This window comes from Dasypus novemcinctus, chromosome 11 (genome assembly GCF_030445035.2).
Source record: "Dasypus novemcinctus isolate mDasNov1 chromosome 11, mDasNov1.1.hap2, whole genome shotgun sequence".
Classification (NCBI taxonomy): domain Eukaryota; kingdom Metazoa; phylum Chordata; class Mammalia; order Cingulata; family Dasypodidae; genus Dasypus; species Dasypus novemcinctus.
Genome location: NC_080683.1, coordinates 55,101,186 through 55,245,364, shown reverse-complemented (window position 1 = coordinate 55,245,364; position 144,179 = coordinate 55,101,186). Strand labels below are relative to the sequence as shown.

General features: G+C 38.2%; 1 long non-coding RNA gene across 2 annotated transcripts; it reads left to right on the top strand.

Moving 5' to 3' along the window:
* The first annotated feature begins 52,802 nt into the window (after positions 1 to 52,802).
* On the top strand, positions 52,803 to 126,418 carry LOC139439958 (uncharacterized). 2 transcript variants are annotated; one of them, XR_011650019.1, is made up of 3 exons: positions 52,803 to 52,875; positions 125,056 to 125,143; positions 126,057 to 126,418. It is a non-coding gene; the product is annotated as an uncharacterized lncRNA (long non-coding RNA). The 2 variants fall into 2 exon arrangements; XR_011650020.1 differs by having other exon boundaries at positions 126,050 to 126,418.
* The last annotated feature ends 17,761 nt before the right edge of the window (positions 126,419 to 144,179 follow it).

Below are 144,179 nucleotides of genomic sequence, written 5' to 3'. Positions count from 1 at the left end.
CTCCCGAGTTCCTTTTTTTTCGAAGAAATTTTTTTAAAAATTAGGACCATTTTTAAGGTCTTAAATTCACACACAATATTCACACTTACACTTCAAACAGGAAAGAGGTAATCAATCAGATCATTAGGTCTGAAATGATTTGATGATTTTAACAAGATGTAACTCCCATTAAATCCTTCACATGTCAGTTGGGGCCTAAAGACTATGGCACTAACAGCTGCTGGGTCAAGTCCACCACACTTGTGCCTTTTGCCACACTTCCAGCTGAAGGTCCTGTCAGCAACCACCTGGACATCCTTCACAGCCAGTCCTGCCATGGGGCTTAGGCACCCGTACCCAGCCTTAAGAAACCTTTGCTCTGGAACTGCAGCAGGTCAGGTTTGGCATGTTTTTGTTTTTGTTTTTGTTTTTGTTTTTTTAATTTTTGACTTTCTCATTTACAAATGCAGGAAACTTTTCTTCCCATTGCCACTTTGAGAAAAGGAATATTGAGGCTGTCTGGAAGAAAAATCCCTGGGATTGTTCATACTGCATGCGCTTTATGCCCTTTAGTCCTCCCTCCTCCCTATACTCTAGGACACAGCATGAACTAGAAGTCCGAGGGTCACATCTGGCCTGCACATGTGTATTGTTGGGGGTTTTGAAAATACTTTTTAAAAAAATTTCTTTTAAGAGAGCTATTCCTTTACCTTATAGTTATGTTCATTAACTACCTATAAAATGAATTAAGTTTTACCAAGACTTTTTTTTATTGCCCCCTGCCCCCAAGTCTCCCTCATCTGTTTTTGCTTCCTGTTTACTCTTCTTTGAGGCACCAGGAACTGAACCTGGGACCGCCCTTGTGGGAGGCAGGCACCCAACTGTTCAAGCCACATCTGCTCCCTGCATGTTGTTTTGCTCATTGGTTGTTTGCTCATTGCTCTTTTTTTTTTTTTTTTGCTTGTTTTCTGCTCTTTTTTTTTTCTTTCTTGTTGTCTGCTCATAGTTTTTTAGCAATGTCTGCTTGTTGTCTGCTCATTGTTTGTTTGTCTTCTTTAGGAGCCACCAGGAACCGAACCGGGGACCTCCCATGTGGGAGGCAGGTTTCCAACCACTCAAACCGAATCTTCTCCCCATGTTTACCAAGACTTTTAACATGTTCAATATCCTTTTGCATATGCTCTGCCACATCAAGGGTCACCCAGTGCCTCCTGGTTGGTTGTGCTTGTTTGGCTTCTGGTCCTTTCCATCCTCCCCAGGGGCACGTGGTGGTCCACGTGGTCCACGTGGTGAGGCAGCTTGGGGCCAGGCTCCTGCAGTCTCTGGCAGGGGTCAGGGAACACCACTTCCTTCTCTGTCTTCTGGCTCTGGCTTGCCAAATAACGTTACTGGATGGCCTGAATTCTGGGCTTCTAGGTTCTTGGCCTCTGTAGCATAAAATAATTTTAGGACACACCATAGGATAAGCAAGGGAGAAAAGAGTTTATTAGGGAAAAGAAAATGAGAAAAGTACACAGTCCATGCTGAGATATGGACTGTGGGCAAACTGCAGGGTGAGTGGTCAGTTTTGAATAATCTTGAAGTTAATTGCTAATCTTTAAAAAATCTGGAGAATTCTTACAAATATCCAGATTCCCATTTTTCTCTTGCAAAGCACCAAAATATCTGTCAACCCTTGGCTGGCATTCCCACATGGCCTTGATAAGCTGGAACTCAGAAGCAGGTGGCCTGTCAGATAGGACCTGTCCCTTCCAGATTACCAGTGTCCCCACTGAGCTTGCCTTACCTATGCTCCTCCCTGATCCCTGAAGGGAATGAGTTTGGAGCCCTGCTTTAATTTAAGAATGCCTTCCCCAACTCCTGCAGTTGGATTTTTTTTTTTTTAGTCCAATTTATCTCTTCTGTTTTTTTTTTTTTTGTTGTTGTTAGAGAAGTTGTAGGTTTACAGAAAGATCATGCATAAAATAGAGCTCCCATACCACGTTATTATTAGCACCTTGCATTAGTGTTTCTGTACATTTGTTACAATTCATGAAATAATTCTCCTGTATTTTTAAAAATTTTTATTTAAGTTAATAGATCACATAGAATGTTACATTAAAAAAACATAAGAAGTTCCCATATAAAGCACACCCCACCCTCTCCCTCATCATTTCAATCACTACACCAGGGAACTGAGAGTGCCTACAACTGCAAGCAGGAGAATTGCATTCATTATTCATGTGGAATCTCAGCCTCCTCTCAGTATAGAGGTGGAGCAGACATCACCATCCCAGGGCCCACGGAATGGAGGAATAAAATATGGATTAGAGTGGACTTACTGATATTCTACTATAAACCTTTTGTGACGAGTAATAGAAGAAATTGTATCTTTGATGGGGACAAAGTGACCACAGTAGTTGCTGAGGGCAGGGAGAGGGAAGAAGAGATGTGATGTGGGGGCATTTTTGGGGCTTTGAAGTGATCCTAAATGATATTGTGGGGTCAGATGCTGGGCATTATATATCCTGCCATAACTACTGAATGTACTGGGGAAGAGTGTGAACTACAGAGTAAACTATTTTCCACCTGGTGCAGCAGTGCTCCAAAATGTGTTCACTAAATGCGATGAGTGTGCCACAATGATGGGGAAGGTTGTTAGTGCTGTTGGAATTTGATACTGTTTACTAATTGCTACGAAGAGGTAAATAGATGACAATGCTTAAGTCACTCTGATTGTCAGCTACACACAATTTTTATATCTAGGGTCTGACCTGTGTATAAATAAGAACTTGATAATTTAGAAAATGAGCACATACATATGTCTTTAACTAATTCTTAACCCTGACTGACCAGTGACTAAAATGTACTTGTCATCTAATCATTATATCTCATGAATGTTCTTCTATCAGAATTAGAGTAGATCCTTATTTTTCATGGATTCCATATTTGTGAATTCATGTACATGGAAAATTTATTTGAAATTACAAATCCAATACTTAAAGCACTTTCATGGCCATTTGTGGATATACACAGGGTGGTGAAAATTTTGAGCTGCCCAACACATCCATTACCAACTGAGGTCAAAGAAGGACACAATTTGCCTTCTTGTTTCAGCTCCCTACTATAAACAAATACCCTTACACGGTATATTTAGTGCCACATTTTTTCCACATTTTTGTGCTCTTTTGATGATTTTACTGTTTCAAATAGTCCATTAAATGTAGACTTACTGTTATTCTAGCAATGGAAGACCATGTAACATTGAAGTGAAGGCCGTGGTCACCAGAGGTTATGAGAGGAGGGAGAGGGAAAAGTAGGAGTAACATGGGGCATTTTGGGACAATGGAATTGTTCTGAATGACACTGCAACGACAGATACATGTATTATACATTTGTTAAAACCTATACAATTGTGTGGTGCAAAGTGTAAAACTATAGACCATGCTTAGTAGCAATACTTCAATATGAGTTCATCAATTGTAACAAATGTACCACACTAAAGAAAGATGTTGTTAATGGGGAAAAGTGTGGGAAGGATAGGGAGGTGGGGTATATAGGAATCCTCCTTTATCTTCAATGTATCATTTCTGTAGTCTAAAGCTTCTTTAACAATAAAATAAAATAAATGGTCCCCAAGTTAGTGCTGAAGTGCTGTCTAGTGTTCCTAAGCACACTAGAAAATATGTGTGTTAGGTAAGCTTCATTCAGACATGAGTTATAGAGCCATTGGTCAGGAGTTCAATGTAAATAAATCAACAATATATATTAAATAAGATGTCTTTAAACAGAAACACACATGAAACAAGGCTATGTATGATCAGTTGGCAACCTAACCTTATATTTCCCCTAGGAGCAGTATTCACTAATTCACCATTTGTGGCAATTTTATAGAATTTAACTACCGCAAAAAATGAGAATCAATTGTATTGTGTATGATAGCAGAACTCAAGGTGACTACTTCAGGTCTCTTCTCCCCCTTTGGACCCCAGGCTCCATCGGGTTCTATGAGGGATGTTTTGCACAGATGACTTCCTTCAAGTGGAAGATGACAGCTTGTATTGAGATGAGGTTTATAATTCTTTTGTTGCTCCTCAAAACAACGTGCTCATTTGCTAATCTTTTTCAAAAAGTGTTATTTCTCCTGAGGAAAAATGTGAATGAAGGAATAATGACTCAGCAGGCCACAAAGCATCTTCCTGAAGATTTTCCTTCTTTGAAAAACAAACCTGCCACTTGAGCTTTTCAAGGTTTGTTTATTAGGCAAGTGTGTATTTTTGCTTTTCAAATAATCCTCATGTATATTACTTGGCAAAATAGCACTGCAGGATTCCCCATTCTGTTAATCATAAAGAGGGATTATTATTGATGCTTCAAGGCAACAAGATGTAGGCCGGGACACTTGTTCAGATCCTAATGAAAACACATCAAAAGGAAGCAGGCTTTTTAAAATTAGTGAATGAAAGGATACCACCTGTCATGCCCTCTCCATCCTGAAAGAAGAAAACATAACATGAATAAATATCCTTTCTTTTCATTTTCTTTCCTACAGTCCTTGCTGACAAGAACTAAAAGACCATAATGTAAGTTAATTTATGTCAGATGGTACTGAGTCAATCACAGGAGAATCTGGTATAAATGTAAATTTTCATTGCTTTGAAATAATGGACCTAAGTAATTAATTAAAATGTCACTGATAGCTCTACTGCAATTAAAACAATCTACTCCTCAGTAAAGTGTAGCCAGTTTAAAGTAAAAGAGGAAAACTAATACCTCAATATATTTGCTAGAAAATAGAGAACATACAAATATGCAGTGAATGAAATATTGGGGTGTCTTCAGTGGGCTGGTGGGAAAAGGAGGCCATCAGGACTAGGGTGCACCAAAGTTAAGGGAAACCATCCTAGGATTGGTCCCTGATGCAAGGGGACAGTGTCAAAAATGCCTGGCAATTCCAGGCTTGACAAGGCCTCATTGGCATGGGCATCTCCTCTGGGGGGTGGGTTGTTGTAGTTGAAATCCAGGAAATGCTCATGGTCAGGTGGACCTAGAAGTTCAGAGGGCAGACATAGAGCTCAGTGGCCCAGGAAGAAGGAGACCACTGAGAAGAGCTGGGCTGGGTTTTAGGTCCTGGTCAAGGAGTCTAGGCAGAACAGGGTTCCAGGCCTGGGATGGGGAGTAAAAGTATGAATTCAGAAAATGAGGCAGTTGTTCATCCCCGTAGATTGCACAAACACAATGAACTGGGAAGGTTGTAGCTTCAGATTCTCCTAGGAGTCCAAGGCTCATCTTAGTCAACACAGAACAACAGTGGAAAGATGGGTTCCAGGTATCCAGCTGGTGGGAGTTATGTCTGCTGTTATTCTGTCAACATTAGGCACAGAGGGATAGGAACCAGATGGGGCCAGACCCAGACAAAAGCCAGGGGCTTCCAAGGACCAGTGTTGGCAAGGGCATCTGAAAATACACACGCACACACACATCACTTCCTGGAAGGAAATACTGCAAAACGTTAACAGTAATTATCAATAGGTAGTGGCGTTATGAATGGATTTTTCATTGCCTTTTAAAAATTATTTTTATTTCCCCTTACATTTTTTACCATGAAAATAAAATTACTACAAAAACTTTTGCAATGAGGAAAATGGTTATTAAATATTGCAGCAATGTATGCTTCATTTTAACTTACTTTATACTTGACGCTAGTTTAAAGGTTGGCCACATGAAAACAAACATGAGAAAAGGAATGGGGAAGGTTTTTGCCACAAATAACCCCTAATCATAATCTTCTAATCATAACCACACCACCACCCTCAAAACCTCTCTTTCTGTCCTTTCGGAGTAGAACAGGATTAGAAGGGTAAAAGAAAAGAGACAGGGGTAAAAAATATTTTTTGAAGACTGCTCCAGAGTGGCCTTGAGATATCAAATTGGAAAATAAAATGAAAGCTGCCCAAATAAGAATTGAAGTGCTCCTACTTGGATTAAGAGCAAAATCCCATCAGTTTAATCAGTTTAATGTCTTAATTTCTACTTCCAAGGATGTGGATGTGTATAATCTTATTCCATTTATTCATGCATTTATTCCTAGCTATTTAATCTATGGAAATGAGTCTCTTTGTAACATATTAGCTATATCCAGCTTTTAGAAAATACCAGGTTAGGTTTATTCACTAATTTGTAATATGAAGGAGGCAGAGAGCTACAAGAGCTACATTCCCTGGGGTTCCCAGCCTGTTTACCTCTTTTCCTACTCTTCTTGTTAGAATTGCAGTGGTTCAATTATTGGAGTGGCATTAATTGCTCATAATTGTGTTTTTCATATGCAATGAAAGATTTTGAAAAGTGTTAGCACAGTTCAGTATTTCAGTATCTTCCTGTTATCTGTTTCAACTGATTTTTGTCATTCAGCCTATATGTCGAGACTAGAGACTAGGTGATGATGGATTGAATGGTCAGCCTTTTCAAAGGGAAAGAAATCTGTCTTTCTTTCACTTTTTACTATGTGTGACTCTGACTAGGTTGTTCAATCTCTTGATTCAATGTCCTAATCTTTAAAATTGGTTGGATTTAGTGTTCTCTATAACATGCCACCAACCTCCAAAAATATATTGACTTTACTCCTTCAGTTCTGATGTAATCTGAGGGTAGAAATGGGATGTCCTTTCAGAAGTGGGGTAGTGCAAGCTGTACATGATGTTGGAAGAAAATATTAGGACCAAAAAACAATAGTTAGAGAGCCATTAGGTCTCAGCTGAAGATATTTCTCTTTATTACTGCTACTCCTGCTGCTGCCACATCCCTCCCCTTGCTTTGTCCGATAAGCAAAGACAAAAAAGGAAAAGTGAAAGGAAACATTGGATGGGTCAGAGAAGGGGCTCCATTCAAAAATATGGGCCTTCCTTTCTAACTCCAGACCTGCTGTTGATTAGTTCTTTATCTTAGTGTTTGTCCTTTCTTCTCTCTTTCAGATCATGGGGATTAACTTTCCCTCTTCATGGATTTGACATAAGTTGTATATCCATTTCAGTTACCTGTCAGGAAGACAAGAGGAAAACACTCTTAACCAAAAGGCTGCTTGTTAGAAAATAAATCTCACTCCTATGAATTGAGACACAAGACTTTTGAACACCTCCTATTCTCTCCCCACTGCATGGCCACAGTGGCCTGGCAGCTGACTGCCAGAGAACCACCAAGGAAGGGTGATCAGAAGTTGATGCTTGCTATTATGCTGGCATCTGGATCTATAATTTCTGACCCAGATGACTTCCATCAGTTTCCCTGTTTGGGCTAGTTTACATTATTGTAGCACTAGAGGGCTGCCCTCAAAAAGGCAGCTAATCAGCTGGTTCATTGGCTATTCCTAGCATGTGATATAATTACTCCTCCCACCAAAAGTGACTAAGAAGTAGGTACTGAAATCACTAATTGACTGGACTTCAGGTGGCAGAGAAAGCCTGGGATTGGCTTTTGTCACTGAAAATCTGATAGATAATACTTCTTTCATAAATCTTGGCTGGAGCATGGCATTTGTCTCATTAAAAAATTAGAGAATATCAGGAATAGGACAAGGCAGAGGGAAAACAGGAAATAGAAAAAATACGATCACAGAAGCAAGTTATCATGACCCTATGAGCTATTCTGGCTCCTAGTTTTATCCCTTAGCACCCTTTAGTCAGCTGTTGTCCCATGGGGAAAGAAAAATCTTTGTGTAAAGACTGCAGGGAGTGCAATCTTCGTAAAGATCCTACCCTTGAGGTGAATTATTGTTTAAAGAATGCTCAGAATTATAATGCTTTATAATGGATGATTTTGTGCTCTCTTAATGATATCTATGGGGAGGCTAGATGATCATGACTGCAAAGAGCAACAGAGATTTGAATTAGCATTTCCTAGTTGAAGAGATGTAGATCTAATCAGTTTCTGTCTGAAAGGAATGAGGTGGTAACAAGAATAATACTACTGAAAATGTTGACAGTTGTGCTAGCATGATTCTCATAGCTATAGCTGTCAAACAAAGGAATGATTCAGTCATTTTTAGGTAAACTTGGGAGGTAGGGCATGAGAAGCTTATCTTTGCAAAGTTTAGCTTCCTTGGAGGCTCACAGACCTCACGCCATATTCAGGCCAAAGCCTCATCTCTGCCAGAAGCGTTTCTTAGACACATGTTCTTTCATCCCTGCACTATATTCTCCCAAGGTTAATTCGAATTGTCCCACCTTCTATACTAAGTTCTTTCATGCCTTTGCCCATGTTATTCCTTCTGTCTAGATGTTCTCTCATCCCTTACTTTGTCTTCCCAGCAAATTCTTACTTACCTTTCAAGACTCAGTCCCAAATTTTACTTATCTGCTCAGCCTTTTTTGACCTTCTTTTACTTCTTCTTTGATCCACATTAATGATTAAGGGCCCTAAAGTAGTGACGATGTTCTGTTTCCTCTCAAATTCACACTTGCATGTTTTCCTTTGCCGTGACCAGGCTAAACAGTAAAGGTGGCTATAGAAATGTCCCCTTCTCTCAGGAAGCTTACAGTTTAATTGTGGAAATGAAAATAACACACATAAAATTATTATATGTGCACTAATTATAATATGATATGTGATAGATTTATAAGGGCTATAGAAATACTTATGAGGGCTGGAATAATCTAAAAAGGACTATTATGAGCAGCATTAGACCAGTAAAATTTGTCAACCTAAATGAAAAATATTCTCGAAAATGCAATTTACCAAGCTAACAGAGGCGAAAGAAAATATGAATAGCCCTAGGTTTGTAAAAATAACTTGAATTTATTATTTTAAAAAACCCAGAAAGTAAACTGTACACACAGCTTTACTGGTAAAATCTATTAATTGTTTAAGAAATAAATATTACCAATTTTACACGAACTCTTTCAGAAAATAGAGATGAAGGAAATAATTCCTAATTCATTGCATGATGTTAACATGTTCCTGATGCTAAAACTAAGTAAAGAAATTACAAGCAAAGAAAATTAGAGTTGAATATTCTTTTATGAACATAGACACAGAAATCCTTAACAAAATATTAGCAAGTGGAATCCAGAATCAAGAAAAAGTATATAAATGTCACAAGGATCTGACAGGAAGACGTAAAACTGTCTTTATTCACAGGAGAAATCATTGTTTACATAGAGAATCCTAAGGAATCTACAAAATAGTTACTAGAACTAATATATGAATTTAAGAAGACTCAACATAGTATTAAAAAAAACAATTTTATTTTTATATGTTAGCAGAAAACAATGAAAAAATAAAATGAAGAGCAATTCCATTGATAAAGGCGTTAAATAATATAAAATTGTCAGGAATAAATGTAACAAAATATATGCATGATCTCAACAGTAAAAACTATAACATGTTGTTGAAAGAAATTAGAGGAAACCAAAATAAATGTGGAGATACATAATATTCATGGATTAGAAGATTCAATAATATTAAAATATCAATTTTCCCATAATTTTCGTATGCCTTGAATGTAATCCCAACCAAAATATCAATAGGCTTTTTTTAAAGAATGTAGAAATGGAAAATCATTCTAAACTTAAGTGAGAAAACAAAGGATATAGAATCTTGTAAAAGAATAATAAAGTTAGAGGCTGCACTTTATGTAATTCAAGAGACTGTTAGTTTGTAGTATTCAAGATAGCTTGGTATTGGAGTAAGGATATACAGACATGTATATATACAGACATATAGATTTATCTACATAGATATATAGACAAATAGATCAATAGAAAAAAATAGAGAATTCAGAAATATACCTATATATATATATGTGGCAACTGGTTTCCTCCAAATTGCCAAGACTATTTTAAGTGGGGAAGGAAAGTCTTTTCAACAAATGGTGTTGGAATAACTGGATAATTTAATGAAAGAACTATATACCAATATCACCACATGCCACACTCAAAAGTCAATTTGAGGAAAGTGGATGTAGCTCAAGTGATTGGGTTTCCACCTACCATATGGGAGGACCTGGGTTTGATCGCTGGGGCCCCCTAGTAAAAAAACAAATAAATGTGCCTGCTCAGTGAGCCAAGCGCCTGTGCCATGCCTGTGTGGTGAGCCAAGTGTCTATGCGGCAAGCCAGAGCCCATGCAAGTGAGTCATGCAGCAAGACCATGGCACAACAAAAGAGAGATGAAGGGGAGAGTCAAAGTGAGGCACAACAGAAACCAGGAACTGAGATGATACAAGTGACAGGGAACCTCTCTCCAAATCAGATGTCCCCGGGAGAAAAACAAAAAGAGAAGACTAAAAGAGAAATAGATACAGAAGGTCACACAGCAAATGGCACAGACAGCAAAAAAACACATCAGGGTGAGGGAAGACGGGGAGGGGAAAAAGTTAATTTGAGATGGATCATAGATTTAAACATAAAAGTTAAAATTAAAGACCTTCTAAAAAACATACGAGAATATCTGCACAAAATTGGAGTAAAGTTTTTTTATATAAGACACAAAAAGCACTATAGAAGGGGAAAATGGAAATTTGAACTTTGTCAAGATTAAAAATTTCTGCTTATCAAAATATTCCCTTAAGAAAATGCAAAAATAATCCATATAGTTGGATAATATATTTGCAATACCTGTGTTTTACAAATATTTCAATACAAAGTACTTCTACAGATCAATAACAAAAACCCAACCAATCCATTAAAAATGGGCAAAACTTGAACTGATGCTTCACCAAAGAAGATATATGCAAAAGACCAAAATGCAGAGAATAAGTGCTAAACATTATTTGTCTTGGAGAAAATGGATTTTAAACCCACAATGATATACCATAGGTAGCATTCCATACCAAGTAGAATGAAAGACCGATAGCACAAAATGTTGGCCATGGTATGAAGCATCTAGAACTATTCATACATTTCTGGTAGGAGTGTAAAATGGTATAACCCTTCAAGTTTGAGAAAAAAAAAATGTAAAATAAGTCTTTGTCTTTTCTTGAAATATTTTTTATAGAGAAATGGCAATTCTGAAACTCACTTGATTTTATAATAGGACTGAGGAAATGAATAAAAGTATTGAGGCTGTTTTGAATCTAGGTTCTCACTGTGAAAGAAGAGAGATATAGACATGGAATGGGGAAGGCAAGGTAGGATCCTGTGAGGATGGACTGGAATTTGGGGTTGTACTAGAATTATAGAGAGGTATTGGTGGTATTAGTATAGATTCCTGATTATACATGCACACACAGCTGTCTGTTAAATAGACTTAGAAGCAATGACACCCCAGATACAATGAAAAAACCTACAGACCAGGTCTTGGTTTCTAAATATCATTCCCCACCAACAAGAAACTGGGTTGCTTGTAGAAATGACTATGCCCAGGGCTGGGGCATACAGTGCATAAGATGAGTTTGTACATCTTGTTGTACCAAAAAGTAAAAGAAAGTGGTCAGAATAAAAGAAAATAAAAAGTAAGAAAGTGGTCAGGTTTGAGGGGGCTCTTATTGGCCAAATCTGGGACAATTTGAGCATCAAAATTAATAAGACAATAATGGATTATAACCCACTGAATAGTCCATGCTGAACATTGAGTCACAAATTGCATGGTTTATAATTGGGTTTGAATGAGTCACCGCTTTCTTTCTGGAACCAATCACAATCACAATCTCAGTTAACCTTCTACCAATACTCCATAATACACCTTTCTCCAAGAACAAAACAAGGACACTTTCATGTGTAGCCTCCAACCAAGCCCAAGTGATTCGCATTTAGGTAAAATGACACCTCTGAGTACACTGATATTCAATGCTGGTTATACCTTAAAATCACCTGGAGAACTTGCAAAACTACCAGTGCCTGAGTCCCACCTGATTTAATTGGTCTGGAGTGGAGGGCAGGCATCAACAGTTTTCGAGGCTTCCCAGATGATTCTTTTGTACAGTCAGGTTGAGAATGACAGGATCAGAAAGACCAGGGAATTTCAGGAAATAAAATAAAGCAAAGGATTAATTCATATTCAAGATTGTACCTTACTACATAAAATATTAAAATCTCTACCCTATTTGGGTGCTTAGTTACAACTTGTTTCCTCTGTGACCTACAGAAAGGAAGATGGGGGTTTGAACTTTTCCTGGTGAGTAATGTCATCTATTTTTTTTTTTTTTTTTGAGGACTAAATGCCTTTAGAATGAGGAGCTCAGTTAAGCATTTGGCAGTGATCTGTCCCACTACTTTTCAATGAGGTCAGTAATTGGTGATTCCACAAAGTGTCTAGAAGGTCATCCTTGCCTTTACTGGCATTGGCACAACAACTTTAAAAATAAATAGCTGTGTGAGTAAGGCAAGGAAGGGTAAAGGAGAGCAGGTGAAGCAAAAAGATTAACTGGGTTACATTGTCACCCTCCATTTGTCTGCATATTGGGTTGGCTTTTATATTCTGATTTCCAGGGCAAAATGTTCTCTTTACTTTTTACCTGGATTACTGAGCAAAGAAGGATTAGAGAGTTTTTAGATAGAACTTTGATGATGTGACTTTTAAAATTCTTTGGTCACAGAGGATTCATTGTAGCACTAGGGAATGGCGTTTGACAGGGAAAAAGAGAAAGTATTAAATTGATGTCATAGGTAAGAGAGAGCGATTTTACAGATTTCCAAGTCCAGTTCTCTTCTACCCACACATCATCAAATTAAAAACCTCTAAAATTCATCTTCGTGAACTGTCATCAGGAAAATTGCTGTGAATGGCCATCAAGGTTCATTTAGTTGCTAGTGAAAAAACAGAAAATTATAATTTAACTGATGAAAAGTGAGGGTTGTTTTTTTTTTTTTCCCATCTTCCTCGTCAATAGTTGAAATCTTGTCCCATTATACTATCAGTAGTTATGAGGTAACTACTTTCAAAATTTCAATTTTCTTCCATATTTTTTTCAGAGCTTTGGGAGTGAGCATCTCCAATTGATTCATTTTATTAGAGTCTAAAAATATGGCCCATCATTTAAAAGAGGCACAAGTGTTGAGGATCTGCCTTGTATTCTGGAAGTCACTTTTTCATGCTGCAATCTCTATTGTTAAGTTCTACACCTTTTAATTTCGAAATTAAATTTATCACTGGAGCACCTTCATCTTCACCCTGACTGGACTCATGCTTTTGTTCTCGACTAGCAATCCTCCATTTCTTCTTTCCATCTGGAGAAATTGTCTAGTCCAGTTCATTTCCTGTTTTCTCCATGAAGTCTGCCCAGAGAGCTTTAGCTTTCATTTTTCCTGCAGTTTCCTAAAATTCTTATAGAATGCACCCCAAAATTTTGAATAAATTCTGTTTTCAGTGTTTGCTGCTACTTCAGATGCATACGTCTTGTCTTTCTAACAAGAAATTAAGCTTTATTAAACTTTAAGTTGCTTAAGGAAGGACATGTCTTATACTTCTGAATCTCCCCCAGCATCTAGTATAGCCTTGAGCATAACTTTAGTGAAGACTTTAGTGAATGCCTTAATAACCTTGGGCTACAGTGATTTTGAAAAACAAATTATTTTTTTTTGAGAGTGGTGTTTCCTGATGGGGCACTGACTGGTGTGAAATAATATCATATTTTAGATGTATAAAGGGATGTTATTTTTGAAATGCTATGACTTCCTTTGGCGAAATCAAGAATCTTTTTATAAAGTGGGTAATCGCCTTCTAATTTATCATGTCATATCTATAATTTTTGAATTTTTTTTAACCAGGAAATTTCTCCACAGAATTAAGGAAAAATGAAAAACAGCAAAACCAAAGAGAAGGATACAGTTTCATAGATGTTTTATAGATCTGAACACAGATCTCCATATGACTGGGATTGGGTGGTATAATTTGAATTGTTCCATCCTCATACCCCTCCTTCACTGCAGCCTTAGCCCGAAGCTCATCGCTCTTCTTCCCTTGGCTTCCCACTCCCACACTCCAAGCAGAAGGTTGCAATTTGAGCTCTGAGTGGATGTTGTGGTTATCAGATTCCAGAGCCCCCTTGGGTCTGAATGAGTCATTACAGTTTCCACCCTCAGAATTAAAGTCACTAATGGTCCAGTTACTCTCCGTACTATGACCTAATATGGCATTGCTTTGTGTGGTTCTTTAAATGACTCAAGTCCTTCTCTAAATTTCTGCCCTGAGTCTTTTCCCACTCCATTCAAAACCTCAAAAGGGATTCTGGTCTGTATGCTGAGTAACCATGTCTGCTTAAATAAGTATAACCCTTAAAAGTAGTAGAAAAATGGGTGCTATGTATGATAAAGCAATTTATGAAAATAGAAGATTACAATTTGTACCAATGTCCATTAGTATTAGATGATTACTGTGATTTGCATGCAAAACGGAAATCAGTATTAAGTTTCTGAATTGCAGCTGAATCTGATACTTGAAAATCATTGGCCAATTTAATGTTGTATAGAACTTCTGTAATGGGCTAAATGGTGCCCCCTCCCCCCAGGATATTTCCATACCCTAATCCCTGGAACCTGTGAATATTACCTTATTTGGAAAAAGGGTATTTGCAGAAGAAATTAAACATTTTGAGATGAGGAGATCTTTCTGGATTATCTGGATGGACCCTAAATCCCATGACAAGTGTCACTATAAGATACTTACAGAGAATACAGAGAAGACAGACGAGAGGAAAAAATGATGTGACCACAGAGACAGGAATTGCAGTAATGTGGCACAAGCCAAGGAAGCTGGCAGCCACCAGAAGCTGGAAGAGGTATGGTGCATGTTCTCCTCCAGAACCTTTGGAAGGAATGTGGTACTGCTGACATATTGAGTTTGGACTTCTGGCCTCCAGAACTATGAGAAAATTAATTTCTGCTATTAATACTTTAAGCCTCCAAGTTTGTGGTAATTTGTAATCATAGTTACAGGAAACTCACATACTTTCTTTGTAGTTTCTCAAGCTTTCTTTATATGTAGAGCTGCTGACTTAGCACTCTCTGTCCTTTGGAGGCATCTTCTTACTAATCCACGTAATGAGTCAAGATAAAAAAAATAAACTGTCACCAAGGGGACCAAGACTACATTCTGTTTTGGTGACTGAAACTGGCAGAACAAACAGCCAATGTGACTAATGCCTACTCTGGGTGGGGGACAGAGGAGATTGGAGAATGGTGAGGAAGAATTTAGGTATCAAACCTCCCACCCTGAGCATTTGCACTATAATCCAGTGATAGTTTTCTAACCCTGAGATGGTCAGCATTGCTAGGGCAGTGTGTAGTGGTGAGAGGCACCAGAATATGTGTTTTCTTTCCCTTACCACCAGCAGGAAATACTGTATCTAAAAAGCAGTCCAGAGTGCCATGGGATAAGGCAGCCCATCCCATCTTTGCACTACTCAACTATTGGGAAGTGTCCTTTATATCTGACCTTTATACTTATTGTATCCAAGCTGTGGTAGGTTGAATTATGTACCCTAATTTAGACATGCTCTTAATCATAACCCATACTCCTGTGGGTGTGAACCCATTGTAAATAGAACCTTTTGAAAATGTTATTTCTACTTAAGGTGTAGACCAACTGATTCAGGGTGAGCCTTAATCTGGATTATTGGAGGTTTTATAGAGAAAAAAGGCACAGGGAAGAACTGGAAGGCGGAAGTTAACAGAATCCAGAAGAGAAAGAAAAGGACATTGCCATATACCATGAAGTTGGGATGCAAGCCAAGGATGATCACCAGCAACCATTACCAGAAGGTTACAGACTTTGGGGAGAAAGTACCAACTGGCTGATGCTTTGATTTTGGACTTCTCCTAGCCTCAAGATGGTGAGCCAATAAATTTCCATTGCTTAAGCCAACCAGTTATGTGGTATTTGTCATAGCAGCCTTGTTTATCTGCTTGGAACTTTCATCCAGTTTATTTGAGAAACTTTGAGGACATTATAGTCTGCATTTTTGTGTAACTGCATTTAAATTTAGCCAATGTAACCCCTAAGATAATGGGAAAAGGAGTTCTTGAGTAAGTTATGACAGTTTGAGGAAGTGCAAGGATTGCACACTTTATTAAAAGTAGTAAATAATACATTTTACTATGTAAAATTTTATTTGTGTATTTATGCCCCATGTCAATTGGCAAATAATTTAGGACAGTTTATCTCACAACTAGGTAAAATGAAATGATAAAATATAAATAGAAAACTAGGACTCAGGGGAAGGAAAACATAAATATGCCACCCATAGAGGGTAATACAATTACTGGGATAAGAGGCTTTAAGTCTGACTCTTGAACAAAAAAGAGAAAGCAAAGCTGTCTTTCTGCAGAAGCAAACTTTTATTTAGCTTTGAGATTAAGAGAGATTCATTAGAGGACTGTGTTAGTGAAAGCGGAGCCATGTAATAAACAATATCCTCAAAGACATTTTTACAATAAATAAGGAAATATTTTTATGGTGTTTCTCAGAGCAACCTTTGATGAAAGCTAGCACATTAATATTAGAGCTGGATGAAGTTGATTCTGGAAAGAGCTAGACTAATAAAGCTTAATTGTATGATCTTAGTCTTCTTCCCCAGAGGTAATCATATTGCTTTTAATTTATTCTGAAATTGACTTTTATAATTTAAAATTATACACTTATACTTTTATTTATTTATTTGTCAGCTTTAGACTATATCCCTTAACACCCTGATGTGTAAGATGAGGAATTAAAAGAACTTTAAGGGAACTCTATCTTCCCTTCTTTCCTTCTTTGTTTCCTAAATGTGTAAGCAATATTTTATAATTTTTATTTTCCTATTAGTTGTCCTTAGAACTGTATTTTGGCTTATACATTTTTACACAGCCTCGATTAACTATAAACAATGAAAATTGAGTTTTAGTACACCTCCACTTCCACTTCATTCTCTCTGCCCCGATTCTATTTATTATATTGTTTTTACATTATGTTCTATAACCATATTTGTCTTCAGTTATTCACATGTGGTTTTTAAAAGTTGAAACTAATGAATAACGTTACACATGCACACACATAATCACCTTACTACAGAAGCAGGTAGAGTGACTGAATGCATAGAAAGGAAATGTAAGCATTTAAACAAACAAATCCATCCCAACTAAGGTCATTGAAGGGGATTATTTTAAGCAACAAGCCTGAATTGATTTTCTTTAGATCCTTGGTCTTTTCTGAGTCATATTTAAATACCACTCTTTCTGGAATCTTTTCCTCACTTCCATTCTTATTTAGTAGGTGATGCTGAGAAAGTAAAGATGCCTTCTACAAGTTCCCATGACCATATCTACTCAACCTCAACATCTGCTACTATTTAAGTAGCCTTTGCTCATGTATCTCAACTGAACAATCCATGCTCTCAGCCAAGTCCAAACCCTCTCATTCTGCCTCAGAGCCCAAGTCCTTTTGCCCACTCAAGGACATTGCTCCAGTAATACTCCATTTTCATTCCTGCATCACAGTCTAATTTCTGTCTCTCTATGGATCTTTCTATCAGTCTTCAAAGATGCTATTATATTTTATAACTTAACAAAAAAGACTCTCTTGACCCTACTTTCCCGTCCAGCCACTTTACCATTTTTCCTTCCCTTTATAGTAGGAAAACTCTAAGGATTTAACTAGACTCACTGTCTTCAATTTCTTCCCATGGTTCCACAAAAACCAGTCTTTTCAAGGCACTAATAACATTCATTTTGCTAAATCCAGTGGTCATTGCTCAGTTCTCATCTTACTTAAACTGTCAGTTTTTGGTCACTCCTTCTTCCTTGAACTATATTCTTCTCTTAGCTTCCAGAACATGATATTCCCTTGGTTTTTCGACTATTTTTCTGGTTTCTACTTCTCAGTTTTGTTTCCTGCTTTCTCCTCATTTCTCTGACCTCTAATCATTGCTATATCCTGGAACTCAATCTTACCTCCTCTTCTCTTTTTCTGTTTTCTCTCACTTCTTTGGAGAACTTATCCGGTCTCATATTTTAAAATATAATCTTTACCTTGATGATTCCTATGTATTTATGAAGCTGAACTTTTGCCTCTGAAATCCAAACTTATTTAAACAACTGAATTCCTCTTGACTCTACACGATGTCTAATAGGCATTTCTTTTTTTCTTAATAATAATATATATGTATTTTAAAAGATACTTTGATTATGTAAATGTTACACAGAATATATAAGGATTCCCATATGCCCTACTCCCTACACCTCCCACTAAACAACATCCTTTATTAGTGTGGCACATTCATTGCAATTGATAAACGCATCCTGGGGCATTGCTGCTGAGCATGGACCATAATTCACACTGTTGTTTACACTCTCTCTCACACAATTCTGCATGTTATGGGAAGATAGAAAATGGCCTATATCTGTTGTTGCAATGTCATTCAAGATGATTCCCAAGTCCTGAAAGGGCCCCTGTATTACACCTATTTTTCCCTTTCCCTGGCCCCAGAGCCTCCAGTGACCACTGCCTCCACCTCAGTGTTGTAATTTCTTCCATTGCAAGAATCACAATAACTCTCTAATAATAGGAATTTCTAACACAACAAGCCCAAAATTAAAATCCCGATCTCCAAATCTCTTTTTTTCAGCCTTCTCCAGTTTGGAAATGGAAATTCCATCTTTCAGTTGTTTAGTCAAAAACCTTGGATAAATACTTGATTCCTGTTAGTTTTACTTCCAGAATGTACCTAGAATCCTTCTCACTCCCTCCTTTACTATCACCCTGGTCTGACTCTCCATCACTTATGTCTTGCCTTAATTACTGTAATAAATTTCTACCCAGTCCCTGAATCTGTCCTTTAGTTTCTTTCCAGCACATCAGCTAGAACAATAGGTCATACCACTCCTCTGCTTAAAACTCTCTAGTAGGTTCCTATTTCACCCTGAGTAAAAGCTGGTATTTTTACCGGTAGGCTAATAGGTCCCATGTGATTTGCTCCTGCTCCTTGGGAACTTTTTTCTGGCCATACTGGTCTCCTTGGTGGTCCTAGAACACCACAAGCATTCCCTTGCCTCAGACCTTTGTACATGCTGAACCATGCCCAGAGGGAAGTCTGGTCTTCCCCAGACATCTGAATGGCTAACCCTTCTCCTCTTCAGGATCTTGACTCAGTGTCAATTTCCTAATGAGGCTGCACTGATCACACTATGTCAAGTTGCATCCTGTATTAACTTTCTACCCCTGCTTTCCTGCTCAGTTACTAACAGTCTAAATATCTTATTTATTTATCTTGTTTATCATCTGTTTCCCTCCACTAGAATGTAAGCTTCTTGAGGGAAAGGATTTTTGTCTTTTTTGTGCATTTGTTTATTGCTGTATACCTAGCATTCAGAATAGTGCCTTGTTCAAAGAAACACATTTTTTAATCAATGAATTATGTCGTCCACTTTCTTATATTTTCTTTTTGTTTTGTGGTAGTATATCTTAGAAAGTTTTTTTCACTGAGGATACATAGGTAGTGATGTTTGAAAAATGTCTTTGTGTGTATGTGTGTGAAAAATGGATTGTTAATTTGGCTATTGAAATAATTTTAGGTTCAAGGTAATTTTTCCTTTGGAATTTGAAGATACTGCTTTATATTTTTGCTAGTATCCTTTTAAACTGTAGAAAATTCTATTTTTTTAAAAAGATAATTTTAAAATTATCTTTTTAAATTGAGAGCTTTAGAAGTTTTTTCTTTTTTTTTTTTTCTTTGCTAGTGGATTTTTTTGGGTAGGTGCTTAGGTTTGTGTCTTAGTTTTCCCCTCCCTGTTTGACTATTAGCCTGTGCTTCATATCTGAAGACCTGTTTTTGTCTCCAGCTCAGGGAAATTTTCTTTTACTATTATTCTTTTTCCCCCTTCACTTACATGGTTCCTATAATTTCTTTTTGGACATAAATTAGACCATCTGTATTATCCTCTGTGTCTTTCAACTTATTTCTCATATTTCCCAATGCTTTAAATTTCCTCTCTTTTTTGGGATATTGACTTGATTTATCTTTCAGCTAGCAACTTCAGCTGTGCATATTCTATAAACTCATTCAGTGACTTTTTGCAATATATTTTTAATTATATGAAGCTCTTTTTTTTGTTTTCTGATTGCCCTCTTTTTGGTAACAGTTTGTTATTTAAGAACAGCATCACCACAATGTCTCTGAGGATACTAATTCAGATTTTTAAAAAACCTTTCCTGCTCCCTGGTTTATTTGTTTACTCCATTATTATTTTGTAATTTCATAGTTATTTTGTAATTTCAATTTGGTTTCCCTCTTTCTTGCAGTTAATTTTCCTCACTTTTTCTGCTAATTCTTTCTGGTTTAACCATAATTTGGTATAGGTAGCTGGCATGTATTTCCTCTGAAATTCAGTCAATTAGACCTTTAATAACACTTACTGATTTTGCCTAGCTATAAATATAGGTATACCCATCACATAAAGTATATAAAAGTAAAGAAAAATATAAAGAAGGAAAACAAACTCACACATAAGCTCATCATCTAACGAGAATCACTGACATTTTTATTTTCTTCCTTATATTTTCCCATCACACTCGCAGACGCATGTATTCATGAAGTGCCTATCTCTCCCCATTTCAAAATTCATTAGCATATATTAGGAAAGACAAGGTCTCTGCTCTTGTGAAGATTATAGTTTAGTAGCAGGGAAAGACAGAACTAAAGTAATCATGTAAACTAGGATATGTAAATGTTATGAAGAAAAGAGACATAGTTCTACGCTTTCAAATTCAAAGGAACAAAAGAAAACTGAACTTAACTGGGAAGACAGGGAACCTTCCATAGGGAATTGAGATTAAGTCCTGAGAAGAATTTAACCAGGGGAAGAGAGGAAGAAGATCATTTTAGACAGAAGAGACACTAAAAAAGGCCCTATGGGAGGGCAGAAAGGGAGCATTAAAGAAAGAGAAAAAAATCAGAGTTCTGGAGTGTGAGAATGAAGAGAATGGAGGAAGTATGCCTCGTAGTGAGAACAAGACTGTGTAAAGGTTGTAGACAGGATTTAGGATTTTTATCTTCATCTTAAAAGCAATGGTAAGATTTTAAGCAGGGGTTTGACTTTCGATTTATGTTCTGAAAAGATTATTCTGCTTGCAATGATAGCCCATCAGAGAAACAGAGTGGGTATTAGGGCAATGCAATTATTGTAATAGTCTAGGTGAGAAAGGATGATAGCTTAATCTCATGTGGTGACAGGGGAGGTGGGGAGAGCAGAAGTTAGAAGGAAATGCCAAGTAAACCTCTGAGGATCTGACTAATACAAACAGATGGATGGCGGTGCTATATGGCAGTCAGGGAACACCATCGGGAGACCAAGTTTGTGGGAATTTTTGAGTTTTGACTTGAACATGCAGGATTTGTAGAACATTTGAGCCAGTCAAGTTGAGATGCCAAATCGACAACTGATTATTCATGTTTAAAGCTCAGTGAGAGCTCTGAGATGGGTAAATGACATAAACTGGAGAACCATAGGCCGAGAGATGCAGATCGAAACCATGGCACAGGAGAGATTGTTTCCCATATGGAGTGTCCTCCAAAGAGAAGACACTGGTTTATAATGTATCAAGAGTGTAAGGTACCGATGAATGAAAGAGGTTGTTGATGTGGGAGGAGTGTGGGGGTGGGGGGTGGGGTATGTGGGAATCTCAAGTATTTTTTAATGTAACATTTTTTGTGATCTATGTACCTTAAAAAAAGGCAATTTAATAAAATAAATTAAAAATTTTAAAAAAGAATGTTTCTCCATACTCTTCACAGCATTTGCATTACTAAATTTTGATCATGTACAAATTGGTGGGTGAAAAATAGTAATTTCCTGTTATTCTGACCTTAATGTTTAAGTGAGATTGATGTCTGTTTCTGTTTATTAACCATTATAATTTTTTTCTGACTGCTCATATGTAGAAGTACATTTTTCTGGAGAGAAAGTCCATAGATTGGTCAATTCTCAAACTGACACCCAATAGTTCAGAACCACTGATTTAGAATTGTTCTGAAAAAGGAAGTTTAGTCTCCCACATGCCGGCCCTTCAAATATTTAATCACTGCTATCATGGCCCCCTTAAGCCACCTCTTCCACAGGCTTTATGTCCTCGTTCCCCTAAACCTTGTTTTCTGTCTTTCAGTTTCTTCAGTTTTCTCTTTGAGACTCCTAAGTATAGCAATGATTACAGTGCCTTAGCTTTGGGATCACCAGTGCAAACTGGGACACAAATAACATATTCTTTGTTCCTATTTCTCTCTTTTTATGTAACCAGAGACTTCCTGCATTCTATCACATTTCTCTTCAGAAAACAAGATCTGGTGGCATCTTCATTATAATGTGATTGACACTCATTCTCGCCTATCTGTTAATTTCTAGATATCTGGTTTTCCAAATATTTCTTTCTAATCAAGGAAAACAGTGTCAGCCTATGTGTCAGGTGGGAAGTTGGGGAGGTGGGGGTGAAGGTGCATATTCTGATAAGCATCAACCCACACAGCTGCTTCTTTTTCTTCTTTGCTGCCTATCAAAGAGGAGTGGTTTAGGTCATTTTGAAAGCATTCATGGGGCTCTCACTAGGGGGAGTGTGAGCCAAATTTTTCACTTAGAAAATGCCAGAAAGGAGAATGGGAATGTTAGGGCATAGTAAATACTGAGAACTCTAAAAGGAATTGTCAGACTGTGTCCTGCTTCTAATACCGAGTATGGGTCTGGAACTGCTGGAAGCATAGCCCTTGGTGGAGCACCCACCTGTGGCTAGGAATTTTAGACTTGGCTAACTGAGAAGGACAAGGAGTCAGAAGTAGGAACAACACTCCCTGCCCTTCCAGGGATAGTGACAGATGTGGGGTTTGTTAGGATTTTTGCAGCAATTTCTAGAGTGGGTCCATACCATTTGATCATTCTTTGATTATGGCATACATTGTCTGATACACCATATCTTCTTGGATGTGCCATGTGGTAGCTGACATTGAGTGACATAAACTCAGGTGCCATGATATATTTTTTACTTTCCTAGTCTGATTAAGGAAATACCATGAAACTGTTCAGCATAAACAATGGGAATTTATTTGCTTATGGTTTTGATGCTTGGAAAATGTCCATATCATAGCATCATCAAGGTTATGTTTTCTTCCTGAAGACAGGCCGCCAGGGATCTTTGACTTCTCTGTCACATGGCAAGGCACAAGGTAGTGCCTCCTGGTCTTTCCCTTCTCATCCAGGTCTCATTGATGTCAGATTCTTACATTCATGTCTTCCTCTCTCTCTTTGACTAAATTTCATTATTTTATAAAGGCCTCCAGTATTGGGATTAGGACACACCTTAACTGAAATAGTTTCATCAAAAGGTCCTAGTTACAATGATTCCACACCCACAGAAATGAATTAGATTTAAGGACATGTTTTTCTGGGGAATGTACAGTTCCAAACCACCACACTATGAGATGGTAAACAAACATTTAATGAGCCCTATTTGGTACAAACCACTATTTTAAAGACAATGGAAGGCAGATGAATTTTTAAAAATGAATGAAATAAGAAAGGCATCATCTTTGTATTTGCAGGTTTAAATCTTGTTTGGAAATTTGCAGTACTTTCGTTTCCTCCCTTGCCTTATTTCACCAATATTTCCGTCTTTCTCCCATATCGTCTTTTTGTCTCTGTCTCTGACCACATTGAAAGACAGGCTCAAGTCTGTTTCACAGTCTAAAATAGACTCTCCTTGATTTGACATTCCTTCCCCCCCTCGCCCCCGGCCCCCCGCCAGCCCTATGTCTCTCTTCCTCTACAACCAGACTTCTTGGAAAGCTGTATCACCTCTATCACTTCCTAGTCAATCCAGTCTTCAACCCACTGTGGGTTGGTCTCTGCTCTGTCACTCCAGGAAACTCTTGAGGCAAAGGTAACCAAAGATGACCACCACTGGAAAGGATTCCTCCTATCCTTATCTCCCATCCACCCAGGTCCCCTCCACCAGACAATCATGATGAGGACTATTTGTCATTCCAGAGAGATATTTTATCCATATACGAGCAAATATATAAATATTATTTTCCCCTTTTACATAAAAGATTCCATCTGTACATATATATGCACATAGTATTCTGAATGTACTTTTATTTTTTTAATTCATTTTTAAAAAATACTACATTCAAAAAATATGAGGTCCCCATTCACCCCCACCGCCCCCACCCCATCACTCCCCCCACAGCAACACTCTCCCCCATCATCATGACACATCCATTGCATTTGGTGAGTACATCTCTGGGCATCGCTGCACCTCATGGTCAATGGTCCACATCATAGCCCACACTCTCCCACGTTCCATCCAGTGGGCCATGGGAGGATCCACAATGTCTGGTAATTGTCCCTGCAGCACCACCCAGGACAACTCCAAGTCCTGAAAATGCCTCCACATCTCATCTCGTCCTCCCATTCCCCGCACCCAGCAGTCACCGTGGCCACTTTCTCCATACCAATGCCACATTTTCTCGATTACTAACCACAATAGTTCATGAATAGAATATCAGTAACTGAGTGTACTTTTAAAATAAGCCATATATCTTGATGATATTTCAGTATAAGGAAGGTCTTTTTTAAACAACTGGAAAGATGTTCTTTCATACTGACATAAGAAGTATTTAGCTATTCTGCTTTTTAAAGGACATTGAATTATCTGATATTTCACTATTATGAATAATGATACAATTAATAAAGTTGTACAAATGTCACTATACATGGATATAAGCATAATTGCAGGATAGATTCTGAGAACTGGAATTTTTAGGTCAAAGGTATATGAGTTTATAATTTTAATACATATTACCACATTGTTATTACTCCTGCCAGGTATGAGCTAATTCCTGATAGTCCACCCTACATGAATTTTTTATTTTTGCCAATCAGATAGGTGAAAAACAGTATCTCTGAGTTTTAAATGAGCATCTCATGTTTAAAAGTTATTTGATATTATTAAAAAAATAGGAATCAGATCATATAACACAGTTTTGTTTTGTTTTGTTTTTTCTTTTGGTATTTCAGACAGTTCCATATCATCCTTGGGATATAGAAAACTCCAGGAAATGGCCTTTCTTCTCCTTCCAGCCTCCTTTTTTTCCCCCCAAACATTCCTATTCTTTTATTTATTTATTTATTTATGTATTAAAGATTTATTTATTTATTTATTATCTCCCCATTCCCCCTCCCCACCCTGGTTGTCTGCTCTCTGTGTCTATTTGCTGCATCTTCTTTGTCCATTTCTGTTGTTGTCAGTGTCACGGGAATCTGTGTTTCTTTTTGTTGCATCATCTTGCTGCGTCAGCTCTCCCTGTGTGCGGTGCCATTCCTGGGCAGGCTGCACTTTCGCGCTGGGCGGCTTTCCTTACGGGGTGCACTCCTTGCGTGTGGGGCTCCCCTACGTGGGGGACACCCCTGCGTGGCAGGGCACTCCTTGTGCGCATCAGCACTACGCATGGGCCAGCTCCACACGGGTCAAGGAGGCCGGGGGTTTGAACCGCGGACCTCCCATGTGGTAGACGGACGCCCTAACCACTGGGCCAAGTTCGCCGCCCCAGCCTCCTTTTTAACTCCACCGGTTCCCCACAGTCAGCACCCCAGGCTCCCTGAGTATCTTTCAGTTCCTGGAACAAATGCCCTTCAGCCCAGGCCTCACATGGTCAACAACTATCATCCTTTGGGACTTAGCTCCTCAGGGAAGCACTCCATGATCCTCATTTCATGTGGCTTATGCTTAACCCTACTAGAGTCCTTGTGATTTTTATAACACTAGCATGATCCCTGCTAGGATTTTCACCTTTAATAAATATTTATTGAATGGATGAAAATCATCTTTGTAATTAAAAATAAAAATTCTCTGGTTTCTAAACCTTATTTCAGCTGCCAAATAAAAGTTTCCAGATATATTATCCTGTTGCTATCCAAGGAACTATATTCTTTTAAAATTCTTTTTTTCTCCCCCTCTGAATTAAAAAAAAAAATCAGAACTAAAAGCCTAGGAGAGTCTGTGTAATTCAAAGTCATATTGCTCAGAGATATGATGGTTCAAGGGAAATATACTTTTTTGTGTTTTTTTAAATTAATGAAAAGATCAAATATTTGAGACAATGTATAGTTTTAACTATTAAATAATGAGAATGGAAAATAGTTGACTAGTTCATTAGTAGGAATTATAAATGCTGATTGGTTTGACTTTGACATCACGGGTCAGAGCCTGATTTTCTTCAGTACAGGTACATTTTGTTGCTCCAGTTTTGCTCCATGAGAAACTTGCTTTTTCATTGTGCTTTCAGGATTGTTCTGGTACAGGGAAGGATTACAGTCTTGGGCGTCAGCAGCCCTATTTAATGGTCAAGACTCAGTCAACAACTAGCCATAGGACTGGAAAGTTCTCTCATCAGCGTATGAAAGCTTGGATGGTTACTAAGATCCCCATTAGTTCTGACTCTCTCTAATTTTAAATATTTTTCTATTGAGGTTTACTAAAATATTTAACATGGAAAAAAACCTATTTAATAATTCCATTTTTATTACACATGATAATTTCATTCATTTATTTCCCAAAGAGTTCCACAGCTGCCTGTGGTCAAAATGAGATCACATTAAAAAGTAAAAAATGGTTAAAAGGGGAAATTCTATGTTGGATATATGTTACTAGAATAAAAATTTAAAAAACCACCATGGACTGCACATTACAGTAAACCCTAATGTAAATATGGATGATAGTTAATAGTACAATTATAATAATATTCTTTCATCAATTGAATAAAGTTTCCACACTAATGTAAGGTCTAAATAATATGGGGGATGTGATGGTTAGGCTATTGTGTCAACTCTGCCAGGTAATTGTGCCCAGTTGTTTGGTCAAGCAAGCACTGAGCTAACTGTAATACAAGGGCATTTATTGACTTTAGTCACCATTGACTTTACTGCAGTGGTAAATCATAGACAGCTGGTTATAATCACATCAGTCAGGGAGATTACCATCAGCAATGAGTGACGCTTAACCCAATCAGTTGAATGCCTTAAAAGAGGAAGTGATCCCAGCATTGAGAGAGAATTTCCCAGCTGGTCTTTGGACAGCCAACAACTCCCAGAACATAAGACTTTCATTGGACTTTCATTGCAGCCTCTGGTTGCAGCCTGCCTGTGGAAACTGGGCTTGTGCATCCCCATGGCTATGTAAGAGACTCTTATAGAATCACATACTATTGATCTATTGTTGATTCTGTTTCACTAGAGAACCCTCACTAATACAGGGGATATATGGAAACTCTGTTTTCTGCATGAATTTTATGTAAACCTACAACTTCTCTAATTAAAAAATTAACATATTTTCCTGTAGGAACTTAATTTTTTTGCAAATTCTGCCCATATATTTCTAGGACAAGCCGAAGGGTGCCTTCTGTGAGTTTAGGAATCAGCATGGGTCATTCCCAGCCCTAGTGCCATTCCAGGCATATGGTGAGCCTGAAACGTCCCCAGCATTGCTTCCTTTGCCTCAACCAAGCGACCAAGTGCCACTCTTTCCTCCTTGGACTGTGGACTAAAGGCTGTTCTAAAGTAGGGGACTACATCACTTCCCTATAAAATGCTCCATTAGAGCAAGCCAAGATAAAGTTTGATTAGACTTGGATATGTTAACATAATTGAGTTTATTTATTGAACATCTACTAAGTATCAGGTTCTATTCTAAGAAATAGAAGTAAAGTATAGTGGACAAGATCTTTATTCTTATGGTGGTATGTAAAATAAACAGGTCAATGTGATATATGTTTAAAAGAAAATTAAACATAATATAATAAAGAGTGACAGTGGATGGGGCCAACAACTTTAGATTGCATTTGTGAACTTTACCTAAACCTTAAATGATTAGAAGGAACCATCCAAAGAAGCACTAGGAAAAGAACATTCCCGTCAGAGGGAACAGCAAGTGCAAAAGCCTCGGAGAAGGAATGAGTTCAGCATGTCCAAGGGAGTTGGAGATGAAGGCAGGGTCACATCATGTGGAGTCTAATAGACATTGCCAAGAATTTGGATTTGATTCTAAATTGTTGAGTAAGCATTGGAGAACTTTAATTGATAGGTATAGTGAGATAGACGTTTACTCCTTACTAAGGAAAAAGGCACATAAGCTGCTAGCAGGGCAGGCTTGGGTTAGGTCAGGTCCAAATAAAGCCACAGATTTGGCCAAGTCACTGCTGACTTCTGACCCCAGGCGTGATTGCTGAGTCCCATGTGATGATCTCTCAAATGGGCTCCACATTTTTACTCCTAATATCTTGGCTGTCTTCCCAATCCTTCCCCACACTCTGCCTATCAGTCTAGATTCCAAATGTGAACATGACTAGAGGGTTTTGTTTTTGTTTTTTAGATATTCTCATTCCATATGTAAATCAGTGATTCAGGAATAGGTATCAAGAGTTCCAAGTGGGAGCTGGGGATGGTTCACTTAACCTCATCTTCCAGCTGTATTAAATTTCAGTTTTGGCCAGCCTGGGCTCTTACTAAAAATTCACTCAACAATTTAAAAACTTTTTGAAAAATTCTATTTGTGTTAGTCACTATTGTAAGGCACAGCAGGGTAAATTAAATTATATAGAATATGGCTATTGCACAACTCAACAACTGATACATAAACAAGTATATAAGTGATCATCATGAAAGATGGAGTAATAAATCTCAAAAAAAAAATTAACACCTATTTAGGGAAATATTACTTCCAGAGACTGAGTGAAAAGGGGACTGGGAGAAGATTTACTGTAGCTAGGCTGGGAAAGATGGGAAGAGCTTCACAAACATGCCTGATAAAGATGGTGAATTTCAAAAGAGATGTGAAGGGGATTGGGGAGTGGTCAATTTTGGCTGAAGCACATGGTCTATAAAGAATAAAGATAAGAGATCAAAAGGGAATGCAGTTAGCTCCAGATCAGGTATATTTTATATCAACAACAATAATGATGATACCAATGTATTGATAAAGGTAAAGTTATGCTCGGTAATTGAGAAGGGAAGAGTGTAATACTATTTTAGATTTTATTTTCTCAAATCAATCCCATTTAAAAGCTTTTCTGATATTTAAGAAGATAAGTTGTTTTTTTCTTTTTTCTTTTTCTTTTTTTTTCTGGACCATTCACTTCTAAGGAATACCCAAAAAATACTGGCTATACATTGGGCTACTGTTGTACTATTTCTGAATCATGCACTTTTTTTTCTAGTGCATTTCCCCAAAACTCACATATGTGGTATTTGATGTCCCTTTGGGACACTAAAAGAGAGTGCTCTAAGTGGGTAGTAGCAGTTTGGCCCATACTGCGGGGAGAGCCAGGAGAGGCAAGGCATAATTGCGGTGGTCTGGAAGACACAGGCTGTCTCTTGTGAAGGGCCGTGGCTATCACTTAAAAGTGGCATCTCTCCAGAGGCACAATGTCACAGCTCAAAGTTGTACATTCTTACAAAGCCACTTGGGAGTACTGAGGGTTATGCCAACCTATGCCACTATGAAAGTTGGATTTTTGTTCTTTTGGGATTCCTGTAGTTGTCTTGCTATAATCCTTTGTGATGCGGTTCTCCAAGATTTTTGCCCCAATAAAGTGCTATTGTTGAAGGTTTCCTGTGCACTCACTATTCTGTTCCAACTGTTACACTGAGAGAATTTCCTGATTTCAAATTCACAGTTTTTATATTTCACAAGATGATATGTTCATCAAATATTTCTTACAGCTGCCTTTGAGGAGTTAAAAGGTTAAAATATAACAAAAAAGGTATCATAAAAATCAAATATTTGCTTTTATATAAATACACATACATATATGTATATATATACACGCACACATATATGCATATATGAAGCTTTCATTTGTAAAATAAAACGCAAAGGGACATCTCCTTTCATTCCCTACTGGTGTCTTGGCTTTCAATAAGAAAATGCATCTTTTTCTGATTCATAAATATGATAGAATCTTTTATATTTTGGTAGGAAGTACACTAGAATGCCAAGAAAATTTTCCTGGAAACTCCCTCACTCCTGGGCAATAAGTCAAAAGCCTATCAGACTCTGTAGAAGAAGGAAGGGATCTTCTCCCAATTCCTTCAAAACTGTCCCCATTGCCAAGAGTAATTCTAAACCCATGTATGTGAAAGCCATCAATGTCAGCCCAGAGAAACACATAGATGCTATTTCACGGTGCTTCATTCCAAGAAAATGGTTTCTTTCCATATGTGGTTTCTTTTAAATGTGCAACACTTTATTGCCTAGATTTAGTAGAAGAAAATACAAAGACAGGTACACACAATTAAAATAAAAGCAGGGCCTGGGGACACTTTAGGGAACAGTAAAATACTTTCACGAAAAATTTGAAAATCTCAGAAACCAAAAGAGAAGCCATTTACTTTTCTTCTCTATGATTTATCCAATGCCATGTCTGTATGAACCCCGGTGATGGGGCCTCAGAGGCAGCCTGCACCATCAGCATGGAGGCATACTCCTTTGTTTTCATTCTTCTGCCAACTTCACCTGTCAGAGATAGCTTTAATTCTCTCACATGTGTTTTAGTGAGGGAAATCATTCTCAGCTGAGGCCACTGGCAGCTTGAACCTGGATCCTGAGTACTTCCTTCTGATCAGTGGTATAAAGCAGAGTACACTGGTTAGATGTGTGGGTCATATTTAACACACCAGGCAAAAATTAACTGCCTCTATCCTCTCATCTCCTCCCCACTCCTCCCCCGTGTCCTGATCAATTTATTACTGAGGTCCTGATGATAAGGAAGGAACTAAAAAGAATTTGAAAAATGGAAATAGTCAGTTGCAATAACAAGTCAAAGATAATGACATATTATTGCTGCAACAATATTGCTTTTCATCCAAGAGACCAAACCAGTCAAAGCCTGTTCTTCTAGACAGTATTTGTTTTTCCATCATTAGCCAATTTGTTGGAGTTATTTTTTACAAGGGCTTAAGAAGCCCACCCAAGGTTTGTTTTTTTGTTTTGTTTCTGTATTTTCTTAGTCATTTCTTTTTATATTCTTTTTTTAAGTCATTTTGTAGTATCTGGATAATCTTTCCTTCCTTCTCTTAATCCTATCTTCCACCACAGATTCCCTGGAACTTTATCCCTACTTCCTCTTTCAAGAGTTAACCATTACTTCCTCCTGAGTTGGACAGGGTGTCCTGAGCTCAGGGGCCACTGGCAGGTCATCTGGAGCACTGTCTCTACACAGAAGGCTGCCTCTATTGCTCACCTGTTACTCCCCTCTTCAGGGTGCAGCCCAGATCTGGGGTCATCAAACTTGAGCCTTACCAAAGTCATGTGAAGCTCTAATTATAAGGGATGTTTCCTTTAAACTTTGGGAAATGAGTGAGAGATGGTGGGAATGAGAGTTGGTTAAAAAACAAGTCTCCAAGAGGCCTGGAAGTAGAAGTGTGCCTTCAAAGCAATTTCTTTGTGGAAAATGTTCCTTCTCAAGGATACCAAATCTATTAATTATGCAAGAATTATGGCTATTGCTGTGGAAATATGTTAGCTTCTGTCTGGTTGCCAACATGTGACTTTTAGAAATACCCTCTACAAGATTTGTTTTAATTTCACAGACTTTATTTATGACATACATTGCAGCAACTCTGTGACCCTTTAAATGATGTGTTAAGTATTTGTTAAACTTAGCATTATGTCTTGACCACATTTTGGTGAGTCTGGTCCTACACTGCTGAAGGAGAATGCAATCTTGACCCACTGTACCCTGCCTGCCTTTTTACAGATGCTGTCACCCCTCTGACTGTTCTTTACAAATCAAGTGAAGACCATTATACAGAACAGGTAGTTGATTTGGTATCCAGCAAAGGCAAAAGCATTTCCACACATGTAGGTACAATTTTAAGCAAGGCATGTAAGAGCACATCCAAGGGACCTCAAGAGTCTTTGAATCCTGGAGGCTAGAGTTGTGTTCAATTTTGCTGTTAAGTACATCTTTGCATTCCTATTCTTTGAATTTTAATGACCCAAATGTGACATATACAATTCCTTTCTATTGACAAAGCTGTTAATTAACTTGTTTCTGATTGGACAACAACTTTTTTAGCATATAGGGTAGGTATTGTTTTAGGAAACTATGTGCTTTAGGGAGAATTATGTGGTCCTCGATTTTTACTCTGAGGGAAAACATATAGTTCCTTTTCCTTTTTCTTAGGAAAATATTTAAACATTTAATGAATTAAAAACAAAAAACAGACGTCCTAGGTGTTTTTTTTCCCTAAAAATAGACTTTTCAACTGTGCAGGGTTTAGAAAAGAAAAATATGAGATACAGCTGGATTTGCATGGCTTCTGGGCATTTCAAATTCAATAATAGTTCAAACTGTGCTCCTTCTACCTGTTTTTCCTTCTGTGGACTGACTCTCCTTCAGTGACTCATTGGCTACCAAAACCTCACCACTTCCATTTCCAAAACCTCTGAGTGATTTTGCCACCCCTTCTGCTTAGTTATGGCTTTACTTCAGACCCCCCTCTCCTTTGCCTGCCTATCTCCTGACGACTTTCCTTCTGCTACAGCTCAGATCCTCCCTCCACTTTGCAGCTGTAATCATCTTCCTGAGATGCCAATTAAGCCTGTCACTTAAATGCTCAAAATTCTTCAGTGTTTTTTTTTAATGCCCATAAGAAAGAGCCTATGATACTAGAATGATACTAGAAAACCCTTTGTGACCTAATGGTTCCTACTGTTTCACCTCCTGCTGTTCTCTACTCCCAGAAGTTTGTTGCAGAAATATTTAATCAATTGGAATTTCCTAAAGCTTTCATTTTGTTCTTGTCTCCATGCCTTTGACCATTTTGTTGGTAATGTTTCTCTATTTTTGTGTTGGATAAACTCCTACTTATCCTTCAAAACCCTATTCAGGCAACACTACCTCTTTAAATCTTTTCTGTATGCTGACTTCTTATTTTATGTATTATTCTGTATTATAAATAGATATTAGTTTATTTATGTGTCCTTTTTATATTTAAAAATCATTTTGGAAGGTTTATAGTAGTGATAGTTAAATGTATGTTGAATATGGTAGGGAATTTTAATGAAATTGGTCTAGCAGAGATAGTACCTGAGTACTTAAGCCTAAATCATGTTGTCTAGAAGGTAACATTATTGGACTTGGAAACTGAACCTGTAGCCTCTACCTTAGGAATATATTCATCTCAGATATTACCAAGAAAATTACTGGGTGCGAATGAGTTTACAGAAATATTTGTAAATAGCAGCTTCTAGGGTACCCATAAATTCATTGGCAATACAAAGCAAAATTTCATGTGGAATAGGTAATATGCTAATGACCCAATGACTTCATTTTTATTTTTCAAGAAACTCAATCTTTGCGTGTAGTTATTGGCACATCCCCATTTACAGTAGCTATTATTGTTTTAAACCACTGGTTTTAGTTTCAGTCTTTAAAGCAACTATGTTTTGAAATGTAAAAATAGATATTCAAATAAAACATTATTCAGAAAAAAAAAAAACAGCTATGTTGGCTCTTTGTTACTCTTTGCCTCTTAAAGTTGAACGTTTCTGTGCCTTTGTGGTGCTAAAGTATTGCCTCACTCCCTATCTGGGGATATTCATCATAGAGACACAATATTACAGCTGGATGGAATTGTTGAAAGAGCATTTAATTCCTTTTTTTTTTTTTTTAAGCAGAGCAAATGTGAAAGAGAAGTAAGCTTTCTGCAACCTTATGCAGTTGGTTGGTGGCTGAGCCAAGTCCAGCTTGTCTTTTGACTTCCTTCCAAACCTGGTGCCCTTCCCTCTGCCATGTGGTCTCCTTCCATTGGATCTCTTTCTCCCACCAAAACCTGTTTCAGAGAAATTCATTTACTTCGCCAGATTAGTATCTATTCTTTCTGTTTTTCTATGCCCGTGGGTAATGGAGGAAAAACATTGATCCTTATTGACTTTTCTATTACCAATTCTATATTTCTTCTTTTGTTTTTCTTCCATAAAAGTTGAAACATTACTTTGATATTAAAATTCCTTTAACCTGGGTAAGGTTTTTTGTTTTCCCTTATTTGGTTTTGTGGTTTTTCTGTATTCTTACTGAATATATTTTATGTTTACTTAGACCAACTACTTTTTATTTGTGGGGTTAAAATATGTGATTCTTCTCATTTTCCCTCCCTCCACATTTTCTTTAATAGAAAAAAAAATGCTAAATTTTGCTTAGCACATTCCATTTCCTCATAAGATATTATGGGGCTACCTTGGGTATTGATATTCTTTATTTACAAGAAAAAAATGTCTTTCATAGAATTCTTTGAATATCAAGGTCAGAAAATTCATGGGCCATGTTAATTTCCAATGCTTGGATTCCCTCTAAAACATCCTCCCTCTTGTGTTAAGCCTGTGCTTGAACACATCTGAAGATAGGGAATTTAGCTTTTCTCATGGAATTCTAACTGCCTCTGGACAGGCTCTACCCTTCAAATCATCTTTTTACCCAGTTGAATCAATCTCTCTGTAATATAATTCTAGTCTAGTTCTAGTTCTTTTTCCAGACCAGTTATATTTGAAGGCAGCTTTCATTTCCCCCGTGCTTATTTTTCCCTAGGCTACACATTCCCATTTCCTTCCAGCAGTACTCCTGTAAACTGATTTTAATTTTCCTCATCATCCTAGTTGCTTTTCCCTGCATATGTCTGTCAAAGGCCCAGAATTGACCACTGTTGTCCGGGTGCACTCACCAGAAACTGGTTTTCCTCTTATTCCCAACATCTATGATTATGCTGTTTTTGCGTGTAGTAGCCCCATTACTGTCAATTGCCCTGTCTTTTAGATCCCATTCTGTAATCTTTCATTTTCTTCTTTCCTAATAATGCTCTGGTTCTTCCAACCCATATGAAAGACTCTTTATTTCTTTTTTGAAGTTTCATATTTGTTTGATTTGGCTTGGTATTTAAGCATATTGAGAACTTTTATATCCTGTTTCCATCATGCAGTTATTTTCTATCTCTTACAGCTCAGAGATCCTTAGAATTGATAAGAATCCTTATCCATCCCAGAGGGAAAAAGATTGAATCAGATAAAATGGACCCTCTTGGGAAATGCTTGACTTTTTTCACCACAGTTGTTCAAATAGTTATAAATCCAACTTATTCCTGTTTCAATTTATAATTTTCTATCTTGAATACAAAGATGTTATAAAAGAATGTCTAACTTCTTGCCACAATTATGATATGCCATGTTTATATCACTCTTTTTCTTGCCAATTTAGTAACTCTACCAACAATTAGTTTAATTTGGGATGATTTATTCCTAATTATCTCTGCTTTTTTCATGTACTACAAGCCAAGTTTTTAATAATTCAGTCAAGAATCTTACCCAAAATATATATCAAATCTTCTGGTTTATGATTTATAGAATCTGCCTTTCGTCTTTGGAAATACCACAATTGCCCATTTTCTATTTTCTCTGGATCTGCAAAGATTCACTTCAGAGAACTCATTTGAATTCCTCTCCACACCAAAAATATTCATATGTATTTTATCCTGACCATGAAATTTAAGTTCTTTTAGAGCCATTCGTACAAATTTTTACACTTATCTTGAGTTTTACTTCCCTCTTATCATTATTTCTTCTGATCTTTTCGGTCTGAGGATTGTTCTTTTTGACAGAGAAGATAAAAGAATGAGTTTAAACTAAAGTTACATATATACACACATACATATATATAAATATGATGATTATATCTTAAAGTTTTTGCATTATGAAATAATAAAAATATTTCTGATACATGCTCCATTCTATAGACCAGTAGCTACCATTATTCATATGTTTTCTTGCTTAAATGTTTACTTGACACAAGAGTCAGTCACTGAATATTTTCTCCACACATTTTATTCTCAAGTTTGACTATAATTTCCTTTATTAAGAAACAAAGGATTGTGACCAGTTGATAAAATTTCAGAATGTCCTGAAATAGCCTCTAATATTTTGGCTCGATAATTTTAGAAGATGGCAGAATGTAGGTCAATACCAGAATACAAGTGATATGAATTATTTATGAGGCTGTGTACTATACTAGAGAAATTACATTCCATATATCTTAGGGCAGAATGCCAAGTGGTTAGCTTTCTGAGGAGCACAGCATAAATTTGAGTTGATCTTGGAGATCAAGTTCAAAATAAGTGTCATGTCAATGCTAAGGACTTGTAAGAGGCAATGGACACAAGAGGAGATTGTCCTTGTCATATTTTACAAAGTCTTGGCCAGAGCTGCCTGCTGCCTAAAATAAGACAAAGCAACAGGAAGGAGTAAGAATTGATACTATGCCTTCCACACATAGTGACTGCCCAACTGGCAGCAGAGTGTGGCTGGGCAAGTGAGGAACAGGCCAGAGAGAAGGTGGGAAGTGGTAGTCCCCAGTCACTCTTCAGGCAAATGGTCACAGTGGTGCCAGGAAACCCAGGGAAGGTCATGCTTCAATTCAATTCAACAAATAATGATTTGGTACCTACTATGTGCCAAACATAGTGTTAGGTGTTGGCAATCCAGTTAGGCAATGTACAACATAGACACTTATTTGGCTGATGTTTAGAGTCAGATTTTTTGTATTTATTGAAAATGATCTTGGAAAGATAAAGACACTGCGCCAGGCCTTTCAGAGATGACAGGATCCCAGGCAAGTACTAGAATAAATATTATGGAAGTGATCACATGGTGAAACCTCAAGATGGGACACTCAGGGGCAGAGCTGTCAGAACACCATCTCTGAAAGACATGCAGAGGTGTAACTTAGCAGCACTTAGGCACTCAGGGGTCAGCCTTTGGTTACCACAACCCATGTTAGACTGCAATTAGTGTTGGGCAGACAAGTCATATTTTATGTCTGGCCAGATTGGGTAAAGGTATATGGGGTGCGACAAGGAGATGAAGGGAGCCAACATTGTTTCATTACTTCTAAATCTAGGAACCAGCTAGGATTGAGCCTGCTGATGTTTTCTAACTCACCGTTGATGGCAGTATTTCCCTTTGCATTTGTTAGTATGAAAATTAGGACCAGATGACTCAAAGCTACGTATTAGAATAATACATATCGTATTCTGTCTGGGAAACCCAGAGAAGGGGATTAATCAGAAGAATTAATATTTGATCCTCAGGAAATTCTGGAAGATGTCAACCTTGGGAAAGGCAGGCATCCAATGGGTCCTGAAGTCTTCCCATGATATCTCTGGTCCTATGGTTATAGTCATTCTTAGACCGTTTTCTATTAACCAGAACCCTTCTGACCTGGATAAGGCTTTGAACATGATCATAACATCTGATTACTTTAAAATTTCTCCTTTATTACCACAAACTTGACTAAAGAGCATTAAAAAAAAAAAAGAGAGAAGAAAAAAGAAACTAGAATATACACTCACTGAACTGCCCCATTTTGTAAGATGAGTCATCATTTGAACAACTTATACCATTTTCCTCTGAGGAATGGAGGCCATTTTTGATAGACAAAAATACATTTTAGCCACTACTTGATATTGTGCTAGTAGCTATCAGACATTTCTCAAAGATCTGGTGACATGGTCTATTTTTGAATATGTCCTTGGTAATGATAGTAAATTGTGCCATTTTTCTTATCATTTTCACTAACAGCCTTCTTGATTAATCTGATACTGCTGTCAGAAAGAAACTTTACATTCTCTTAAGAATGAAAACTTATACAAGCACATTATTGAAGGCCTTGTATGATTTTGCTCTAGTTAATAAAGAATCAACATACTTTTAGCACCTTTTTCCAAAGTAAATGAGAGATTGGAAAAGTATATAGCACATTATTTTGTACCCTGGATGTATAGTGAGTGCTTATCTTTGATAAAGATGGTCATTTTTCAAATAATCTTGATAATAAAACAATCATTGTTTCAAAACAAAAGCTCTACAAGTCCTTTACTTCATTCTTTCCTTCCCTTCTCCAACTAATAGTCCATTTTTTTTCTCCCTCACTTCTTCTCTCCCTCCTTCTCTTTATCTCTTACATGCTTCCTGGAAACTATTTATTGAGGGTCAAGTATGTGAATGGGTTTGACACTGTACCCTGCCCTTAATATTGAACAACTATGAATATTAATTTATGAGAAATGCTCGCTCTTGAGTTTCTCTCTCTGGTAATCTGAAGTTCTTCACTCTGTAACTATCCCTAAGATGGTAGTTAGAGGAAGTTACAAAATACATTAATTGAGCCCCCTACAATTCTCAAATTCCTCTGCCATTACCTGGTGCCCTCATGGCTAATAACTCTGTATTATGTCTCTTACATGTATTTTCAAGGCAGTACTTCCTAGATTTTTCCATTCTTCTTAATCACCAGATCTCAACTCTTTACAGACTCTATTCTTTTCTTTCATGAGAGGTCAAGACCAATATAATTCTTCAGTTCAGAATTTCTCTGTAGCTACTTTAAGATTTCTGCTCCAAAGAGCTATTGATTCTTATATCACAGTATGTTGCCTTTCTTCCTCTCTTAGAATAAGAAGTATTTCTTCTTTTCTGAGGACTTGCTTTCTCCATTCTAGGTCTTCTGATCTTCTCTGTATATCTGTCCCATAAACCATGTTTTATTTCTCTCTTGGATTTTTTATCTTCCTTTAATTGTCCTTCCTCCACAAACAATATAGGAACTTAGATCTCCTTTACCCTTAAAAACAAAAGGTAGCAAAAGCATATAACAGGGTCGCAGATGTGGCTTAACTGATAGAGCATCTGTCTACCACATGGAGGGTCCAGGGTTCAATCCCAGGGCCTCCTGACCCGTGTGGTGAGCTGGCCCCCGCACAGTGCTGACGCATGCAAGGAGTGCCGTGCCATGTAGGGGCACCCCATGCGCAAGGAGTGTGTCCCACAAGGAGAGCCGCCCTGCATGAAAAAAGTGCAGCCTGCCCAGGAGTGGCACTGCACACTCGGAGAGCTGATGCAGCAAGATGGTGCAACAAAAGAGATGCAGTTTCCCAGTGCTGCTGGATAATGCAAGTGGATGCAGCAAATGGACACGGAAAGCAGACAATGGGGGGGGGGGGGGGGGGGGAGGAAGGAAAAATAAATAAAATAAATCTTAAAAGAAAAAGCAAATAACAGTAACATTAACCACCACTAACAAAATAGAAAACCCCTTCTAACTTATTTGCTATCAGTTTATCTTGTTATTTCCTCTCAGAACATTTCAGCTTGCAATCATTACTTCTAATTCCTTACCACTTACTCTTTAACCTCCTCCCTCACCTCATAATTAACAGTATTTTCTTTGAAGGAGACAATGAGCAACCACTCATTCATTAATTCATGCATTCATTCATTCACTTATTTAAGAAACAATCATTGGGTTACTTTTATATGCCAGGCACTATGGTAGGTTTTGATAAAATCCTAATCCATGACTTTGAGGAACATTTGCACTGCAGTATAACTATTAGAATAGTTGTGATATGTACAAGATATAATGCTTCCCAAACACCACAACCTTTTTATGCATTTATACAGAAAGAAATGGTTTTGAATGCTCTGTTCTTGAAAACACTGCCTTATAGGTTCTGTGCCATTGCATTATCTTGGTTTGTTCTTACCTTTTGGAGCACTCCTTCTCTGCCTATTTCACTGGTGGTTGGTCCCCTTTCTCTAGTTTTATTTCCCTTATGTATAGGCCCTACTAATACTTCTGTCTAGGACTCACAGCTATATTAACTGCAGCAGAAGGTGAAGACAGGGAAGTGTTGGGACCTTGCGCTAGACATCTGCATTGATCACCAAGCTTGGGGGGTAGATCCCACAGTAACTCATGGGAAAAGTCCAGCCAGGGAGGCAGAGCATGGTAAATAGGGAGAGAACAATTCTCAGTCAGTACACAGCATCAGAAGACATTACACATATAGGACTTGAAGAGTTTGAGAATTCAGACCTTGTTAGCTCTCCTGAACCATCTAATCAGCTTCCCAACTATTTACCTTGCTGCCATGTTCCATTCTACACATTAATTCCTAACATATCTTGGTAAAGAATAGCTCTAATCATTCTACTCTCTTTCTAAAACATCTTGAGGAACTCCTGGCATTCAAGAACCCTCATGACTTGGAGTTTAAAGCCTCATTTCTTTATTTAAAAAAACAATTTTTTTTATTTTTAAAAGATACATAGATTACATAAAATGTTACTAAAAAAGTATAGGGGATTCCCATGTGCCCCACTCCACACACCTCCCACTTTTCCCACATTAACAATTTCTTTCATTAGTGTGGTACATTCATGGCAATTGATGAAAACATTTTGGAGCATTGCCACAGAGCATGGATTATAGTTTACATTGTAGTTTACACTCTCTTCCACTCCATTCTGTAGGTTATGGCAGGATATATAATGTCCTGTATCTGTCTTTATAATGTCATTCAGGACAATTCTAAGCCCCTAGAATGCCTCCATATTACATCTCTTTTTCCCTTTCCCTGCCTTCAGCAACTCCTGTGGTCACTGTCTCCACATCAATGATATAATTTCTTCCATTGCTGGAATCACAATAAGTCTATAATAGAACATCAGTAAGTCCACTCTAGTCCATATTTTATTCCCCAATCCTGAGGATTCTGGGATGGTGATGCCCACTCCATCTCTAATTGAGAGGAGGCTTCAATTCCATATGGCTGATGGATGGTCATTTCTCTATTTTACATATTTGGGGATTACATGATTCAAATAAACTGGCCAAACTGCTAGTTCATGAATACACTCCATGAGTTTCTCCTCTTTGTCTTTGCTTTTCCAATGCCTCTGCTCCCCACCATCTCTATTTATAGACATTTTACCTTTCTTAGTTTATCAAAATACCAGTTCTTTCAACATGCTCCTGATTTTATCATCTAGAAGGGACTGAATCCTTTTCCAAATGCACAATGATGAATTTTCATATTTCTTCTGACATTTGCTATGATAAAAAAATACAATAAGGTATTTGTGTGTTAATCTCCCTTATTAGCCTTTAAACTTGAAAGGAAGAGCCACGTCATAAACATCTTTGTATATTTTTTTAGTTCCCAAGACAGTGCTTTGCACATTGAAAATGCTTAATAAATGTTTATTGAATAATCCCTCAAAGTATGCTTCAGAAGAAAGTTGTCATTATTAGGTTTTGCTTGATTCATATAACTTATTCCTACTTACTGGAAATAAACTATCTAAAATCTGTGTTTTGAACTTATATCAAGCACTTGATCCTGCAAATCATAAGCTTCTCTGGGAAATATTTAAACTGAGAATGCCATGTTTCATATTTTCAATGAAATGTGAATTTCCCATTAAAAAGAAAAATTATACTTTTATAAGGTTGAGGAAGAATGGCACTTTTGAAAGCATTCCAACTACATAAATTAAATTTAGATCAATTCAGGGAAATTTACTGAGACCACACCTTTTTCATTTATTTGCAGTTGGGACATTTTCTTTTTTTTTAAGTTTTTCTTTCTCCACATTTGTTCCCTTGAGACTGTAAAAGCACTTTCAATGGTCTTAATCCTTCTGTTTTTAGTTCAAAGATCTATTTGTGTCTTTTTAATGTGAATTAAAGATGGACTTATCCGAGACTAATTTTTTTGCAAATTAATGATGGAGAACTATTTATCTTGGGTTTCCACTGAATCTCCAGTTCTTATATTTAGACAGTTCAGTATTGATTACTAGCCTTGGTGGTCAGCTAGATATCTCTGAATCGGGAAATATAGTTGCTTTTTGTTTTGTTTTGTTTTGGTTACTGTTGATCTCCTCCTCATCTCTCCTCACTTAGAATATCTGGTACTCAAATGAAGTCACCATTAGTGAGTTACTCCTTTTCCAAGACTATTGTATCACCACCAGCACACACTGTACTGTTCTCCATTGTCCATCTTAATAGACTTAATCTAGCTGAAGCCTCTCCTCCAAAATTTGTTTTTAGAGATCAGAGGACTCCCAAATGTCATTCATTTTCCAAAGTTTGGGTCTTCAGGCCCTCCTTATTTTATTCTCTGCTCTCTTTGGACTTCAGTATCTGTTCCATCAATGCTGTTCTCCCCTGAACTTGGCTTCCTTACACCTTTAGTCTATTATATTGGAAACCTCAACCCGAGAAGCTCAATTCCTGTTTGGGAAACCTTCAATTTATCGTATCAACTGGTTTCTCCCTTTACAAATTCACATCTTTAGGCCTCCATTCTACTTAAATTCACTTATCTAATAAAAAACCCAAACCAGCTGTTTCAAAACTTCAGCTATTTCTATCCTCTGTAAATGTGTGTCACCTACTTGATCTGGGGGGATGCTGTGCTAGACACTGTGGAAACACAGGTGAATGACACATGGTCTCCTCCCAGGGACTCACAGCCTAGCAGGGAACCCCTATTTCATGAATACAAAAGAAAATCGACTGCAAATGTACATGCATTATTTATTATTTAATTATTATATCTTGACTTGCTGAACTGTACCAGGTGTTTCTTGTTCATTTTATCTCTACCTTTCATTTATAACTACTATAAATGTTTCCTAACATTTCCAGTTGGGATGGTATCTTTGTTCTTCCATAATATTAATTTTTTAATTTGCCCACAGGTTCTATTCTCTCTCTCTCTCTTTCTCTCTCTCTCTCTCCCCCCATCACCTTTCTGATCTCTCCAGTCCTATTAAACTTCACTCACCCTCACTTTTGAATTGTCATAATAACCACAGCTTCTGAGCCAAAAGCAGGACCTGTTGTATGACAAATATGTCATTCCCAGAGTAGGAGATAACATTTAGATCTAAAGTGGAAGCATTTATGGTCCTTTCTAATGATTCTATCCACAGTGGATCAGAATTTCTGAAATTTAGCAAGTCTGGAAAACCCAGTACATGGAATAATTACATTTATAGCCCTTTCTTCTTCCTATCCTATATTATTTGGCCTTCGATTTTATTCTGTCTTATGATCTTCTATTGTCTAAATCTTTGCTCTTTTGGAGGGAAGAAGCCATATTTTATATTCCCTTTTTACATTTTTAAACTTTTTTCTGATGCCAGTCACAGGGTACGTCTTTTCTGTCATAGTGATATAAAGTCAGAGTATTAAATATAATGTAAAATCTTGTTTCCAGGCATTTGTGTAATATAATAAATTATTCTTTTTCACATGGGTTATCCTTTTACCTTTAAGCACTTATATTGTTTATTATTGTTCCTATAACAAATTACCACTAACTTAGTGACTTAAAACAAGATGCATCTTATAATTCCATAGGTCAGAGGTCCCACATGGGTCTAACTTGGCTAAACAGCAAGGTATTGATGGGACTGTATACCTTTCTGGAGGTTCTAGGGGTAATCTGTTTACTTTCCTTTTATATCTTCTAAAGACCACCCACATTCCTTGGCTTCAAAGACAATGTAGCATCTCTCTGATCCTTCTTCCCTATTTTGCTACTGGTCTAGGCTGGAAAAGTTTCTTCACTTTTAAGGATGTATGTGATTAGATTGGCTTCACCTAGATAATCCAGGATTACCTACCCGTTTCAAGATCCTTAACCATAATCACATCTGCAAAGTCATTTTTGCTATGTAAAGCAACATGTTCACAGGTTTTGGAAATTAGGACTTGGATATGTCTGAGGGGCAATTATTTTGCATACCACAGTATCTTTACATTCATAAACCCTAAGTAATTTCATTAGAAGCAATAGCGGTCCTAATAATGCTTTTCTCTTTTACCACTAATTTCTTAATTTTTATCTTCCTCACAACTCTCTTCACATGTCAACTTCAATGATACTCTGTTTCAGCAAAATATCTTCATTTATGACCAAATTTTCAAGCTGAAAACTATCTTAACAAACTACTCCTGGGAGTACAAATTGGCAATCCGAGGGCAGAATGTAGCTCTCAGATTTGTTTTTCTTGACCCTCATGGTGCTATAAAGATGTGTGAATTCAGATACGTTCAGGAAGGCAAGTGCTCTCTAGTTGTCATGCCAATTTCCATTGCTATCTACTGACTTATACCCAATGTATTTCATTTGTGCAGATTAATTGTTGCCTTGCTCCTAAAGATCTTTGAATTTATGACATTTTACCTAATCAGCATAATAAGCAATGGAGTAATCCCTTTAACAATACCCTGAATTATGTTAACATAACTTCTGCTTGAATATTTCCAATAATAGGGTTCTTATTATGTCATGAAAGAGGTTATACCCTTTGTTAACAACTCTTTGAAGATGACTTTTAAAAATCTATTAGTCCTTATTCTGCTATCTGTAGTTACAAAGAATAAGTCTTGTTCCTTTAATAATTGTATTGGTTAACCTTCTAATTCTTCTCTTTTGCATGATAAACATCCCATTCAGTTAAAACTTTTTCATTTGTTACAGTTCCCAAACATTTCAAGTTTTTCAATCTCCTCTTATAATGTGTTAACCAGAAATAGTGATAACATACCAGGTGTAGTCTCATCAGTGTCATGGACAGTACCTACTCTTCTTTTGTGGACACCATACTTTTAGTGGCTCAGTTAATATGTTTACTTTTTGACAACCCTTTGACACATTTGGGCTCATACTGCACCTGCATTCAATTAAAATGTCAGGGATTTTTTTACATGAACATTTGTTACTATTGTTTCCTTCAAGTCTTTAATTTTGGTTCATTCTTCAGGCAACTAACACTTATTAAGCACCTGCTGTACTGGTACCATGCTTAGTGCTGGGAGATAAAGTAGAATACCATACAGTGGAAGAGCTCACAGTCATAAAGGAGAGAGAGACTACCACATATATTTGGTTCAGAGTAAGAAATGCAGCAGAAAAGATATCTGTAAGACAGACTTCTACTGAATTAAAGAGGAACAAGTAATTAACAGTGCATTTAAGGATTTTAAGGAGAGGTGGATAGTCTCTGAATTTTGAGGTCTGGAGCTGAGGAGGAAGATCTGGCCTAAAGCTAAAGACTGGGAATAGAGTAGACATTTGTCAGTTTGTATTCACTTATTCATTGTTTCTTCTTTTGTTTTGAGGCATAAAACTTTTCCACTTTGAAATAGCCAGATTTACATTGCTAACTAATGGGTACTCTTCCTGTTTGCTCTATGCATGGGGTTGGTGTAGGTCCTAGCCAGGACAATCTGATGCCCACTGTCTGGAATTTCAATCTTGACCAAGTTGCAAAACAAACTCTTTGAAGATGAATTTTCTACGTATTAGTCCTGATTCTGAGATTCATAGTCGTACAGAATGTCTCATTTCCATTCTCCATGGGCTGCTTGAATGATTACAGTGATTTTCTTAGTTTGCCAAAGGGCTGTGGATGCAAAGAACAAGTAATGTGTTGGCTTTTATAATGGGACATTTATTAGGGCAAATGCTTCATTTCCAAGGTCATGAAATGTCCAAATCAAGGCACCATTGGAGATGCTTTCTTGCCCAAATCAGCTATTTTGGTGTCCAGCCACATGATGGGCAATCTCTGCTGAGGTCCTTGACTTCCCCTCCGGAATCTACCATCTCCTGGAGCTCAACTGTGGGTAACCAGGTATAGGACTTGTCTTTTTCCAGGCGTCCTCTCTCAGTTTCTCAGGGGCTTTCTGCCTTTCTGCAGCTATAGGCAAACCTGGAGTTCTTTCTCTACTTTCTCCTTTCTCACTCATGGTAGGATCAAAAATGGCACCTTACTTTTTCCTGTGTATTTTTCTCTTTGTGTCTCTGTGTCTCTGTTTATATCAGACCCAGCAAGAAGGTAGAGACCCAAACTGACTCATGCCTCACTAATGTAGTACATTCAAAAGGCCCCACACCCACAGGAATGGATTAATTAAAAAACATAATCTTTTTCTTTTGGGGATTCATAAAATAACTTCAAACTGTCACAATGATCAAACTTCCTAAATTTGTAGCCAATTCATTCAAGTGGCTGGAGTACAGCAAGTCTGTTCCTCAGTTCTTGCAACCCTCATGCTGCCCTCCATCTAGGTCTCTCTCTTTTAAGCCCAATTCTTCAGCTTTCCCTTCAATTAAATGAATTAACTCATATCTTTATCACAAATTCTTATTCATCTAAAGTTGTTAAAGTCAGTTTCCATTGTTTGTAACCATGGAATTCAATTATATAACTATAGTTGATACAGGGCTGTATTAGCTTAACATAGTGGTTGAAGCCATAGAAATAGATAGGATAAGCTTTAAGAGTATAAACTCTGGAATCAGTTCTAACATTGGTTACTCTTGGAAACTTGAGCAAAGATCAGAGTAGGGAAAGGAGAACTAGAAGAGAGTGGGTCAAGTTGACAGAGGGAAGCTGGTTCCAGGTAAGACAGGCATAAATGCTGCAGAGAGATCAAGTAAAAGAAGGACTAAAAATGGCCATTGCTCTTTAAGATGGTATGGGTACTTTCTCTAGTCAGGTTCAAGATTTAAAGGCAAGAATCACCCATTTACAATATGTTGTGAGGAAAATGGGAAGCAAGAAACTAAAGACATTAGGCATAGCCTCCCCCAAAGACGTTAGGTTGTGAAGAGAAGGACAGGTGGGATTTCAACTATGGGAACAAAGAAGAGTCAAGATAGAAAGATTTGGGCAAGTTTATGTACTGAAGAGAAGATGCCAGCAAAAAAAAAAAAAAAAAAGGACATGTTAGTTATATAAAAGAAAGGGAAGAATTGTGAGAACATGGTCCTAAAGAAGTGAATTTTATTTTGTAGATTTAAATGAAAGTTGAGGAAGTTCACTCTGAAAGCATTTATTTTCTCAGTGAAGTGGGAGGTGAGTCCATTAGTGGGAATGAGGCATGTGGAACTGAGGAGAGGGCTGGAGGTTTGGAATAGCCACTGAGAGGACTGGAGAGGGAACTGATCAAGTGTATGTAAAAGGAATGCTGTTTATTGTTGAGGGCACAGGAAGTAGAAATCATAAATGTTTGATGTACAATTTTCCTCTGCTTGTACTTAGCAGCCTGGGGAGGAATGGAGGGTTCACTCTGTTCGGGCTTCTTAGGGCAGAAGCTGAACACATGGTGAGGAAATTGAGACCCAGTTTGGTGAGAGGACTGTTTAAGTGATTGGGGTCCAGGCTGGTTAGAGAAAGATATTAAGCAAAGAGGAAATCAGACTAGTCGTTGGTAATTTCTGTTCCTTCTCATGAAACTGATGAGGAGGAAAGATCACTGGTCTTGAAATCCAGAAAGTCTGGATTCTAGCTTCAGCTTTGCCACCAATCATCTATTTTGCTTTGAACAAGTGATTTCATCTCATTAAGGTCTAATTGTAAGCGGGCTGGAATCAGATGACGTCTGAGGCCTCTTGTAGTTCTAACATTCTGGGTCTGTAGGTCAGGTGATTTGTCTGATTAGTAATTTTCAGAAGCCTCGATGATGGAAATCTTTTTATGTGGGCATTTTCTTTAACAATTAGACTGGAAGTTTCTTTTCCAAAGAAATTGTCCCCTTACACACTGGCAGGGGAAGATGTCAGCCAATAATAAAAAAAAAATCAGAGTTCAAGTGTTGAAGACATTTTCTTCACTTCTGCTCTTCAGTCTTGACATTCCTATAATTCAGTCACCTCAGAAATTTTTCATTGCCTTAATTAGGGCACAGACCCTTTATCCTGCTCTTCTTTTCCCCTTGCTTCTCTTCAACACACTACCTGGCAATGGTCTGTCCTTTATCAAGCTATTGAATAAGGGCAGAAGATATTTATCAAGGGCTCTCTGAGGTTCTCTGCTCCATGCTAGGATATTGGGAATTCTATATAGTTATATGACAGTTATTTCACTTGGTGAGATAAAACCTAGGCATATGAAATTATCATGAGTAATGTAAGACAACATACAATTAAGTGCCAACCTGTGAATTACAGACAAATTCTCTGGAATTTCAGCAGTAACAATTTGTCATGGCTATGGGGCAAGTGGGATTTGAATGAGAACTCAAGTATAGAATTCGGGAGAAGTCTCTCTTGACAGTAAATTAACAGAATCAGATTTGGCAGTGAGCAGGAACTGGCTTTGTTCTTGTTAGTCGTTTTCTGTTTCCCTCATTTTTTTTTGTAGACCTTCAGCTCATTGGAAGTTCTCTTTCTCAATAATGTGCGTCCAATTTCTTCTCATCTGTCCATAGCGATCTGTCCATAGTTCCTCCTGTACTTTTTACTGTCGTCTGGAAGGCTATTGCTTTTTTAAAAAGAAACTCACGTCCCTCTTTGGATTTAGTGGTGAGGTTGGGGAAGAAGCTGTTGAGTTTGCCAAGACACCTGTACTATCAATGCTGCCAGATACTCTCAGGGATTTGCCACGTTATGTTAAAAATAGATCCTCTCACTTTTAATTGCACACCTGTTGCAATGTTGATAAGCATACATTCCAAGGTAGCATTTTCTTTGTCCACACTTTTCCCATGTGGCATATAAAAAGCGTATTGCAACGAGGTAAAATTGTACAACTAGGAAAGGGCTGGGGGACTTCTTGTTGATGGCAATGTCAACGTGGGTTTGAAGTGGGATTATATCTTGTGTAAGAAGTTAACTCCTCACCGGAAGGGGACTGTAGGTGAATTCGGAACTATGCAGGGCTTGAGGCATAAGACTTAGTTTAAGGACTCACAGAATTTTCAGAATAGATCAGCTTGACTCCATTTTCTCACCTTGAGCTGTAAGATTCAGAACCAGTGCACCGAGATGATCATCAGTTGGCTACTTATGTCTTCTCTGAATTGTAATATCCCTAAAATGTAGGATTGTTTCAGGTGGAGAGTGACTCTGCCTGCACAGCACACTTTGAGATACTGTGGCAGAATAGAAAAGACTCAGACACAATGCCCACTTTTATGAAATTGACAGAAGCTGAATACACAAACATGTGAAAATGATTTAAGAAAGCTTACAAGAAAGCCTATAAATCAGAACTAATTTAATTATAATAATAATAGCTAATATGTGCTGAGCACTTACAATGTGTCAGGTACTGTTTTAAGTTCTCAAGAGCTTAGGGAGGTGTAGGGGTAACAGAGAAAAGTGAACTTGTGAATTTGTGCCTTCACAATGCCATATGCTAATACTCTTTCTACCTCCTTACCTGACCTTCAGATCTACTCATTCTTCAGATCTAAGAGTACATCTCATTCCTTCAGAGCAGTTTTCCCTTATGACTAGAACTGTGCTATTCATTGTAGATGCCACTAACTGGTTATTTAAATTTGAATTGATTAAAATGAAATGAAACTAAAATTTGAGTTCCTCAGTTTCATGGGTCATATTTCAAGTGTTCAGTAGTCACATGTGACTAGTGGCCCTCATATTGGACTGCACAGATGTAGAGCATTCCACAGATACAGAAAATTTTACTGGACAGCATTGGCTAGACTATATATCGCCTTAAACCTACCTTCTTTCATAAAAGGTTATCGTAATTGAATTACAAGTACAGTCTCTCTCTTCCCTACTGTATTATATGTTCCATGAAGTAGAGACTTTTTATCTTCCTATCCATGGTATACCTATCACCCAGAACAGAGTCTAGCACATCTAGTATCTAATGTATCATAATATTTTTGAACATTCATCAATGCATAGGAAGAAATGAATAACTGTCTGTATAAGTCAGAAAATGTCTCCCAGAAGAGATATCATTAGGATTCAGTTTTGAAGGATGAATAAGAGTTTGCTAGGTTGGGAAGGGGAAGGGGAGAGAAATTAAAAAAAAAAAAATCTTAAAAAAAAAAGAAGTCCTGGGAGACTAAATGCTGGTCTTTAGCAATTAGGAATGTACTGATAACAAATCCTGAATTATTTTCACATTCTTTAACACTGTCATCACTGATATTAAATCAATGTAGCCTATCCTCAGACAAACATTTTCCTATACACAATTAGTACCTTCCTTCCTATTTCTCCTTGGTCAGAAACTACTTCCTTATTCTTTCCTGTCAAAAGGAAAGGACTCAAAAAAAAAAAAAAAGTAAGGAACTTACAACTCCTTATTTGACTGCTAGTACCTTAACATTGTATTTTTTGCAGGGAGCATTTCATTTGATCATTAAAACTGAAGCTTCTGGCTTCAAACTGGAGTTGGGAGTTATTGAGATGGAAAAATCCATGTCCTCCCATCATCCATGAGAGTTTAATTCAATACTAGACTCCTGATTTTAGAGGGGAGATCAACTACTAAAATGGATTTAAAGGATAACAACTAAAATGATTTAAAAACCTTTAGCCATGCTAATGAGGACAGTTGGAAGGACATGGATATGTAAACATGAAAATGTGCTTACGAGGTTGTGAAGGCTATCATCAGGCAGCTGCAGGGTTTTAAGAGGAGGAGGGACTGAACTTACTCTGCAACACCTTATGAGAGAGCCAAGAAACAGGAGTTAGACTCTAAAAGGAGACAGATTATGGTTCTAATGTTGAGGCCATTAATGTTGATCCCTGAGAGCAGGCTGTTCCATCATTGAGCTCCAACACTGGGCAACACCTGGCATATATGTAGAGAAGACCTTTAATAACTGTCAGTTGTGCTGTTAAATTATCTAAAGACCTAAATGGACTGTTTTCTTGTCACTGGAAATATGTGGAAGTTAGATAAACTTTGGAAAGACTGCACTAGATGGTCTCCATATGTTTATTCATATGGAATAGGTTGGAATAGAAGACCTAGGAATAATGCCTTCTTCAGTTCCCTTCTCCAGCGAAACAGAACCAGCAGGATGTGTATGTGTGTGTGTATATAAACATATGTAAATATAGTATTAGATTTTTTATAAGAATTAGCTCACATGACTGTGATTGGCAAACCTGAGACAAGTTGAGAACTCTGGTAAAAAGTTTCAATGAATTCTTCAAGAGAAGCTGGCTGACTGTAGTAGAGATAAAATTCTTCTTTCTGATTGCCGAAGTAATCAGTTCTCCCTGTAAGGCCTTCAAATGATTGGATGAGACTTCTCTCATTGCTGAAGGCAGTCTCCATTGCTGATTGTAGCTGTGATCATCCACAGATGCTATCAAATGACTAATGATTTAAATTCTTCACAAAATATCCTCACAGTAACAATCATACCAGTGCTTGCTTGACCAAACAAGCGGAGACCATAACCTAGCCAAATTGACACGTGAGCAATCAACAAACATCCCTTGTCTACTTGGCACCCATTGTACATCTCCTAACACCTTGCTAAATAACAATAATAGTCATGCTTTCACCTAACAGAATTCAACTATCCTGCACATAACCAGAAATGCACTTTTTCCTCAGAAGAGGATGCAAATCTTTGGGTAATATAATTCTTACACTATTTATCTTGTAACTCAAATACAGCTTATGTTATAGGATAAGGAGGTAAGATGGGGAAGAAAACAAAGATATTTGCTTTATGTATATATACAAACACATTCATAACAAAACAAGGAAGGAATATTTATAACTATGATGTCCTCATTTCTGCAACTGATGATGTGAACATAGCTTGTATTTTTAACTACCTTCTTCCACTACATGGTCATATTTCTTTTACCCTTAGTAAGTACCTCAGTTGACTGTGGTTCTTTGCCTGGTGAGGTGACCCAAACCTTCATTCTTGAAATTTCTGGGCTATTGGTAATTCTGCCTGTATTGGCTTGTTGCAGTTTCCTTCGACTTTAATCACAGGGCCTAAGAGACTGAAACACCCTAAGAAATTTCCTGTTTTCCAGGCAAACACCTATTTACTTCCATTGTGTAGTAGCAGTGTATTTCCCCTTGATATCCAAACCAGTACAGTGATTCCTTTCTTTGTCTATTGATTCAAAGGCATGAGGAGTCCTAAGTGACTGTGTAGCAGTCTTAACTACCAGTTCAATGGTGTCATTGTTGTGTATCTTGGTAGATGTACGCCTTCTCTGGAACAAAGACTTGTAGACAAGCAGAGCTTAAGGTCACAAGGACAGGGAGTAAAATTTTTCTAGTGGATCACTAGGGAAATAGTGGTGTCCCTCCCATTTCCACCCCCTGATTCCTGGACCTGTGACTCCTGGCTGACGGAGAAAAAGGACCATAGGTGAATGCTGATTTCGAGTATATATAGTCTCCTGGAGATCATGGCCCCAGCCTCGCAAGGTATTGCCAACCAGTTGGCACTGTAATTTAGTCTTCAAGGCCATTTGACTCTTCTACCAATCCAGCTGCTTCAGGATGATGGGAGCATGGTAAGACCAGCAAATTCTGTGAGCATGTGCTCATTCCTGCAATTCATTTACTGTGAAGTGGGTTCCTTGATCAGAAGCAGTGCTGTGTGAAATACCATAATGGTGGATAAGGTATTCTTTAAGTCCATGGTTGGTAGTTTTGCTAGAAGCATTGCATTCAAGGAAAACAAATTCATATCCAGAGTACACATCTATTCCAGTAAGAACAAAATGCTGCCCCTTCCATTATGGAAGTCATCCAGTGTAATCAAACCTGCTGCCAGGTATCAAAGAATGATGCCATATTGGGAACTGAGTGTTGTTCTCTGTTACTTGCAGATTGGGCATTCAGCAGTGGCTATAGTCAGATTGGCCTTGGCTAAGTGGAAGTCCATATTACATAACTTTCATCCCAATACCAGGATCACTTTGTTCATGAGCCCATTGGGCAATGACAGGAGTGGCTAGGGAAAGAGGCCAAAAGGTATGGATAGAATGGGTCATCTTATCCACTTGATTATTAAAATTCCTCTGCTGAAGTCACCCACTGGTAAGCCTTCATGTGAAACACAAATATCCTCATGTTTTTTGCCCACTTTGAAAGGTCTATCCTCTCCTCTAGACTTCTTTGTCACCAATTTTCCAATCATGTTTCTTCCAAGTTCCTTACCATTTAGCCAAACTGTTGACCACAGCCCAATTAATCAGGATATAAACACAACTCTGGCCATTTCTCCTTCCAAGTAAAATGAACAACCAAGTGCACTGCTCAAAGTTCTCCCCACCAGGAGGATTTCCTTTCACATGGTCTTCAGGTATGTCCCAGAAAGGGGCTGTAGTGCTGCAGCTGTTTACTTTTGGGTGGTACCTGTATATTGTGCAGAACCATATGTAAACCAGGTCCTAGCTTTCTTTTCTTCAGTCAACGAGTTGTAAGGAACTCCTGAAGCAGCCATAACTGTGGGCTGGGAAAGAGAAGATAATGTGTCAGGAGTGGGGGTATGGGAATTTGGGCCACTTTCTTAATGTAACTTTCTTGTACTTTTGGGACCCACTTGAGCCCTCTCTGTATATACCACTTCCATGTGATGTGGAGTACTGCTGTGCATGCCAAACTTTATGGTGTGGTGGGTCAGGTAGCACCCAGTTCATGATGGGCAACTCCAGTCTCGTGGTAACTTGGTAACACATGGTTAAGCATTGCTTAACCAAAAGCTGTTTCTCAAAAGGAGAGTAGTTATCTGCAGAGAATGGTAGGGCTTTGCTCCAACCTCCTAAGGGTCTGTGCTGTCATTCTCCTATTGGGTCATGCAAAAAGCCCCAAATAGCATCTGTATTTGCTACTGAAACTTCTAGCACCCTTGGATCTGCTGGACCATATGGCCTAAGTGGCAAAGCAGCTTGCATGACCTCTTTTTGTTCTGATCCCCATTCAAAACTAGCAGCTTTTCAGGTCACTGGGTAAATGGACCAGAGTAACACACCCACATGAGGAATACTTTGCCTCCAAAAGCCAAAGGGGTCAACTATACATTGTGCCTCTTTTTGGGGTTGTAGGGGGGACAAGATACAACAGCTTTTCCTTCACTTTTGAAGGATATCTCAACATGCCCCACACCACCCCACATCAAATTCAAGAACTTTACAATGGCATAAGATCCGACCTGCTATGTCCTTGTCTTCTGTTTCCCATGGAGATGAGGCAAGGAGAGCTGTTAGCAAGCAAGAGCTTCACTTGTCCTGGATTGATGAGTCAGAGTCCCCAGTGAGCAGAGAGCAATCTGCTAAGCCTCTATGACCCTGAGTTCTTCCTCCCCTCGGGTTGTGAATGACTCTTGCCCAGTTTTGCATTATTTCACCATGGAGACAAATGTTCTCAGAAGGAAGAAGGATTTGTTGGGCTTGTTTATAGCTGCAATTATGTCTGACAGGTGTTACGCAGCTGCTTTCCCTCCCGCTGCCGCCTTGCCTCCTTTTCCTTGGAATAAGCCTAGTTACCCCAACACCATTTCTCTGTGATAAGGGATTTTCCTTGAGGTCTGACCCTTGGTTGCTGTCTGAGCTGATACCACCACATTCCCAGTGAGGTACTATTGCACAGTGTTCATAACCTGGGCGATGGAGTCAGCAAAAACCAGGGTTTCCATCCCACTCTTAGTACTTACCTAACTTCTCTCAGCCTGTTTCTCATCCATAAAACCAGAATAATAACACCTCATGTTTGTGGGAATTAGAATAGATGGTAGCTTTGAGTAAACATTTCATGTACATTAGTTTCTAAGATTATTATTATTTTTAGTGTCCTGTAGAGCTTTGAATCTGAGTTTAGAATAACTCACTCTGGTTTCCAAATAGTCCTGATAGGAGTATGAATTCTGGAAGTGACTAGCTCAGGCCCCTGGCTACCTCCAGATTTATGTATATGCCTGTACTCATAGGCAAAGTGCCTGGCCAAACTTTTTGATGGTAGGACTTTGTATCTGTTATCTTTCACTGCATAACAAACAACCCAAAACTCAGTGGGTTAGATCAGTATGCATTTATTATTGCTTATGTGTCTATGGGCTAGCTAGGTGGTTTTGCTGATTGGGCCTGTAACTGATTTTTGCTAAGCTCTACTAAACTCACTGATGCATCTTATATATGCTGTTGGGTTGGTTAGGAGTGAGATGGTCTACGAGGGTCTTACATCTCTGAGTTGGTGGTTCTGGTGACATAGATGACTAGACCACATTTTCTCATCTAGCAGGCCAGCCTGGCCTATTCTCATAGTAGTAGCAGTGTTCTAAGAGAGCTAGGTAAAGCATGCAAGACCTCTTGAAGTCTAGGCTCAGAACTGGCATGTCAGCACTTCTGTGGCATTCTATTGGCCAAATCAAGTCTCAAAGCCATCCCCAGTACAAGAGGTGGGAAAATAGACCTTAGCTAGTAAAAGGGAAGATCTGCAAAGGCAAATTGCAAAGGGCATGAATATGGGAACTGTGAATATTTGGGGCCATTACTATAATCAGTCTACCACAGACTCATCTTAAATTAGTCCTCAGTCCTGATTTCCACCTAAAAGTCCTTGTCTCAATAACTTGTATACAAAGATGAGCTGTTAATCAACTGTATTTTATCCAAGAGTATGAAATTATTAGCTTCTTACATTATTTCAGCAACCTTTTTCCTGGGGCCTTGGAAGAGAAGATACACACAGGTCAGAGTGCCTGATATTTCCTTCTTTCTGCTTGCCTTCTTCTACCTCCCCCCTCCCTCCCAACTGAATGTTCTTTGAACCCAGTGATCTTTTCTCTTCTGAAGAGTGTAAGACAAGCATACAAATTGGTAGAGCAAAAACATGGTAGTAAAATCAAAACTTCTAAAAGTCTTCCACCCTATTATGCTATTAGGATTACTCCACAGTTATAATAATGCACAGTAACTACTTGGTGTTTTGAGAAATGGTTGCTGCAAAATTTTACCTACTCTGAGGACTCTTTTAGCCTGTCTGTAGTATGTAGGCACAAACGTCACCAAGTGTGAGTCTCATAGTTAAAAATTTATAAAGTGATATGAAAAGCCAAAAGCATGATTCCTGCACTCAGGGACTTTACAATTTGGTTGTAAATGGAAGCCCTGGTGGAACAACAGAAAGTGATATAAGAAAAGAGATTATTAAGTGTGCAAATGGACAGAATGGACTGTAAGGAACAAAGAATTATGAGAGTGGTCCAGAGAGGCTCAGGAAGGCTAACATACTCAGATAAATTGAAAATATGATATTTTCTGAGCTGGCTTGGAATGGTTGAGTCTCAAACAGGGGAAAGGGAGTCAAGGAGACTATATTTACTTCCTTAATTTTTGTATAGTTTGCTGCTTCTTAGACAGATTGAGCCTCAAGTTCTCAGGAGACCTTAGATATTATCTAGAAAAGGCTTTCTTGCCTTCCAATGTTTGACAATGTTGAAAACCTTCTTCCTTAAAACTTTCCCTCAGCCCTTGAAAAGGTTGGCACCATTCCAAACCCCATTGTATGGACTATTGACTATCTGTGTCTCTGCAAACATAACCTGAGGGAGGTGGAACTTAAGTTTCTTTGGAAGAAGACAGCTCATCTCCCCAGTCAGCATCACCTCAGCCTCAAAGCTCTCATTTCACATCCAAATCAAAGGCTGACCTAAACGTGGAACACAGCCATTCCCTCCCCCCATTTTTCCTGTCAAAATGAGAAATGGCTGGGTGGGAGCTCTAATTATGTGGAACATGCTGGGCACTGTTTTCATGTCCAAAGAAAATTGGTGTAACCACTGTCCTTGAAGCAAATGATGTGATGCCATAGTGACCAGAGACATGGGCTAGTTGGCACAGCAGTGACAACAAAACCTGGTATTTTCATGTATTTTATAATCTTCAAGAACATTTATATACATAATTTCATTTGAATTCCATACAATTCAATACCCTAGACCCAACAACTATTATTGTATGCTCTCATTTCTCAGATTAATAAACTGAGGCTTAGAAAGGTCAGATGACTTATGCCAGTTAATAATCAAGGTCTAGAATCCATCTCTCAGTTCAGTGTTATTTTTGCTATCACACAACAATATTTTCTCAAGAGTTCATCCTAAGCTTTTTAAAATTTGTTTGGTAACTTAATTTCTGTAAAAATCAATGTCACTAGTCTTTGTCTTTCTCATTCGGAAACCAGAAAGACTACAAAGATTTGGAACATGATCCCATAAAATCATCTATAGTCTAGCCTTTGTGAGTACTGTAGGCTCTTCTTGTCTACTGTTATCCATTTAGGAATTTTCAGATGTACAAAATAGATCTATGGGAGGGAAAATGATATTTTAAAATTTAAGCAATTTTCTTCATTTCTACTCTAAAAATATGGGTCTATTGCTTGTTAATGCTGACAACATCCCACTGAAGTAAGGAGGTCAGGAACACTATTATCTCTCTGTTTTTAAAAGCAGGTACAGAGAGAGGAAATAACTTGCCCAAGGACACGGTGACTCAGTCAGTAGAGGAGCCAGGACCAAAACAGCCCTCATTTTTTTGACTTTCAATACAGACTGAGACCATGATCCAGATGGGTTATGGGATCATGGCTCTTCACAAACAAGCGAATATTAGTCAGATGTGGAAATAATTATATCCTTTTCACATTTTGAACAGAAAGTGAACTCTCAAAGCTATTGGCAATGGTGAAGCCAAAGATTCTCCGTCTTTTTTTTTTTAACTTTTTATTTTTAAGTCACAGATGGCCAGTTTGAAAACGGAAAGAAAATCGTACCTTGTCTTCTCTCTCAGTCCTGGCCTCAAATAACACCCCCCCACACCACACCCTGAGGGAAGAAGGATTACACTTTCCACTATTCTCAAGGGTAGATTTTGTTCTTTTAAAATAAATAAACACTTGAAAACTTTTTTTCCCTAATATTAGCTTTGGTCTTGAACCAGAATTGATTTGGCATTGAGCAACTAGAACAGACAAATAGTGTTCACAAAGAGCAGTAGATGAGATTCTCTTTTGAGGGAGCCTCTTAGAATCGTTCAGTATAGTAAACCAAGAGTGGGTCTAATTTTGATTATGAAAAATAGTGACTTGAGATAGTTACTCATCACTCTCCCTGGCTGGGGTCACCTAATGTTGCCAAAGGGACAGTTGCCTACAGTCTCATTTTTCAAACACTAGATTAACCATGTATAGGCTGGGTCTGGCTATACATTTTTGTTATTGTTGTTTTTAATTTGAGGAAGGGTTGCTTTTAAAAAAATTCTTAGAAAGCTACTGCACAGTGCCTCATGAAGGACCTGACCCTATCTTTCCGAGTGTCTTTATTCCTCAGTTCCTGACTTACTTTTCCATATGTTGCTGACAAAGTTGGAATAAAGGACATATGAGCTACTTGCTGAAATGACTCTTGATTCTTCATGTTATACATGTATATATTTTTTCTTGCAGATAATGTGTCATCAAAGATTGCAGAATCTCATTTAGGATTAAAACTAGGGTGGAGAGGGAGCCATCTTTACCAAGTGACCCAGGAAACCCAATTGTTAAGAGTAAATATAAATGAAAGAGTGGAGCTGTGGATATTCCAGAATGCAGAAGTCTCATGACAAATCTCCAAATTATAAGCAGACCTCATTTCAAAAAGAATAGGACAGAAGTATGTCCACATAATGTAATGAAGAGACCTTCTAGTTCAGAGCTATGATTCTGGCTGCATCAAGAATTGGTAAATCTAGGATTAATTGGTAAAGGGATCTTTTTCATTCCTCCAAATATATTTTCTCCCTAAACTGTTGCAGAAGAATGCTAAATGGGACTTTCCCATAATCCATAGTCCTGATTGAGGCTCCAAAGCAGAAGATAATGGTGCCAAACACCCAGACATTCTAAAGAGTTGTGCTAGATTATGCACATAGGACATTCTATAAGAATGGTAAATTGGGTTTCTGTGACCAGTCACTTACCTCCAGTGTACTGATGAGAAAGGGGTGAGATGGTGTGATGAGCCAGGTAGGATTTCTTGGAAGAGAAGTATAGGCTTGGTAGGAAGAACTGTATTTATCACCCTCACTCAAGACCAATGAGAGGAGGTTTCAGGAGTACCATACATGGGGATTGTCTACAAGAGAGGAGGCAACAGCCCCACTGCCTGGCTAAACTCGTGTCTAGGTGCGTCCCCTTTGAGCTTAAGAAATGAGGGGAATGAGAATGCTCTTAGAAACTTTTGTCCTAATTTTGTGCCCTAAAATGTTGAGAGATTGGTGCCTTCTCAACATTGAGAGGCTTGAAGAAGCCTTCTATTTAGGAACCGGCTGGAGCTGCCTTTAAAGGGTAGTAAGGACAGAAGGCTGAATGGGACATAGCATATTACTCCAGATGCTGAGAGTTCTCTTGAGTTGATCGATCCCATGAAAGGTAGTTGGGCTAAAAAACACTCTCCTAGAGCATTGTCAGGACTTGGAGTTGTCCTGGGTGGTGCTCCAGGGACAATTTGCCGGACGTTGTATGTCCTCCCATGGCCCACTGGATGGAACGTGGGAGAGTGTGGGCTATGGTGTGGACCACAGGCCATGGGGTGCAGTGATGCCCAGAGATGTACTCACCAGATGCAATGGATGTGTCATGATGATGGGGGAGAGTGTTACTGTGGGGGGAGTGGTGGGGTGGGGGCGGTGGGGGTGAATGGGGACCTTATAGTTTTTGAATGTAATATTTTTTAAAAAATGAATAAATTGAGTAGAATTTGGAAAAAAAAACACACCACTCTCCTAGAGTACTGTCCAATAAGACTAGGTAACCCCAGCTAAGTTTTTACACTATTCAGAGCAGGAGTGAAGGAGAGTCAGATGAGACCTGCAAGAGAATGTAGCTTGTGACCTAGAAGAGTACAGCTTCAGAAGTTGCTGGGAAGGTATGGGTCTCTAAAGCACCTACAGAAAGGTCCCATGAGAGGAAGAGTAGCCTCTGGGCATCTGCTGGAAATAACATCACTGGCACCATAGACCTCTCTGCTAACGCCCCTTCCCTACCCAGGAGAGCCAGAGCAGTTAGAAAGAGAATATTAGATTGAAGTGTTTTTTTTACTACCAGAAAATGGAGTTATTTTAGAGATGACTGGAAAAGCTATAGGATCTACCTGAACTATCACTCAGGGGTGTTGAAAGGAGATATAAAAGTAAGTGTTTTGTATGGCAGTGTGTAAGGAAAAATATTTTCTGCCCAAACGCCACCAACTTGAGATGTTTCATAAGTTGATAGTACTTGGATGTGTCTGTATCATCAGATAATTTCCTGGAAATACTTTGTAAGTAAACTTGTATGAGAAGCTTATACATTTTAATAATTCTTTTAGAGAAATTTTACATCTAAGTCATCTTCATCTGAATACTTTTATTATTAAAAAATGTTTTGAAAAAAATTTATTCTCTGGAAACATTTTCAAAGAAAAAAGAGCCCTATTCTCATTAAGAATTTGTTCCATATCCAAAACTGTCTCTTTGTTTTATTAATAATGTGGTACAAGGACCAATTATAAATGGAAAATATAAATAATCTATTTATATAGAATTATTTTTTTTATGTGTCAACTTTTCTAGACTACAGTAAATAAAACACTAATTTAGTAGGTGTTTCTGTGAAGAGAATTTGCAGATATAAATAATGTCCATAATCAGTTGACTTTAAATTGGTCAACAGGGCAAGGATGATTCAATCAGTTGAAAGGCCTTAAAATGCAGTGTCAGAGAAAAAAAGAATTGAAGAATTTTCACCTGTGGACAGCAGTGTCCATCTGAGTCTGTGAGGTGCAGCCTGTGATCTTCCCTCCCTGGCAGCTTGCCTTATGGATTTTATTACTTTCTCAGCCATCTCCCACAATCATGTAAGCCAATTCCCTATAATAAAGTATCTTTATATATATAATTATTTATCTATATATCTGTCCATATATCTAAATAGTTCTGCTTCTCTGATTGAACTTTGGCTGATTTATAAAATATTTAATATATAAATATAAAATCAACCTTTAGTCAAGTCCTCTGAGGAAAAAGCACTAAAGAGCCAGAAACAAAACAAAACCAAAACTCAGTTAAGATAAACCTGTAGGGGGCTTATACTTGCAGTGGGTGAAAAATGATAATGTTGGTTTCGGTAACTGGCTTCTTCTAAGTGTCAGCAATATCTGCAATGGACTTCCAAAGGGATTTTAACAGAATTTCAGTGTTGCAGTTTGACTTACTGGAATGTTTAAAAGCTACATATTTTAAGATTAATACTATAAACAGAATCTAGGGCCAGACTAGCAGGATTTACATTTTAGTTCCATTTCTTAGCAGCAATGCAGCCATAGGCAAGCTGCCTTTTTGTGACTTAGGTGTGCCTTTATAACATGGTGATAAATAACAGTGCCTCATTCATAGAATTGCAGTGAGGATTGAGTTAATACATGCAAAACACTTAGGGCAAAGCATGGCACATAATAAGAACCAAGTGTTATTATTTTATTTTTAATTAATGTGTTTATTATTATTTTTACTATGCTTAGACTGAGAAACCGCTCAAATTATGATATGGTATTAAAATTAAATAAGAGTCCCAGAGAACATCCAAATAAATAGGAAAATAAATTATTCTTCCTAAGTATTTCAAGAGGAGAAAGCTTGTACAATTCTAAGTATTAAGCTTCCTCTCATGAAACATTATCCAACCCCCCCCCCTTTTTAATGAAGTACCAGGGATTGAATCTGAGACCTCATACATGGGAAGCAGACACTCAACCACTGAACAACATCCACTCTCTGAAAGCCTATTTTAAAAATTGTTTTTCTGTATAGGTGTGCATCCTATCAACTTAAAGCACTTTGCTTCCTGGCCCCCAAATAAATGTGTGGCAATTTTGTCAGGTGGAGGCTACATCTTTTCTGCTTATTTTAATTTCTAAAATGTTAAGTAACTTTCAGCTGTATCTGGTAATGTCCAAATCTTTCTTCTTATGGCAATTCATGTAAGAAAAGCTAGTTTGCATGGTTATTTAATCATCAACATGTCTCCATTCTGGACAGTTTTGCTCAATTTTAGAAAAAAATATCAAATGTGACCTAGCAAGAACTATGGATTTTGATTTGGAAGAGTGCAAAACGTTTCCACTGCAGTGACTTCAAATACCAGTTTTTCTTGGAGACCCCTTTGTCCAAGCTGCAAAAGCTGACTTTTTTTTTTATATGGAGTTATAACTTAGGAATTCCTGATTATCAGAGGTCCCTCCTTGAGCACTCTGTATTGAAAACTCTTTTGGAAGACTTTATATATTTAAAAAAAAAAAAAAAACAGTTTGAGGGAGCACAAATGTTCTAGGCCACTTCCCTGGAGGAATCTATTTCAGAAAAGGCAATTACAGATTCACTCAGGCCAATCTATCAACTGAAGATTTTGGCTTATGACAGTCTTCTGTGTTTGATATGTCTGACCATGGCAGTTACCTGTAACTTATGAGATATAAACCCCTGTTGGACTCAGACATGACTGGGAAGTGTCCCTCATTCATTTGTTTTTATTTCATTAAAAATTGGAATAGTACATTTAATGTGTCAAGATTTAGGGTAATAAAGACAGAGCTGTGAGTAAAAGTCTTCTGGGAAATTGGTAATGAAAATACTTTTGGGGGTGATACAGCAGTTTCACCCACTCATATCTAACTGAAAAGTCCTCCTCAGAGAGCCCAGTTAACCCAAAACCGTTTGATACGTACATATTTCCCCTTCTGTCATCATTGCGTTGCTGGCCAGTGTGTGGGCATCATTTCTTTGCTTTGTTTTTCCCTCTGAGTGCAAGTTTGCCCAAGAAAGGAAGAAAGATGGCAAAGTTGTTGTTTGCTTGAGTGTGGAAGTGCCATCCTGAATAAGAATAAAAAAAAAAATTTCCCCATGGCACTTCTTAGTTGTACATACTAGAAGCAGCTTGATTAAATTACATAAAGGAGGGCAAAAATGCCCCTGGCCATTGAGAGACAGCAGGGTAGGAATTTTATGGCTGAATTGAAGCAAATCTGAAAAGTGAGGAGGCCTGACTAAGCTCTAACTCACCATGCCATTAAAATCACTGTTTGGTGTTAGTTTCTGAATAAGTAAGATGTGAGTCACAATAAAAACATAATAAAAACATATTTAAAAACCCTCAAGAATATGTGCTTGCAAAATAGTGTGTGCCAGTTCCTTTAATGGGGAAATTTTAGCTGATAAACATTTAAGACTTATAAGGAAGAGATAATATTAAATACTTATGCATAACTGCTATATTTAAGGAGTCTCCTGGGTCCTATGAGAAACACAAGGAAGGACAAGGAAGGAAGTTTATTACCAAGGAGCAGAACATCTTTTAGGAAGTCAGGACACATGTAGTAAAAATGTATCTAAAAATAGACTGGGTAATATATAATATGAGCCAAATGGTCAGTCCAGGAGATAGTGAGTGCTGTATACATTCAAAAGAATTAAAGGTTGCATTAATTCAACTATTGGTTTGTTCAGTTGGTCAGTAAGACAATATTTACTAGGTGTCAATTATGTACCATATACTGGCCTCAGTGAGAAAAATGGCACCTAATATCCACATTGTTATATGTGTTTACGGGTTACAGTCACATTTGTGATCTCATTTCTCATTTAAGCTGCACTTCAGCCCATTTTACAGAAGAGGAAATCAAGACTAAGAACACTCAAATAACCAAACTGGCTAATCCAGATAAGGATTTGAGCTAGACCTGAAGTTTAGAATAGCATGTCTGAGAGATGATTCAAAGGTATAAGGTCTGGGTGCTTTAGAGGCCCATGAACTGAAATAGAGTCAGGTGAGTGAGTGTGTGGCCGGGAAAGATGGGAGAGGGGTTGTTTTAAGTATGTGTGAGTTTGAAGCAATGGTGAGATGATCACATGAAATCCACAAGGCATTTGGAGATGTGGATCTGCATCTTGAGAAAGGAGTGACTAATAGCTAAAGATTTGGGAGTCGTTGTAGAAATGGCATTTGAAATATTAATGAGAATTGATAAGGTCTCTAGAAGAGAAAGGATCAATAGTTAAGAGCAGGGCAAACTTTGTGAAAGCCTACATTTGTGGGTGTAAAACTTTACAAGAGCAGTCATCAAAGCAACAAACAAGGAGGAAGAATGTTGGATAAAGCTGCTTCATTCCAAGATTGATAAAATTTCTTCAAGATGAAACATGTCAAAAAGATCGATAAAATTACTTCAAGGTGAAACATGTCAAATGCCACAGGAAGTACAGGGAGAAAGAGAGCTAAAGCAAGGCCTTTGAGGATAGCAACGAGGAGCTGATTTGTGGTTCTTGGGAATGCAGCTTCAGGAAACAATGGGAGCTGAACCAGTGTATGTTAAGAGATGGGCAGGTAGTGAGGAATGAAAGTAGAAGATATAAACTCCTCCATTGGGAAAATTTTTGAAGTGTGTGAAATTTTTTAAGGGAAAGAATTTATCCGATGTCGTTTTTGTACTTTGTCTAAAGAATCTAATGAGATTAATATTATCCTGCTAATGAAATAAAAGCTGCATTCTACCTTACTGACTCCTTTAATTGCTATTATTGTAAGGTTGGCAGGTTGCTTTAGGGAATTATCTGAAATCTGATTCCCATTAGATCCAGAATTTGTCATCATCATGGTACAGAGAGTAAGGCATGGAAGAACAAACTCAAAGGTCACATTCTTCCCCAGACTAGGGAGAGCAGAACTGCTAGAGAATGCTCTTCCTAGGGCAGGATCAGTGCATTGGGTAGTCATCAGTTATTCCTACTGCCCAAAATGTCTGGGACGTGATGAGCGCCTAATGATATTGTTGAATGGTTGGTGGCAGAGTGAATTGTGGAAGCAATGAATATGGAATTAAGCGATGGAGTCTGGCATTGAAGGTATGAACACTGTTTTCAGTTAGAAAGCCAATATTAATAAGGACATCAACCTGACTGTGAAAATGAAGACTTCATGGATTTAATGGCCTTCTGCTGTCCTCCACCTTTTTGAGAGCTTAGTTGCAGTTATTTTTCAGGTGGGCTGTGTCACACATCAACATGACTCAGAACCGATGAGATATTTTCTATTCTTCCTCCAGGAATAACCAAGCCATATTTATTCATTTGCATTTTATACCTCACCTCCTTCTAAAAGGATGTATGTGTCAGATGAAATGAGGTTTACTGTAAAAGTTTCAGTGGTGGATTAAAAGAGTAGAGCAGCAATCATCTAAAAGGAGCATGAGGAGACTGTCCTTACAGACGATTGAGACGAAACCTTTCAATAACTGGATATTATGCTCTGTGTTTCCTATATATACCCAAGGCAAAGCTGAAATATTGTGGATATATTCTTTATTGTTGATTAAAAAAAAATCACATTTCTCTGGAGTCAAACATTTCCCAAGAACCAAACTCTAGGAGGATTTGTCATGTTGATTCTCATATGAGTGGTTTGGAAGAACATGACCGAATATGGTTTCAAGAACAATGTTGCACCATCCCCAGGCATGCTGTTCAATGAAAGCCCAAAAAGTCTGCCCAAAAAGTCTGGGATGTGATGAGGGCCTAATGGTATTGTTGAATGGTTGGTGGTAGAGTGAATTGTGGAAACAATGAATATGGTCAAGTCTTCCTTGACCCATGTGGAGCTGGCCCATGAGCAGTGCTGACACATGCAAGGAGTGCTGTGCCACACAGGGGTGCCCCCGTGTAGGGGACCCCCACATGCAAGGAGTGTGCCCCATAAGGAGAGCTGCCCAGCATGAAAGAAAATGCAGCCTGCCCAGGAATGGCGCTGCACACATGGAGAGCTGACACAACAAGATGAAGCAACAAAAAGAAACACAGATTCCCTGTGCCACTGATAAGGATAGAAGCGATTGTTCACAGCGAATGGACACAGAGAGCAGACAACTTGGGGGGGGGGGGAAGGGGAGAGAAATAAATTAATAAAAAGTCCCTTTACATTGATAGACCCCTATAAAGGCTGAAGGCATGATATTAAATTGAACCTCAGGGAAACTATTTCCATTTGGGTGTGGGAGAGAATGGTTGGCAGGTAGCTAATTGTTTTCATAAAAGTGCTCATGTCCTTTTTAATGATAAAAGTAATACTTTAGATAAATTTTAAAAATAAAGTTATAAGAGAGAAAGTAAAATTTGTAATTTCAATATGACTTTTACTATTATGATATATTGCCAGCAATGAAAAAATACATATGGATACAAATTTATGTATGAAACACAGATGTATATCTTTTAAAATATGAGCATATACACTATGTATAAAGGTTTAGAATTAAGATATAGCGATACCTGAATTCCCCTTGCCTCCAAGATGACTCTCTCATCTATTTGCTCATTGTTTTTTTCCTTGGTTTTGCCTGTTGTCTACCTATTTGTTTTTTGCTCATTGTCTGCTTGTTTTTTTTCTTTTTCTTTTTCTTTTTCTTTTTCTCAATGTCTGCTTGTTGTCTGCTCAGTTTGTCTTCTTTAGGAGGCATCAGGACTTGAACCCACGACCTCTCATATGGGAGGTAGGCGCTCAACTGCTTGAGCCACATCCACTCCCTGTATACATAGTTTTGTATTAGCTTTCTATCTAATAGCAAATCATGACCACTTCCACATGAAAACAATTTTTAATGGCTCACCATCTTTCATATAAGTAAGTCATAATTCATTCAACTGTTTCTCAGTTGGGAACATTTATAGAGGATTTGATTTTATTAAGGATATTATCACTTTTTGATATTTGTTGCAAATATTTCCATATTTTATGACTTGTCTTTTAATTTAATCTTTTGGTATTCAGAAGCTTTAATTTTTATTTAATTGATATTCTCCATTCTGATTCTGTTCTTTGCTTTTTTGTGTGTAGAAATTCTTTCTCCTTCTTAGATTTTATTATTCTGTTCTGGAAAGCAGAATTTTAGAGTTAAGGTGTAGATTATTCCTGCTAAAACTTAAATTTAGACAATTTTTTATTTTTAATGAGAGAAATATAATAGCCCAAGTCAGAAAGATATAACTTTAAAATAGTACAGAGGAAAAAATATGATCCAATGGATAAAGTACCAAAGCCTTATTAGTAAGAGTTTTCCCTTTATATTTTTATCTTTCCTAATATATTATACTTAGAAATGCCCACCCTACTCCAAAATTCTGTGAATGTTTTCTAAATCTTCTAGTTCTTTTCCTCTCTTATACTTAAATTTTATCCACTTGAAGCATATAACTTTGCTTATGCTGAGATCTAATTTATTTAGTTTCAAAACATGCCTGTATCTCAACACCATTTGTTAATCAATTATCCTTTTCCTACTGATCTGAAGTATTATCTGGTATTGTTCTGTTGCATTCATTTTATTATAATTTTCTTCCCCCACCAATATTTATTTGCAAAATTGTGTCTAGCTTTCTATTTCCATTTTTGTCAATTTTGATATTTAGGAATATATTTGTTTCAGAAAATGTTTTTATAATAGCATTACACATTTTTCAATACTCTAGAATAGGTTATAGAGCATGAGAGAGTGTGTTCCTTCACACTTGAAGGATCTCACTCTTAAAACTGTTGGATTCTAAGAGCTTTCCTTGGAGGCCGTTCTTCAAATTTTAAAAGTAATGTCTATAGCTATTGGTCTATTAAGATATTATTTCTATTGAGTCAGTATTAATCATTTTTATTTTCAAAGAAAACTTTCTATTACATAAAATATTCTGAATTTTATTTTTTTAAAATTCTGAATAAAATATTTATATAAAACATTCTATCATAATTTAAAATGTTCTTATTTCTTTATTATATATGCTCTCATTTCTGATTATTTTAATGTCTTTGCTCCTTTGCTAGATTTATCAGAGGGTACTATACTTTACCAAGAATTAACTTTTGGGATTTAAAATCAGTTTCTATTATTTTCAAATTTAGTAAATTTTTTCTTTTTCCCCATTTCCTTAGGTTCTGTCTAGAAAAAAAGTTTGAAGACTGCCTGCATATATAAATTTGGCCATATACCTGAAGTTTTTATTTTAATCTCATCCTCATTATTTCCTGTATCACTTGACACATTGAACAATGTTGATACATTGAAATGTGTCACAAGAATTGTGTTGGCTTCTGAAAATATATTGAAAGACTTTTTATTCTTTTTTATGCAATGTAGTAATATGTTTAACATGAGAATTAGCTGATCACTTAAATGAATACTTAAAATGAACACTTGAAAGGTCTTTCTGATAAATGAACTGCAAATGATTCTGAAAATTTTTTAATAACTTTTGTTTTCTAAAGTTATAAAAAGCTTATAACTTGGTATGAAATAATCTTAAAGTCCTGTCTTTAAAATGGAGGCGTAAACTTTACTCCTTATTTTCATAACTCATACTTGCTACTTCCTGTCTTTTATTAAGAGTTTCGTGATTGTTTATTTTTGTTTTGTTGCCCCCTTATTTGATTTTTAGGCACCTGTTTTCTTTTTTGTGTGTAATTTTTGCTATTTGGACTATTTTTGATGTTATCGTAATTTTTAACATTCATTAATTTTGAAGATTTACACTTTGCTTTATATTTGAGGCTCATAGTTACACATATTTTTTCAAAATTATGCCCAAACTTTTTTTCTAATTATCAAAACTAGTGCAACTGAATCTTTTGAGCCAGTTTTTCCTTGGGGAAGGTATGGAATTTACCTTGCTGTTAATTAACCACCTTTTAAATATAGTTAGTGATTTATTCTCAGATTGCTGTAATTACATAATTTTCTTGTTATATATCTTTTCTTTCAAGACTTTATTCTTTGTATTCAATTTTTTCTTATGTTTAAGTCATCTAGTATCAAGTCTATGTTTAATTGGTTTCTGTACCTTCTTGATCATTTTTTAAAAGTTTTATTATGATTTCCCCATTCTTGATTTTTAAATTTGGATTTATCCTTCAGTATATGCATATCTCTGAATAATTTTTTAAAGAGCTTAAATGATACAATTTTTTCAATATGTTCGCATCTTATAATAGTGTTCATTTCCTTCACGCCTGAATAACAACTTGGCTTAGTATAACATCTTTAGCTCACAAACTTTTTCCTTTAACATTTTGTGGTGTTTTTTTCATTGCCTCTTGGCATTTTACATTGCTAAAGAATAATCTGAAGCCAGCCTAATTTTGATTTCTCTGTTATAAACGTGTTTTCTGGAGGATTGCTTAATAGATAGCTTTGCTTTTTCTTGTAAGTCCAATGTTTTGTCACTCTTGAGTCTCTTTTAAATACTTTACCCTAGACTCCTTTCAACCAGAGTCATCCTTGACATCTGTGTCCATATTTAGTGTATCATGTTGTTTTTTTGCACCCGAAGCATCTCTAGAATTAGTTACTTTTCACTCCTACCATCCAAGGTAATAAATTGTTTTTTCTCTCTCCTGGACACCTGCTACAAGAACCTCTGACTTGCTTCTTCACAAACCTATACATGACCACATATCAGCTGAAGAGGCAACTAGAAAAGGACCTTGAATTAAAGGTTCAATACGGATCAGCAGAATATCCCTGTCTACATATAATAACATGACTTCAAAATGCTGTTTGACCTAATGTAAGGGGGAAATGGAAAGGAGAAATGAGAATATAAGGCTATGAGTCTCTAAAAAAGAATCTGGAGGTTGTCAGAAGGAATGCCCTTATGCACAACTGAGCAGAGTCTGAGAGACAGATAAAGTAGATACAACCCCAGGTATTGGTTCTTTTGAGGGATAAAGAGACCCACGGGTCCTATGGTCATGGCAGATGGGGTTCACACCCATGGCAGATGGCCCTTCTTTGATGCTGGTGTTTCTGAGTGATGGAATTGGACTCAGAGGGGATCTCTTTTCACAAGACTTGCATGTTACTTTACTGGAATTGTAGTTGGTGCTGGGGTTTTAGATATATTTAGGGGATTTGAATCTCTGGACTGATAATATGACACCCAGGCCCAGAGCCTCAACAGACTTCAGCCCCTACACTTTGATTTATTGGACTTACCCCACTCAGCTAACATCGAGTTGAAGAAGGTCAACCACCACACCATGGAGCCTAGAGTGTCTACAACTGAAAGCAGGAGGAGTGCATCCAGTATCCATGTGGAATCTAAGCCCCCACTTGACATAGATGTGCAATGGACACAACCAATCCAATTGTCCACAGAGAAAATGTGGAATGGGTGTGGGAAGGGTAGCCATGGTGGCTGCTGGGTTTGGGGAATGGGAGGAAGAGATGAGATGTGGAGGCGTTTTCGGGATGAGGAGATGTCCTGGGTGGTGCTTCACGGACAATTACGGGACATTCTAGACCCCCCAGGGCCCACTGGATGGAACATGGGAGAGTGTGGGCTATGATGTGAACCATTGACTAGGGGTGCAGTGATGCTCAGAGATGTACTTACCAGGTGCAATGGATGTGTCACGATGATGGGAGAGAGTGTTGCTGTGGGGGGAGTGGGGGGTGGGGGCGGGGGAGTTGAATGGGACCTCATATTTTTTTAATATAATTAAAAAAAAAACCAAAAAACAAAAAAAAAACCTATACATGATAGCCAGAAAATCGTTTTTCCCCCAATTCAAATCTGTGTGCATCGCATATCTGATTAAATCCCCTTAATGACTTTTTGATAAAGAGCAAAATTACTAACATGGATTTACCACAATATTTTTTCAAATTGCAGGTGGAACCCATTAGTGATTCATGAAATCATTTTTGTAGATCATGAGACCATTAAAAAGTTGTAATATCCATGAAATATGCATGTACAATTATGAGTATATGTGTATTTGTATGTGTGCATATGCTATATATTCATTATGAGAAAAGCACTTGGATATATTCTATTGTATTCTGTTCTATTTCATGTATTTTTCAATGCTTTCCTGATCTACTACATTGGTTTCCATACACACACACACACACACACACACACTCACACACACATGGGTGTATAATATAGAAAGCACTTCTTACTAAAGGTCATGGTAAAAATGGTTATAGTCTTTGTCATACATTTCCCTGGGTGCTAGGGCCCCTACCTGCCTCCCTATCTTCAATTCAACCATCTATCTCTTGACCATCTGGACCCCAGCTTCACTGGCCTTCTTTTATTAAACAGTTCCTAAACCATGCTAAGCTTACTTTTACAAAAAGTAAAATATGCTGTCCTCTTTGCCAGGGACTCTCACATTCCCCTGGTTAAATTCCCACTGCTTCTTCAGAGCTCTTTTGAACCATAACTTCCTCAGGCAAACCCCCTCTGACCTCCCAACTAAATAAATGCTCTTATCACATGCTCTCATCGCACCACTTACTTTTTGGTAATTTTCTTTTCATTCATGTGATTATTTGATTGATTGTTTTCCTCAATCCCCCACAAAATTTTAAGTCACACAGGGGCAAGGATGTGAGAGATGTCTGTCTTTGTTTTATTTATCCTCAGTATATTTTGTGGAAAAGGACTTCAGTAATTGTTTGTGTAGATAATAAATGAGTGCAAATTTACACATTGTTTTGTTTTTTGGGGGAGGATTGTTGACTTTCATTGTGCTTTTTCTTATTGCTTTGTTTCTACCTTCTTGTTTCTCCTACTTTTATTTTTCTTATGAACATTTAGACTTAGGATGGATACATATTCTTTTCCTTCCAAATTGACTCAATAGTTTAATATTTAATCTTTTCCTCTGCATTGTGAAATACCTTCTCAAGTCCATTCTTCTCATTGCTTACTGCCCTTAAACTGTGAAAATTCTCCTTTTTGCTTCTTCTACTTTGGATTCACTGCATGTTAAATATTCTTTTTTACCTTGTTATATATATATTTTTTATCTCACTCTGCTACCTTTTACTCCTAGTCTGTTCACTTCTTGTTACTTTTAGCTCATTTGCCATATAACCACATTTCCTCTTACTCTCTTGAGAACTCCAAGCCCTTTCCTAAAAAAATTTTTCTAGTTTTTATCATAACTTTGTTTCCAAAGTTTATTTCTATTTCCAGGACTCAGAAGGATGATAATGCCCTCATTTGAGCTTTAAGGAGCTCGTATTTTTGGCCAACAGCCTTTGTGCCATCACTTTCCACTTGGAAGCTGTAGATTCTCAGATCTCTAGTTACAAGACAATATGTTAGACACAATGCCGAGCCTGCTGCAATTCTCTAACGAGGCTTTATTGCTTGAGATGGGACCGTCCTTTGTTTCACAGTCTATTTCTCTGGTGCACATTATAATTTCTCAATATTTTACATGTTTAATGGATGGGAGTGTAAAGAGGCACGGGGTTTCATAATTTGACTGATTTAGAAACTGGTAACATTGATAGAGCAGCCCAGTTCAATTCTCAGGTTGATGGACACTACTTTTCTGAGCTGTGGAACAGACAGTGCTGGGGGCCAGTTTCTTACCTACCTATTTCCAGTTTGACAGATTCATTCTGTCTAATGTGGTAATGCATGGATAGATGAGTGCTTCTTACACATTTCATTTGCTTTATATCCCACTTACATTAAGGCAATAGGTTAGCAAGCAAGCAATTCTTTGCTATATGTTGTGCCTTCTCTTTTTATGTTTTCATGTATATTATGTGATGAAATTAAAACCATGACATTGAATTTTAAAGGAAAGTTCACTGATTGGCCAGCCTTAAGTTTGATATGATAAAGGAATTCACTTTGGAGTATAAGGCAGGGAATTATAATCTCTTTTAGGACTAGTAGTGTAACCCAGATTGAGGATGCTTTAGTTCACCCATCTTGTACAGATACTAAACAATCTATAGCAGAAGATCTTTTATCAAGGATATTTTTATTTTATGAAATTGATAGTATGTAACATGTTGTAGAAATTTTTTCCTCAACTGAGAAGATTTCTGGAGTTTACAAAATATAAAAGACTTGTCCCATACTATGAAGCAATACAAATGCTAAGAGCCATCTTATTTACATTTATTTACATCAATTCCCCAAGGTGATTAAGTTCCTGGTAATTAAAATTGCCAGGCTGGCGTATTTCTTCTAATAATCTTCAGAATATATGAAATAATGAGAAGAACATAATGCATCTTTATTATTATGCATTCATTTACACATGAGCTATATTGGTTCATCATACATATGCATCTTTATTATTATGCATTCATTTACACATGAGCTATATTGGTTCATCATCTGGCTAGTTATGGCTATGTGACAATATTTCTGTTCAGATTTTCTTGTTGCTTGTCATGCTTGTCATCTTGATGCTCAGGCTGTGATATCCCAGGGTTGTCTGGATACTTCTTTTTGAAATTTCTTACCATGGGCAACAATTTCCCAAAATATTTTTACTTATTATTGTCATTGTTACCTAGCCTTTCCATTTGTTTTAGAAACAGATATGAACTTTATGAGTCATTGAGTGATTTAAGTCAAAATTAATTTCATAGTTTTGAGGAGCATGCCAAAGGGTACAGGGAAGACCTTGTTCCCTACAGATATTGTGAAATCAAGGCATAGGAATGCTAATTTTGTTTTTCCAGAATAGGCATAGCCAAGATTGGTTTCAGCTTATCTTCTATATGACATATATATTTAAAAGAAAGTCTTTATCCCCACAGATAATTTTTAATAAAGTGCTGCCAATTCTTTTCTTTGTTAGTAATCTCTAGTGGTAGTGGTAGAAATTATCATTCCACTGTAACCAGCTGAGGCCAGCTATATTGCTCTCTCCAATAAATATGTGGTGACACAGATTTAGTAGGGTTGATGATGTTCAGATTAAGTTTTGGAAAAAATTATTTAACATTTTAGCATTTGCAGATGAAGATGCTGCAATGGAATGAGTTTGAATATTTAAAAATACTGACTTCTTAAAAATATATGTGAGACTTCTGGGAAGATGGAGGACTGGAGAGACACAGGATTCACTTCTCTCCTGAAAAACTGCTAGAGGACAGGCAGAAATAGCCTGGAAAAAAAGCCTAGGGCTTAGGAAACCAGGGGAAGGCTGGACACCACCCAGAAGAAAAAGGGGCAAGGAAAAGACTCTCAATGGGAAAAGTCTGAAAGTAAAAGCTGCAGCTGCAGCTGCAGGCACCCATTCTCCCTATCCTCAGAGCATAGAGCTTTGAGCCTCCTGACTCTGGCCTGTGGCTATGAACAGAGAGGGCAGCAAGGGTCTACCTCCCCAGGAAAGGTGAGGGAGAGATGCAAACTAAGGTTGATTCAGCTTTTGGCCAACAAATTTGGGCTGTTGTGGCCTATGGGCTCTTCCAGGCCTGCAGAGGCCACACCATTGTTTGCTCTGGGAGCTGGCATGGGACAAAAGATACTCTCAGACATCCTCCATACTGACCTGGACTGGTTGTTGAGAATGCAGAGGGGAGTGGACTTATTTCCTACCTGGGAAAAGGGAGGGGCCTGCAGGCAAAGGTTGGAGAAAGCTTCTGACAAAATTTGATGTGAGAGGCTCTGAATAGCCCTGAGGCAGGATCCTCTGTAACATCGTTCCAGTTGGGGTTTTAGCAAACACATTCTGACCAGGGTTTGCGCTGAGAGGTCTGCTGAAGAGCACTCTCTGTGGTAACCAAGGAAGTGTATGCAAGGAAATGAAAAGTAAATTAAACAGGCTTTATTGTGACTTTATAGCCTCGCTCCCCAAAGCCCTTGGAAGTGAGTGTGGGACTCATTAGTGGGTCCACAGCTTAGATTTTTTTTCCTTCATTTTAAAGAAGCTTTAGATTATATAAAGTTACATCTAAAATACAGGGGATTCCCATATACCATACCCCCTCCCCTTCCCACAATTACCTCCATTAACAACATCTTTCATTAGTGTGCTACGTTTGTTACAACTGATGAACTCATTGAAGCATTGCTACTAACCATGTTCTACAGTTACACCATGGTTAACACTTCTCATGGCATAATTTTATAGGTTTTGATAAAATGTATGATGGCCTGTATCTGTCATTGCAGTATCATGCAGGGCAATTCCAATGTCTCATAATGCCCCTTGTTACACCTATTCTTCTCCTCTCCCTTCCCTCAGAACCTCTGTGACTACTGTCTTTATATCATTGTTAAAAGTTCTTCCATTACTAGAATAATAATAAGTCTACTTTAGTCCATAGTTGCATTCCCATCTTATATTTCCTCATTTCTCAATCTTGAGGATTTGGCAAGGGTGATGTCCAATATGCTTCTGATTGAGAGGGGACTTAGATCCGATGGGCAGATGGATGGAACTGTCTTGCTTACAGTTGTAGATACTCTCTGGTTTTTGGGGATGGACATTGTCCATCATCTTCCTTTTGTTAGTTATCCTGGGTGAGTCTGATGAAATGGAAAGTAGGTGTTAGCTGCAACTCATCTGAGATTCAGGGCTCAGCTGGCATATGAACACCTGGAAGATTTAAGTCTCTGGGACATATATTTAATGGGTATTGTGCTAATTATAGACTCAAGTAAAAGAGAAAGAAGAACCGTGTGTAGGAAAATTATAAATGAATCAAACAACGATACATTGGAAAGATAGGTTATATTCCAAGGTAGGCTCACTGATGGGGTGCCAATTTCCTGGGATTGTCTGCCCTGTCAATAGTGTCTAGATGTCTCTAGAGCTCTTAGGAGCACCCCTGTTTGAAGCACTGTTTACTGCGGCAGTGAGGTCCTCTTTTTTTTTTTAAAGATTTATTTTTTATTTATTTCTCCCTTCCCCCCCAGTTGTCTGCTCTCTGTGTCCATTCGCTGTGTGTTCTTCTGTGACTGTTTCTATCCTTATCAGCGGCGCTGGGAATCTGTTTCTTTTTGTTGTGTCATCTTGTTATGTCAGCTCTCCGTGTGTGCAGTGCCATTCTTGGGCAGGCTGCACTTTCTTTCGTGCTGGGCAGCTCTCCTTAAGGGGTGCACTCCTTGCACGTGGGGCTCCCCTATGCAGGGGACACCCCTGTGTGGCACGGCACTCCTTGCATGCATCAGCACTGCGCATGGGTCAGCTCCACATGGGTCACAGAGGCCCGAGGTATGAACCGCGGACTTCCTATGTGGTAGGAGGGTGCCCTATCCATTGGGCCAAGTCCACTTCCCAGTAAGGTCCTCTTGAGATGTGCATAGTGTAACCTCTGGAATGATCTCCTGGCTAACTGTGAAATATCCTGACCATAAAAACTCATTTGTATTTAATGTTTCCCCCCTTCTGGTTGAGGTCTTTTTCCAAATGCATCACTAGTTGGCACTTTGTAATAATCCCTCAGTGCCAGGGAGTCCTAATCCAAGGAGTCATGTCCCACACCAGGAGGAAGGTAGGGAGTTTATATGCTGAATCTGGCTTAGAGGGAGGCCATGTTAGAGCAACAAAGAGGCTTTCAGGAGGTAACTCTTAGGTACTATATATTACTAGGTTAAGTTTCAATTTCATAAGAACAAGGTTCATAAATGCAAGCTTGTATATCAAGGACCTGATGTATTGGTCTGTCATCCTTTACTAGGCACTATCCATGTACTCTAGAGATTCTTTTCACTCTATTAGAGAATGTCACAGGACTTCCTTGATGGAAATTCAATATTCTTTCAGTAATTTTCTGGGTCTCCTTCCACAGAGATAACACCCCATGACCACTTGAACACACTCATATTCCATACAGGCATGCCCAGGTGCACTCTTCCCCACACATCCCCTCATCACATACCACCATGCACCAGTGATCCTCCCCTGCCACAGTTACAAGCCTTCTGCAATCTAAAGCCTCCATAAAAACAAAGCCAAAAAAAAATTAAAAAATTAAAAAAAAAAAATTTTTTGTATTGTGCCTTTCATCACTGTAAGATCTGTTATCTTTTATGTATATTGAAAGTTTCTTCTGTATTTCCCCCCAGTTTTTTTACTTTACTTTCCAACTAGCTTTAGGTTACAGAAAAGTCACATAGAAAATATAAGGGATTCTCATAAACCCACCCTCCTTCCCACATCCTTCCTGACCAATAACCTCATACCTGAGTATGGTACATTTGTTACAATTGATGAAAAAATATCGAAGCATTGTTACTGACCATGGTCAATAGTTTACATTATGGCTTTCATTTTGCACCATACACTTTTATAGGTGCTGCAAAATGTTTAATGGCTTGTTTTCACAAGATCATGCACAGCAATTCCAATGCCCCCCAAATGTCCTGTGTTCCACCAATTCTTCCCTACCCATCCCATCAGAACCTATGGTAAAAACACTAAGTTTAAATTTTTGAAGAATAAGGTTCATGGTTACATGCTTAATATTGATGGACTAACATATTGGCCTGTTTTCTTTTATTAGGCATTGACTATATACTTAACAGGTTCTTACTCCTCTATTTGAAAACATAGCAGTACTCCTAATGGTGGGAGTTTAGTATTTTCTTGTTTATTGTGTGGGTCTCTACCCACTGAGATGACACCCTATGACAAGATGAACACATTCATATTCCATAGAAGCATGCCCCAAGTGCATCTTTTCCCAAATATTCCCCACCATAGACACCTTGCACCAGTGACCCTCCCTACCTTATTCGCCAAAAGAACATTCCCACCATTGTAATTTTAACCACAGACCTTCAAATCCTCAGATATACCTGTTCCTTCCAGCCTACCTCCAGTTCCATGGGTTGTCCAACCCAACCCTTCCTTGCCCTGCTCACCCTCACATTCCAGCACTGTTGACTCTACTCACATCCCTGCACCACTACCCCCATCTACTTCCAAACCACCCTTTTCCACCTTATCATGGGTTTTGCCCGTGTTATTCATTGGCTCATCATACTCTACTCTCTTTCTGTCTCCTGATAACTTATCTTTCAAACTCAAGCTCTGTGAGGCTGCTCAATATGTTTAGGTCATATCAGTGAGGTCATGTAATATTTGTCCTTTAGTGAGTGGCTTACTTCATTCCACATAAGGTCTTCAGGATTCATCCAGGTTGTACCATGTGTCAATACTTCATTAATTCCTACAATTGAGTAATATTTCATTGTATGTATATACCATATTTTGCTTATCCATTCTTCTGTTAATGGACCCTTGGGTTGCTTCCAACTTTTGACAATAGTGAATAATGCCTTTTTGAACACTGGTGTGCATATATCTGTTTATGTCCCTGTTTTCAATTCTTCTGGGTATATGCCCAGCAGTGGGATTGCTGGATGATCATTTATCAATTCTATAATTAGCTTTCTGAGGAAGAGCCAGAGAGTAGAGAGCAAGTGCAAACAACAAGGGGGAGGGGGGAGGATAAATAGATAAAATAAATCTTAAAAAAAAAGAAAAATCTGAAAACGTGAAGAGGAAAATAGCAGAGTTTATAGCAATGAAAGACAGAGACAAAAAATAGCAACAACACATTAGAGGCATACAACAGCAGAATCAAAATGATAGAAGAAAGAATAAGTGATACAGAAGACAGAACAGCTGAAATAAAAGAGAGAAAATAACAAAACAAGAAAAGAATGAAAAAAACAAAGAGCAGGGACTCAGGGTGTTGAATGATAACATGAAAAACAGCAATATACATTTCATGGGAGTTTCAGAAGAAGAAGGGGAGGTAAATGGGGCAGAAAGAGTATTTGAGAAAATAATAGCTGAAAATTTCCCAATTCTCACAAAATAAATGAACTTACATGTCTAAGAAGTTCAGTGTACCCCAATTGAAATAAATGTAAATACACCTGCTCCAAGGCACATACTACTCAGAATGCCAAACATCAAAGATAAAGAGAAAATTCTGAGTGCAGCAAGGAAGAAGCAAACTGTCACATAGAAAGGGTCCCCAGGGGGGTGAGAAAACAGTGGTTTGATATAAATTGGATATTGAAAGAGAAAAACTTCCAGCCAAGAATTCTTTATTCAGCAAAACTGGCCTTTAAATATAAAGGTGAGTTTTAAATATTCACACACACACACACACACAACCCAGAAACTAAGAGAGTTTGTAAAAAGTGTTTACTTTGCAGGAAATATTAAAGGGAAACTTACTGCCTGAAAGGAAAAGACAGGAGAGAGAGACTTTCAGGAGAGTAGAGAAGACAAAATAACAGAAAGGATAACCAAAAGAGTAAAAAGACAGCTGAAAATAAGATATGACATATGAAAACCAAGGAATAAAATGATGGAAGTAAATAATGCATTTACAGTAATGTCATTGAATGTGAATGGATTAAATTCTCTAATTAAAAGATATTGTTTTACAGAGTGGATACAAAAACGTGAACCATCCATATGCTGCCTACAAGAGACTCACCTTAGACCCAGGGATACAAACAGGTTGAAAGTGAAAGGTTGGAAAAAGATACTCCATGTAAATAGTTACCAAACAAGAGCAAGATTGGACAAAAGAGACTTTAAATGTAAAAAGGTTTATAAGAGATGAAGAAGCCATTGTATATTAATACAAGGGACAATCCATCAGGAAAATATAAAAATAACAGTCATAAATATCTATGTACCTAACCAGGGTGCCCCAAAATACATGAGGCAAACTCTGGCAATACTGAAAGGAGAAGTAGATATCTCTACAATTATCACTGGAGACCTCAACACACCACTCACATCATTAGCTAGAACAACTAGTTAGGAGACCAACAAGGAAACAGAGAACTTGAACAATATGATAAACAAGCTAGACCTAATAGACATATGCAGAAAGGTCTAATCCAAATCAATGAATTGTATATTCTTCTCAAGTGCTCAAGGATCTTTCTCCAGGATAGAACACATGTTAGGGTACAATGCAGTGCTCAAGAAATATAAAAAGATTGCAATTAAACAAAGCACCTTCTGAGATCACAATGGAATGAAGCTAGAAGTCAGTAACAGATCAGAAGGGGGAAATTCTCAAATGCGTGTAGTTAAACAACATACTTCTAAACAGTGAGTGAGTCAAAGGAGAAATTACAAGAGAAATTAGTAAATATCTTAAGATGAATGAAAATGAGAACGCAACTTGTGAAAAGTTATGGTATACAGTGAGGACGGTGTTGAGAAGGAAATTTATAGCTCTAAATGCCAATATAAAAAAAGAAGAAAGAGCTAAAATCAAATCAAAGACCAAACTGGACACCTGGAGGAACTAGAAAAAGAACAGCAAACCAATCCCAAAGCAAGCAGAAGGAAAGAAATGATAAAGATTAGAGCAGAAATAAATGAAATTGAGAACAACAAAAAATAGAGAAAATCAACAAAACCTAAAGCTGACCAATAAAATTGACAAACCCTTAGGTAGACTAACAAAGAAAAAAAAGAGAGAATATACAAATAAGCAATCAGAAATGAAAGAGGGGACATTACAACTGACCCAATAGAAATGAATAGGATCATATGAGGATGTAATAAGAAACTGTATGCCAACAATTTAGACAACCTAGATGAAATGGAAAAATTCCTAGAAATGCAAAAATAATCTACCTTGACTCTAAAAGAAATACAGGAACTAAACAAACCAATCACATTTTAAGAGATTGAATCAGTCATCAGAAATCTCCCAACAAAGAAAAGTCCAGGAACAGATGGCTTCACAAATGAATTTTATTAGGCATTTTGAGAAAAATTAACAGCAGTACTTTTAAACTCTTCCAAAAAATTGAAAAGGAGGGGAAATTATCCCACACATTTTACGAAGCCAATATCACCCTAACACCAAAGTCAGATAAAGATAATACAAGAAAAAAAATTACAGACCAATTTCTCCAATGAACAGAGATGTAAAAATTCTCAACAAAATACTTGCAAAATCCAAAAGCATATCAAAAGAATTATACAATGTGACCAAGTGGGATTAATTCCTGCTATTCAAGGGTGTTTCATACAAGAAAATCAATCAACAAATGAAAGGAAAACAAACAAACAAACTATGATTCTCTTGAATGCTCCAGAAAAAACATTTGGCAAAATACAGCATTCTTTCTTGATAAAGCCACTTAAAAAATTAGAATAGGAGCAAAGTTCTGAAATCTGATCAAGGGCATATGTAAAAAACCCACTGCCACATCATACCAAATGGGGAAGGTTGAAAGCTTTCCCTCTAAAATTAGAAACAAGACAATGAGGCCCACTGCCTTCACCATTATTCACCATTGTACCAGATGTTCTAACCAGAGCAATTAGACAAGAAAGCAAAATAAAGATATCCAAATAGGAAAAGAGAAAGTAATACTCTCACTATTCCAGATGACATGATCCTATATTTAGAAAAATCTGAAACATCCATGACAAAGTTACTTGAGCTAATAAACAAGTTCAATATGACATCATGTACAGATGTCTGTTCATGTCACTGCTCTCAGTTCTTCTGGGTATATACAACTACTAGTGTATGGCTGGGTCACGTGACAAATCTATATTCAGCTTCCTTAGAAACTGCCAAACAGTCCTCCATAGTGGCTGTACCATTCTACATTCCCTCCAACAGTGAATAAGTGTTCCTAACTACACATCTTCTCCAACACTTGTGATAATGTTCAATTATCTAGTAAATTAATGTCAAAAAGAAGGAATTTTATCTTGTTAATCAATATATACACGTTGAAACATCACATCTACCTCTTCCGGAAATTAGGTAATTAAGAAGTGTATATTCTTAATATATTGATTCAATAGTTCAAAGGCTCTCTTTGTGATGTTATTTGAAGTTTGAATATCCATTTTTTCTATTAGCCTGAATTATAAAAGGGTCTGAGATATTGAACATGGTGGCATTGGGTTCATGGAAATTTTAAGAATTAAGATAATTTCATTTACTTTCCATGGTGCCATATTCTGAGAAAAATATTTAGTCAATGAAAACTGTGATAAAGAACACAATCAGGGTCAAAGAATATCCATTCATTTGCTTCTTAAAGCTGGAATTATAAAGTCCTATAGTTACTGTGTTATTGATCAGGTCATTACTTTTTGGAATTTACCAGATCCACTTGATTTGGACTAAGATAAAGCATCATAGCAGAGTTATTGTGTGTGGAGGAGGACTAACAAACCTCATATTTCATTACATTTAAGAACCAGGAAGATTTTTAAAGGATTTAGCTGAGGCATTAATAAATTATGGTGCTGAACAATGCAACTGGAAAAAGACCTTGAATAAAAGGGGGAAAAGGTAAAGACAAATGAGTTTATATTGCTAAGAGACTTCAAAATGAGTCGGGAGTTCTTTCCGGAGGTAACACTTATACATATCTCAGCAGGATCTCATAGACAGCAAAAGTAGATACTACCTCAAATAGTGGGGCTCCTGAGGGCTTTGGAGACACCTAGATCCTACAGTCATGGCAGAAAGCTCCAGAGGTTGGTGCCTCACCACTGGGCCCTACTTTGGAGTTTGTGCTCACTGGTGTGAAAGAAGCAAGCAAGAGAGTCCCATTCATTAGCCATATGGGACTGAATCCCCCACTCAGTTAGAGGTGGAGTGTGCATCACCATTCCAGAATCCACAGGATTGGGGAATAAACTAGAGTGGACTTACGGACATTCTACTATAGATTTACTGTGATTCTAGTAATCAAAGAAATTTTTTTTTTAAAGATTTATTTATTTATTTAATTCCACCCCCCCCCCCCCCCCCCCCGTTGTCTGTTCTCTGTTTCTATTTGCTGCGTCTTGTTTCTTTGTCCGCTTCTGTTGTCAGCGGCACGGGAAGTGTGGGCAGTGCCATTCCTGAGCAGGCTGCACTTTCTTTCACGCTGGGCAGCTCTCCTCACGGGGTGCACTCCTTGCGCGTGGGGCTCCCCTAAGCAGGGGACACCCCTGCATGGCGCGGCACTCCTTGCGCACATCAGCACTGCGCATGGGCCAGCTCCACACGGGTCAAGGAGGCCCGGGGTATGAACCGGGGACCTCCCATGTGGTAGACGGACGCCCTAACCACGGGGCCAAGTCTGTGTCCCTCAAAGAAATTATATCCTTGATGTGGAGACAGTGGTCACTGGAGGTGCTGAAGTCAGGGAGAGGGACAAAGAGGTGTAATATGGGGGCAATTTCAGGACTAGGAATTGTCCTGAGTGATATTGCAATGACAGATATGGGTCATTATATGTATGGCCATAAGCTACAGAATTGAATGGGAGAGTGTAAACTATAATGTAAATTATGATCCATGATTAGTGGCAGTGTTCCAAAATGTGTTCATCAATTGCAATAAATGTACCACACTAATGAAAAAAGTTATTAATGTGGGGAAGGGTGGGAGGTGTGGGGAGTGGGGCATGTGGGACTTCCATATATTTTTTTATGTAACTTTTTATGTAATCTTAGTATCTTTTAAAAATAAATAAAAATATTTAAAAAATAAAATAAAATAAACTATGATGAATACTTAGGGAGAGTGATGTTTGATGAAATCACTTAAAGTAAAGAATGACTAATCAGAAAGAAACTTTCTTGTTGCCTTTAAACTGTCAAACTAAGGTTCACAAATGGAGCAAAATCCCCAATACAGTGTGTGCTCAAAGTAAAATTGGACAGGATAATATAGTGATGAGAAATTTAGGAGGCCATAATAATATTTGCATCAATTTTTCAGACTCAACTCCTATATATTGGTTATTTTGTTACATTTTTGAGGATTTTATCTGGATCTCTAATAATCTATTATTTATTCTTAGAAATACATAAAAGGAATTCAGAATATACTTCTATGTAATATTCTTTATAGAAAGATAGAGTCTTGAAGAATGAGGATTTGCAGTTTTGGGGGACCTCATAAAGAGTCTTGAAATCACAATTGTGAATTGATTGTCACAGTTAATTTTGGATGCTTTCAGATGGAGATTGAAGCAATTCAGGAATCTTATTGCAGATGTCATCCTAAATACCATGCTGAGGTTCTAGACAATACTAGGCAACATCTCCTTTATTTTGAGAAGAATAAATAGGACAAAAGCAAGGAGTTCAAAAAATAAGATATTTATTTCTTCAGAAGTGCTATTATGTTGAAAGCTAGTGTGGCAATTATTTTATGAATTGGAAAAAGAGAAAGATTATGATTATTAACTTATCTGTTCCCCCAGGCATGATATTCTTTGATTGCATTAAGTTCATCTGAGGTATCTTTGATTAGTTACCTGTTAAGATAAGGGCTTTTGCTTTGGCTACATCAGTGGAGGAATGTGAAATACTTGATGGAAAAGGCCTAAATTTCTTTGAGGAGACTCTTGGTAGGAATATGGACCCTAAAGATATTTCTGGTGAAGGCTTAGAAGGAGATGATGAAACTATTATTGGAAACTGGAGGAAAGGAGATCCATGTTTTACAGTGCAGAAAACTTATCAAGATTGACACCTGTTATTAGATGGAAGGCAGAATTTGAAAATGTTGAGCTTGGACATTTAGCCAAGATTTCCAAAGTAACTGTTGTGAATGTGGCCTGGCTTCTCCTTGCAGCTTATAAGCAAAATGCGAGATGAAAGAGATAAGCTGAGAGAGTTGGTGGAGATCCACGCAATAAACAAAAAATATTAAATACTATCCTGTTGAGTCCTGCTATGTTCTCAAATAGAGAGGCAGGAATCTCAAGTAAATAGGCAGTGCCTAATAAAAGAAAACATACTAGTATATCAAGCTCTCAATATTAATGCATGTTACTGTGAAACTTATTCTTCAAAAATTGAAACTAAGTGGTTGCCATAGGTTCCAAGGCGAGAGAAGGAAGAATTGGTGGAACATGGGGCATTTTGGGGACACTGGAATTATTCTGCATGATATTGCAAAGACAGATACAGGCCATTATACATTTTGTCAAAACCTATAAAATTGAGCAATGCAAAGTGTAAACCATAATGTAAACTGTAGACCAAGTTTTGTAGCAATGCTTTAATATGTGTTCATCAATTGCAACAAATGTACTACACTAATGAAAGATGTTAATGGGGAAAAGTGGAGAAGGGGGAGAGGGTGAGGTTTATGGGAATCTCCTATATGTAATATGTGTGGAATCTACAATTTATTTAAAAATAAAAACTAAAAAGAGCTAAGTCAAGAACTGAATTGTAAGGCACAAAGAAACCAGTGACCAATTCTAGAAATTCCAAGCTTCTCAAATCAAGGCCCCAGATGATAGTGCCCCATTTGAAGAATTAATTATATTGGAAATTGTAAGACAGAATTGAAAATGCAGTTATCTAGGGAAGACTTGTGGAAAGTCTGACTGTGTGAAGACTTGGACCCCTGCTTCCTGCATGCTAAACCAACAAGCTTTTTAAGAAAGCTGTATGAACAAAGCCACTGTCAACCTGGACTAAAAGGGACAGGGAAAGGTGAGATGGAAGGGAAAGTGGCCTTAAGAGGAAAACAATGGAAGCTGAAGTCTGGAATTAAGACATCTTCTTGGGCCAAAGGAGGGATCCCACCCATTGTATAGAGAGGGTGAGTTTGCACTGGCATTTGAAGAGGGTGGATGTTCCAGCTTAAGGGAGTGTTTGGCCACCCTAGGCTATGTAGAGAGTGGAGTGTGTTCCCTGGTGGTTGGTGAGAGTTAGGTTGCCACCTCACTTCTCTGAATGGGTCGATCCTGTTCCCCATAGACTGGGCAGAGTTAGTTCACCCCATTTCTCTGAGTGTGGTGGGCCTATTCCCCACAAGTTGGGGAGAAAGAATGAGGTCACCACCCCATTCTGCCAGGGGGGTGACTAGTACCAGATTTGGGAGGGCCAGGTCACCACCTCAGTATTCTGAGAAGGCTGGTTCTGTATACCAGGAATTAGGGAGAATATTGCTGCCACCTTACTGTACTAAGGGTATTTAGATTGTACCCCAGAGATTGGGGAGACTGTGGTCATCATCCCAATGGAGAGTGAGGTCTGGAGCTCGGTCACTACCCAAATACTTGATGAGGTTGGAACCAAGAAAATGGATGTTGGGCAAGCCTGTGGAAATGGTGGGCCCCCATGAAGCCCCAAGGAGAAGAAGAAACCATCATTTTAAGGATGACTCTCAGACTTGGAAATCTAACGGATTATGCCCTGCAGGTTTTTTGAACTGTTGGGGACCCATAACACATGTTTCCCTCCCAAATTCTTCTTACAGTAATGTAGATGTTTATCCTATGTCTGTGCTTCATTTGTATATTGGAAGCAGATAACTTGTTTTGTAAGTTTCACAGGTCTACATCTAGAGGGAACTTTGCCCCAAGATGAACTGTATTCCTACAACTGATTTTTTGTACTTAGCATTGCTACTAAAATGATTTAAGGTTTTTGAAATATTGCAGTCTTTTTAGTACTCAGAGGGTAGAGTGTGGCAGTTTGAGATTATTTTATTGAATTTATTATTTTGTAAACTAATCTATTCTTCTGGGTGTGATACCCTTTGATTGCATTAAATTCAGGTGAGGTGTCCTTGATTAGATTACCTGTTAAGATAAGGGCTTTTGATTTGGCTACATCAATGGGCATTACTTAGGTTTAGTCCCTGTGACCTTGTTGGGTCTGATACAAAGGGACACTCACACAGATAGACACACATGAAGAGAGAGCTCTGTCATTTTTGATCCTGCTGTGTGACAGAAAGGAGAAGGCTCAAACAGCTGAGGCCCTGGGGAGAGATAAGTGATTTTGCCTAATAGCTTACAGCTGTTAGAAGAAGGTAGCACAACTGATACTGATACAGGTGGCCCAGAAAGAAGCAAGCCCTGTGCCAGAAGAGAGAGGACTACTGGATCACTTAAGCATGATGCCTCAATGGGACAAGGAAGCCCAGAAGGGAAGGTAGAGACCAGCCAGAGATCAGTGATCATCTTGCTTCAACACATGGCAACTGGTTTTGGTGAGAAAGCAACCTTGAGTTGGACATTTTATGACCTTGTAACTATGAACTTTTGCCCCAAATAAACACCCTTTATAAAGCCAACAGTTTTCTGGTACTTTGCATCAACAGGCCTTTGGCAGCTAGATAATTTTTTAAGGTTTATTCCCAGATCTGACAATTGTGAGAACTATAGTAATAAAATTAAAGATACTGTATTGTGTCCCACAATCAGAGAGAGATTTGGGTTGACTGTTTGTTTTCTTCTTTCTGATATCAGACAAGTGGAGTCAGAGTTCCTGGGTCATCTTTAGCTATGGTTTCCTACCTACTAATTATGGTTCACTAATAATGCTTAGAGGTGTGAAAAAAAAAAAAAGCTTTAACTTTACCTTACTGAGAGGTAAATGAAGCTTAATATCTGGACAAAAAGAGTCGACATCTCAAGGACATCAAGCAACTGATACCCTAAGGGAGAGAAATTAATGCTGAATGTCTTGAAAGGCACAAAGTGTAGAATTTCTCAAAATTTAGAGTATCAATATCGAGATTAGGATAGCCAAACCTAAAGTTGGAGGCAATTGTAGAACACAGGAGTTTTTCTTCCCCTTTATACAAAATGTACCTGAACCTTGAACTAAAGTTCAAAGGCCTCACTTTATACCTGAAGGAAGCCAAAACCATCTTATACATACATGAATAGGCCCAGCAGCTGTCACCTGGTCGCCTCTAAATTTCTATATCCCTGCTCCTCAAAGAAGTTTGAGAATTAGTCCTCCTCAGTCAAGTAATATTCAACTCAGTGTCCTGAATATTGTAAATTTATATGCTGTATTTTTCAATCCATCAAATTCACTTTGGCTGAGACCAAGCCAGTGTGCAATTATGTTTAATTTTTTCCTACTCAGAGAATAAAGATTTAAGCCTCCTCTGAACTCAGTTTCATTCATCAACTAAGCTCTTTTGACTAATGAGCATGGCAGAGGCATTTCAGTCAGTGAATGTCACCTTGACAGGCTTTTAAAAAAAAATAGATTTATTTATTTACATAATTTTTTTTTCTTTATTTATCCCCTCCTTCCCCAGATCGTTCTCTCATATGTCTGCTCATTGTTTGCTCACCTTCTCCTGGAACCGAACCTGGGACCTCCCAAATGAGAGGGGAGTGCCCATCGGCCTAAGTCACATCTGCTCCCTGTGGGGTGTAGCATCTGCTGGCTTGTGGCATCTGCTCATTGCTGGGGGGTTGGGGTTGCATCTAGTTCATCTTCTTTTAGGAGGCACCAGGACCTAAACCTGGAACCTGAACCTGGGACCTCCCATGTGGTAGGTGGGTGCCCAAATGGTGGAGCCACATCTGCTTCCCCACCTTGACAGGTTTTAGCAGACATCCAAATGCAAGATGCAAAGTATCAATAGCATAACTGGTGCTTGGATTTATAACTGAAATGAAAAATGAAAAAATAGGAATAGGATGGCTTCTAATTTCAGAAATGGGGCCCTTGATGATTTAGTTTTTTTCTCTTTTGATGTAGCATTTATAAATATATAAAATGAAATGCACAAATAAGTACATATACCATGTAACCCAAACACCTTTATCATCACCCCAGAAAGTTCTGCCATACTCCTTCCTAGTTAATTTTTTCCCCATCCCTCAGAAGAATCACTATTCTGATTTTTCCCCCCACCATAGATTAGTTTTGCCTTTTCTAGAATTTCATACAAATGTTATCCTGCAGCATATATTCTTTTGCATAAGGCTTTCAATCAGCAAAATTTTTGTTTGTCTGTTTTTTTAGGAGGTATCAGAGATTGAATCTAGGACCTTGTACATGAGAAGCAAGCACCCAACCACTTAAGCTACATCCACTCCCCTCAGCAGTTTATTGCTGAGTGGTATTTTATTACATTAATATAATACATTTTGCTTATGGATACCTATACTGTTTCCAGTTTGGGGATATTATAAATGAAGCTGCTGAAACATTATTGTACAAGTTTTTTGCAAACATATGTTTTCATTTATCTTGGTTAAATACATAGGAATGGGATTGCTGGGTCATAAGAATAGGTAATATGCTTAATTTCATTGGAAACTTCCAGAAATTTTTCCAACATAGTTGCCCCATTTCATAATTCCACCATCAATTTATGATAATTCCAATTGCTCCAAATCCTGGCCAATGCTTTGTGTTGTCAGTCTTTTTAATTTCAGTTGTTCTAGTGGGTGCATACTAGCAGCTCATTGTGGTTTTAATTGCATTTCCCCACAATGACTAATGATGTAGAGTACTTTTGCAGGTTCTTACTGGCCATTTGTATGCTGGACTATTTTAATTCACATTAAACAGAGGGAACAGATGATTGATAGGAACTCTTTATAAGAAGCAAATGTTCATAGCATGTCAGTCACCATAACCTCTAAAGACTCAGTTCTGATATTGCATCTGATGTTTCCGACCTTTCTGATCATTCTGTGTCTGTCTTGAATAAATGCTGTATAAATTATCCAAAGACGGGGCATTGACCTTCAAGAGAAAGCCGGACTGAGTGTATGACTCTACATTTTTATGTTTCTTGGTGTTCCTTCAAATAATAATGTGAGAAAAAGAGAGAAAAGACATTCTTTTCCCTGTAATTAAAATTGGCGTAGATAACAGCTGGACAGGCGGTTGGAAAACAATTGTTAGATCTCTATCTCACTCCACTCACCAATATAAATTCTAGATGGATAAAAATATATTTTAATTATTTTTAATCAAACACATTCATTTTTATAAAGGTTTATAATAAAAATATTAATCTTTAATCTACCCCTCAGGCATCCAACATCAAGAGTTTCAGTGATGCTTAGATTTTTTATCTAAATAATATAGCTATACAACTATAACTTGGTTTATATTTTTAGATATTATCTGTTGACTTTCTTGTATGGTGGATGAAGGTTTATTTCTCCAAAACACTCTCATTCTCCTCAGCCTCAACTCCCTTCAATGTATTCATATCAGAATTTTGCTTAGATTGTCAGCATTTAAATTATTATAACAAGCAACTATCATTTACTGCCTAGCTAAGAGGTACACTATAGCACTGTACCACTTTCATTTATGAACCCTCATTCAAGGAGTTAGTGTTTCTGTGGAAATATCATCCCCTACATTTGCTCAGTTTTCTTCTTGAATATCAGTTAGAACTATATTACACTTGGCTGGTTCTTCTGGAATTACTTTTTCTTTTCTGAGGCTTTTCTCTCCCAAGTTTCTTGTTCCTTGACTGTCCATGAAGAGTCAAACATAAGCTCTAAAAAGCTGATTAGAAGACCTGTGGGCGGGAGCAGCGTTTGTTGATTGGGCACCTCAAATTTAATGATCTGAAGACCTATTTTCTGGGGTCACTTAATGTCTCCAAAGAAAATCCTCAAGCCTCCTTCCTGGAATTGAAATTAACCAGGCTGCGGTATTCTGCAAGCAGGTAAGATAAGGAGCTGAGAGGAAATGGAGGTGATCCCTCTCTTTTCAGAACCATATCTCATCCTTCTCCCCCTTTGAACCTATTTCTAAGATCCTTCAAGCTTAAATTTTTCCAGAGAATAAACATCCAATCACTTGGAGTGGTGACAGGTTGAGATTGTCACCACTATGAAAGTTGTGCACCTTTTTTTTAATTGTTATTTTTAAAAATTTATTGAAATATATCATTCATACATAAACATACTTAAACAATAAGTATATAATAGTTGTGAACTTACAAACCAAACATATATAACATGAAACATACATATATAACCAACAATAACTTGCATTGTTTTTAAAGTTTTTTAACTGATTAAAGAGCATTGTCAAAATATTACTACTAAACAAAGTAGTTTTCCCCTAACCAATCTGATTGTTATTATCTTTATATCATTTATACATGAACATACATAAACAATTAAGTGTACAGTAAAAGTTGTAAACTTACAAAGCAAACATGCATAACATCATACAGGGGTCCCATACATCAACCCTCCGCCAACACCTTGCATTGTCATGAGACATTTGTTACAAACTCTGAAAGAACACTGTCAAAATCTTACTACTAATCATAGTTCTTATCTTACATTTGTTGTGTTTTTCCCCAACCCACCCTATTATTATTTTTTAAATATATTTTTTATGACAGAAGTTGTAAATTTATAAAACAATCACGCACATGTGCAGAATTCCCAAACAACACCCCTCCATCAACACACCACAATGTGGTGTGTCATTTGCTACAGATAAAATAATATCATCTGATTGTTACCATGTCCATAGTGTATATTTGGCTCACATTTTCCATACTTCCTCAGTATCAACACAGTACATCTTTCTCATAGATGCAAGAATATTATATTATTACTACGAACCACAGTCCATAGGTGACTCCAGCTGTATTTTTCCTATGCTTCTCCACAGTCCCATCACCCTGCAGTAGTGATATACATTAATTCTAGCTAACAAAGGACCCTCTTGCATCTGTACCATCAACTACAATTCTCACCCACCTCTTGATTTACTGTGCTATTCATTTCCTAGATTATTCTCAAGGATTCTATCAATTGGCATTTACATAACTAGACTACCATTTTCAGTCACATCCCCATTTATAAACTAGCTATACTCACTGTGTGTTACCATCCACTCTATACATTTCCACAATTTTAAAGGAAAACTAATTAAAACTTCTACATACATTAAACATAAGTAGTCCACTCAGTCCATCTCTTATCTCCTTTAAGAATCCACCACCTACCACCAGGTCTTGAAGATATTTTCCAATAATTTCTTCTAGAAGTTTTATGGTTTTTGTTTTTATTTTTAGTTTTTTGATCCATGATCCACTTTAAGTTAATTTTTGGAAAAGGTGTGAGATAGGGGTCCTCTTTCCTTCTTTCAGTTATGGATGCCCAATTTTTTCAGCACCATTTGTTGAATGGATTATTCTGCCTGATAGTGTGAGTTTGACAGGCTAGTTAAAAATCACTTGACCATACCTGTGAGGGTCTGTTTCTGAACCATAAATTTGATTCCATTGGTCTATTTTGTCTGTCTTTAGGCCAGTACCATGCTGTTTTTACCACTATAGTAGGTATTATGATTTAAAGTCTGGAGATGAGGGTTCACTTCTCCTTTTTACGATGTTTCTGGTTATTCAGGATTCCTTACCCTTCCAAATAAATTTAATGATCATGTTTTCAATTTTTTTCTTTAATGCTGGTGTTATTTTTTATCAGAGTTGCATTAAATCTGTATATCAATTTGAGTAGAATTGATGTCTTAATATATTTAGTCTTCTAGTCCATCAGCATGGAATGTTCTTCCAGTTATTTAGGGCTTTTTTGATTTATTTTAACATTGAGTTGCAGTTTTCTGAATACAAGTGCTTTACATCAGTGGTTAAGTTTATTCCTGACTATTTGAGTTTTACCTGTCATATTTTATTTTCACCACTCTTTTTACACTTTTAGTTACTTTTATTGATATAATATTCATTTCTAGACTCTCCTGCAGGTCTCTCTCTCCTATCTTTTCTTTTAAGGTTCTAGCCCACCCTTTAGTATTTCCTGAAATTCTGGTCTCTTGCTTAGAAATTCTCTCAGTTTCTATTTATCTGTGAATATTCTAATTTCACCGTCATTTTTGAAAGACAGTCTTGCCGGATAGAGATTCTTGGCTGGAAGTTTTTCTCTTATTGTATCTTAAATATATCAGACCACTGTCTTCTTGCCTCCATGGTTTCTGGTGAGAAATCAGCACTTAACTTATTGGGTATCCCTTATACGTTATGCGTTGCTTTTCTCTTGCTGCTCTTAGAAGTCTCTCTTTATCTTTGGCCTTTGACATTCTGATGAGTATGTGTCTTGGTGTTGGTCTATTTGAATTTTTTTGGATGGGGGTACATTGTGCTTCTTGGACAGGGATAGCTATGTCCTTCAATAGGATTGGGAAATTTTCTACCATTATTTCTTTAAATATTCCTTCTATTCCTTTTCCCTTCTCTTCTCCTTCTGGGACACCCATGACATGTATGTTTGCACATCTTTTGCTGTCATTTAGTTCCCTGAGACCTTGTTCAAGTTTTTCCATTCTTTTTTTCATCTGTTCTTTTGTGTGTTTACTTTCAGAGGCCATTTCTTCAAGCTCACCAATCCTTTCTTCTACCTCCTCAAATCTGCTATTATATGATTCCAATGTTTTTTAAATTTCATTGATTGCATATTTCATTCCCACAAGGTCTGCTATTTTTCTGTATATGCTTTCAAATTCTTCTTTGTGCTCATCTAATGTCTTCTTAATATCCTTAATCTCTTTAGCCATCACATTGAATTTATTAAGGTGATTTGTTTGAACATCCATAATTAGTTGTCTCAAATCCTTTATGTCATCTGGAGGCTTATCTTGTTCCTTTCACTGGGCCATATCTTCCTGTTTCTTGGTATGGTTTGTAATTTTTGGTTGGTGTCTTCTCATCTGGCTTCCTAGAGTATTTATTCTGGGTTTTTCTCTTTAGTTTAAGGCTTCCTACCATTTCTCCCTTGCTGGTTGTACAGTAGGAGCCAAGCATGTAGTTGATGCTGTAAGCTGTGGAGTTTCAAGCTGCCCTCATTACACCAGGGACCAATGAAGCTTCTTCCAACTTTCTCCTTTGCCAGGGGTAGGGACAGAGTCACAGCTATGTGGAATAGTCCACGTGCAGGCCTAGACTGTAGTTGCCCAGAGAGACTGATGTAGTTTCACATCCATTTCTCCCTGCCTGAGCCGGGGATGGGGCTGCAGGTGTGGGCAGCAATCTATGCAGTGTGGGTCCAAGATGACCAGAGTTGCCCTGGTAGACTTGTGATTTTCAGTCTATGCCAGCCAAAGTTCCCTGCAGCTACCTATATAGGCTGGTACAGGGCTCCTCAGCCTCCTCCCTGCCAGAGGTGGGGCTGAAGCCTAGGCAGCTATAGCCTGATCTGTGTGAAAGAAACTGTCAGCCCAGTTTCCTCTCAGACTGGAGGTGGGGTCAGAATGGTGGCTGCTGGCCTCTTTCTGACTTGGGCTGGTTTTTACCCCAGCTGTTCCTAGGGTTATATCTTAGCCAGCCCATCTACCAATCAGTAGCCAAAATCAGCAGTCAACCGTCTCCTCCTCCCCTGATTCTGGGAAATCGAGCTTCCAATTCCCATCACAGAGCAGCCCCTGGGGTGACTCTTGCCGCCAGAGTAGGACAATCACTGGCCTCCGCGACTTGGTGGGTAATTTCCCAGAGAGGCTGGAGCAGGTCCCCGCAGGTTCCTCCCTGCTGGAGGTGGCACTGGGGCCTAGGCCAGACCTGCAATATAATCTGGATGGGAAGAAGCCAGTCCCCACCAGCACTGGGATTTTCAGTCCACTCCGCTTCACCTTGTGCCAGGCATAGAGTTAAGATGGCAGCTCCCAGCCTCTTTCTGACTTGGATGGGCTCAAGCTTTAGCTGTTTTCAGGATTATACGGTAGCCCACTGAATTTCCTCCTCAATAGAGGAAGTCGGTGCCCAACCGTCTCTTCCTCCCCTATTTTGGGGAAGTGAAGCTTTCAATTCCAGCTTCTGAGGTGGCTTGTGCCTCCAGTGAAGGATAGGCACTAGCTTCCATGGCATGGAGTGCTCTACTTATGAGTCTCCACTGCAGATGGGCAGTCTCCTCCTTCCACTCCTTCAAGGATGTTGCAGGATGCTCTTCAGGTGTCCTGGAGCCCCCAAACAGGTGCTTCAGGTAGCTCCAGAAAGCTCTGGGTATTTGCTAACTGCTCTGTAGTGGGAGCTGATTCTAGGAGCTCCCTACTCCACTGCCATCTTGCTGGTTGTCAGTTGTGCACCTTTTTAAAAAGACACACAAATACTATAAGAAAAGTGAAAAAAAAGTATAATCTCTGAAAGCAGAAGGTTTTAGTGTGGCCCAAAACATAAAAGGAACATAAATGACATTTAAATGTAGTAAAAGATGAATAACTATCATGAGATAAAAAAGTTCACCTGTCAGGTTGGAGGGTACCAAAATGTTACCTTCCAAAATGGTATGATACAATATCTTAATTAGAGAAAATTTAGTATGACCTCTCTAAGCATCCATTTGGCAATATATGTCAAGTTTAAATTCCCATATCTATCTACTAATTTATTTATTTATTCCACCTCCCTCTCCCCTGTTCCTCTCTTTTATGTGTTAGAATTCAGGTGCAGAGAGTTGTCCTTTTCTTCTCTTCATCCTCCTTCAAAGGTACCACTCTTAAGTTCTTAAGTGTTTGATATATATTACTTAATATATATCAAACTCTATCTCTGTAAAATATTTACTGCTGTTTTATGTGTGTGCTTTAATTTTATATAGTATTTTGCTATTTCACTTTTTACTTCTCTCAACACTGGTTTTAAATTCTATACATGTAAAACCAAGTATACCTACTTATTTGCTTCTAACTGCTACATGGAATTCCACAATATGCAGCTACTACATTTTGTTTTTTCACTCCCATAGTAATACACATCTAGGCTGACTCCAACTCTAACAATATTTGAATGGACATTTTGTACATGCTGTCTTAATTTCCCATCTGCTAAGATGAATACCATACAATGGGTTGGCTTAACAATGGGAATTTATTGGCTCATGGTTTCAGAGGCTAGAAGTCTTGCTTTTGCCCAGACTTGGTAGTGTTCAGGCTGGCTGGCAATCCTTGGAGTTCTTTGATTTTTCTGTCATATGGCAATGTCCCCTCCTTTCTCTTGGGTTTCTGTTAATTTCTGGCTTCTTGCTCTGGTGGCTTTCTCTCTCTATGTTGAAATTTCATTCTGCTTATAAAGGAGTCCAGTATTCTGGAGTAAACCCAACTGGCTCAGTTGACCACACCTTAATTAAAAGTAACATCTGTGAAAAGTCCTCTTTGCAATGGGTTCACACCCACAGGAATAGATTAAGAACATGTTTTCTGGGGAGGGGAGTCAGGTACATTATTCAATCTAGCACTCATGTGCTCTTGTGGACAACTAAGAGCAGAATTGCTGGGTCATATGGTATATACATTTTTATTTTCACTAGGAACTCCTGATTGTTGCCTAGAATTGTTGTACTAATTTCACCCCTACTAGTAGTAAATGAAGTTTATTATTTTCCCAATATCCTAACTAATACTTGGTATTTTCCTACTTGCTAAATGTTATCATTTTGATGTATACAAAAGGATATCTCAATTCTGTTTTGATTTGAATCTTCTGATGCTTGTGAGTTTGAATATCTCATCATATTCCTGTTAGCAATGAATGGTTTATTTTAGCGAGTCAAGTTCATCATCTGCTTCCCTAATTATTTGTACTTTTCATATCTTGTTTCAGATGTCCTTCTCCATCTCTATTAAACTATGAAATTTTGAAATGAAGCACATTTATGAAACTATCAAGAGCTACAAAAAATGTCATACCTTTTACTTCAGAAATCCCATTTCTTAAAATGTATTATAACTTCGAAAAAGAGCAAAAAATTAAATGCATTAAGATGGTCACAGTAATTGTATCAGTCAGATAAAGGGGTGCTGATATAAAGTTCCAGAAATCTGTTGGCTTTATAAAGGATATTTTTTTAGGGCAGAAGCTTACAGTTACAAGGCTCTAAAGAGTCAAACTGAATGTTACTTCCTCACCCAAAGTCAGTTGCCACATGTTGAAGCAAGATGGCTGGCAACCTCTGCGAAGGATCAGCTTTCCTCTTCCCTCTTAAGGCTCCATGGGCCCAGCTCCTTTGGACGCCTTGTTTCTTTTCAGGTCTTCTCAGCTGCTCTGTTCTCTTCACAAAGCCAAGTGTAAATTGTCAGGCAATGGCTCATCTCTCGCCAGGGCTCCAGTGTCAAAATCAAATTCTCTTCTCTACTATGTCTTTTTCTGTGTATCTGCTTCTGTGTGAGAGTCTATTTTATTAGGCCACCAAGGGACAGAGACTCAATCCTGTATGGCCTAATAATGTGGTTGAATAAAAGCCCTAATCTTGAATTTAAAGCCTTTGAATTTAAATCATCAAAGAGTATCATGCCAAGAGGAACAGACCGGTTTACATACATAATCAATATCTCTTTCTGGAATTCATAAATAATATCAAATACCACAGTAGTACTATTTAAAATAAACTGGGAGGGCAATGGAAATGTTCTACCGGTGCATGCAATGATGGATATAAACCATGTTAATTTATAAAATTTATAAAAATTTATAAAAGTGTATAGTATAAAATGTACACCATAATGTAAGCCATAAAATATAAAATAAATTAAAATAAACAAAAAATAGTAATAGCCTACCAGTAACAAGAAAACAATGAACATATATATATATAGTTTCTCAGAGGAACACTATGCAGGACAAAGCAACTTATCAGCAAGAAGTTGTCATCTAAAAGAATGAATCACTAGAATGGGGCATGTAGTGGGTACATGCCAAAGAGCAAGACAGGAGAAGGATGAGTAGAGTACTGGGGCGGAGTTGAAACAAGCTAATAAGATAGGGAATTAATAAAGGAGTCCACGTGAACATCAGAAACCCCAAGATGACTGCTGGAGGAGCCACATCCCGGGCATTCTGCTACCCAGAACAAAGACTCCTTCCTGAGAACAAGGAAAAGCCCAGATGTTCCCTAGAAACTTTATCATTGGATCCTCACTAAGGGATTGATGGGTGGGGTAATTAATCCAAACAGCAAATAGCTGGAACCCCCTCCGCTGCCATTAGCAAAGGGGTGGAATAATTAACAGTTTATAAGCCAGGTACAAACCAGAGTGCGGGTTTTTCACCCTGCTCTCCTGCCTCTGGACCTGTTCCCTGCCCTCTTTGTACTGCTTTCGCCATTTTTCCTCTGCCATGTGGCCACTCAAGTAACCCTGGAGATTTGTAATCTATAATGGGGAATTGTAGCTTGTAAATCAGTCCTCTTCATCCCTTTTCATTCCCCTTTCTCTCTCCCTGGGATCCCTGTTCTGTTATTTTCTCCTATTTCTCTTCCCTCCCTACCTGCATAAATTGCTAGCCTAACTCACCTGGAGTGCTTTCGAAATTCATGTCTGCAGCATAACCAAGAACCTAGGTAGAATCTGGTAACATATTTGGCAGGCCAGTCCAGGAGTTTATTGGTGAGTGAAACTATGGCCTACAGCCTGCTTAATGCCTTCCTTTGGTTCTCTATTTTAAACGGGTTTGCATATGAGCCCTCACAGTCGTAATCCTGGGAGAGAAGGAGCTGCGGCTCTGGAATTCTTTGCATCCGTGCCATGCATCCTGCCTTGTTAGATGTAACCCCAGTTGGGAGGGCTGTGGCACAGGACTGAAGTTCACTGTGCCACTGGTCTTTCAAGTTGTTTTATTTTTTTTTAATTAAACATTTTAAAAAAATTTCTCTTCCCTTTCCCCCTACCCCTTCCATTGTCTGCTCTCTTGTGTCCATTTGCTGTGTGTTCTTCTGTGTGCCACTTTCTTGGCAGCACCAGGAATCTGTGTCTCTTTTCGTTGCATCATCTTGCTGTGTCAGCTCTCCATGTGTGTGGCACCACTCTTGGGTGGGCTGCACTTCTTTCCCACAGGGTGGCTCTCCTTGAGGGGCACACTCCTTGCATGTGGGGCTCCCCTACACGAGGGACACCCCTGTGTGGCATGGCATGGCACTACTTGTGCATGGCAGCACTGTGTGTGGGCCAGCTCACCACATGGGCTGGGAGGCCGTGGGTTCGAACTATGGACCTCTTATATGGTAGGCAGATGCTCTATCAGTTGAGCCACATCTGCTTCCCTCAAGCTGTTTTGGAAGCAGGAGGCTCTGCCCTCCAGGCTGGTGACTGCTGCCTTCTCCCACCCTCTCCAGAGGGAACACAGCAGTAATGGAGAGCTGAGAGCTTATCCTTCCCACTGGCTCCAGGCCTCTGCAAGCGGCTGTCCTACCTGACCATACCCAGTTACCTGGGGGATGAGTAGGAAAGCATGGGCAGAGCTAAGATGGATACTGTGGGAGATCCCCTTCCCCAGGGCGGCCACATGACCAGAATACCCATGATATTTCTAACGTTTACCCATGTTTTCCATTTTTGCTGAATCTCTTTTTGCAGGTTTGTGTTAGGATGCTTTGGTCTGTTTTAAAAACTGAGAAAATAAAGTTCTTATGGAAAGTGCCTTTCTTTAGCAAGGAAACTATTGCCTCAGGACCCCAGAGTCTATTAACTTTGTACAATTAACCTCTAATCACTTAATGGCCTTTTAATAACTGGTTTAACTGGAAAACTATCAGACAGTAAAGTAAGAACTAAGGCTGCCTTTAGTAATTCTAGAAGAATAGGAGGGAGAAGCACAATTCGGCTTGGCAGCTTCAGGTTGAAAGTCTAATCAGCCTGTCTCCCGAGTCCCATCTGCCCTGGGAATCCCTGGTGGCAGGGGCTCTCTGATTTTCCAGGGTGGCGGAAATCAGAGAGCAGTCAAATGTTTCCTGAGATTTAACTAAGGAACTTCTGTTTGGGTCAGTCTTGAACCCTGAAAAGTAGGGGTGCCAAGAACTAGAGCAGAAAACTGAATGGCCCCCATTCCTCAGGCCCATCCATTCAGAGAGCAGCCAAATATCTCCTGGGACAAACATCTCAGGTGTCTTGATTTGGGGCCACTGCTCAGGCCTCCCAGTCAGCTTGGGCTCATTTATCTGATATCTGGAATCAGATACCCCCAACACCTGCCCACAAGGATGCTTGTGGGCCAGTTATGCCATGAAAATAAATATTCTCAGGATGCTGAGACAGGGCTTCAGCTCCAAATTACATGGAGCCATGAATTTAGTCAGTCTGGGTCTCTGAAACGCCAGAACGGTTGACTAAGGGGTGCTTCTTCATTCTTCCTAGAATAATGGGTGCAGTCTTTAGCTTACCAGCAAGCTTCCTGTAGGAGTCTCTTAGGGAGAGGAAATTCTGCCTACTGCTGGTCCACATGGCCACAGTATAGGCAAGAGCAACCTCTGCCTAGAACCCTGGATTCCAGTTAAACCAGTGTAGAAAAGAGACCAGATAAAACTGAGGCCCAGAAACCTCATATCGTGTCTCCTTAAAGAAATGAGAAAATAAACTTCAAACTTCTCAGGTTAAACTCAATTGTGCCTATAAAATGTGTAAATTAGTGATCAAAATAAAAGAAACTTCATGCACCGTCAATTAAAGTCAAAGAGTTACTTGAAATGCTAAAGGTATAAAATTCTCTCTGTTTTAATTTGTGCAAAATCTTCGTTCAACTTTAAAATCTGTGTTTAACTTTGTCAGTTTACTTGTGCCTAGGAAATTAGGTTTGGGGTTCACCTGTTACAAATTGAATAATGGTAAAAGGTAACCTTAAAATGAGTCTTTGAGGCTCAATACTGTCTTGCTAGTAGGTTTAATGTATAAATCACAAGTGAAATTAATTCAATTGCTAAAAAAGAGCAAAGAAACTTCACAAAGTTGTTACTAATAAAGTTCTGTGGCTTAGTTAATAAAGGTACTCAATTCACCTTATTATAACTGAAATTATAACTGAGTGAATTTAGCCTGAACCTATTATTGTAAGTGTAAATTCTAAACTGACCTTACCTTCATTTATGATCATTTCAAGCCTAGCCTCACCCCTTGCCTTTGCTTATGGTTATTTCATAACAGTTTCTGCCCCTATAGTTCAAGGGAAAGCAAACATGAAACATTCCTGTCTCCTGTCCTCCTGGTAGTAGTGACCCTGCTTTCTCTCATGGTTCCCAGTGTGGCCTAACTTGCTGCCTGGTGGAATTCTTGACCTTTAGGGTTGAATCTCCACTTTCTTAGTCCAGCAGCCACTAGAGTCCTTTTATCTCCAAGGACTGGGAAGTGAAGGACGTCTCCTGCCTTGACTGCCAGGGTTTCTAAAAGGGGCAGTTCATGAGAGAAACCAGTTTCTCTGAGGTTCAATAGCCTCAGTGAATATACATAGAATTAATCTTGCCCATCTAAAGTCTGCTAAAGTCAAAGTCCTCCCAGGAAATCTTTCAAATGTTTTACAGTTAAAACTTATTTTGTAAAAATGAAAGTTTTAAGTACTAAGTTGTATTTCCATGTCAAACTATTCAAGTCTGCCTATTTGCTCAGTGCATAACTTCATACGTTAGAATAATAATGTCAAATTAACAAATAATGAAAATTTTAAGTCTTATCTAAAGATATTAAAGAAATGTAGGGCTGCCTGCTCTTAAATGCATAAAGTAAATTCCATTGGTTACTAATTGTAATCTAAGGCAAATTAGCCAGTCTGTGGTTGTGGCCAATTATAAAGAGTTTGTAAAAGCATCTTCCAAACTGAAGCATTTAAATGGCTCTAGTTCTAAGAAGTCATTATTAACCAGAAACCTAGATTAATATTAATGGCAAAAAGTAACTTCATAGCAATGAAGCCTGTCTGAAAGTCACCTCAATGTACATATTCAAGTGGCAGTAATGAAAAGTTACTTTGATTCCATTGGAAATCTTCAGTTTTCATTTTAAAAATGGAAAAAATATTTTTTCCTCTATTACTAAAGTAAAATACCTGTTAATGTCTTCATGGTAAAAGTGTAAAAGTAAGCAAAGTCATTTGATGTGTAACACATTGCATTGGAAATGTTTAAAAGATATATAAAAATTAAGAGATAAACTTCAGCATTGTCAAACTCCCTTGTGCATTCAAACCAGGCCTTGAATACATCACAGGTTGCCTCTCCATATGAGTTATTGGGTAGGCTGGTCACTGACCACTCAAACAATAAAAATATCTATTACATCTCTGGTTATACTCCTGAAGTTGACGGAAACTACATTGCTGTTTCAAACTCCTGCAACCAACGATGACTCGGTACAGCCAAATGTACTATTCCATAGTGCCAGAGAGCATTATGTACCAGGCCAGTAGAATACTGGAAACTACCTTCTTAGCTTCTCTCTAGGATTAACGATGCTGCGGCTTGCTCAGTGTGTGAAGAACATACCAAGTGGAGCCATAATCACCAGAGTACTGTTAGGTAGAACTTAAATACAAATTGGCATTATGGCCTGCTCCCATGGAGAGATAACATGTAAAGTATTGAAAACCTGAAACTTGAATCTATTAATTGCAGTTCAAAGAGAAACTTATGCATTGAGTAATACATTAATTAGTATTAAGTACTATACATTTATCCTATTCTAAATATATGTTTGATGATTACAGTGTTATCTTTTCCATTAGATCATATACAGAAGAACATTGAACATGTTAAAAGTCCTGGTAAACTTCATTTTCTAAGTAGTTAATGAACGTGCTTAATCCAGGTCTCACTTCCAGCCCTTATTAAAATTAAAGCAATTTCTAACTTGGTGCACTAATCGTGAATGAAACTAGCTGCCCAAGAAAGTGCCAGCTCACCAAAAGCACCCGATGGGATGTATGAATGCTAGTCATTGGATAGCCTGAAATACCTCTTCAAGAGAAAAAGCTAAGTATTTTTGTGTCAAAGTCAGCTGCTCCCTCTAACTCTAGCCCAAATGCATATTGCTAAAGGGAAAACAAACCAAACATCCCTTAAAAAACCCCTGTCTGTTTTGTTTTAAAAAAGGCAATGTCCCTTCTCATTCCTTTTCTTAGCTGCTTTAAGCATAAACACCACCATCCAAAATTGGGGTTGGCAATCTATACTAAACCCCATTGTCTATTTTAATTGCTCCCCAGAAATAACTAACAACACAGATGAAACCAGCCATGTCTTAGAAGCTCTGAAACAGCAAGCAGACCCTCTTGCTGCTGTGGCAATGCAAAGTCGCAGGGCACTTGGCATACTAACTGCAGCACAGGGAAGGGTATGTCCTTTCCTTAAGGAAAAATGTCACCTCTATGTAAATTACTCTCAAACAATCCTAAACCATATTCAAAACCTTCATAAAGCCCACCGATGTCAAGGAAATACAGCCTTTACAGACACTCGGCCTTTTCTACTTCTGTGGTCCAGTGTCCTCTTAGTGGAACCATGTATTCTCAAAATTCTAATTAAATATTTCTTCCAGGATCAACATCTTGTTAGGCATATGGGAACTTCATCCAGCTTCATACAGGATGCCAGATTTGTCTTCTTCCAGTGGAGATAGAGTAGCAAGGGAGTTCTACACCTTGTCAGGCAGGGTCTGGGAGCCCCTAGCCAGCAGGAAGTAGCTACAGAAGAAAGATCATCTTCCTTCAGCACCCCTTTAAGATGAAAGATGTAGAATTCTCTGAGGGGGGAATGAAGCAAGCTAATAAGATAGGGAATTAATAAATGGATCTGCAACCTGACAAGGAGTCCACATGAACATCAGAAACCTCAAGATGACTGCTGGAGGAATCCACCCCAGGGATTCTGCTACCCAGAACAAAGACTCCTTCCTGAGAACAAGGAAAAGCCCAGATGTTCCCTAGGAACTTTATCATTGGGTCCTCACTGGGGGATTGATGGGTGGGGTAATCAATCAAAACAGCAAACAGCTGAAACCCCCTCCCCTGCCATTAGCAAAGGGGTGGAATAATTAATAGTTTAAAGCCAGGCGCAAACCAGAGCACGGGCTTTTTGCCCTGCCCTCCTGCCTCTGGACCTGTTCCCTGCCCTCTTTGCACTGCTTTCACCATTTTTTCTCTGCCATGTGACCACGTAAGTAACCCTGAGGATTTACGATCTAAAATGGAGAATTGTAGCTTATAAACCAGTCCTCTTCATCCCTTTTCATCCCCTTCCTCTCTACCTGGGACCCCTGCTTCATTATTTTCTGTTATTTTCTCCTATTTCTCTTCCCTCCTTACCTGAATAAATTACTGGCCTAACTCACCCAGTGTGATTTTGAAATTCATTTCTGCAATATAGACAAGAGCCTAGATAGAATCCAGTAACAGAATGGTTCAGGGCATGTGTTCAGGAGACTGACAGACTTGAGTCAAGTTTCAGTTATGCCTTTTACTATCCCTGTGATCTTGGGAAAGGTATTGTAGTAGACATTGAGAGAGGTTCAATTACTTGCGTAAGAAAAGGCCAGGACTCAGTAATAATTTTGGGAAAGAAAAAGGAATTTACTTATGGCTGGCCAGACTTGGGAGCTTTCGGTTCAAAACCCAAGCCCCGAACAAGATTTTTCAGTTCTTTTTATACAAAGGAAGAGCTAAATGATCCTTTGTTTTAGTGTTCAATAAGCTTGAATTAACACATATTTCCTACATTCTAGATAAGCTTTTAGCATGGACTTCATATAGTCAATGTAAGCTTTTTTATTTTTTAAAGATTTATTTTTATTTATCCCTCCCCCCCCCCCCCCCCCATTGTCTGCTGTCTGTGTCCATTTGCTATGTGTGCTTCTGTGTCCACTTGCATTCTTGTCAGGCAGCACTGGGAATCTGTCTCTTTGTTGCATCATCTTGCTGGGTCAGCTCTCCATGTGTGCGGCGCCATTCCTGGGCAGGCTGCACTTTTCGTGCAGGGCAGCTTTCCTTGTGTGTAGGGCACCCCTACATGGGTGACACCCCGTGTGGCACAGCACTCCTTGCATGCGGCAGCACTGCACATGGGCCAGCTCACCACACAGGCCAGGAGGCCCTGGGTATTGAACCCTAGACCTCCTAGATGATAGGCAGACACTCTATCAGTTGAGCCACATCTGCTTCCTCCATATAAGCTTTTAATACATTTAGTTTGCATTTTCCCTGAATATTTAAAGTTGATAGAGTTTGCATTGCTAAATTGTTTTTCTGGGACTGGAGGTGTTGCCATGGTTACTAAGGGCAGGGCTGCAGCTCACACAACTCAGATTATCTATTTTTTTAAAAAAGATTTATTTATTTATTTATTTCTCTCCCCTTCCCCCCCGCCCCCCCCCACCCTGGTTGTCTGTTCTCTGTGTCTATTTGCTGCGTCTTCTTTGTCCGCTTCTGTTGTTGTCAGCAGCATGGGAATCTGTGTTTCTTTTTGTTGTGTCATCTTGTGTGAGCTCTCCGTGTGTGCGGGGCCATTCTTAGGCAGGCTGCACTTTCTTTTGCACTGGGCGGGTCTCCTTACAGAGCACACTCCTTGCGCATGGGGCTCCCCTATGTGTGGAGCTTCCCTATACGTGGGACACCTCTGCGTGGCAGGGCACTCCTTGCACCCATCAGCACTGTGCATGGGCCACTTCCACAAGGGTCAAGGAGGCCTGGGGTTTGAACCGCGGACCTCCCATGTGGTAGACAGATGCCCTAAACACTGCACGAAGTCCGCTGCCCAACTCAGATTATCTATGAAGAGATGAATAGCCTCCCACCCATAACCTACATCAGTATCTAATTTTTTTATTTGCTTCAGTTTCTTCATTTGAAAAATACGAAAGTAAATAAAATATACTGAATACCTGTATTACCCAAGACACAACATATATATGATTTCCTTTAGTCCTTGTATCAAAATTATTTTATCTCTAATTTGCAGACGAGAAGACTGAGACTGATTTTATCAGATTTTATCAACTGAATTTATCAGTGTTTCACAGCTAGAAAAGTCAAGCAAAGCTGGTTCTTAAAGCAACAGAACAATGACTATTCTTTTAACTTGTTCTTGTCTTATAAGGTTGTTTTGAGATTTAAATGATATAGGGTATAAAATGATGAGGGAGGTTGTTGATGTGGGAGGATGGGGGGATGGAGGTGGGGTATATGGGAACCTCATATTTTTTAATGTAACATTTTTTTGTGATCTATGTATCTTTAGAAAAAAGACAATTAAAACTACCTAAAAAATAAATGATATAGGGCATATAAAGTGTTTGCAGAGCAATTGACATGTAGTAGGTGTTCAATGAACGGTATCAGTTATTACTTTTTGCTGCATAGCAATTGACTTGTATAGGGATTCCTTTGATTACATCAGTTATTGTTAGTTTTATGCAATAGTTTTCATGCTGGTATTGAAACAAGCATGATTTTGGTTCATTAAGTCAATTTCTCATCCAATTTATTTTCCTTTATTTGCTCAACAATAATTTGCATCTCAGACAATGTGCTATATTCTAGAGATACAATGATGCCCCAGACTCCGTGGGCCAAATAGATTAATAAAGAATAAATGCAAGCAAGCATTAAAATTAATGTTTGAGATAAATACAGGGGTTATGGGAGCACATGGCAGTATCCAACACTCTTGGTATAATTAAGAAAAGCTTCAAAAGCAATTTCTATACTGAAATTCTGAAAGAAAAATAAGGCACTTCATAGTTGAAGTGACAAAGGATAGAGGAACAAGTGGGAATGTTCAGGTGGGGCAAGAGAGTCTGAGAAACACCTGAGAATTCAAAATAGTTTAATACAGGTAGGTTATGTGTGAGTGCTTGTTCTAGTTCTCATTGCTGTGTAACAAATTACCCCACAATTTAGTGGCTTAAATTTCAATCCTTAATAACAACATTCATTTTATTCATCAATCTGAAGTCTGGGTAAGGTTTGATTGGGGAATATTTATATCTGCACCATTTGTCATAGCATTGGCTCAAAGTCTTGGAGTTTGAATCATCTGAAAGTGGGGTGGGACAGAGTTGGGAAGACTCAAATTGCTAAGGCTTAGACTGTCAGGGCATCTCACTCTCTACATGGTTTATCATGTCAGGGTAGCTGAACATCTTACATGGTCATGCAGGACTCCTAAGGCATGGGTTCTCAGAGAGAAAGAGTAAGAGAGAAGAGTACTGACTTTATGACACAGTATTGGAAGTCATACAGCATCCCTTCCTCAACAATGCATTAATCAGACATGAGTCACTAAGGCTGGACCATATTCAAGGGGAGGTGAATGAAACTTGATGGGGAATCGCATGCTTCTGGAAGAGTGCCTGGGACTGGAAATATTTCTTTGGCCATTTGTGGAGACTACAATCTGTCACAGCGTCTCTTTTTCTATGTGTTTCATAGCAGGAGGGGGGAAGTGAAGGTAGAAATGGATGAAAGAGAAGTCTATGGAAACAAGAAGTTGCCAGATAATGTATAGTCATTTTTGACCATCCTAATGAAGTTAGGCCATATCTTGAAGGCAATGTAGCATATTGAAAGGAGTGACATAATTAAATTTTTAATGTATCTATTTAGATTATGCAGTGGAGAATGGAGTGGAAAAGCAAAAGTGGAAGCAGAAATTATGGTTAGGAGGCTGTTGTAGGACTCTAGTCAAGAACCTATGCTGTTTTAAATGAAAGAATTTGGAAAGGGGTAGAAGGCTATCTTGAGATATTTAGTAGGTAGGACTTAGTGATTGACTAGGTCCATGTGTGGTAAGAAACTTTCTGGCGTACATGACTATGATAGGGCATGTTGGAGAGGGCAATGTGGCACCATTCACTAAGATGAGGAACATAGAGGAGGAGCAGGTATGGGCTGGGGAGAATGGCAAAAGTTTTGTACATGTTAAGTGGGGGGTATCTGTTGAGTGGGTATGCAATGTCCACAGCATGATTAGGAGATGAAGATTACAATAAACTTCATTTACATAGAATAAGGAGAATATTACACCAGCGTGGGCAACTCTGGAGCATACACCATAGTAGAGAGTCAATGGAGAAGAGGAAAAGACAGTAGTGGCCTAATGGTGATAGAATACAGGGAAAAAAACGAAGATATCATCTTGTGGATCTGAATACTGGCTCCTGGTAAACAAAAGAAAGTGACTTGAAAGTGTACAAGGCCTAAGGTGGAAATCTTGGTTGGATGCTACTTATGGTGATCAGAAAGAGCTTGGTGATAAAGAAAATAAAGGAAAACACAGTGGAAATTAAAGATCCAAAAGGAAAAAAAAAGATAATTACTAAATTAAAACACACTTCACTCTATAAATGGTGCCATTTATTAAAGAAATTGCATTTCATTTTACCAACAGAAGAGGGTGACGTTGAACTAAGAAAACTAGTAAGTCACCACTAGTAATTATATTCTATGTTTACATAGAATAATTTCTTATTGCTAAGCCAGTAAAATGCAAGATACTTAAAATAAAAAATAGATGACATGAATCATAAAAGCACTGTAAGAAGACAAAAACTGAGAATTAAGACATTTCTGTTTATGAAAATTTTTCCAAAAAAACTATAAAGAATAGAAAAACTGAATTAACTATCATTAATGTCATAAATATCATTTGCACCTATGAAAAATAATGCCTTAATAAGAAACTCAAAAACCCAGAAAAGGAAAAAAAGAATAGGTAATATGAGAATTAAGCAAACTCTAAAAGAAATAGGAAGAAAAGATAAAATCATATCAAATATGAAGACTAAAGTAATCAACAGAAAACAGAATCAATGGAAAAAATTAAGGGGCATTGAGGGGAGGAATTATAATAGTCAAGAGAATGAAAATAAAATAGAGATTGAAAAATCAGATAATGTGATAGTTAATAGAAGATAGGCAAAGATGATCTCACATACATATAATTGGAGTCCTTGAATAAGGAAAACAAAACAATGGAACAGAAATATTATTTAACAGTAGAATTCAAGAAACTTCACAAAAATTAAGAAACCTTTAGCTACCCGTGGGACTCCATCTGGTAAAAGTGACCTGAAACAACCAACTCAGAGACATATACCAATAAAACCTTTAGACTTTAGTGATAAAGAAAATGAAATATCTGACCCTCAATTTAAAAAAGCCCAAATAATTTACAAAGGCAAGCGATCAGTTTGGATTTTGAGTACTTGACATCAAGAACTTGAAGCAAAACAACTTTGGCACAAATGTGTGTGTATATATATATTTTTTCCATTTTTTTTCTTTTTTATCATTATTACTATGGCACAAATATTTTTAAAAAGCAAGAACAGAAAGTTTGAGTCAAGGATTTTATATCTAGACAAGTTGTCCTTCAAGTAGCAAGGCTATATACAAAAACAGTTTTGAAAATGTGAGCCTTCAGGGAATATTGTACTCACAAATATAACTAGAGCATGAGCTTTAACAAATAAAGAGTGTGAAAAGCTTAACAAATAGACTGATGGTGAGCATTGAATATATTTCAATGTTGATCTAAGATTAAAACAAAGAATTGACGATGAGTAGGTAAATATTATATATTTTGACAAAAAGTCAAAGTACCCAGCCCCCCTCAAATTGAAGGAGAATGGAGCAAAAAAGTGGAGAGTAGGATAAATTCATTGATTGCTGTATAGGAAATAAGTGGAGTCAACTCATATGGTTTAGAACTGGCAAGCCAAATAGTAAAAGGCTTAGACAGGGAAAAGTGGACTGAAATATTACAGCAGATATTAGAAAAAAGGGTAACCACTAGAAGAAAAGAAAAACCTTCATAAAAATCAAAAGAAGTCAGAAGAAAAAAGAGCAAATAAAATCATGTAGAGAAAGAATTAGAGTAAATATAGCAGAATATATGCAGTGAATATAACATAAAGTAGTATCACTGTATTGATCCAGGTTGTATTGTGAAAAGGCAAAGTACAAAGAGTATACCGTGTGTGGGAGAATTCATGAGGAAATGACTGTGGACAAAGAATATAAATATGTAGCTTTCAAAAAAAGAAATGCAAGAGAGATGACCCAGAACCTAATGAAAATGGTTACCAGTGGGGGTGGGCAGGAATGGAATGCATGAAAAGAAGTGGGAATGAGACTTCTCTGAATTTACATACATATTATTTTTGAATCATGTAAACTATTATACATATACAAAAAATAAAATACTATTTAAAAATGAAATAAACCTTAAAAATGTGTCTTTTCAAAGTGATGGCAAGGCATACACATAAAAATAATTGATTCATGTAACATGTGAACAAAGTATTTTGACAATACACATTAAATTATATATATACTGAGGACAAAAAGTATTGCAAATAAATATTGAACTTCACATTGTAGGTTTGTTGTTAGTAATGAGATTATAGTAATCTAAAACAAATTGTATGCATTGTGAGATAAAGCAAATGATTAAGTGTTATCAACACTGTAGTTGGAAACCATAGTTCCCCATACAAATATGGAGTGGAGAAAGGCTAGAAGGAATCTTCCAGTATTTGATTAACCTGTAGAGCAACATGAAGTCAAGGATGAAAAAAATAACAGGTGGAGGCATCTTTGGGACATGGAGCTGCCCTGGATGGTGCTTCAGGGGCAATCACCGGACATTGTAAATCCTCACAGGGCCCACTGGATGGAATGGGGGAGAGTGTGGGCCATGGTGTGAACCGTTGACCATGGGGTGCGGGGGTGCCCAGAGATATACTTGCCAAATGCAATGGCTGTGTCATGATGATGGGAGGGAGTGTTGCTGAGTGGGGGGAGAGGTGGGGTGGGGCAGGTAGGGTTCAATGGGACCTCATATATATATATTTTTAATGTAATATTATTACAAAGTAAATAAAAAAATAAAATAAAAAAAAAATAACTGTGAAAGTCCTGAGTATATTTGATTGTTGATGGGAAGGAACCAGTTGAAAAGAAAAGATTAAAGATACAAGAGAGAAGAAATAAAGGAGTGAACAATTTCATGAGAATGCAAGAAGACTGGGATCCTCAGTAGAGTTGGAAGCATTAGCCTTAAATGGCAGAAGGGCATTCTCCTCTATTGAGGCAGCAGAGAAGTTGAAAAGGACAGGGACAAATACAGATAAATGTATCGGCTTTTGGTGGGAAGCTCGAGGACTTCTTTATGGCTAGCTTCAGTTTTCTGTATGAAGCCGGAGGTAAAGATATCTGCTAAGAGTGACAGGGGTGATGTGGTAGGATAGGAGATTTTAGGAAAGCACAGAAAGCTTGAAATCCATTATGGAGAATGGGAATGAGATTTGACTAATATCGTATGGAAGGATTACCAGGAAGCACTGTGAAACTGGTTGGAGTTGAAAACCATTGCCCCACTGAATGAGGAAGACCTGAAATCTGTTTCCTCAACCTGAGAAACCAAGGGTACAGAAAGTAACATTTCCATTTGAAGAGACTTCTGTAGAAGCACTATCCTTGGGTAGTGTGACGTTTTAATTAAGGCAAGAAGGTAGAGGGTGTTCACTGGCAAGATTAGGGATTGAAGGCTCCAGGAAGCATAGCGAAAGTATTGGAAAAGAGAGGACAATTAGGAGATAAGGTCAGGAGAGGGAAGTCACAGAACACTGTCTTAATCTACCTATCTCATTTGGTTGCCTCAAACGGCAATCGCAATAGGCCAACCACTCATAGCTACTTAATGATTGTTATGGAAGCAAATGCAGTCTAAATATTCTAAGATTTAACATATAATAACAGTGTTCAGTAACATTATATTGACTTGTATCCTTTTCTGATAAGTTTACTACAAAATAAAATTTCACAATTAAAATAACATTTTTAAAAAGCATATAATATAAAACTGAATTTGAATATAAATATGAAATTCAATGTAAAACCCAAGCTATATGGTACAGGGCATAAAGGAATCCCCTTTATTTTTTATGTAACCTTCATGTAATATAAATATCTTTTAAAAACATATATATATATTTTAAAAACCCAAGCTAATAAAAATTATTATGGCTAGTAAAATCAAATGGACTCTGGGTTGATAAAATTGATTTCTAGAAAGTGAGTCATAAAGTTGGAACCCAATCTTAGTAACAAAAGGCTCCCAGCAATCTATAAAGCTACAAATAGGAAATTCAGAAGTAAAGTCTCTTAGGAAATGTGGCTATAGAGTCAAAAAAAAGGACAGAAAAAGTAATGAAGTCACTGAGGGAAATTTTAGAGGCAAAATAAACACTCAAGTGATTTTTTGTGCTGCACAATTACTATTTAGAAAAAATATGTGTGTATGTGTGTCTGAATACAAATATATATATCTATGATTGTTGTTTTAGAAAGGCCAAACTTTGACAGAAATACATGGCAGCATCAGCAAAGAATGCTATCACATATTAGTAAATAGTACCTGTCCTGTGAGAGAAGGATTTATTTCAAAGCTCTTAATGAATATTTAGCATTAGTAACATCTCTATGTTATAGAAATACCAATAGTTGGAATGCATTTTTAAAACTAAACTTTTTTATTTTTAATGCTGTAGAATTACATGGAAACTTTTCTGCTCTTGAAAGAAGTGATTTTCTTAGAGGCATAAACTTTACCCTATGTACCCTATAAAATATTTTTGAATTTAATATGAGCATAAAAAAAGCAAAAATGTTCTTTAATTATGAACATTTTTTAGCTAAACATTAACAGATTCTCTGATGAAAAACATTATTAGTACGTGTCTTCTTTTTCTACTTCATTCATTTAATAAATATTTATAGAATGCCTACTCTGAATCAAACACTATTCTATAAACTAGAAGAAAATACCATCTTTTTAAAAATATACTTTAAAAAAAAGATACTTAAATTACATTAATGTTACATAAAAAATATAAGGGATGACTACAACCAGCAAGATGGTGGCACAGTAAGGTGTTCCTAGAATCAGCTCATGCTACAGGGCAGTTTGTAATCACCCAGAGCTATCTAAAGCATCTGTTTGGGGGCTCCAGGAGACCGGAAGAGCATCCTGCAAAATCTTTGAAAGAGAAGGAGGAGACTGTTCATCTGCAGAGAAGATTTGTAAGTAGAGCACTCCATGCCACAGAGGCTGATGCCCATCCTCCAGTGGAGGCATAAGCCAACTTAGAAACTATTCTGCAGCTGGAATTGGAAGTTCTGCTTCCCAAAAATTGGGAGAGGAAGAGATGTTGGGCACCAAGTTCAGCTACTGATTAGTAAATTCATCAGGCTAAAGTATAATCTTAAGAACAACTACTTTGAATATTTCCAAATCAGAACAAGGACTGTAACTGCCATTTTAACTTAGTCCCTAGCACAAGGGGAAGTGGGGTGGACTGAAAAATAACAGTGCAGGTAGAGACTGGCTTCTTTCCATCCAGGTCAGATTACAGCTCTAGCATAAGCCCCAGTCCCACCTCCAGCAGGGAGGAAGCTGTGGGCACCTGTGCCAGCCTCTCTGGGAAAATACAAGTCATGCCATGGAGGTCAGTGGTCATTCTACCCTGGCAGTGCAAGCCACCTCAGGAGCCATTCTGTGGCTGGAAATGGAAGCTCCATTGCCCCAAAATGGGAGGAAGAGAAAATTGGCCACCAACTAAAGATCAGTAAATTCAGCTGTCTAAAGTATAACCCTAAGAACAGCTAAAGTTTGAGCCTGTAAAATTTGGAAAGAGGCCAGTAGCTGACATTTTGACTCTGCCCTAGCATGAGAGGAAGCTGGGCTGACTGAAAATCACGGTGATGGTAGAAACCAGCTTCTTTCACCTGATAAGCCTATAGCCTAGCCTAGGCTTCAGCCCCACCTCTAGCAGGGAGGTGCCTGCACCAGTCTTTTTGGGTAACAGCAAGTATGTTTAGCTGGCACTGACTGGATAGTCAGTAGTCTACCAAGGCAACTGCAGTCATTTTGAACCTGTATGACATAGATTGCTGCCCACACCTGCAGTTCCATTTCCCCACTCCCCACCCCCCAGGCAGGGGAGAAAGGAGCATGAAACTTCTGGGCAACTACAGTCTCGGCCTGCACACATGGCTGTGGCTCTGCCCCTACCCCTGGCAAAGGAGAAAATTAAGAGATGCTTCATTGGTTCCTGGGGCAATGAGGGCAGCTTAAACCTCTGCAGGTTACAGCAATAAATACATCCTTGCCTCCTACTACACAACCAACATGGGAGAAAGGGCAAGAAATCTCTAAACAAGAGGGAAACTGCACCCAGAATAAATACATCTAGTAAACCAGATGCCAACACACCAACAAAATATTACAATCCTCACCAAGAAACAGGAAGATGTAGTCCTGTTAAAAGAACAAGATAAGTCTCCACATGACATAAAGGAGTTGAGACAGCTAATCATAGATGTTCAAACAAATCTCCTTAATAAATTCAATGAGATGGCTAAAGAGATTAAGGACTCTAAGAAGACACTGGATGAACACAAAGAAGAATTTGAAAGCATACATAGAAAAATAGCAGATCTTATGGGAATGAAAGCTATAATGAATGAAATAATCTGAGGAGGCAGTAAAAAGGATTGGTGGGCTTGAAGAAATGGCCTCTAAACACATGAAAAAAAGAATGGAAAAATTGAACAAGGTCTCAGAGAACTAAATGACAGCAAGAGACATTCAAACATACATGTCATAGGTGTTCCAGAAGGAGAAGAGTAGGGAAAATGCACAGAAGGAATATTTGAAGAAATAAAGTTAGAAAATTTCCCAACCCTATTGAAGGACATGGATATCCATGTCCAAAAAGCACAACATACTCCCATTCAAATAAATCCAAATAGATATTAATTAGAATGTCAAATGCCAAAGACAAAAAGAGAATTCTGAAAGCAGCAAGAGAAAAGCAATGCATAACATATAAGGGATACCCAGTAAGATTAAGTGTTGATTTCTCATCAGAAACCATGGAGGCAAGAAGACAGTGGTATGTTATATTTAAGATATTGCAAGAGAAAAACTTCCAGCTAAGAAGTTTATATCTGGCAATATTGTCTTTCAAAAATGAGAGCAAGGGAAATGGATGTGGCTCAACCAATTAGGCTCCTGTTTACCATACAGGAGGTCCAGTGTTCGATCTCCAGGGCCTCCTGGTGAGGGCAAGCTGGCCTACACAGCATGCTGGCACACATGGAGTGCCAGCCTACTCAGGAATGCAGCCCTGCACAGGAGTGCTGCCTGTGTGGGAATGTCACCCTGCACAGGGAAGACACCCCGCACAGGATTACCAGCTGAAGCTGAGAGCTGGTGCAGCAAGATGATGCAACAAGAGACAGAGAGGAGAGAAAATAAGAAGACATAGCAGAACAGGGGACCTGAAGTGGCACAAGAGAATAATCGCCTCTCTCCCACTCCAGAAGTTCCCAGGATCAGTTCCCACCTAATGAGAATACAAGCGGACACAGAAGAACACACAGTGAGTGGACATAGAGAGCAGACAATGGGGGAAGAGAAGGAGGATAAATGAAAAATAAAATCTTTTTAAAAAATGAGGACAAGTTTAGAATATTCACAGATAAACAGAAATAGAGAGTTTGTAACCAAGAGACTGTCTTTGCAGTAAATACTAAAAGGTATCCTGGAGTGTGAAAAGAAAAGACAGGATAGGGAAGCTTGGAAGAGAGTCTAGAAATGAAGGTTATACCAGTAAAAGTAACTAAAAGTGTCAAAGGAGAGGTGAAAAGAAAATATGACAGATAAAACCCAAATATTTAAGAATAAATTTAACCAACAATATAAAGCACTTGTACTCAGAAAATTACAACTCATTGTTAGTGAAATAAAAAAAATCCTAAATAATTGGAAGAACACTCCATGTTCATGGATTGGATAACTAAGTATCATTAAGATGTTAATTCTACTCAAATTGATATACACATTCAATACAATCCTGATAAAAATTTGACCAGCATTTTAAAAATAAATGGAAAACATGATTATTAAATTTATTTAGAAGGATAAGAGGTCCTGAATAACCAGAAACACCTTAAAAAGGAAAAGTAAAGTTGGAGGACTCTCACTTCCAGGCTTTAAATCATATTTTCTAGCTACAGTGGTAAAAACAGCATGGTACTGGCATAAAGATAGACACATAGACCAATGGAACTGAATTGATGGTTCAGAAACAGACTCTCACACCTATGGTCAAGAGATTTTTGGCAAGCCTGTCAAACTCACCCAGCTCGGGCAGAACAGTCTATTTAACAAATGGTGGTAGGAGAACTGGACATCTGTCACCAAAAGAAGGAAAGAGGACCCCTATCTCATACCTTATACAAAAATTAACTCAGGGAAGCAGCTTTGGCTCAAGCAATGGAGCTCCTGTTTACCATCTGGAGGACCTGGTTTTGATCCCAGGGACCTCCTGGTAAAAAAAAAAAAAAAGAAAAGAAAAGTAAAAAGGTGTCCAAGACCTGTGCTGTGAGGTGCAGGTCCCCATGTGGCACAAGGAGGTGCAAGGCCCCCACATGGCAAAGTGATGCACTGAAAAGATGATGACACAACCAGATAGAAAACAACTCAACATGGAACAAAAACCTAAGTATAAAAGCAAGAGCCATGAAGCTTCTAGAAAAAAAATGTGGGAAAATATCTTCAAGACCTGGTGGTAGATGGTGAATTCCTAAAGGAGATAAGAGGAGGAATGAGATGGACTACTGATGTTTAATATATATAGAAGTTTTGATTAGCTTTACTGTAAAAGTGTGGAAATCTATAGAGTTGTTGGTAACACATTATAGTGAGTAATAGCTGGTTTATAAATGGGACTGTGGCTGAAAAGGGTAGTCTAGTAAATGCCAATTGAAAGAAAGCTAAAGAATAATGTAGGGACTCAATAGCACAGTAAACCCAGAGGTGGGTGAGAATTGTGGTTGATGGTACAGATGAAAGAGAGTCCTTTGTGAGTTAGAGCAGATGTACATCAGTATTGCTGGGTGGTGAGAATGTGGAGAAGCATGGAAAAAATACAACTGGAGAGACCTATGGACTGTGATTAACAGTAATAATGTATCTATGCCAAACATGTACTGTGCTGGAAAAAGTGTACCAAATATATGCTATAGACCTGGTAATAGTCTGATGATATTATCTCATAATCTGTAACAAGTGTTCCACGGTGTTCTGTGTTGATAGAGGGTTGTTGTATGGGAATTCTGGACATGTTCCTGATTGTATTGTAAGTTTACAGCTTCTGTCATAAAAATATATTTAAAAATAATGGGGTGCATTGGGGGAAGAATATACCAAATGTAAGATAAGGACTATAGTTAGTAGTAAGATTTTGACAATATTCTTTCATAATTTATAACAAATGTTCAAAAGTTCAAGGTGTTGGTGGTGGGTTGGTGAATAGGACCCCTGTATGATGTATGTTTACTCTGTAAGTTCATAACTTTTCTATACAGTTATTGTTTATGTAAGTTTGTGTATAAATGATATAATAATAATAATATTAGGTAGATTGGGGAAAACATACCAAATGAAAGATTTAAAATATATATATAAAATGTATGTGTGTGTGTGTGTGTGTATATATATATATATATATATATATATATATATATGTATATAGGTGATTCCCATATACCCTTCCCACATTTTCCCACATTAACAACCTCTTTCATTAGTGTGGTACATTTGTTACAATTGATGAACACATTTTGGAGCATTGCCACTAAGCTATGAGCTTGGATTTTAGTTTACATTGTAGTTTATACTCTCTTCTGCACAATTTTGTAAGTTATGACAAAATACATAATGGCTTGTATCTGTCATTGCAATGTCATTCAGAACAATTCCCAGGCCCCAAAAATGCCCCAATATTACATGTTTTTCCTCTCCCCTCAGAACTTGCAGTGACCACTTTGATGATAAATGTTCTCCCATTGCTAGAACCACAGTAAGTCTATAGTAGAATATTATGTGTTTGAAACTGCAATGTTGGAAATATTCTTTTGGCAAACATGGCAAGGGAGGGTTACTCATTTAGGGTGTTGGATATGGGGGGCGTGAGTGACAGGGCATGTGGGAAAAATAGTTAAATGTCACACCTGTTCTATTATAGATGTTGCACTTGTTCCTTATTATTATAGGTGATGTTGCAGTTCAAAGAGCAAACAGCTGCTTGGTAGTTTCCAATAAATATGAGGTGGAAACTAAGGTAGAGGCTCTCAGTTCCAGAAACTGTGAGTCCCCTGGTCCCATCTTTATCTCCTCTCTGTGTCTTTCTCTCTGTCCTTTACTTTGTAAAGTTCTGCATTGCCTTCCCTTTGAGCCAACCTATCGCTGAGCTGGTTCACAGCAAGAGCATACCTGGGGCAGGCTTCTAGGGAGTGTGCGAATGTTCATCTTGTCATAGTGTATAGTATCAGTGGGTAGAGACCCACATAATGAATGGAAAGGTGTTGGACTCCCATCCTGGGGAGTCCTGCTATGATCTCAAATAGAAGGGCAGGAATCTTTCAAGAACATAGGCAGTGCCTAAGAGGGGAGGACAGGACAGTATGTCAAGTTCTCAATATTGTTGCAAGTAACTGTGAATCTTGTTCTTCAAGGAGTGAAGGTTGAGAGTTGCCATGGGCTGAGAGGGGAGGGGGAGGGAGGAATAGAATAGATGGAACATGGGGCATTTTTGGGGTGATGGAAGTGTTCTACATGATCTTGCTATGATGGATACAGGCCATGTTAAATTTCATCAAAAATTTATAAAAGTGTGTGGTCCAAAGTGTAAACCATAATGTAAATCATTGACCATGGTTGGCAACAATGTTTCAATATTTGTACATCAATTGTAGCAAATATACCATCCACATGTAAGATGTTATTAATAGGGGAAAGGGGAAAAGGGGAAGGATGTTGACTATAAGGGAATCCCCCATATTCTGTACATGACTTTTCTGTAACCTAAAGCTTCTTGGAAGACAAAATGAAAAAAATAAGACATTGGGGGAATAAACAGAAGAAAATGTCACTGTACATACAAGACAACAGATTTACAGTGATGAAAGACATGTCAAAACTTTTTGTTCTATGTTTTTAAAATTATTTTTACTCCAAATTTTAAAAAAAAATTCCTACTTTATTTGTTATTTTTAAAACTATCATATTATTTCATTTTCTATTAATTGTATTTGGTTATTTTGTTGGCTTCATTTTTGAAGAAGCTTTGGATCACATGAGGTTTATAGCTGTTGCAGGGGAGGATCATTCCTGTGGGGTGTCAGTGATAGGGTATGCATGGGAAGAATTTTACCTGGGTATATGTACAAGGCATATAAATGTGTTCAAGTGTTCATGGGGCATTGTCATGGTTGGTGGAGAGACACACAATAACCAAAAGAATATCAAATTCCCATCCTGGGGAGCTCTGCCACATTTTCTACAGGGATAACAAGAATCCCCCAGGTACAGGGTTAGTGACAAGTGAAGGAGGATGGACCATTGGCAGGCCCTTGATATTAAAAACTGTACTTATGAACCTTTACTTTTGAAACAGAAACTTAGCCTAGTAATATAGGGTGCCTAAGAGTTACCTCCTGAGAGCCACCTTGTTGCTCAAATGTGACCTCTTTCTAAGCTGAACTCAGCATATAAATGCATTACCTTCCCCCATGTGGCTCATGACTCCTCCCTGTCACCAAGGGATTACTATAAAGCACCAACTAGCAATGCAACTGGGAAAATACCTTGACCAAAAGGGGGAAAGGGTAAAGACAAATGAGTTTATATGGCTAAGATCTTGAAAATGAGTCAGGAGGTCATTCTAGAGCTTACACTTATGCACGTCTCAGCAGGATCTCATTGTCTGCCAAAGTAAATATTGCCCTAAATAGCAGGGCTCCTGAGGTCTCTGAAGAAATCCAGACATCTCAGGATGTTGGTGCCTTGCCAGTGGGCCATACTTGGGAATTTATGCTCCTGTGTGAGAGAGCTGGACTCAACTGTGGTTTCCCTACACATGGCTCTTCTGCTGCTTCTATTTGAACCTACAGTTAGAATTAGAGTTGATAGGCGTATGTCCAATAGACTTAAATCTTTGGTCCGTCCATGTGCCAGCTGGACTGTGAATCTCAATAGAGTTGCAACACCTACTCTCCAGTCCATTGGACACACCCAGGACAATTAACAAGGAGATGAAGAGGGACAATGGCCATCCCAAGGAACCAAGATACTCTGCATCTGCAAGTAAGATAGTCCCATCCATCTGCCCCATGAGATCTAAGCCCCCTCTCAATTAGAGGTGAAGAATTCATCCAGATACCTCAGGATTGGGGAATGAATGATGAAAATACTATCTTGAATGCTGATAATACAAGAAGTTAACACAAAACCTTCAGGGAAGACTATGCTCCTGAGTTTCAGACCCCATATATTTGTCTTATAGACATAACCACTTGGAAGTTCCCCAGGTTCCTCAAACTTACTTTGTCTAAAAGTAAGCTTGGAATTCTATAACCTAAACCCCCTTTCCACCAGTAAAACCAGATTTGCTCTTGTATTCTTCTGTAACCTATGAAAAAGCTTTTCAAAATGTAACCCTGACCATAATGATCCCCTGTTAAAACACTACAAGGCTGTCCTGCTTATGGCAATATTTCACAAAAATCTCTTTTGAATGCTGTGAAGAAGAGAGAAGGCAAGTAACCTGGAGGAATGGAAGTATAGCCTGAAATGACCACCACAAGTATGCCAATGTTTTTGAAATCTTACGATTTACTTTTACCATTTAACAATTTTGCATATTATTCCACAATCTTTTTCTTATAAGATGTTTTAAAATTCTTCTTTTACTTACATCTTTGTGTAGAATTTTCCCTTAGAGATCTTTGGTTATGATTAATTTAGAAGGCATTTGCCTTCTGGGTTACATGTATCTTCTGGCTTCATGTGCCCAGGACACACACCTAGTTGGGGAACCATGGACCTAGAGGATAAAGTTCAGCTCTTCTTGCATAACCATCATAAGAAAACAATATTATCAAGTAGTTAGGGGCCTGGGCTGCTCTGGAATTTAATTACTATTTGAATCTCGATTCTGCTTCTTGCTACTTATGTGATCATGGGCAAGTTATTAAATCCCTCTGAGCTTGTAAAGTAGAGATTACAATAGTACATAATGAGGGTGGTTATCAGGATTATGAAATGATGCAAGTTAAGGACTCAGCCTGGTGTCAGACTCATAGTAAGGGCCCCTTACATGTTCATTCATCTCCTTTAGAACCTCGAGGAACTCTTTTCAATTACTTGTATATGCCATAATATTTCATGTAGACCTGCCTTTGTTCTAAAATGTTCACCTCCTACAATACTGTATCACCAGGGAATGTATAGGCATGAAAACATGCCCCCTTAACTTCCCAAAAGGAAAAAAAAAAGAAAGTGTGTCTGCCGGAAGCATGACAAGTATTATGTGCATAAAATTCAGCATATGAAAGCATGCAGTGAGTTATTGTACAGCTTGACAGTTCATTATGGGAACACAGGCTTGGGCACAATAAATGACCACTTTATTGTTTACATAGCACATAAGATCCAAAAAACAGGGGAAGAGATCCCTTCATGGCTGGTCCTCCGGGGAGACCAACTGCTCAGGTTAGGGTCAGTGGATGGTGGCTCTGCATACCCTGTTTCCCATGGGAGAGGACAGGCGCTATGCTGCCTGAGTGCTGGGTTCTAATATACCGCAGAGGGAAGGGACCCAGCCCCTGAGCAAACAAACATGTACCAAAGAACTTTTGTGCAGTGTTCCTGCCCTGACGAGCAGCTGGGGCTGCTTGTTCCCAGTTTCAGTTTCAAAATATTGTCAGGCTATTCCATTTCTGGGTAGCTTGTTTTTTCACAATTGAGACCTACTATCTCCCCCAGGCTGTGGAATGGAAACATTGAAATATCTGCATGTAAACAAGCAAGAGAGGAAAGAAGATAAACAAGGGCCAGAGATGACCACTGATCCATCTTCATCAAAATAGAAAATCAAACTGTGAGCTGACTTTGACACTCTCACCAGGATGACAGTATTTGAAGAATGTGTTGGCTTGGAATTCTGTGTATCCCCAGAAAGTCATGTTCTTAAATCTCATCTATTTCTGTGGGTGTGAAACCATTTTAAGTAGGATCTTTTGATGAGGCTACTTCAGTTAAGGTGTTACCCACCTCACGCAGAATAGTTTTTTTGTTTGTTTGTTTTAGGAGGTATCAGGTATTGAACCCAAGACCTCATACCTGGGAAGCAGGCACTCAATCACTGAGCAAAACCCACTCCTCTGCTTTGTTCTCCTTTACATTCTTGCACACCAGCCTTCAAAACCCTTGCCAGTTTTAAGTTCATGTGACTTTTCTTTTTATCTCATTACCTCATTCTCTCTCTTTCATAGACCAGGTCAGCCTTTTATCCCTTCATCTTCCTGCTACCTTTGTCTCTTCTTTCTTCCTATTTTTCAAATTTTTCACCTCATAAGGTAAGCAATCAAGTTAGCAAATATTCACTTTTAGCTGTAAGGAGGACACATGACTAGAATGATTAGGAGTTGAAGGGGGTTTAAAAATCTGGTCTCCAATAGGCACATTTATTTGTCCTTCACTGAACTGGGGACTCCTTAAGAACATATCGTATTTGTCTTTTATCTGTAACACCCAGCAAAGAACCTTGCACAGAATGACACTCAGTAATTATTGAGTAAATGATGGAAATAATTATTTTGTACAAAAAACTTCTTGAATAGAAACTAATAAAAAATAAACTTGGTTTAATCTGTAACATAAAACAAAGTAAGGGTAAACATATTAGAGGTTTTCTGGGACTCTGTGTCTCCTTATCCATAGATTACTTGTTGCGATATTAATTGGAAAGAGTGGTTTTATCAGATACCACGTAGACTATTTCTTCATCTCTGCCTGGACATTAATAATTCTGTGTATGGTGTATCTGACTATAGCCCCTCACATGAAGACATGAAAGAAGCACTAACTGCACTAACTTGCACAAACTTTGTGAAAAGTTTAAATTATGAGTTTAACTATAGGCCATTTTGCATTTTGAGTTCTTCCAAGTTCATAGGTTGAAAATGTATTAAGTAGGGCTATCCAATGATAAGATGGCTGCCCTTTAGCACAGACATGAATGTTAAAAAGACATGGCCAGGTCATGCTGTCTACTTCCTCCTGGGCTCTTTCTTCACCTTGAATAATGCCTAGATAGGTCTTTTCCCTTCCCTTCTTCTGTCATCTTTGCTGACACAACTCTTGTAATATTTACTATTGGAGACCCTCAAGAGGTAATAAGAATGTGATGCAGTTTGGTGAGGGCATCATTGAAACACAAAAGTCCCTCATCATCTTCAAAATGAGACATATATATTGATTTAATTTAAATTCAATGAACATATATACAGTGCATGTGATGGGAGATAGAAAAAAAAATTGGGCTATTAAGGAGAGGGACTCTGTTTTATTTCTCTTTATATTTCTAAGCCTAGTGCTTGGCCCACAACAGGCATTCAATAAATGTTTGTTGAATGAAAGAATAAATTAAATATATAAATACAATCTTACCTTCTTGAAGTAAATAATATAGCACAGAATACACTGGAATTGGTATATGCAGTAGTAGAAGTAGAGGTATGATGTGGTAGGAGCCAAAGAGAAGGGAGAGATTAACGGTTGGTATGAAGAATGTTCTGAAACTTCCCATGTTATATATCCAAGTTCAGCAGTAGCATTCATAAAATGTAAAGCCCTATAATATATTTATCTGCCAAAATCTTGATTGCAGGTTGCTGTCACAGAGGGAAACTAAAATTAGAAAGAAACTGCATGGGTTTTGATATGAAGGAAGAATATAGTTTTTAACAACATACTTACAGTAAAAACCAAACCCAAAAGACAGAAGCAGTCTCCATTCTCCTGAGGCACTGGGTGGAGGTTGTTTAGCTAAATGAGGTTCTCATGCAGATTATAATGGAGTAGAGAAAAAGAACAAAATAGGGTAAAGTAAGATGACCTATGAAAGGAAGAAAAATGATCAAACATGACAGCTCTTTTGGCTAGAAAAACGATTTTGTTTTTCACTTGGAAGGCCTACAAATTTACTTTTTAGATGGTGTTTAACCCCTGCTTAATGTAGTGAAAAAGACAAAGGAGTTGCTACGGCCTCAAACTTTTTTTTGGTCTAAAATTCATTCCTTTGGTCGTTCATCTGCTCCTTCATTCAGAACCTCTGGTGAATGAGACCTTGTCTTGATAAGTTCAGAGTATGGGAGGGCCTTCAAGGTCTCTGAGAGATGCATAAACCATCGCAGATCCATTCAGATGGATTGTAGTGGATTTCCCTAGGCCTAACTACCCAATTGCTTTGGGTTGGGAACACTATTTCACACTTTTATGGTGTTAACATGACCCATGCTGAGAGAATTTTCTGATTTTACTTCTCTTTACCTTATGGTCAGAGTGACAATACAAGTGAGACTTATTTGGCTACTTGATAATAGGACTGTTTAGTTAATCATGCAAAAGAAAGCATTGATCTCAGGCTTGAAGTCAACATTTACTTTAAAAAAAAAACTACAGTGGGAAAGTATAATGCAATTTTGAATAGTTCTTGAAAGCATTTTAAGCAGAGAATTAATATTTCTTCCCAGATATAGCCTGGATGTGTTGGCTCTGGAATGCACTGATATTAGCTCTTTGTACAACCTTTGGTTGTAGAAATCTGGATTTAAACTTGATATAAGAAGATTGCACCTCTTTCACCAACTCTTTCTAAAATAAGGCTCTCTAATTCTTGGGCAAAATTCTTATCGAAGTTCACTGTTAAATTGAATAAACTATCTAAAATCTGGTAAGAATGGGAAAATGGATATTCTGGGTAATCTAGTCTGGTAAATAACCAAACACAATGTATGTGAACCATATATTAAGTAGAAAATACCTAACATTTCTTTCATTCTTTGATTTGGAGTGGGATCTAATGGTGGTTACAGCTCAGGCCTATTTCTGTGATCAGAACTCACCAAACTGCCAACCCTTGGCATACCCTACACTCTCATATCTTTTTCCTTTGTACATGCTCTACCTTTTGTTCAGAAATACCTTTTCCTTTTTTTTTTTTTCTGTTTAAATGTCACTTCTTCTATGAAGCCCTTACTTCCCTCCCAGAATCTTTTCCAATCCAGCTGCTTGCTATTTTATACTCCCATAAAATTTTCCACATGTAATTATAATTATGCATTCTCCTATCTGGGGTAATATGCCTGTAAATTGTTTCTTGGGGGAGGATGGGAGCAGGAAGGGGAAAAGAGAAGGCTTGATTTATAGCATTTGCCATATGGAAATTTCCCTTGGGTAAATACTCCCACTTTGGCCAAATCCAATCTATCAACTTGATGTCACTGATTATGGATTTAGGAAGAAGTGCTCATAGTAGCTTTCGTGAGCTGGGATTAGTGGGATCCAGCACACCACTGCTTCTCTATTTACCCCAAGCTAAGGGGTAAAGACCAGGCATCACTCTATTTTGCATTTTCAGTGCCTGGCACATACTAGAAACTCAGGTCTCACTTAAATTCTCTTTTGACAAATATTTTTTGGGTGCCTTCTATATGCTGGGCAATTGTGTAATAGTCTAAGTGCACAGTGATGAAAAAAGCAAAACAAAACCCACACATGGTCCCTGTCCTCATGCATCTTACAGTCTAGAGAGAGGACAAATAATATAAAAGCAAACCAGGAAATAACTAAGAATTACCCACCTAGACAAGTAACATAAAGGAAATAAACAGTGTACAATGATGGAATTGCTTCAATAGTCCTGTCTGAAGAGGAGAGGAATTGGAAAAAGAGTAAGCATGATACTTCCATACATGGAGGAGGAGAGGGAACTGATTATGCAAAGAACTGGGGAGAAAGCTTCCCAGGCAGAGGGAACAACATGTGCAAAGTTCTTGAGACAAATGGCCTCTGAGAAGACTGAAAAGGAGGACTTGTGGCAATAAAAGAAGGGAGAGTGATGCTTGATAAGATTGAGAGGTTGGTTGGAGCCAGGGTGTACATGGCACTGGAGGCTATGGTTGGGAATTGGGATTTTGGTTAAAGTACAGTGAAAACCCATTTAAGGGTTCTAAGCAGAAAGCAGGCATAACTGGATTTTTTTTCTTTAATAGATACTTCTCACGGTGCATGGAGAGTGCATTAGTTGAAAGCTGTTGCTGAAATGAAGAGACTAATAAAAACGTTGTTGAAGTGTTCCAGGTGAGAAAGGGGTGTGGGAGGGGAGACAGAGAGAAGTAGGCAGACCCGAGACTTTCTTTTCAAGGTAAAACAGAGAGGACTTGATATCAGATTAGATGTCAGGAGTTAGAGAGCCTAAGTGGCCTTCAGTTGATACTTTGAATAAAAGAAAGTCAGAAAATAAATACTTCATTCCTTTTAAGAAACTGAATGCCCAGCCCTAAGCCAGGCACTTACGTGATTTATAAAAGAGGTAGACACTGCAGTCTTTATACATAGAAATTCACACTCTAGTGGTATCAACAAGAATTGCAAATTGTAAAAACTGGAGTTTATTGAAGCATAAACTAATGTTCTATTTGAAGTTGAGAGTATCGATGTGAAAAAACACTCTGGAAAGCAAAGATTTTAATTAGTGGTTGATAGGGGTGAAAGTTTCATGGGAATACAGTCTCTGAAGGAAGTGTGAGACTCAGAAGGGCTAAATGGAAGAGCCTGAGGACATTGCAAGTATGTGCAACAGCTAGAAAACCTCAGAACCTGTTTGGAGAGTTGTATATGAGGTGAACAGGGAGGAATATGGTCCATCTGCAGAGTTACTGAGTGGAGATTAATGGGGAGTTGAGAACTGTCATCAATATCATTAGAGCTTTTGAAGCATGTACAGAGTGATTCCCCTTCATTTATTTCAATCAGCCTTCACCAGGAAATAATCAAGGTGGGCAGGATTATTTCCTCATTTTATAGACTAGAGATGGAGTACTGTAGTGCTAAGGTTTTTCACTCACATTTATATGGTTGAGAATTGAATGAGAACTAGAATCCAAACTTCTCACTCTCTTAGTTATTTTCTTTTCACTATAAAACTTGTTTATCTGTGACAGAATCATGTTGTCTGGGTGTGTAAATTTTTTTGTTTGTTTTGAGGTTGTAGGGGCATGAACATTAAAAGTAGAAGACTGGGGAAGCGGCTGTGGCTCAATCAGTTGGGCTCCTATCTACCAGATGGGAGGCCCTGGGTTCACATCCCAGGGCCTCCTTGTGAAGGCAGGCTCGCCCGCAAGTCGTGGAGCACCATGTGGCACACAGACACCATGGAGCATCAACTCAGCAAGGTGACGCAACAAAAAAAGGGAGACAAGCAAAAAAGTACAGAAGAGCATGCAGAGAGTGGACACAGAGACAGCAAGCAAGCCGCAAGGGAGGAGGGGAAATAAAATAAAAAAAATAAATACAGACACAGAAGAATGCACAGTGAATGGACACAGAGGGCAGACAGCTTGCAAAAAGTCACAAGGGGGGATTAAAATAATTCTTTAAAAAAGTAAAAGACTGTACTTGTTTCATTTAAAATTGAAAGTCATATTGGGGTTGTGTTTGAAGAGATTGATCATGTTTACTTTCAGAGCTATGTGGAAAAATCTTTTATTTGTTTGTGATTTCTTCCTAGCATCATTTGGACACCAGTAACCAGAGTTTCTATGTTGAAAGGACTTTAACACTCACCCCCATCTTGACCCTGTACTCTAAATTATTTATACAACTACTACTAAGGAAGCAAAACAAATCTTGCTGTGGAGTATTCCTTCTGAATTAGTCCCAAGATTTGATAAGTTAAAACCCCAGGCTACTATATTGAACATCTGTAGACTTTGCCAGAATGACTGAATGGACAAAATATGATTGGTTATCTGACTTCCTGATAATATCAATTCTCTTTAGGTCGTTTTGGCTACATGGTGGTGTTTGTGAAGGTTCTGAAAACATTTTGTAGACATGTATCTTCTCAAGAAGGTGGTGATTAAAATCAAACTTTAGAGGACTGGGAATACTTGGCATGAAGGCTTTGACTGTTCCTTTAGATTTGAGACTCTGTATTTTCTCTTTGGAACCTTAGTGGATGGATATCTCAATTTTCTTGAATTCTGAATTTCTTAATTGGGCATGATCCTCTTTATAAAATAATGTGTGTAGCTTGTGTGTATGTGTCTGTATATAAGAATTATGTTTGCTTCTCTTAAATTCAGCAGACCTTTATGAAAACTCCACTAGAAGTAAGCCTAAAGCAGGTGCTATGATCATGAGACCTCCTAACTAAGAACAGAATGTGATGAACCTAGTAAAAATGACAGAAAGCTATGGAAAAGCCAAAGGAGTGAGGCAATCCCTGTGGTTGAAAAGATCAGGGAACACTGTAGATATTCAAGTAGTATCTAAAAGAATGGGCAGGATTTTGACTGGTAGAGATGGAGGTAGGACATGCTCACCAGAGAACAATGAGGACTAAAGCACAAAAGTGAAAAAAAGATAAATGTGTTCAGGAAAAGCAGGAACAATCAAATTTTAGATTCTATGGATACAGGTTGTGTAGCAGAAGGTTAAGGCCATTAAGATATGTTTAGGTCAGAATAAAATATGAGAAATTAATTTGATAGACAATATATAACCACCAAAATATATGGAATAGAGAAAAGACAAAAATCACAGTGATTTTGAAATACAGATGAGATTGGTGCTGGAAAAACCAATTGCTTTGAAATAGGCTAAAAGTGAACGCTAAAAATCCAGGTTAGTGATGATAAGACCTGATCAAGGAGAATGGCAGCTGAAAAGAAAGAGGGAAAGGGTGTGAGAGATTATTTTTAGTGCCAGTGATGTACGGCTGACTCATGGACAGCTATGGTTATTTCTGCCTTAAGTACATATAATCAGACATTCTTTACCTTTTATCAATGCAAAATGTTTTTCCCTCAAGTATACTTTTCTAATCTGACTGCCATCTGTATAAGATCAGAATTTAAGAAATAGAGGCAGAGAAGCTCCAACATTTTCCTTTGCTAACCAGGCTAATATGCCTGAACATTTCCTTCCTACTTGACTTCCAAGGGCCTTTTGAAGCTGGGGAAAGGAATAGCCTTAACCAATAAAGGTCCTCTATAGCAGTTTGATATGGTTATGAATTCCAAAAATAGATATCAGATTATGTTTGTAATCTGACCCATACCTGGGTGAGATTGAGTTATGATTAGGGCATTGAGTCCCCACCCACCAAGGGGTGGGGACTCATAGATAAAATGCATGGGAAAGAACAGAGTTGAGGGTTTCTGATGTTGGAGTTTTGATGTTGAAGTTTGATGCTGAAGCTTTAAGCTGGAGCCCTGGGAAGTAAACTCACAGAGGAAAGAGAAGCCAGCCCTAGAAGGAAAGGAATCGTGAACCCAGAGAAAAGCAAGCCCCAGGAACATAGGAACCCAGGAAGCCTGAACCCTCGCAGATGCTGGCAGCCATCTTGCCCCAAATAGACTTTGGTGAGGGAAGTAACTTATGCTTTATGGCTTGGTATCTGTAAGCTCCTACCCCAAATAAATACCCTTTATAAAAACCAACCAATTTCTGGTATTTTGCATCAGCACCCCTTTGGCTGACTAATATACCCTCCTTTACATACGATTATATAAACAGAAAAGATTAATTTATATAGAAAGCAAAGTTCTGGGGCCAAGGCATATCGTGAGATTGGAGAAAGATCCAGAAGTCAATTCCAAGCTTCTTCATCCCCCTCCTCTGCAAGTCTTGTGTATCTTAAATTTACCTCAGATCTCAGCACACTCTTTCCCATGAAGGACTTAGAGAGCAACAGTTGGTGGGTCAGTATCGAGTCAACAGTCAGCCAGTATTAACCAAGCCCAGCTGGATAACATGATCTTTATTTTGAATGCTCAATCCTAGTAACTTCTCTCATATCTCTGTTTTCTCCTTGGCCTGGGGGCCTACCTTACTCTTGTGTGTCGTTCTGAATCCCTAATTCTGAATGTGAGACTAAGTTCCTGACAGATCACCTGACAAGTAACCTACCTCGGCAGACAGTATTGCCCATCCTGCTTTTCCTGAAACTCTTCTTTCATCATCTGTTTAAGATGTTCTTTATCACTTCTCACTTTGTTTCTCCTGGTGGTATGCACTATGGATGGAAATATCATATTCTTCAACCCACCATGTGGTTACCCCATCTGCAACTTGTCTGTTGCTTTGCCTCCAGAAGGCTGGTTTCCCTCAAATCCAAGCTACCTCAAGGGACACATCTGGTCCCTCCATGTCAGGTCTGCCCTGCTGCACTAATGTTTTTGGCTTTGTCTGCTGGTATCTAAGTTAAAACAGAGAAAAGAAAGATTCCAGAAGTCAGTCCTATATGAGGAGCTCTGGTGGCAAAGGGTAGAGCTATGTGAAAGAGAAAGGAAATGTTGAAAACAAACTTTGCCCAATTTGTAATTTGCCCATTTTTCTTAATGTAGGAAGTATAACCCTCTGTCACTTCTCTAGATGAGAACTGGACTGCAGATAGTTTTTGTTCTTGTTGTCCTTTTCCTTTATTAAAGTTAAAATAGGATTGTATCTTCACAGTAACATAATTTGCAACACACTATTCATTCAGTCTGACTCAATATATTTTTCTTGATGTAAGACTGAAAAAAGATTCTTTTGCTGAAATGGTGGGGCTAAGGGTAGAAAGTGGTAGAGGGCTCTCTTTGTATCCATGTAATATGATGACCATGGATCTATGCATACTTAGCTTGATTCTCTTCGATCATAAAGAATGTTTTCATCATTTAGATTGGTTGTAAAAACTGCTCACACTAATTTTAGAGATAATGACTGTAAGAGTGCATGTGTAGGGTTGTGTGTACAAACTATGTTATTTTTAAGGAATAAGATTTAACTACTTGGAAAGTTGAATCAAATACTGCAATCGTAGCTGTCCTCTTACTTTAAAAGGAGGCAAAAAGCACTATCGCCTAGCATAGTGCTGAATCAGACCATCCCTCAGAGACCCTTCTAGTTAGATGTTTTTGTTTTCTCCGAAAGCTGTCTAGGCAAAGATGTGTGGAAATGCCTACTTTTTTTTTTTTTTTTTTCTATTTGAGGAATATAGAAGCTTAACTATGTTTCTATTGCAGGGATCAGGAAATCCTCTTGGATAGTTGGGGAATAGCATATTTCAAGGGACTAGATAGCACCAAAACTTAGAAATGCAAATCTGAAAACACCACTCAGTGGGTTAGGAAATATTTATTCAGAATAGTACTTGAGAGGGGAAAATTTCTTGATCTGTAATAAGCAAAGTCAATAAGGTTGATGGTAGTAATTATTGTTATAAAAAGAATGGTAATTTTTCCCATGGGTTACGATGATTTTAACAGATCTGAAAACATTTAACTTTACTGTCAAAGATATTAATGTTAACATCACTTTAGCCGCCATGTCAAGAACAATGCATTGTATTTGAAATGCTATTCAGTATTTAAAAAATCTTTTTCATTCAACAGATGTTTACTGAGCATCTATCATGTGTTAGGTACAATGATAGCGCTTGGGATACAATGGAGGACAGGACAAGTACTCTTCTCTCATAAATTTCCCTGGAATGACAAGGTACTTGTGGTACTTGTAGACTAGTGTTCAAGGAGCTTAAACTTGATTCTAAAGTATAACAGGGAACCATTTAAGTGTTTTTTAACACAGAAGAGGAAGAATTAGGAATACGTTTTTGTGCAGAATATATTTACATCATCACTCCATCTCTGCAAGCTTCACAGCAACCCCAAAGTATGGTTTATATGTATGTTTTAATTTGGCATGGGATTCAGGCTCAGATGTTTCAACTTATCTGAAGTCAAATGTCAATTTTAAATTACTGTTTACAGAATAAACTGCCTTTTTAGTTTGGATGTTTTCCCTGCTGCTTTGCCCTAGCAAGCACCATAATCTTGGGTCTCTAATCTCATAGTGGATATGCTCCTCATTTAGAATGTGAGCAAGTAGGTTCTAGTGATCCCACAAAAGGCAAAGGCTTGGAATGTTTGTTCCTGTCACAAAATATTTTCCAGAGCTGCACACAATTTCTTTCCAAAACTATTCCTTAATTACTTCTGTTAACATCTGGGTGAAACCCTCAGTTAAACGCTAACACATCTTTAACACCTGCTCATCTCCATTTTAGCACAAAATGTGGGCCCCAGATCTGGGATGTCTGCAGGCAGCACAGGGAGCATTCCAGGACCAAAATCCTGAACTGTAAAATTGAAAAGTTGTAGAAATCAGGAAATCCAATAAGTAAAGTTTAGTTCATCACAGGGTAGTCTGGGAGGTAGAATCCTATGTCTGACCCACTGCTACACTGGGGATTCAGCTCTCCTTTGGATGTATTGGTTAAGGTGATTTTCTGCAGGATCTCTGTGGTAAGAAAAAATTTCTGGTTTTTCTGAAACAGGAGATAAATTTCTATGCTCACATATAATAAAGTCTTGTCTTGAGTGTGTTTGATGGATCACTGGACTTTCAGTATGCTGTTTTGATGTGAAATGTTTTTATCTTCAGGGGTGTTCCATATCTGACTCCTTATGAAAGCTTTTCATGGCAGAAATATATATCATGCTGGGGCAGTTTGAATCTTTTGTGGGTCCCAGAAAATCCTGTTCTTAAAGCCAATCCATTCATGTGTGCATAAACCTAGTGTAGATGGGAACTTCTGATTAGATTGAGTTAAGGGACCTTCCTTTTTTAAAATAAAATTTTATTGAAGTATATCACTCACATATGAACATACATAAACAATAAGTGTATAGTAAAAGTTGTGAACTTACAAAACAAACTTGCATATCATCATACAGGACTTCCATATGTCACCCCATGTTTTATTGTTGTGAAACATTTATTACAAATACAAAGACCATCATCAAAATATTACTACTAACTATAGCCCACATCCTACATTTGGTGTGTTTTCTCCCAATCCCCCAATTATTAACTCCCTGTATTAGTATTTATTAGTCAGCCAAAGGGGTGCTGGTGCAAAGTACCAGAAATCTGTTAGATTTTTTAAAGAGTATTTCTTTACTGTAGAAGCTTACAATTACCAGGCCATAATGCATAAGTTACTTCCTTCACCAAAGTCTTTTGCCACATGTTGGAGCAAGATGTCTGCCAGTGTCTGCAAGGGTTCTGGCTTCCTCTTTTTCTTAAGGCTCCATGATTCTACCTTCTTCCAATATCAAATGAAGGCTGGGATAAGTCTCATTTTCTCCCAGGGCTTGTTTCTCCCTGGGTTCAGCTGCAGTGCTGTCCCTCCAAAAGGCCAGCTGTAAACTATCAAGCAAATGGCTCACCTCTCTTCACAGGGCCTCTGCCATATCTGATGGAGCCTTCTGATTCTCTATGTATTCACTTTCCAGGACTCCAGCATTAAAACTCCAAACTCCATTCTCTGCCATGTCTTTACTTTGCAAGTTGCTGCCCACCAAGGGGGCACGGATTCGATGTCCTACTGCCATGGCCCAATCAAAGCCCTAATCATAATTTAATCATGCCAAGAGAAAGACCAGTTTACCAATATAATTCAATATCTATTTTTGGAATTCATAAACAATGCCAGACTGCTACATTCCACACTCTGAATTCCAAAAAGACATTATAATATTCAAAAAAAAATTTAAATCAGTAAAATGCTAAGTACAAAATCATATTAAAGTCAGTTTATATAAATACAGTTTGTTGGGAAGTGGACTTGGTCCAACGGATAGGGCATCCATCTACCAGATGGGAGGTCCACAGTTCAAACCCAGGGCCTCCTTGACCCGTGTGGAGCTGGCCCATGTGCAGTGCTGATGCGCGCAAGGAGTGCTGTGCTATGCAGGGGTGTTCCGCACGTAGAGGAGCCCCACATGCAAGGAGTGGTCCCCGGAAGGAGAGCCGCCCAGTTCGAAAGAAAGTTCAGCCTGTCCAGGAATGGCGCCGCACACACGGAGAGCTGACGCAGCAAGATGACGCAACAAGAATAGACACAGATTCTTGGTGCTACTGACAACAATACAACAATAGAAGCAGACATGGAAGAACACACAGCAAATGGACACAGAGAACAGACAACTGCGGTGGGGGGGGCCATGAGAGAAAATTTAAAAATATACAGTTTGTCTTATGGCAAAGTCCCATCTGGCTGTAGACCTCTGAAACTGGCTGTAGACCTCTGAAGACCATTTATCTGCTTTCAATATACAAATGGAGGGAAACGGATGTGGCTCAACCAATTGGGCTCCCGTCTATCATATAGGAGGTCCAGGGTTCCATGCCTAGGGCCTTCTGGTGAGGGCAAGCTGGCCCACGCAGAGAGCTGGCCCATATGGAGAGTGCCAGCCCACACAGGAATGCTGCCCCACACAGGAGTGCTGCCCTGCATAGGAATGTTGCCCAGCACAGGAAAGTTGTCCTGCACAGGAGTGCCAGCCGACATGGAGAGCTGGTGCAGCAAGATGACAGCAACAGGAGACACAGAGGAGAGAAAATAGGAACATGTAGCGGAACAGAGAGTTTAGGTGGTACAAGAAAGTAATCGCCTCTCTCCCACTCCATAAGGTCCCAGGATCAGTTCCTGGAGCTGCCTAATGAGAGTACAAGCAGACACAGAGGAGCATGTAGTGGCTGGACACAGAGAGCAGGCTGCAGGGGGAGCAGGAGGGGATGGGAGAAAGAAATAAAATAAAATAAATGATTCTTTAAAATATATATATATATGTATATACAAATGGACAATGTTAATTTATTTGCATTACAATAAGGCGAAATTGGGAGGGAAACATGAGTCATGGGTCCCCTACATTTCTGTAAACCTGCAGGACACACATCATTAGAGTTCAAAGGCTGAGAGTCATTCTCAAGATGATGGTTTCTTCTCCCTGGAGCTTCGTGAGGACCCACCCTTTCCACAGATTTGCCCAATGGCCAATTTTCTTGATTCCACCCTCATTAAGCATCTGGTTGGTGACCAAGCTCCAGACCTCATTCTCCAAAAGCACTGGGAGATTGCCACATGTTACCCAATCTTCAGGTTAGAGTTTTAACCCTTCTTGTCCAGTGAAGTGAAGACAACATCCTTCCTAACCTTTGGCATACAGACCCAACCCTCTCAGAGCAACAACTTGTTGACCTAGCCTTCCCTAATCCATACAGGACAGGCCCACCTCTCTCAGACCTACAGGGCACTGACCTCAACCTTCCTATTCCCTGGGGAATGTACTCTACCCTCTCTGTGCCCTGGGGTGACAAAACTCTCCCTGAATAGTAGATGGGAACAGCTACCCTCTTCAACTGCCAGGGCAAACTCACCCTCTCTGTACACATGGGTGGGGTTCCTCTTTTGGCCCAAAGAGATGTCTTAATTCCAGATCTCAACTTCCATGGTTTTCCTCTTGAAGTAATTTCTCCTTCAATCTCTCCCTTCCATGTCCCTTTTATTTCAGGCTAACAGCAATTTTGTTCATACAGCTCTCTCAAAAAGTTTGTTGGTTTATCATGCAGGAAGCAGGGGTCCAAGCCATCAGACAGTAAGACTTTCCACAAGTCCTCCCTAAATAACTGCATTTTCAATCCTGATTTACAAGTTCCAAGTTTCGTTAAATCCTCAAATGGAGCACTATCATCTGAGGGCTTGCTTTCCAGAGGCTTGGAATTTCTGAAATCAGTTTCTCTTTTCTTTGTGATGAACAATTTTAATTCTCAGGTTATCTTGCTTATCTAGGACTTTGCTACAAGCTTCAAGGAGAAGCCAAGCTGCATTTTCTGACTTTAGTTTGGAAAGTTCTTCAGCTAAATGCCTAGGCTCACCATTTTCAAATTCTGCCTTCCATAAAGCACCAGGTGATAATCTTGCTAAGTTCTCTGCAACTTTAAAACATGAATCACCTTCCTCTAGTTTCCAGGAATAGTTTGATCACTTACTTCTCTTTTTTTCCCCTTTTTATCTTTTCAAATATACTTCAATTACATAAATGTTACAGAGAATGTATAAGGGATTCTCATATGCCCTGCTTCCCAAACCTCCCACACTTTCCTACACCAGCAACACCCCTATCAATGTGGTACATTCATTGCAATTGATAAACACATTTTGGAGCATTTGCCACTAAACATGGATTATAGTATGCATTGTAGTTTACACTCTCTCACATTCGACTCTGTAGGTTATGGCTGGATATATAATGGCCTGTATCTGTCATTGTAATGTCATTCAGGATGATTCTCAAGTCCCCAAAATGCCACCCTATTGCACGTCTTTCCTTCTTCCTAATCCCAGAACATCCATGGGTCACTGCCTCCACAACAATGGTATTTCTTCTATTGCTAGAATCACAGTAAGTCTATAGTAGAACGCTAGTAAGTTCATTTTAGTCCTGAGTTTATTTCCCAATCCTAAGGACTCTGGGATGGTGATGCCCACTCCACCAATAGTTGAGGGTAGCTTCTATCCCATACATCCGATGGAAGGAACCCTCTTGCTTGGAGTTGTAGGCACTCTCAGTTCCTTGGTATGTTGTTTGTTCATCATGTCCTCCCTGTTGGTTGTCCTGGGTGAGTCCATTGAACTGGATAGTAGGTGTTGCAATTCCTTTGAGATTCAGAGCTCAACTGGCACATGGACAGCCCAACGATTTAAGTCTCTTGGATGTACACCTACCAACTTTAGTACTAAGTATAGGTTCAAATAGAAGGACAGAAGAGTCATGCATAGGGAAAGTACTGCTGAGTCTAATTCTGTCACACTGGGGAGCATAAATACCAGATTAGGGCCCACTGGCAAGGGTCCAAATTCCTGAGCTATCTGTCCTGACTATAGTGTCTGGATGTCTTTGTATCCCTGAGGCGCTTCACTCTTTGGGGTAGTATCTACTTTGGCTGTCAATCAGATCCTGCTGAGATGTGCATAAGTGCTACCTCTGGGATGGCCTCCCAACTCATTTTGAAGTCTCTTAGCCATACAAACTGATTTGTCTTTAGCTTTTCCTCCTTTTGGTCAAGGTCTTTTTTTTTTCTTCCAGTTGGATTGCTTGTTGGTACTTGGTAGCAATTCCTCACTACTAAGGAGGCTCTTTCAAGGGAGTCACATCCCATGCTGGGGGAATTTATTGCTCTTATATCCTGAATTTGGCTTAGAGAGAGGCCACATTTGATCAATAAGGAGGATCCCAGTAGGTAACTCTTAGGTACCCTACATCGCTAGGCTAAGTTTCAATTTCAAGAGCAAAGGCTCAAGGGTCCTTCAGCCTTTGCTGATCTTGGCTGATCTTCCTTCACAAGTCATTGTCCCTGTACTTGGGGCATTCTTGCTGTTCCATTAGAGAATGTGGCAGAGCTCCCTGGGATGGGAATTCAATATTTTTTGGGTTATTGTGTGAATCTCCACCCATTGTAACAATGCCCAATGAACATTTGAACACATTTATATGCCTTATATATTTACCAAGGTGAAATTCCTCCTATGTATCCCCACTCACTGACACCCCACACCAATGATCCTCCCTTGCCACAGTTGTAACCTTTCTGTGATCTAAAACCTCTTCAAAAATGAAGCCAATAAAATAGCCACATACAATTAATAAGAAAATGGAATGATAATGACAATTTTATACATAGAAAGTAAAATATGAAAAAATTAATGTAAAAATAAAATATTTTTTAAAATTGGGATATTAAAAATAATGAAAAAATTAAATTGAAAAACCTTTTTTTTTTTTTTTGACATTTTGCCTTTCATTGCTCTAAGACTGTTGTCCTGTGTATACAGTGATACTTTCTTCCATTTATTCCCCCAGTGTCTCACTTTTATTTTCCATTTTTTCTTCAAAGAAATTTTGGTCAGAGTAGAGTCACACACAGAACACAAAGGATTCCCATATACCAACATTCTCCTCCTTTTCACCTTCACCCATCAATACCATTTTATGTGTGGATGGTACACTTGTTACAACTGATGCACAAATACTGAAACATAACTACTAACCATCATTGATGGTTCAAATTATGGTTTACAGTTTGGACCATATACTTTTATAAAATCTGATGAAATTTGATATGGCCTGTATCCATTGTTGCAAGATCATGCAGAACACTTCTATCTCCCTCAAAATGCCCCCATTCTATCTATTTTATTCCTCCCTCCCCCTCTTCTTCAGGTCCATGGTGACCACCAGGTTTTCTTCCTTGAAGGCCAAGAGTCATAGTTACTTGCATCTTCACTGAGGGCTTTACACACTAGCTGTCCTTCCCTGTTAGCCACCGCCAATGCTTTCAAATGATTTCTATCCCTCTGTTTGAGAACAGAGCGGGTCTCCCTAGAATGGGAGTCCAACACCTTCCTGCTCATTATGTGGTTCTCTACCCACTGATGCAACACACTATGCCAAAATGATGACTCACACCCTCCACAGAAGCCTGCCCCAGGTGAATCCTGGCCCAAATACCCCCATCCAACACCCTAAACCAGTAATCCTTCCTTGTCATATTGCCAGATGAGCATTCCCAACATTGTAATTTCAACCATGTACATACCAATCCCCAGCGTTTACCTGCTCTGTCCCCATACCTCCTCCCTGTTCCATGGACTATCCAACTCACCCTCCCCACCCTACGCCCTGTCAAACCTTCACCACCCAACCCAGTATTATCACTAAACCCCTGTCATGTCCCTTCACTGCACAACTATACACTTCCACCTTTTCATAGATTTCATCCATATGGGCATTGGCTCACAGACTTCTCCCTCTCTTCCAGGCTATAGCTCTGCGGGTCTGCTTAGGTTGCTTAATTTATATCAGGGAAGTTATGTAATATTTGTCCTTCAATGCCTGATTTGCTTCATTCAATATAAGGTCCTCATGTTTCATCCATGTTATCCCATGTGTTAGTACTGTATTCCTTCTTAGAGCTGAGTAATATTCCAGAGTATGAATATACCACATTTTGTTAATCCATTTATCAGTTGATGGCAATTTGGGTTGAGTCCAGCTTTTGGTAATAATGAATAATGCCACTATGAACATTGGTGTACACATACCTGTTCATGTCCTTGCTTTCAATTCTGGGTGTTTACTCAGCAGTGGAATTGCTGGATCATATGCAGATCTATAGTTAGTTTTTTGAGGAACCACCAAACTGTCCTCCACAATAGTTGTGCCATTCTACATTCCCACCAGCAGTCGATGAGGGTTTCATTTCTTCCTCATGCTCGCCAACACTTGTAGTCCCCTGTTTTTTTAATAGCCACCAGTCTAATAATGGGTGTAAGATGGTATCTCACTGTAGTTTTGATTTGCATTCCCCTAATAGCTAGTGATGTTGAGCTTTTTTTAAATGGCTAACAAAGAAAAAGAGAGACATGGTGCTCCTCTCTCATTCTTTTGGATATGGATATCCAGTTCTCCAAGCACCATTTGTTGAAGAGACCATTCCCTCCTAGTTGAGTGGGATTTGTGGCCTTGTATAATATCAGATGACTATGTACGCAAGGATCTATATCTGAACTCTCAGTTCTGTTCCATTAGTTAGCATATCTATCATTGTGCCAATACCATGAAGTTTTGACCACTGTATCTTTGTAGTATGCTTTAAAATCAGGTAGTGTGATTCCTCCAATTTCATTTTTCTTTTCCAATATGTCTTTGCTATTTAGGGCCTCTTGCCATTCCAAATAAATTTCATAGTTAGCTTTTCCAATTCAGTAAAAAATGCTGTGTTGATTTTTATTGGGATTGCATTAAATCTGTATATCAGTTTGAGTAGGATAGACATCTTAATGATATTTAATCTTCCTATCCATAAACAGGGACTACTCTTCCATTTATTTAAGTCTTCTTTGATTTCCTTTAACAGTGTTGTGTAGTTTTCTGCATATAAGTCATTTATATCTTTAGTTAAATTTATTCCTAGGTATTTGATTCTTTCAGTTGCTATTGTAAATGGTATTTTTTCCTGATTTCCTCCTCAGATTGCTCATTGTTGGTGTACAGAAATGCTACTGACTTTTGTATATAGATCTTAAAACCTGTGACTTTACTGAACTCATTAAAAGCTTTAGAAGCTTTGTTGTAGATTTCTCAAGGCTTTCTATATATAGGATCATGTAATCTGCAAATAGTGAAGTTTTTACTTCTTTCTTTCCAATTTGGATATCTTTTATATCTTTTTCCTGCCTAAGTGCTCATGCAAGTCTTCTAACACAATGTTTAATAAGTGCAGTGATAGTGGGCATCCTTGTCTAGTTCCCAATCTTAGAGGGAAAGCTTTTAGGATTTCACCATTGCATATGTTGTTCACTGTGGGTTTTCTATATATTCCCTTTATCATGTTGAGGAAGTTTCCTTTGTTCCTTATCTTTTGTAGTGTTTGTATCAGGAAATGGTGCTGTATTTTGTCAATTGCTTTTTCTGCATCTATAGAGATGATTATGTGATTTTTTTTCTTTCAACCTGTTTATATGGTGTATAACATTGATTGATTTTTTAATATTCATACCAGGAATGAAGTCCGTTTAGTCTTGGTGTATAATTCATTTTATGTGTTGTTGAATATGACTGGTAAATAAGTATTTTGTTGAGGATTTTAGCATCTAGGTTCATTAGGGAGATAGGTCTATAGTTTTCCTTTCTTGTTGTGTCTTTGGCTTTGATATTAGGGTGATGTTGGCATCATAGAATGAGTTGGGCAATGCTCCTTTCCCTTCTATTTTTTGGAAGAATTTAAGCAGAATTGGTGTTAGTTCTTTCTAGAATGTTTGGTAGAATTCACCAATGAAGCCATCTGGTCCTGGGCTCTTCTTAGTTGGGAGGTTTTTGATGACTGATTCTATCTCATTACTTATAACTGGTCTATTAAGCTCATCAATTTCTTCTTTCATCAATGTAGACTGCTGGTGTATTTCTAAGAATTTGTCCATATCCTCTAAATTATCCATCTTGTTGGCATATACTTTTTCAAAATACCCTCTTTTGATACTCTTTATTTCTGTGGGGATAGTGGTGATATCTCTTCCTCATTTCTAATTTTGTATATTTGTATCTTCTCTTTGTTTTCTTTGTTAGCCTAGCCGGGGGGGGGGGGGGTGTCAATTTTATTAATCTTTTCAAAGACCCAGTTTTTGGTATTGTTTATTTTTCCTATTGCTTTCTTATTTTCAATTTCTTTTATTTCTGCTCTAATCTTTGCTATCTCCTTTCTACTTCCTTTGGGGTTAGTTTATTGTTCTTTTTCTAATTCTTCTAGGTGTGCAGTTAGCTATTTGATTTTAGCTCTTTATTCTTTTTTGATATATCCATTTTTGGCTATGAATTTCCCTCTCAGTACCACTTTTGCTGCATCCCATAGGTTTTGATATGTTGTGTTGTAATTTTCATTTGTTTCAAGGTAGTTACTGATTTCTTTTGTGATTTCCTCCTAGACCCACTGTTTGTCTAACTTCCATATCTTTGTGCCTAATCTGGTTTTGTGGCCCTTACTGACTTCTAGCTTCATTCCATTGTGGTTAGAGAAATTACTTTGCATAATTTCAATCTTCCTGAATTCATTGTGTGTTATTATGTGGCCTAGCTTGTAGTCTCTCCTGAAGAATGATCCATGTACCCTCCAGAATAATGTATATCCTGCTGTATTTGGTGTAATGTATATGTCTATTAGGTCTAAATCCTCTAAAGTATTATTCAAAGTCTTTGTTTCTTTATTGGTTCTCTGTTGAGATGTTCTGTCTAATGGTAATAATAGTATATTAAAGTCCGCTAGTATAATTGTAGAGGCATCTATTTCTCTACTTTGTTTTTCCAGTGTTTGCCTCATTTTTTTTGAGGCACCCTGCTTAGGTATATAAATGTTTGACTGTTCTTTATTCTTGAAAGTTTACCCCTTTTATTAACATATAGTGTCCTTCTTTGTCTCTTACAGTAGTTTTGCATTTAAAGCCTATTTTGTCTGATATTAGTATAGTTGCTCCCACTCTTTTTTGATTATTATTTCCTTGTAAAATTGTTTTCCAACCATTCACTTTCAGCCTTCTTGAACCGTGGGTCTAAGGTGGATTTCTTGTAGATAGCATGTAGATGGATCATATGTCCTTATCAATTTTACCAGTCTGTGTCTCTTGACTGGTGAGTGTATTCCATTAACATCTACTGTTATTGTTTTCATAAAATTACTTGGATTAACCATATTTTCTTTGGGTTTATGTATGTCATATATTGTTTTTATTACTCTTTTTGTCTTTTTCGTTGTTCCCCTTTCAACCTGCAGAACTCCCTTTAGAATTTCTTGAAAGGCAGATTTCTTACTGACATACTGTCTTGGATTCTGTTTGAGAACATTTTGAACTGGTCCTCATTTTTGAATGCCAGTTTTGCAGGATAGAGATTTCTTGGCTGGAAGTTTTTCTTTTAGCACCTTATAAGAAAATATAAGGACATAAAAGAGAAAAGATATAGCATACATAGAGAAAATCAGGATACAAAAAAAGAGAAAAAATGAACAAACAGAGAAACAAGAAGGGGGATATGACAACAAGAAAAAGAGAGAGAAGGCAGGAAAAGGATAAAAAAAAAAAAAAACTAAGATAAGATGGAAAAACAGCCTTTTCTCTTGGACCCTTAGTAATCTCCTCAAGGCTGTTGCTATTCAACAATCAGTTAATCTGCAGTCTGTCCTCGGCAGGTTTTAAGCCAGGCTTTAGTGAGTAAAATAAGGAAAATGAAAAAGGAAGCCTTTTTCTTTTTAAGTAAGAGTCAGGGAAGTGGACTTGGCCCAATGGATAGGGCGTCCACCTACCACATGGGAAGTCTGTGGTTCAAACCCCGGGCCTCCTTGACTTGTGTGGAGCTGGCCCACGTGCAGTGCTAATGCGTGCAAGGGGTGCCCTGCCATGCAGGGGTGGCCCCCGCATATGGGAGCCCCCCACACAAGGAGTGCACCCCATAAGGAGAGTTGCCCAGCATGAAAGAAAGTTCAGCCTGCCCAGGAATGGCACCACACACACAGAGAGCTGACATAACAAGATGACACAACAAAAAGAAACACAGATTCCCATGCCACTGACAACAACAGAAGCGGACAAAAGAGAACATGCAGCAAATGGACACAGAAAACAGACAACTGAGAGGGGGGAAGAGAAATAAATAAATAAGAGATCGATGAAAGCTAATACAAAGACGATGTCATTACGTTCACTGTCATACATTTTCACTGGATGCTTGATAACCTTGTATCATTTCTCATAGAGGTGCTAGGGATCAAACCAGAGACCTTGTATATGCTAGGCAGGAACTCTTCCACTGAGCTGATGTGTCTTCTTAACTAAGCAAAGCTTTTCAAAAGCCTATCAGCCCTTATTCCCTCCCTGTTACTTCTACCTTCTTTCTGATATAAATTCTCTCTTTATCTAGGCTGTTAGGCATGACAGCCTGCCTGAGGAGATTCCTGTCTCCTCTCTGATGTAATTCCTCTCTTTACGTAGGCTGCTGAGCATGGCAGCCTGCCTGAGGAGATCCCCCATTCCCTATCCCTGTCATATCAGAGTCCCTTCTGACAACTAAGAGGGGCTCAGCTGGCTAAAATAACCAAAAAGAGACCACTCTTCACCCTCTCAGACCCCTCCTCCTCCTAGGGAGGTCATCACTACACTCTTTTTGGAGGAGGAAGCTGGTGGCTCCTCTTAGGCTGTTTGTCTTGAGGGTAGGGTATAACTGCCACTTCCAGCCACAGGTGGGAGAAACTCAAGATTTTTCACCTGCTTCCTTTTCTTTCTAGCACTCTCCTAGGTGACACAAAGCACCCTTTGTTCTATATTTATCTTGAGGTGCTGGCAGGGAGGAAGATGTCTGTTCTCCTCTTAGTCAGATACCATTTATCAGGGGTTTTACCCTTACCTGATAACTCAGGGATGGGGGAGGGGAGCCCTTCCCAGTGGCCAGGAGAGTCAGTAACTCACAGTTTGCTGTTTCAGCTTCCTCCTTTCTGTCCCTGACTCACCTCTTAGTTGTGAAGTAGTGTCCTGGTCTTCTTTACCCCAAAGCAGGTCGACAAGGCAGCCATAGACTCCCTCTCAGTTGTTTTAGTAAGAGCTAAGCTTTATCTGTCTACCTCATAGGCCGTGTTTCCACAATCCTCCATCATTTATTTCTAAGTCATCATAAAATGCTTCTTCAAAGCACTGTAGGTTTTTTCTACCAAGCATCTCCTAATTTTCCAAAAAAATACCCTTTACCCATTTATAAAATCATTCTGGCATTTTGGTAATTGCAAAAGCACAACCCCACTCTTGGTACCAAATTCTGTATTGGTCAGCCAAAGGGGTGCTAATGCAAAGTACCAGAAATCTGTTGGCATTTATAAATGGTGTTTTTGGGGGGTAGAAGGTTACTCCCCAAAAATACCCTTTATAAATGACATTTATAAAGCATAAGTTACTTCCCTCACCAGAATCTGTTGCCACTTGTTGAAGCAAGATCACTGCCAATTTCTGCAAGAGTTCAGTCTTCCTCTTTCTCTTAAGGCTTCATGGTCCCAGCTTCTTCCAATATCAGTGGTAGGCTTGACTAAGTCTTGTCTCTCTCTTGGGACTTGTTCCTCTCCAGGCTCAGGTGTTCTGCTTTCTCCACAAGGTCAGTGATAGAGTATCATGCTAATAGCTTGTCTCTCTTCCCAGGTGCCTAATGGAGTCTGCTCTGTGTGTTTACTTCCCTGGGCTCCAATATCAAAATTATAGCTTTCTCCTCTGCCATGTCATTTCCTCTGTGTATCCTCACCTCCTCAATGTCCTACTGACATAGCCAAATAATAGCCGTAATCATAATTTAATCAAGCAAAAGTGAGACCTCTGAATCCAATGCAGTATAATATGCCCAGAGGAATAGACAAGTTCACAAATAATCCAGTATCTATTTCTGGAATTGATAAACAATATCAAACTGCTAAACAAATTTTGTCTGTTCTGAAGCCCATGCCCTTAAGCACTTTCCTCAGTTGAGAAGCAACTGTCATTCTCAGGATAAAATTGTAAAATTTTTGAAAGCCCAGAAATTTGAACATTGTTTTTCAGGGTAATATACAGAAAGGTAATAACCAAACACTTGAGAACTTAACCAAAAAGCTAAATGTTACACACATCCTTTCCCTTTCTCCTGGGACATCTTTTCTCTTTTATTTTTGGAGTCCATTTATGGCTAACTGGGACATAATGTGTTCAAAGGCCAAA